A 139,340-nucleotide genomic window follows, 5' to 3' on the forward strand; every position below is an offset into this window, starting at 1 on the left:
AGGCCAGGGCTTAATTTGGGCCAGGGCTTGCTGAGTCCCAGCACCCTTGGACTGGGCCGTTCCTGCCCCGGCACCCCCAGGCTGGGCCGTTCCTGACTCTGGCACCTCTGGACTAGTTTCCTCAGTCATGAAAGTAAAAACCTGCTTGAGCCCTGGCGCTGGTTGAGTGAGGGGAACCCTGGGCTGCTGGAGCTGAGGCTGCACCAGGGCAGGGCCCAAGCGGAGCCCCGTTCTGCCGGGGGGGGACCCGCTTCCTTTCCCCGGCACAGACCCTGCCGGGCTCTGCCCCCCACTTCTCCCCGCGGGCGAGGAGCTGCAGCCTGTGTCCCGCCCCCGCGGGCTGGCCGGACCCGCCCCGCGTGTTCCCGAGGATGTGACGCCACCGGCCGCACCCCTGCTGCGGGCGGGGACCGGCTGCCGACAGCCGCTCCAGCGCGTTGCCAGCCCAGGCAGGCGTCCCGCTGGGGTGCCGAGCCCTGCTGCCCGCCCCCTGCCGGGGACCCGCCCCGAGCCCCGCACCCCGCAACCGCTTAAACGGGGCCCATCCGCCGGCCTCTCCCCGCCCGCCGCAGTCATGTCCGCCCGCCCCGCGTTCGCCAGCCCCTTCCCCAGCCCCCGCTGCCTGGCTGCCGCCGCCCCGGCCGGCAGGGCGAAGCTCACCCACCCCGGCAAGGCGATCCTGGCAGGTGAGTGCTCGGTGGGGGGCCCCGGGTTCCTCCCCCTTCCAGGCGCTCGCTGCACCCTGGGGTGGGGGCAGCGCCTCGCATGGGTGAGGAGCGGCCGCCTGGGTGCAACAAATCCCCCCCGCCCCGGAGCTTCCCCTCTGCTGCTGCCCGGGGGGGTGACAGGCGCCCAGCCCCGCGAGTTGTCTTGCCCGGCACCCTGAGGTCTCAGTCCCGCTGGCAGGTCTCCTGGGCTGCCCGGAAGAGTCGTGCCCATGCCCTGAACTTTGGCCCGCAGTGTGCGCGGCTCCGTGCCTGACAGCCGCGCTTGGCTCTGCCTAAGGAGCTGGGCATCCCTCCCTCCTGGGGAGTGTCGGGTTCCTACGGCAGCGCTGCTCCTCGCTCGTTAAGTTGGGGGGTGTTTGCGGGGCTGGTGACTGAGTTTTGGCAGCTGTGTCACTGTCTGATGCAACTGCAGATCGCAGATTGCACCCGTGCTTCGAGACATGCCTTTCCTGGCATGTCCCGCTCGGCCCTTTAAAGTTTCCTGGGACTCAGGGCAGTGAGTGGTGATCGCTTCAGGGCTGAGGGGAGATCTGTGTGCAGAGCTGAGGGCAGTGTCTAGGCAACACAACACACATAGCTGTGAGCGCACCCTGGGATTGACTGTGGCACCCTGGCTGCAGTGGGACCTTCCAGTGCAGAATTGCATCGGGATGCTGATTGCAAGACTCTGTCCTGGTTCTAGACTATGGCTTGGATCTGGGCTGAGCCAGACTTTAGTCTGGGATTTCCTCACCAGGCAAGAGAGCTCCCTGTTTACCCCTTTGGGGGATCTGTCACACTGTGGCCTATGTAGCTTGAGGTTTAGCACTGCCCCTGGGGCCAGAAAGGGTCACTGCAGTGCTCTTCACTCAACTCCTTGTGTCTGTGCAATCATGAGTCTGTATATTCGGTACACTGCAGGCCTTCCAAGTCATGGGTGCTGACTTTTGGTTTTGCTGGTGGGTGCTTTTGAAGAGGGGTGTGTGTGTGTAGGGAGGGGGCACTCTGCCAGTTTTGGAGGAAGGCTGTTGTCAACCTATTTATACACTTCTTTCATATTCTAGTTATTGAATGTGTCCGTCATTGGTATCTTTACTATTTAATAATTAAATTGTTGTGAACTACATAATTACATCATCATGAATTACAGTACATAAAATCATTGCAATCACCTACAAGCTGTCTTCACTAACGTCCCTGTTTAAACACATTATGCCTCACTATGGCTTTCTGGATGAAACTGTAAGCAATTTTTTTTACATCTAGTTCCCTGGTATTGTTCTGATGGACATTAAGGACAGTTAACTTATTCAGTTGTGTCTGTCCCATTGGTGACTGGAGATCTTCTGAAGCTTGAGAATGAGTTCAGGATGATACAGGTACCGTGAGAAGGAGTACTGCAAATGACTCCAAGATCTTTTTCTTGATGGGTAACAGCTAATTTAGGCATCCTCATTTTGTATATATAGTTGAGATTATATTTTGCCATGTGCATTACTTTGCATTTAACGTTGAATTTCATCTGCCATTTTGTTGCCAACTCACCCAGTTTTGTGAGAGCCCTTTGTAACATTAAGTCCAAAGCTGACTGCAAAATATTGAGTGATTTTGTATCTTCAGCAAAGGTTGCCACCTTACTGTTCACCCCTTTTTGCAGATCATTTATGAATAGGTTGAAAAGCACTGGTCCAGTACAAGCCCCTGGGGGACACCACTATTTACCTCTCTTCATTTTGAAAACGGAGCATTTATTCCTACCCTTTGTTTCCCATCTTTTAACTGGAGTGTCTGGCAATGCTTTCAGGATCATCTAACGATCCTTAATTTAGTTTAATGACAAGCCTTTTGTTATCTTAATCACCCTGCCTGTGTTTATAAACAGCAAAGAGTCCTGTGGCACCTTGTAGAGTAACAGATGTTTTGGAGCATGAGCTTTCATGAGCTTTTTCACCCACAAAAGCTCATGCTCCAAAACGTCTGTTAGTCTATAAGGTGCCACAGGGCTCTTTCCTGCCTTTACAGATCCAGACTAACGCTGCTCCCCTCTGATACTTGTTTATAAACAAACTCCCTCATCACATTCCATACTCAAGCTCTGGCTCCTGCGTGCTGAGCACCCACTATTTTTTTCCGTGGGTGCTTGAGCCCCGGAGCAGCCACGCAGTCAGTGCCTATGTTCTAAGTACAAGGTTTTCCCCACTGATTATCTAAATTCACAGTCTGCTGATAATCAGGTGAGAGAGATGCAAGGATGTGTAAACACACTGAAATGTTCCGAAACAGGAACAGGAGTGGGTCTCTCTCCACTGAAGTAATGACCACAGAAATGTGACTTCAGGGCCTGAAAGTGATATCTGGTTACAACCCCCAAGCTACTTCTTTCCATGCCCTCCTTGATCCATCTCTGACTTGCACAGCGCTGCTGCCTTTAGACGAAATGGGAGCGCTCATGTTTTTCATTCCTCTGTGACTCTGGGGGATCTCTTGGTGACAGAGAATACGGGAAGGGAGTTCTTCATGGAAGCCATGCAGCTCTCTTTGAGTGGGAATTATGCATCATTATACCAGAGCTGAGTTTGGCACTCTGTGTCTTGGAGAGGTGGATGTTCAGTTTCACAGCCCCAGGTGAATGAATGATCAGTACACTACTGTGCTCCTCTTCCCCCCCCACCGAAAGGTGTGTAGGTGGGGTGGCATGTTAACAATCTGTCTCCTCCTTCCCCAGTGTAATCTACTGATGCCATGTTCCCTTCAAACCTGTGTGGTGATAATGAGCCAAAGAGAGACATTCTGATTTCTCTTTCATTTTGAATTCCAGGATGCAACAAGTACATCCAGGAAGGGTGCTAGCTCTGTATGGCTGGATGTAACCAACAGCCAGACATTCCTTCCACGCGGGTGTTCCATTTAAACCTATTGCATAGAGATGGTGGTGGTCCAGCAGCAGCAGGGGTGACCCAATTTTGAGCAGGGATTCTTAATTTACTTTGCTCGTAACCGGGGCATTCTAAATGAATGCATCAGTTGGATGCCCACTCCCCATGGACCATTACAAGTCAACGATACTGACTATATTTCCAAGTAATTTAGCTGTAAGGTCTTGACTGAGAACTGTGACTTTGATATCACAATGTTAGTGATCTCTGTTCAGATAATATACAGGCAAACACATACAGGCTTTGGATAGGTTTGCTAGAATTATTTCATCTACAAGGACAAACTTAGCAAAGCCACAGCTTTTGGGTTCTCGTAAAAGCTCTGCAGCTGCCCCTCATCTCTTGTGGGATGAAATTACTTCCACAAATCAGCTTGTTTTTGGATCAAAGTCTCTCTCGTTTAACTCCACTGACTGCAGTGGAACTACTCCAGAGATAAACTTGGCCCATTACATCTGTATCTTGTTGAAAAGTGGGAGCCCAACCAAGTCTACCGTGGTGCCAAGGAAGGCTTGTAGAACTCACTTGTAGTGGCACATTAGCTCACGTTTCCTCTGCCCAACCACAGGGAAATTCCTAGAATGGAGATGGCTGTATCTAATTCAAGAGGAAAGATTTCCATTTTGATGTGATCTGCATCGTTAGAGCTTTTGTGTTTCCCAGCTAATTCCCTTCCTCCATGATCACGTCCACCCCTTTGTTCTTCCAGCCGACTGTCCACCTTCCCTTAGGGTCTGACAGTGAAACGCTGGCTTGCTTTAACAGAGACCTTAGAGGGAGCCTTACCTGTCTCTTGCTGCTGCCAGTCAAGTTCTGTTTGCCATCTGTGACCTCTGGCTTTGCTGTCAGTTGAGATGCATTAGTTAATGTCACACTCTCTGATGCTTGGATGGGCCTGTCAAAAAGAGAAACCACTGGAGAAGTTGCAAGGTTGACTCGCAGTCAGTACTCGAGCTGCGTGAAATGTATGCAGCTCTTGCAGTATAAAGGGAGCCTTCTTTGTGAGGTGTGACAAGGAGCTGGGGCCTCAGATTAACTGGATAGTCTGAAAGCTTGTGACAACCTGAGGTGAACAGTTTAATCTGCAGAATGACTTGATAGTGACATCCACAGTTACACGTTTTGTCTGGGACATAAACCCATATGCATCAGGGCATACGCCAGCAACTGTTTGCCAGGGGATTGGAAGACATTTCTGTCTCACTGGCAGGCTGTTCCATAACTGTCCATTGTTCGGTTTATTGAATCTTTCTTTGAAGCTTCTGGCCCTGGTCCCTACTGCTGGAGTAGGTCTCTGGTCTGATCTGCACTGGCAGTTCTTATGTGCGTATCATAGTTTGGTTTGTCTTGTCTTTTAAAAATGGAGCTTAATCCAACCTTTGGGGGAGAGGGAAGCTGATCCCACCAGCTTGTTCTTGTGAAAAGTAACTGTGCCATACACGGTGGGCCAACTTATCTCCTGCCTCTGGATAGCCACTCCCAGCTTCATCAGGAGTGGCTATGTACTCAGCTCTTCGGTTGAGCCCAAACTGCAAAGCTCCAGGCATGAAACGGTTGTAGGATTATGAGTTGGGCTTGGGAAGCCTGCAGGTCTTCCACAGTCAGTCCAAAGATTATGAAAGGTTGCGTGACACACTGAATGTGCCCCTGCCAAAGGCCTTTGCCATTCCCTGGCTCCTTGGAAGCTCACTGATCACTGGGGAGTCAGTGGCTTTCTGTTGTTTATCAAGGTGTAGTGGATCCTGGGTCTGGAGGAAAGCAGGAATTACATGGCACAGGTGTGGATAAAACTTTACAGGTATGGGGTGGGTGGGTCTGTCTTGACTGGCTTCCAGCTTAGGTCGGGGGTAGGTCTGTGTAACATAGCCGTAAGTTACATTTTGCTTGGTCTGGAGGAACAGCCAGTTTCGTGATTGTGAAGCAAATGAGATGAAAGAAGGGCCCTGTTGAAATGCTGGCCCCTTCTTCACATGCAGTAAATTAAAATGATCCGTAACGTGCAGGCAGTGCTGGCCAGCCTTATCCTGGACATAATTGCATTAAATAAGCTGATCCATCAGGATGGTGCCTGGTACTAACTGCTCTGTTCCTACCAGCACGGAGTCATCCGTTCCTTTAGACAGGGAAAACGAGGCCTATGTGTGCCTATTATATTAAAGGTGCTAGCTGATATTTACAGGGTTTGTCGATGGATCAGGTGCCAATAAACTATCTCATTGCCTTCCAGACCCTCCAACTCCTTTACCTTGTGGGTGGTAAAGATGAGAAGAGACCTACTTAGACCTTGTTATCGTTTGGAAGGTATCGTTCAAACCGTCCAACCCCCCTTTGACCAACATAGTTATACCAGCGCACAAGCTGTATAACCCAGGCCTCTCTGCCAATGCAGGACAGGTCCTTGTTCACTAGGGCTTTGTCCATGTCCCAAGGATTGGGGCTTCCAGCACTGCCTGAAGAAAGTGTAGCTCTCCCCAACAGCTCGCTCCTTATAGTCCTCGCAAAATGAAGAATTACAACACAGATCTGCCAACAGACCAGTACTGATGAGAACAGGATCCTGGACTGGCTTCTCTGGCTGGGAGTTCAGTGCCACTGTGCTGTATAACAGTCAATCTCCATAGTGTCTCCTCCTCACAGGGTACTTTGCTCCCAAGGAGGAGCTTCCCGAGGGGGCGTAGTATCCAAGGGCCCTATCACCACAGTATGTCAGCGCCTGCTGTGAATTGCAAAGAGATTCCTAACATGCTCTCAAGCAATATCTTTTTTTTTTTTTTTTTTTTTAAATGGTGTGATTTTTTAGCCAGCTCCCACTTCTCTCTCATCCTTTGTCCCAATTCCTTCTCCCTCTTGCTGTGGATTCTGGAGGTGTTTGTGCCTAAGCAGAGGGTTCACTCTTTAGAACTAACCTTTTCCTCCTGCTGGATTTACTCAGTAGCGTCCCTCTGTTGTTTTTTCACCCATCACAGGCTTGTGGCTTAACTGAAGAAATTGGGCTGGAGATGAAGGGGTGCTGATGCACAGATGGCTGGGGTCCCAGGGGAGATGTGGGGGGGAGTGAAATCCAGGCATCTGATATGACTGTCAGATAAAACGATACTCCTTTTTAAGGAAACAATGTGCTCATTCAGACTCCATGTCCCATATTGCTTCCCCGGTGCTTCTAGCTCACTTTGAAGCCAGCCCCAGTTGATCGGACTTCTGGCCGCATGGTGTTCTTCTTTTGGGTGAAATAGTTCTGTCCGCCTTCTGGTTCTAGAACAGACAGGTGCCTTTGTCAGTTGCACTCCAGGCAGCGGAGGCACCTCAGGGAGGCTTTCCTGCCCTATACGGGGTCTGGTGCAATGTGATATTTTACTTGCTGTTCACAAACAGCCTTTGACGGCACCTATGGGTCGGTTTTCCCGACCCGCTTGCAGATGTTACCAGCTGCCTTTGATCTTTGGGTACTAACTGGCTCCTTTGCTGGCCATCTCAGCAGAGAGGGCAGAGACTGGATGTGCCGGGGAGCACAAGCCCTAGAAGTGATCATCCCAGGTCTGGAGGGAGGTGCGTTGCTGAGGATGTTCTCCTGGATGCTGTCTTAGGTTCCCATTTATCCTCTTTGTTGTGTTTGGGACTCTCAGTCTGGCACTTCTCACCAGTGCTAAACTCCGCTGGGAGATTGAAATCTCCTCTAGTGATGTGTATGGACAGGCCCCCTCTGAACAACACTGGGGACATCTCTGCTGCGGGAGGAGGAAGGGACTCCAGCTCAGGGACTCTCAATGCGAAAGCATATTCCCTTTGCCTGGGATGAACAGTCATGCACGGGGAGTCACCGGCTGCTGAGCTCTCGCACCGCTTTGTTGTCTTTTAGTATAAAAAGGTAATTAAGTGTCCTGCCCGTCATTAAGATCCCCAAATTATTCCCTTCAGAAAGCCCTGTCTCTGCTGGGCACGGAGGCATGTCCCACCTTAGAGCAGTAAAACATACGACTAGCGGTGTTTCTAGAGTAGGTAGTGTGTGGGACTCCTCTCTGTGTGCTGGGGGATGGTGTGAGATCCATTGGCGCTCAGTGGAGGTTGAGGTAGTTCTCTGTAGGGCACTGCGAACATCCTGCCCATGATCTGCACAATGTGTCTGTGAGGAAAGGGAGCCTTATCCCCAGCTTACAGGTGGGGAAACAGAGTCCCAGCCATGCCAGTTGCCAGAGTCCAAGCCAGGCTTTGTACGACATTCGCCATCAGTCATTCCCAGGCTCATTCCTGCTGTTCAACGCTGTACAACAATAACTGGCAAAGTCCTGCTTAAAATGGCCCACCTCACGTGGGAGAGTCAATAGCACCAAATCACGGCTAAGGAGAGGCACGGGCTACTCCTCAGCTGTGCAGTTCTGGGGGCGGCTTTAAATTTCATTTCCCGAGACGCTCAGTGTTGAGTTGTGGGGAAGGGGGTGGGCGAGGCGCTGAGGGACTGCGGAGGGCTGGGGAAGGAACAGTATTTTACGAGCAAATATAATCAGGCCAGATTCTCCCCCACACTTGCAATTGACATCAGGCGGCTGTAAGACCAGAGTCTCTGTTTGGCTGGGGATTCCCTTAGCATGCAGGAGTCCCCAGCTGGTGTAGCAGCCTCCACTTTCAGACCCCTCTCCATTGTTTATGAATGTGGCCAGGAGAAAGGGACATGGCTGCTGAGTTTTGATGATCCCTGGATGGTGGGCTGGGCCTTAAGGGCCATAACTAGCCAGTGTAGCTTAGAGCAGCCCTGAGGCTGCTCCAAACTACGCTGCGGATTGGGGTGGTGGAAAATTCCCAGGGTGGGAAGCTGCAGCTGGCTGCTCAGCTGTGCCCAGCCTAACTTCCTGGTGCTTCAGTTCCATATTGATTCAGGGTGTGTGTGTGTGTGTGTGTGTGTGTGTTTTGTGAAGAAGGGGAGGCTGGGTGGGGTTTGGAACACAGCCTTTTAAAGGTAGTTATTGTGATGTAGTTTATACTCCCTATGGATGCTTGGATTTGTATTCTGCAGGGCGCTCCTCTCTGTGTTTATGTAAGCATCTGGAAAAAGACATCGCTCTTCCTTGAGTTAATCAGTACCTCTAGCTGTCAGTTGAGTGATGTTACAAGCTTCTCTCTCTCTCCCCCTCCATCCCCTCAGAAAGGCTTTGCACTGTGAATGTAAATGGTATAATTCTCACCTCTGCCTGGAGAGTAGTGACCCTGGATTTACAAGGCAGTATGGCTTGGGCTCATCCTGTCAGATGGAGTTCATTTTGGAGCCTCTTTTCTACCACTGTGCGCCAACTATTAGCAAAACCCAAAGCCCAGCCATTGGACTCCCTTGATCTTGAGCTTCCACAGTTGCTCTCTGTCCAGGACGTAAAAGCAAGGAGCTTGGCGAGAGTCTCTTGTTGGAAACAGCTGGAAAATCAGTTTAAAATGAGGGATGAATCAGAGCTGCTGGCTCTGCACAAGTGAATGAGCCGAGGCACTAGGTAATGTTGTATTCTCTTTCTGCGCTGACTCTCTGAGCTGTGCTTTGCAGGAAACACCAGCTAAAGCAGTCTTGCCTGGTAAAATGGAGCCCTGCGGATGATTGCGTTGTGGTGATGAGTGAAGGGATGCCTGGATAGTTAGTAGATCAGTTCATGGCCAAATGCCACTGTATAAATTGAAGGTATAGCATTAGCTGTTTGCTTACAAATGCCGGGATTCGGTACCTTTCATTGGCTGCTGGGTGAACAAAGAACATCTCCTGCAAAGTCCTACTCAACCCTTTCAGTGCCTTTTTTTTTTTTTTTAAATCCAGTTTCTGGGTCATTCTTACTAACAGTATTAACCTCTTCCTGTGCACTTGGTAAATTCATGGTGGCTCAGTCTGGCTCCCGGTGCGTGTGTGGGAGCATCACAAAACTGGCCACGTTAATGCAATGCCTTTCCTGGTGGTCGGCCCAGGACAGAGCGGGCCATGGAAACTGAACTCCACTCTGGCCTTTAAAGACGGTGCCCACCAGGTTGGTGTAGAGGCACGTTGGCAGGGTAGTTGGGAGGAAGCTTGCCCTTCTGAGGCCCATGCTCTTCCAGCTCTGTGAAGAGCGGCACAGCTGTCCATCTGGCAGCTTGCACCAGCACTGCAGCTCACTCACAGGTATAAAATAAATGGGGCCCTCGGCTCACTCGCTCCTGCTGCTCTGGCTTAAAGAACACACAGAGGGAAACGCTTAGACCCTCCAGGCTTGAACCTAAACTACTTTTCATGCTGCTTAGAAATTTTCTTGGCAGGTTAAAGTAAGGTAACCATTCGATTCCTTCATGCCCTGCCTCTCCACTTGTTGATCGGTGTTGATGTCATTGGAGCACTGGCAGCATCACAAACGCTTCCAAGGTGACGGAGTGATGTCTAGTCACTGGAGTACGACTTTACCGTGGAAACCAGCAGAGAGGGTCTGGGCTAGATGGGCTGTGAAGGAGAAATCTGCAGCGAAGGCAGATGGAATGAACAGACTGTAACTGCTGGCCCAGGAAGTGTCCTTTGAACAAGTCATTCCTGTCTTACTAAGTCTGTCCTGGTCTGAGACCCCGTTCTTAAGCCTGGAACATGACTGCCTAGAAAGCATCTTCGCTCGCTTTTGTTCCTTTAAAGCGCTCTTGAGCGGATGCCATTCAAACACAGACTCCGTTCTAGCAAAGTACATTCAGGAGCTGCTCTGGAACCCCCTCTACTGTTCTTCCTCTTACTGAGGCTATGTCTACACTGCACACCTTACAAATGGCGCAGCTGTGCCACTGCAGCTGCACTGTTGTAAGGTGCGCTGTGTGGCCGCTATTTGTCGTTGGGCGAGAGCACTCCTGGCAATATCATAAAACCACCTCCAACGAGGGGCAGTAGCTTTGTCGCCGGGAGCATGTGTTCTGCTGGCGAAGCGCTGTCCACCCCAGTGCTTTTCATAAAAACTTTTTTCTTTTGGAGAGGGTTGTGTGTTTTTTTTGTTTTTGTTTTTGTTTTTTACACTACTGAGCAACAAAAGTTTTAACGAGGAAAGTGCCAGTGTAGACGGAGTCTGAGGAGCTCCAGAGAATGAAAGTCCTCTCCTTTCTGTTGTTTTTATAAGCAACAAAAGCTTCAGCAAATCAGGCCTTTGAGCCTCCTGGGGCTTCAGATTTCATGTGACTGTCCAGTATAGTGTTTATCCCTTTTCTTGCCAGTGAATTCTATAAAATGATGTACATTCTCAGCCGATTATTTTTTCGTTACTTTGTATATGAGGAAGTTGGGAAATGGCGGAGAGCTGAGGCAACAGATGATTCCAGTGAAGTTGGGGACAAATTACTCCATCTCGTTCCGTAGTGTTATCGACAACTCTGTTTACACAGGGCTATTTACAAGTCTGACAACATAGTGTGCAGGATAGAGAAGTCAAATATTTGCAGTTCTGTCTATTCCCCACCTACCGAGTATGAGGATGTTGCTGTCCCAACTATATGGTTTTGTGTTTGTGACTGTGTTCTTAGTGTTGTTTACCACCAGTGAAAGTGATGAATTGTAACACGCAGCGCCATCCTTTCTTGCTATTAAATACAAAATGTTCCATCTAATCATGACGCAGCAAACGGGATGGACGCTTTGCTGAGGGAGGCTGTGGTACGGTAGTAAGTTATTCCCTCCCCCAAGCATTAGCTATGTCTTATTTGCTTGGTGATCTGTTGTTATGGGAATGGATCACATCACTACATGGATACAATCCTTCGGGTCTTTAAGGCCCCCCTTATTCATTTTCAGGGAATGGCCCAATGTTAGTTTCCTCGTCTGATCTCAAAGCTTTAAAAAACCCATTCCTCTGGCTTAAATGAATAGTGTGAAATTTCAGGCCAAAAGGAGTTGTGTGTGAGAAGCCAGAGAGATGGGCTGGGGGTCAAAATTAGATTTACACTCTAAGCCTTACAGCCTGAGGTCCAGAGTTGCTACCTTGGTTTTGCAGCTGATCTCTGACCTGTCCTGCAAATCACCTTGCCTGAATGGACTCGCTGAAGGAACTTGCTGATCCCCAAGGAGGAGAGAACGTGTGTGGAACTAGGTGACCCAGAGGATTGTGGTAACAGCATAGAGTCGTCCTATCTGCACTTTCCCAAGGGGCGTAGTTTGTCTGTTCCACACAGAGCCCTGTGATTAGCTGATGTGATTGCAAACCACGTCTAGAACTCAAAACGCTCATACTATTGTCACATTGCTAGCGGTGTATTTCATTCACAAGTGCTCAACCTCTCCATAGCTAGACATAAGGGAGAAGCATGACACCAACTGTATGGATGGTTTGGTTTATCTGTGAGCCCACAAGGCAATGTTGTGTTAAGTGCTAGGTTCAGTGTCTGCTGTGCGGGCCCCTGACTTGGGAATCTCATGAGTAGATGTCACTGCATGTCACATACTTCTCCTGTGCGTAGGACCCCAGCTTGTCTTGCTCTAGCCTGGGTCAAACAAATGTTTTCTCTGTGGAGCATCATTAGGGAGGTTCTCATGAACTGGGACAGGCCTGGGGGGGTGGGAGGGCCTGGTGGTGATGAAGTCTCAAGCAGGCTTTTTAACGAGTTGCTCATTCTTAATTTGATTCATGTGCCCAGAGGCCACAGTGTTGGGCACATTAAAATCACCAATTAAAACAAATAGGAAACCTCCTGTGTGAATGCACTGTCGTGTGTGTTATGTGAATCACAGCTGGATTAAAGCTCTAACCCTGGCAAAAACTCCACCGTCCTGCCAATGCGCTAGAAACATCAGAGCTTTGTCTGAAGACTTATCATAGAACAGTTGTCTTGATATTTTGGCCCATAGAGAAATTAAAACCACTTTTGGGTTTGTCAACAACAATTCTAAATTTTCCTGGGGAGAGAGAGGACCTTACTTTCCCAACAAGCTCTAGTTCCATGGTGGCCTTGGGGGCTTCTTCACTGACACTTTCAGTCAAGGAGTTCACATGCTAACTGGAGATGTGCTGCAAGTAATCTTTCTGCTGATGCCTGGTCCCCTCCTACCCATGGCCTTCAACTGGGAGATGTCATTGCTTGGCCAACTGGGAGAGCTGGAATCCCTTCGATTGCCAGAGACAAAGGGCGACAACTGTCCCTGCTTCTGACTGAAGCTTGCCAGAGTGGGTGAGCTGTGACCTTCGCTGAAGGGCAATCTTTCTCTCCTTTGGCTCTGGAGGGTGTCCAGCTAATGATTGAGAGCCTCGGTGCAGAGTCCAAGCTGCTCACCCTCCCTCTCGCTTGCTCTTTCAACTCCCAAGTAATTAGAGAAGAGTTGACTGCTGCTGATTCTGCAGTGTTGCAAGAACTGACTCTAGGGGTTAAAGTCCTGGTAAACAAGTTACAGAGCTCTCTGCAACCTCACTGGCCATTGGCACCCCAGGGGAGAGGGAGGTCTGGAAACAAGCCGGTGCTTAGCCTGCAGGCTATCGTAGGCATTGGAAGGGAATGAGGCCATGGTGGGGAGGACAGCGTAAAGAGCATTATAAATCATTACCTTATTTTTAGCCTTCCCAATTGATACATCGGACGCTAAGGCCAGGAGCGTGAGAGTAAATGGTGGTGTCTGTACCACAGCACGGTTACTGCCTCCCAGATCACAGTGCATGTCCCCTCTTCCCATCGCGCTCTGTCGTGCTGCTAGCGTTCTGGGGAGCGGTTCCCCCTGAATGACAAGAGCCACTTCTAAGGCTGCACATCTGCTCTCCCCACCTGCTAGGATCCAGGATTCAGTGCTAAATAAACCCAAACACTGCTAAGCAAACCTCCCTGACCAGACAGGCCTTGGGGAGGGAGCCTCAGCCCGTTCAGACAGATCAAAGAGGCTGTGCTAACAGACCTCAGAAATAGATCCAGTTGGTAAGAAGCAAAAGGCCTCCCTGGCATCATCCCCCACATACATTGCCCATGTGGGTGTATGTCTAGAAAAGGTTTCCATGTGTACCTGGTACATACAAGAGTCCATAATAAGAGTGTCAGATAAGCAGTAAGTTTTATATGTGAGACTCTCTCATTTCACCAAGCCGTTCCAGAGATGACTGAAACCACAAGGGAGGAGTTGCATCCCTGGAACAACCACACAGCTGAATTGTCTCCTCCTTCCGTATTCTAAAAGTGAGCATAATAATTGCTTACTGCTTTGCACTTTCATAGCAGTGTGGGGTTGATTGTGAAGCAGCATTCTGGCTCTGATGGCCAGCTAAGAGCAACGTGGCACTCGGACACCTGTTGCTCTGTAGGAGTTTCAGATCCCATGTGCTATAGCCAGAGGAGAATAAAACCATCTGCAACTAACGTTGGGTATCAGAATGCTTATCCCAGGGGTGACTGTTAATGGAATATGGAGCCTTTTGCATCTTGCACTCCAGTTTGAATCCAGCCAAGGGCAGTAGTGACTCATTCATTACCACATGGTGGCTGTATAGTGGACTCTGTGAAATAAGCTGGTGGCCTCGGTCCAGTTCCTAGTGGATGGGTGTTTTTAGCAGACCTCCACCTGCCATGTCCTGAGTTAGCCCTGATCCCCTCTTTGGCACACCACGTGCTGGCCAGCACTGGGTGTGTTGTTTGTGCTCCATAGATAAGGGGGAGGTTTGAGGATGGCGCTCTGGGGGAAGCTTGCATTGCAGCTGCCCGTGCTGTATCTGTAGCAACCCAGACTGCACGACTGCCAATCCAGTACTTGGCCACAGCAGTGAGCTGTTTACATAAGAGTCCCTTCTCTGCCTACCCCTGTAGCATATACAGGGTAGGGCACAGCATTCAGTGCTACTGGGCATGGGTATGTATAACCCCCTGCTGCTCCCCCATTCTCTATGCTCCCCTCCCTATTTCCACCTGCAGTAAAGGTCTGACACTTCTCCTCTACCCACCACCTTCCTGTGCATTCTCTAGATGTGGGTGTGGACGCCTCTTTCTCGGTAGTGTGGCTCACTTGTGCACCTAAGGGAAAATCCTCAGGCCAGTACCCAGCCTGAATACTTAGGCCGCTGCCTCCTCCTCCCTGTGTGGGGGAGTGGCTACAGAACTGCACCAAGGCACTTGGGATTTGCCATGTTTGATCGCGCCCCTGGTCCAATGGGGCTGATGTCCTTTCTCCTGCAGGCAGCCGTCAGTACCAGATATTCCAGAGGAAGGTGTTTAGAATCCCAGCAAAGGACAATTATGGAATAACCTGCTCATAGTAGTCATTTCTTCCTAACCTGCCCACCCCTCTCCTCCCACCCCCCTTCACCACCCTGCGAGTTAGGGGGCAGATTTTTACAGGGAGCTTTGTTCTTTATCCTGTCCAATGTAATTGTGGATGATCTCACCAGCCATAGAAATGGCTAGTGCAGGAGTCGGCAACCTTTCAGAAGTGGGGCGCCGAGTCTTCATTTATTCACTCTAATTTAAGGTTTTGTGTGACAATAATACATTTTAATGTTTTTAGAAGGTCTCTTTCTATGTCTATAATATATAACTAAACTATTGTTGTATGTAAAGTAAATAAGGTTTTTTAAATGATTAAGAAGCTTCATTTAAAATTAAAATAAAATGTAGAGCCCCCTGGACTGGTGGCCAGGACCCGGGCAGTGTGAGTGCCACTGAAAATCAGCTTGCGTGTTGCCTTTGGCACGCATGCCATAGGTTGCCTACCCTGGGCTAGTGCTTCTGGGAATCCCGTCAGACTCTCTCTGGTGGTCATGGATGAAGGAGCCCTGTGCACCCCAAATAAGGCTTCACCCTTTGGGTGCTAGGCCTGGAAGCCCTAACCTGACAGTGCCCCACTTCCAACCATCTCCTGGTGTCTAGCCCAACCCATGTGCAGCAGTTCCTCTCATCGGGGAGTGGGGAGAGAACCTTTGTGACCATGGAGGTGAGGATTGGCTTTGCTTGAGAGAGAAAAGCTCCCTGTTATTAACCTCTATGCTTTACCTTAAAGGGGCAGGGCTGCCTAAGTAGTGGTTCACCGGCTTCGTGTGGGCTGGCACGGGGGCACATGTACAGCTCACTGTACTGCCGCAGCCTACTCTTGTCACCCAGACTTGCCTGGTCAAGTGTCTGCAGCAGGACCAGGCACTGCTGCCATTGCATGGGAGTGGAGTGTATTCAGGCTCTGTGCTCGGTGGGGTGATCCGCAGTGTGGCTTGTCAGAAAAACAATCCCAGCCGCAGGGGGCAGAGCAGACATGCTTCACAGCCCTCCTGGATCCCAGTCGATGCCGGCATAGTTTGGTGGGTAGGGCTCAAAAGGGGCCCTAGGAAGCTCTGCGCCTGATTGGGTGCATGGGCGGTAGCAGTACAGTATCCATAGGGGCTCTGTCTCTGTGGGTTGGGTGCTGGTTTACTCCTGGGGCTCGGTTTGTTTTTCAGATCAGCTCTTGGAAGTGCCAAGTCAGCAGCTGCTGCTCAGCAGGAGGGAGCTGGAAGCCGGGCAGCTCAGCCCCTGGTGGTTCTCCTCAGGTCTCTGTAAACAGTGGAGGAGGGTTGGGGAATGAAGTGAAGGGCCAGTGTTCGATGGGATGATGCCAGCAGAGAGGGATGCAGGGCTCCAAAAGCCCCCTGGCCCTGGCTCTGACCCTGAGGGGGGTGGGCGGTAGCCAGGTCCCAGTATGCACAGCTGTGCCCTTCACCTGTCAGGCCTCCCAAGCTCAGCTGGGGCTGGCAGCCTTGGGAGGGGTTGTCGTTTGTATCACTGCAGTGCAGACAAGGCTGAGCTGCTGGCTAGGCCTGTTCCTGGAGGTCGGGGTGAGACTCCGCACGTGCTTAACTCTCTCTTTTTCCAGAGTGCCTGGGGGATAGTGACTCTGGGGAGGGAGATGTCGCCCTCATCTGCGGGTGGGCACACGGAGACACCCCGAGGGGACAGGACTTGCCCAAGCCCTTCTTCACTTCAGCCATTGCACAGGGATCCAGAGAGTGCTGCTGCACGGGGAAGAGCTGTGGCCATCCAGGGATGCAGGGCCGGGGGCGTAACAGTTCACAGGCCTTTGGCTCCCTGAGTCCCACAGAGTGGGCACCAGCATTCCCGGATTGCCAATCCAAGCAGCAACTGAGAACCGACCGTGTGTGTGGGGGGGGGGGGGGCCAGGGGGGCGGGTGGCAGGCGGCTCTCCTGGCACTGGATCGCCCGTTTGTGCAGGGACTGTGGGGGTGGGGGGAGGGAGCAGGGGGCTCTCTTGGCACTGGATCGCCAGCCTGTGCAGGGATTGTGGTGGGCAGAGGGCTCTCCAGGCATTGAATTGCCAGGCTGGGGTTGGAACTGGATGGCCGGCCTGTGTGTGCAGAGAGTGGCTTGTGTTTGGTGGTGGTTTCAGATGCAGTATTTTACAGGCAGTTCTCCCATATGGGTGGGGCTGAGGGAAGCAATGGGGCTGAATTGATGGGAGCGGATGAAGCTCTGCAACCTGCTGCCTGAGGGGAGAACCAGCTTTTCACCCACTGAGCGCTCTTGTCCCTCCTCCCCTCCCCTCCCCTCCTCCCCCCAGCCTGTTCGGCCCCTACAGAGCAGGCCTGCAATTAGCTGAGCCATTTGCTTCCTGCTGTTTCACATGGCCCTCTGGATTCCATCCATAGCTTCTAGTCTCAAATCCCTGTTAAATGGAGGTTTGCCTGCTGCCAGTAATACTTTCCTGTATTCTGCTTTATTGTGCTTTCGTTTGCTAGCTGCAGCAGGCTGAAATATAGTAAAACATTGGTGCAAGAATGTGCCCTGTGGCGAGGTGTATCGGTGTTCTCTTTAAAGGGGGTCACAGAAGGCTGAAAGGAACCAGATCAGTAATTGCCCCGTTTACTTATTCTCTTGCTGCTTTCATTGAAAGAAAGCAGTGTGTCAGATCTGCCCAAATGCTAACACCAACCCTTAGTTTGCCCGGTGCTGGGAGCAGGAAGAGCCACAGGCTGGGGTGAGTCCACCTTACTGTCGAGAGTCCCACCCTAATAGCATGGGATTGATACTGAGAAACATTCAGTGCATCCCCCAAATTCTAGAGAAGCTCTCAGCTCAGTAAGGGGGTTTCTGCCACTTGCTGTAGAATTGCCAGGCACAGGGCTAAGTTCTGCTCTGTTACACCAGTGTAAATCCAGAGTAACTGCATTGACTCCAGGTTGAGTCCCTCCTGATTTACACTGGTGTAACTGAAACCGAAACCAGAATCTAGCCCATGTGCTTTGTTCTCTTCAGAGTTACAACATCAATCTTTTCTCCATAGTAGAGTTTGATGTAAGAAGTTCTGTAGCAAGTGTCATTCCCTTCCTGATGGTGCCAGCGGCTGGCTGGAAATGCAGAAAATCCAGCAAGGAACTGGCAAAATGCACCTATCCTGCAGGCCTCAAAAAGCCTCCTCTTCTTGCCAGCTCGGTCAGCTCAGAAGGAATTGCGACAGCCAAGTGTCTGGGAACTGATGTACAAGACGAAATCATTGGCTCACGGGGAAGGGTTGGAGAGTGACTTTGGCTGGGAAGGTGACTTTGGCTGTGTAGAGCTGCACTACTGCCAGTGCAGGGTGGGAAGTGAAGCACAGTCAGTCTGGCCATGGAGCAGTGGGAACTCCATTAGCTATTCTCCTTGTTGGCCACTAAGCTAATCAGCGTCTGTAGGACTTTGCTGTTCTCTTCCTTGCAGTGGGAGCTACTTACCAGGGACCAGTTAGAGCTGGCCCTGACCCAGTCTATTGAAAACCCAGGCTGGACTTGACTAAAGCCATTGAAAACCAACACTCTTTGCATGACAGTGCAAGCCAGTGTGTTGGGTGCGGTGACCGTGCTGCTGGGTCTCGTGACCCAAGTGTTTGCATCCTCAGACCATGGACATCTGGGAATGGGAATCAATGCCTTCCCTGAGAGGCAGCAGAGCCTAGTGCATGAGGTGTGGCTCTGGGCAGCTGGAGAATTGGGGATCAATTCCTGCCTCTTCCACTAACTCGCTAGGTGACCATGGATGAGGGTATGGCTACATTAGAAATTTCAAAGCGCTGCCCCGGCAGCACTGCAAAGTGTGAGTGTAGTCAGAGCCGCAGCGCTGAGAGAGAGCTCTCCCAGCGCTGCTTGTAAACCACATCCCTTATGGGTGTAGCGTGCAGCACTGGGAGCCGCGCTCCTAGCGCTGCTGCCCTGATTACACTGACACTTTACAGCGCTGTATCTTGCAGCGCTCAGGGGGGTGTTTTTTCACACCCCTGAGCGTGAAAGTTGCAGCGCTGTAAAGTGCCAGTGTAGCCAAGCCCTAAGAGACATCACTTGGTGCCCCATGTATGAATGGGAATCCTGATGTGCTTTGAGTACATTGGCTGAAAGGCACTGGGTAACTGCGAGTATCTGTTTTCCCTCCTCAGTATGTGTTCCCGTGACTGTAAAGCCATAGTGGATGAAGCAGTCCTACAAGCCAGGTGGCCTTGTGCTCCTCAGCATGCTTTGTAGCTGCACCATGCTAGACGTGAACGGAGGCGGGACTGAAAGGAGAAGCAGCCTTTGTGTCTGCAGCCTCTTGCAGTTGGAGCAGAGTTCTCCAGCAATGTGATTTGCAGGGCTATGCAATGCTGTTGTAGCTGTGTTGGTCCCAGGATGGCGAAGGGACAAGGTGGGGGAGGCAATATCTTGTATTGCACCAGAAGACGGGCTCTGTGTAAGCTCAAAAGCTTGTCTCCCCCCAACAGAAGTTGGTCCAATAAAAGCTGTCACCTCACCCACTTGCCTCTTTATAAGGCTAGGAAGCCTCCTCGTTAGCACGGCTAGGTGGGGGGCTTGCTGCAGCAGCGTTGCCACAGCTCAAGGCAGGAGTTCCTAGGGCACTTGGATTCCCATGGACTTCCCAGAGGAGGATGAAAAGAAGCCTTTGTCTGGCCCTGTCAGGCAAACCAGTGTGTGTTTGTGAAGTCAGCGGCAGTGGCTGCAAACAGCAGCCCTGGGAGAAAGGAGCATGGTTTGCAAGGCTGTAGGGGGGTTACAGGCTTAAACCTGGCAGGTTGCAGTCTTATGCTGGGGTCTTTTTAATGCTATCTGTGCCCAACTCATCCTCAGAGTAACGCGAGCAGAGTTGCACTGGGGAGGAGTCTGTGGGCTGGCCCCATTGTGCTGTCCAAGGAATGTGTCCTCGTGACTGCCTAATAAAATCATAGATGCAATGGGCCAAATGCAGTAGAGACATCTGGGATGGGGTGGTCTGGAAACAGGGGCAAGTGGGAAGACTGTGTTGGTTGCACTGATCTGCCATCCAGCAGGGGCACAAAAGAGTGGGCAGAACGGGGAGGGTGCATGAATAGACGCTGGGATGATGATTGTGGGAACCCTGCTTAACAGCTGAAGGTCTGAGCAGCTCTGCACAGGTTCCAAATGCTACCAAGACTTTTCTGGATACCTGTCCTACTTCAACAAGGGAGGTTCTGGGCAGCTGTGGTCCATGTTAAACCATACTAGCCAGCTTCTCCCCTTGCAGATGAGATCCAGTGGAGGATCTGGCTGTTCGACTTCCGGGGCAGCTGCACTTCCTAGTGCAGGTTTTGCCTGGCCGAGGGAAGAGACTGCCTGTGACTAGCTGTGCTGCGTTCCTCCCACTGTTTGAAAGGCAGCTGCCTGCCATTTTCCTTTTGGCTGAGTGGAAAAGAAGCTTGTGCTTTGAGGATGTGAGCATGAAACCAGTTTCGCCAGTAATTAAGAAGGTGGTGAGTCTGAGCCTGCAGGGATGTGTGACTGTCAGTATCTCTGGGAGGGGGCCAGCCCCCTTGTTCTAATTACTCTAGTGTAGAAGAAATACAAGATAAGGTAATCTGCTTTAAACTCTGTTATCTTTGGCTGCATAACAGACTAATTGACAGCACAGCGTGTAGGAACTGAGATTTGGCATACACTTAGGGTTCTTGCTGGTGTTGCCAAGTCTTGCTTTTTTTTTTAATCGAGAACCCCATGACATTTGGTTTTCTGAGAGCTCCACCTCCTGGAGTCATGTGATGACTCCCAGAGAGTCTCCCCTTTCCATTCAAAATAAATGTGTTTCTAGCTCTCATAACTGCAGAAAGGGGCATGGACAGATGAGCACAAGAGGCCCAAAATCAGAAGGTTCCTCCCAAATTATTTTTTAAAAGCTCAGAATTTTGCAGGGGCTGACTTCCGGTTTTTAAATGTTTGAGATTGGTAGTGTTGCTCCGAGACTGGCAGAGCTCCACTGAGTTAAGGCTGTGATTATTTGAGGTGGGCTTAGGGGGAGAGTGGAGCTGAGGGATGACTGTTGTGGGGATGTGGGTGTGAAGGGACCCCTGAATGAAAGGGCAGTTGAAGGGTGCTCTGCAAGTCCAGGAGACCTTGGAAGGGTAGGCTGTGAAGGGAAGTATTAAATGTTGGGCTAAACATGCGCCCCCCCCACACACACACACACTCCGCCCTTCCTTGCTGAAGTTGTTCTACTGGACAAGTCACAGCTCATTAGGGGAAGTGTAGGGAGCAAGGTGGATAAAAATCAATTTTTTTTTTATTTAAATCAGTTTTTTTCATAAAATGCTTTTTCCCTCAAAAAGCTTCTAGCTAAAGATAGTATTAAGATACATTATAGCGCAAAGATCTCATCACAGAATAGGGATTATACATTCTAATTCTACAATAAGACACTATATTCATGTAATGTTTAAGAAAAGTTTTACACATGAGTTCCAGTAGTTCATGGATTAGGGACCCAATCTTATGGGGTTCCATGGGCTTCTGTAGAGATTATTTAGGTTAGTATTTCTATCTACCCAATGGGACTCAGTGCTCAGTCTAGAAGATACCATCAGAGATGCTTAGTTTTGCAGTTCTCAAACTGTGGATTTGTCTCTAGAGGTAACATGCTTGTTAGCAAAAATGTTTAAAAATAAATAAATATTGTGACAAAGTTCCTCCTCTACCTTGGTGGGTCCTGCACTTATTAGCAGATTTGCTCACCTCAGTGATCTTTCCCACAGTCTGAATCAGCTCCTCCTGTATCTGATCTGTGCAGAGTGTTGGGAGGTTTGGGGGGAACCTGGGCCCGCCTTCTACTCCAGATTCCAGCCCAGGGCCCTGTGGATTGCAGCTGTCTATAGTGCCTCCTGTAACAGCTGCATGACAGCTACACCTCCCTGGGCTACTTCCCCAATGGCCCTCTCCAAACACCTTCTTTATCCTCACCACAGGACCTTCCTCTGGTGTCTGATAACGCTTGTACTCCATAGTCCTCCACCAGCACAGCCTCTCACTTCTAGCTCCTTGTGCCTCTTGCTCCCCACTCCTCCTCTCTGACTGGAGTGAGCTCCTTTTAAACCCAGGTGCCCTGATTAGCCTGCGCTTGATTGGCTGCAGGTGTTCTAATCAGCCTGTCTGCCTTAATTGGTTCTAGCAGGTTCTTGATTCTTCTAGTGCAGCTCCTGCTCTGGTCACTCAGGGAACAGAAAACTACTCAGCCAGTGACCAGTATATTTGCCCTCTACCAGACTCCTGCACCCCACTGGCCTGGGTCTGTCACAATATATAGAGGTGAGAAATAACAGACCTCAACTCTATTGTCCCTCTGCACATTTGTGTACACAGAATCAATCCCTTACCTCTCTAAAAGTGCAAAGTTTCAAAAAGTTCAATGAATAGAAGATTGTTGACGGCTCATGGGGAATATCCTGAATAATACAAATACATTAGACAGAGCAACTTCCGTCTGAGGTTTCTGAAGTGCTTTGCCAGTATGAATGGGTGGCCCAAAGCACCCCAAACTCATGAGTCACTGCTTCAGACACCATGAAATTGACTTTTAAAAAAACAAACAAAAAGACCCCCAAGATTTTAAAGTAGACCCTCAGGGGTTTTATTTGCCTTCTGGACTTTGAACCTTTTGGGATTGTGAGGGCTAGAAATCTACATCTTTTAAAAAAAAAATAAAAAGCTGAGCTGCTTCTCCTGTAATCCCTTGACTCCAGGAGCTGGGGCATTAAGAAAAACACCAGACATCACCAGAGTCGGAAAAGCTGAATAGGTTAAGCCTGTCAGTGAGGGAGACAGTAACTGCAACACTGGTGAGGTTGGGGCTGAATTTTCAGAAGTTCTCTCTAATTTAGAACTACAGTTGAGAGGAAGGAGGCATATGAAATGTGCAGTGATGGGCAGATGGATGGAGAAATTGCACTGCACATGGAATACTGAACCCTTCAAGCACTGCGTTCTCTGTGCTGCTGGTTGGGAAACACAGTTCCGGTATTGGTGCTTCCCTTCCCTGACTTTTATGGGGAGTCTGTGTGCTGGGCCCGAGTGCAGCGCACATACCCCGGGCTCAGCAGTGCAGACTCGGTCCTAGGGAAGGCAGTGTGTAGCCTAATGGCTAGAACACTGGATAGAAGACTTGGTTCTGCTGCTGGCCTGTAGGGTGACCTTGGACAAATCACGGCACTGCTCCATGCCTCAGTGTCCCCATCTGTGAAATGGGGATAATGATCCTGACTTCCTTTGTAAAGTGCTGTGAGATCTAAAGATGACAAGCATTGTATCCGAGCTAGATAATGTTGTTTTTTTATAGAGCTTAGCCTGCTCTAAACTCCCATCTTGGAGCAAACCAAGGACGCGTATCCAAATGGGAGACTTGGGGCACTGTCTGCTACAATGGCCCCAAAAAGCTGAGAGTTGCTGCTCTGCTATAGGCAGTGACTTGAAGCAGCGGTGGATGCCTTCTCAACCCTGTAACACCCACCCCGCCTCCCCTCCCCCTGCAGTTTCTTTACACCTCCTGTTAGTACTGGGTGTCTGCCTTGTGTTTGCCTCTCCTCCAAGTCAGCAGAGTAAGCACACACAGAACCTCAAGTTCCTCATTCTTGTTGCAGAGTGAAATGTAATCTCCAAGTGGGCCGGCTCTCATGGTAAAAGTTTCTCTTTGTTCTCCCGCTGGGCCATTCATAGCTCTGTCCATCATGAGCTGTTTCACATCCCTGCTGACGCTGCAGCCACAGCAGATCCTGCCCCTTGCATGGGGTGTTGTCTCTGAGCCAATGACAGGCAGAGGACCTCTCTGCTAAGTCATGCTGAGTAGCTGTTCTCTGTGAATGAGAGCAGCAGGGAAAGGGAGCTGGCCGGGGCACCAAGGGGGGTTAGGTTCCTCTTTCTTCCCTGACAGTATGGAGGGAGAGGCTGTGAGAATGAGCTGTGTAGGTGCATCACAGCCTCCTCCACTCCCACAAACCTCACATCACCTCCTGTGTCTGGGGAAGAGAATGGGCACCTGGGACCATGCCCATCTCTGGGACGGCCCCATGAAAATCATTGGACTCTGCAAGCTTGAATTTGGGCTCTTCTTTGAGTCTTGTGACACTAGTCAAAGATCAGGTGAGGAGTCCAGCAGGAGGAGCAGGCCTTCTTTCCACCTGAAGGGTGCATGCATCACTGGCTGGGGTGGGGGTGTGAGCTAGGCAGTGTTAACACGCCCACATGATGGAGACAATCCCCATGGATCCCCAGGGCTGAAAGATCAGAGTGTTTAACTTTTCCTAGTACTAGTCCCAAGTGCTCTTGCTAGCATGAGCGTCACTTGGGGCCACAGCTGCAGGGCTCCATAATGCTCTTGAAGGTTTCTCCTCCTCCAGGGAAGGAATCTGAACTGGGGGGGACACAGAGCGGCAGGAGATGAAGCTCACATGGTCAGTATGTGCCTCCAGTGCTGGTAGAAACCAAGGGCTGACACTGATGAGACTGCAGTTTCAATAAGGTAGAATTCAGTGTCTCATCTCTCAAAGGCAATAATGTGCACAAGCCTTTGACAGAAATGGGGCTTTTAGGTTGGGCACTTGTTAGCATCCCTTTCTCTGCTTCTTTCTTTGGCCTGAGTTATACTTCCTACAGCCCATAAATATCACATACTGAGTGTCTGCGTATATCACATACCGAGTGTCTGCGTTCCAGGAGAGTTTTATAAACTGAACCACAGTCAGAAATGCACCTGATGCAAACACCCAAAATACTAGGAAAGTTCTCATGTGACTCCAGACTTCACTCCTAGGCCAAGTCAAAACCCTGGAGCCAAACCATGCTAGAGACCTCCTGAGCTCTGGGAAAGCTCAGATCCAAGCTTGGTAGGCTTCGCTCAAACAATTGGCTCCTTTGACCTCCAGGATTGGGTTGGGGATCTCATGGGAACAGGCTTTCTACTATGCTCTTGAGCACTGCTCATTTCCACCGGGGCCAGAAATCCAGTGAGATCAGCACTTCCAGATCCTGAGTAAATTCAGAAGCCACAACTTGGAGGCACACAAAACATTAGCTCAGACACCACAGATTTAACCTAAGTCTTGCCAGAACCGCATATAAGCTTAGGGCTACAGGAGAGGGCAACAAGGCTGGGTCAGGCTAACAGGGTTATGAGTAGGGCCAGTTCCTTTTATTCTATGAAGGCCAATTTGCCCAGTCTGGGTTGAAGTGCATCATGAGTGATTGGTGTGGCTGCATTCATTTCGCAGCTGGAATGTGAATAGGGATCTCTAATTCAGTGCTAAGGGAGTTGGGAGATGAATTATGCTCCTTGCTTGTCTATGCTGTGGGCACTACAGTGGCACAGCCATAGTGCTGCAGCTACGTGTGTAGCGGCCTTAGCATGGGCATTTCTGATGACAATGGAAAGAGTTTTTCTGTTCCTGTAGGTGATCCATCTCCCCAAGCAGCAGGAGCTAGGTCCGTGGAAGCATTCTTCCATTTATGTAGCTGTGTCCACACTGGGTTAGTTTGCCATAGCTAAGATGTGGATTATTTTCACCCGGAACGACATAGCTACGTCGATCTATATTTTAAGTCTAGACCAGGCCTTTTGAAAAGAATCAAATTAGAGAGAGGCAGGGAGTGCATGTGGGTGCAGGCTCTGTTCTGCGCAGGCTCCTTGGGCTGTCTTTTTTTATGTAGCCGAGGGGAAATGGCGCAGTCTGAATGCGAAACATGCAGTCGCTTAGCCAGCTACAGGAGTCCTCGTATCTCGAGGCAGTCTTGTTCATAAGGTTGTTTGTTGGAGAATCGCTATTATGGGGAAAGAACTGCGGATGCTTTTTATACTTCTGCTGCTGCCCATGGGCAGTTCTGAAAAGCTTTCTTCTCATCCTTTCCCCCTTGCTACTCTCGGGTGTTTCTTCAGCCATTTCATAGCTATTTTAATATCCCTCAGTACTGAAAGAGCTGTTCTGATTGTGACACAAAGCACCAGCATCCAGTATCAATTCAGGATCAAATCTGGCACTTTATCCTACTTTGCCCTACTGAAATCAGCCTGTGCAAATATGGGTATGGTGCCAAGGAGTTGGATCTGCTGACTCTCTTGAGCAAAGTTTGGGGATCTGTGGAAAACACATCTTGGCCCAAAATACTCCCATCGCAAGCTGCTTGTGTGATAAGCGTCTGTCTCAAATCTGGACCTTAGCGTCCAAAAATCTGGGTGCTTACGTAAAACTCTCCCCAAGCTTATACCCAGCTTGGCTCTGATCTCACTGCCACCAACCAGGATTTTAGGGCTCCTGGTCACCCCGAGTCACCCCAACCTGTCCCTGGGGGACCCCCAAGACCCAGAACCCCTGGGTCTCCCTATCTCAAATGGGAAAACAAGCTCCTCCCCCTTGTCTCCTCGTTATCTGCTCCCCAGCTTCCTTCCCTGGGTGAGCCTGGGCGATGCAGTACTTAACTCCTTGAAGGCAAAACAAAGACGGAAATCACCCTCCCAAAGAGAGGGAGAGATGCGTTGCATTATAAGAATAGGAATACACGCGTCTGATCAAAAATAGCCAATTTAAATCAGTCCAGCAATTACATCGCAATGTAAACTACAAACAAAGCACAGAACACGCACTATTGTTTGGTTTACTTTGTACTCACACTATGATAGTCAAGAATATTAGAAAGAAGATTGGAAGTTAGCAGAAAAGCTGTTTAAATCCATAGCCAGTTAGAAAACAAAAGAACCCCCAAGTCCTTTCCCCTCCCAGACTTTAAAAAAATGCCAGTTCTCTGATTGGTCCTACTGGTCAGGTGCTTGATTCTACCCTGTCCAGCCCTTACAGGTAAAAGAAAATTAACCTGTACCCTATCTACCTTATGAAGCTTGGATGCCAGAAACTCTTCACACCAAAGTCTGTGGAATTTCTTAAAAGGGAAACTCTTTTTCAAATGACTCTAATAAAAGCACAATAACTTCCCACTGCTCTCGCCACGAGCTCACCCCAGAATGTCTCTGCAGGCTTATTTACAATTACACTGGCACTGCGTAGCTGCCTGTCAGCTACAGCACTTGGCTGCCAAACCCGAGTACCAGGTAGGTTCTTGTTGCTGTTCTCTCTGACGCTAAAAACATAGCAGCAGGGAGCTGCACTTCTCCAAATCTTGCAGTAGGTCCAAATTCTGCCCTCTGACACATATTGACAACTGCCATTGACTTCAGTGAGAACTGCACAGGTGTTCCATAGGCAGCATTGGCCCTCTGGCCATTGGTGGGGGTTTGTGGTGTTCGATCATTTCTATAGCTATACAGGGTGTGCAGGGCACTCTGGGGTTGGCCAGCATGAGTTTGCAACACCTTGCAGTCTGGAAAGGGAAGCGGGGTTGTGACCCCTGTGTTGGGAGCCTGTGGTACAAGGACGCACAAGCTAAAAATTTGAGTGGGGATGTTATAAACAAAAAGAGCTGAGAGATCACTGTACACAGGACAGTCAGATGCCTGTGTGAAACTGTGGCTTTATTGTTTTGAAGTCGCTGCTAATACTCTATTGGCATCTGGGATCTTCAGCGCCATCCTTGGGGTGTTTTTATCTTTGTGGTGGTGTTTAAAAGGTGAAAAGGGCTTTTCCAAGTGGAAGTTTTGAGTAATCCTACTAGCTCATCCCTGATTAATGTGACATTTTGTCTGTACTCCTCTTCTTCTTTGCCTTTGCCTCTGCACAACCAGCTTCCCTGTATCCTTCCACCTCATTCACTCCATCTCCTTGCAGATCTGAGCTGCGAACACCCTTCCCCTTTGTCTAATTCCTCCCCCACTATTTATCAGTTAATACGGGAGTTCTGCATGTGACTCCCTCAGGCCAGCCTGAGCTGCAATTGGTGTGGAAATTGCTGCCTGGACTTAAGTTGTTTTGTGAAACTGTGACGCTCTCTTCACGTTTACGGAGGCTTGGCATAGTATCTGAGCGGAAACTGGCCTGTCCCAGTCCGGCTCGTGATTGCCATAAGGATTTCACGGTCATGTGGGCCCCATTGTGTTGAGTATGGTGAGAATTCTAGGTAGGGCACTGAGCGAGACAATCTGGCCTCTTTCCTGTTCTCTTAACCCCCCAGTTTGACCCCTGCAATGGGCTGGAGCAAGGGCTGGCCAGCACTCATGGCTTTACTGCAGTGATGACGCATTCAGAGTAGAGCTCTCTGCACCCGTCTTGTTTCATTTTTTCTGGTGTGGTGCTTCTCTTGTTCATGTCCGGGTTAGTCATTCTGCAGTTATTTGGCAGTTAGCAGGAGTGATTTGTTGCTTTCCAACTAAACAGGAGTGTTGCAGCACTAGTTACCTACCTCCCAGGACACTTGGATGAAGTTGTTATCCTCTTTGCACAGATAGGGAAACTGAGGCACAGAAAAGGATGTGACTGTGTAGAAGAGGCAGTGTGGCCTAGTGGATAGGGCACCAAACTGGGAGTCAAGAGACCCAGATTCTGTCTCTGGTTCAGTGGATGACCTGCTGTGCAACCCAGTGTGGGTCACTTCACTTCCCGTCTCTGTTTCTTCTTCTACCCTTTGTTTGTCTGTCTTGTCTATATAGATTGCAAGCTTTTTGGGGCAGGCGCTGGGTCTCCCTGTGATTGTACGGTGCCTGGCACAATGGGTGGAACTGCTGAGCATCACCCTCAGAGACACAGATAAGAACATTGGCCACCCAATGGGTCTGTACCAGAGCTGGAATTAGCACTTCAGACTTCCTGGCTTCAGTGTCTATATTACAACAGGTGTGGCAGGTTTTTCCCATGGAGCTTTTATTGTGCACCCGTGGAACCTCAGCATTCCCAGGCTGGCTACCTAGGGCAGGGGGATGCTCAGTAGCCCTTGGAGGGTGGGGTGGTCACTGCAGGCCGACAGAGATGGATGTTTGCTTAAGGCAAGAAAATCCGTAGTGTCAGCTGTGCAGGCAGCTCTGTGCCTGTGATCTCTGGGGACGAGGGTCTTGCTCGGGTAGCCCTCTTTGAGAGGAGGCAGCCCTGCTCTAGAACCAAGGGGGGGAGTTATCATTAACTTGCTGCCTTGAGGGGGGAGTGCTGGCTTAGGCGCTGTTAACCTATTAACTCCAGGTGCTAAAGGGGACAAAGGCAGAAGAAGACCCAGTGGCTGGAAGCTGCAGGCAGACAAATTCCCGTTAGAAATTAGGGCCCAGTTTTTAACAGTGAGGCATGGGATTAACCACTGGAAGGAAGAGCCAAAGGAAGTGGTGGATTCTTCATGACGGCAGATCAAGTCTGGATGCCTTTCTGGAAGCTCTGCCTCAGTCACTGGCTACAGCGCATGGGTAACTGGGTGAAGAGATGTGGCCCGTGTTACACGGGAGGTCAGACGAGATGATCTAATGGTCCCTTGTGGTCTTAATCTGTATCCTTGGCTCTGTCCCTTCAGGCTTGGGCACTGGGGTGCTGGAGACGCGGGGGTCTAACTTTAAACTACTGTAATAGGAACCAGGTGGGAAAAATCCAAGCAGTTCTGTGCTGCTGCTAACTTCGTGTGTAACCCCGAGGTGATGCTGGTGTCTGAGCCTTGTGAAATTGCTATGGAAATGTACCAGTCCAGACACTAAATCTACTTGCCCAGCCTCACCACGCTCATTAAAACACAAAACAGCTTTTACTTGCCCACCTCATATAGCTACTGGCCTGGGGCTGAAACAGTGACCAGAATTTCCTGGTGCTGGTTTGTGTCTCCACGTAGGGATAGAAACTCCTGACACGGGGAGTGCGGTAAGCACACCGTGCTGTATACCTGGTGAGTGGTGCTGCGCAAACAGATCCTTAGCCTGAGGATTTCAGTCTGAAGGCACAGGCTGGTACGAGCACAGAGCAGGATGTGTGCTTTCCAGCTGGATTGCTTCACATGCGTGTCAGCTGGAGGAGGAGAGGGTTCTTGGGGTGAAAGGAGAGGCTGCTCTAAGTGGTGAGGGGGTGAAAAGGAGCAGTTGGGACCGGGCTTTGGCAGGAACGTCGGGAGTGTTGGAGGAGAGGGGACAGGTGTCTGTCTCTGCTGCCACTACTGCATACACAGCCCTGTATCTTTAAAGTATTTTATTGACATTAGTGAATTTTCATGCTCCCTGTGTGAGACAGATAATTACCATTATTCCCCATAGACTCATAGGTCAGAAGGGACCAATATGATCATCTAGTCTGACCTCCTGCACAAGGCAGGCCACAGAACCCTACCCATCCACTTTTATAACAACCCCTAACCCATGACTGAGTTATTGAAATCCTCAAAATTGTGGTTTGAAGACCTCAAGCTGCAGAGAATCCACCAGCAGCGACCCATGCCCCACGCTGCGGAGGAAGCGAAAACCTCCAGGGCCCTGCCAATCCGCCCTGGAGAAAATCCTTCCCGTCCCCAAATATGGCGATCAGCTAAACCCTGAGCATGTGGCAAGATCACAGCCCAGCACCCAAAAAGAATTGTCTGCAGTGAGGCTAACCAAGGGGAAGGGTGTTGACATGGTAGCTTCTTGACTCTGCAACTATGGAGTGAATTCCAACAGAATTCACTCTGCTAGGCTACCAGCCACTCTGCAAACAGGACTCCTAAGCAGTGGTTGAGATGGGGAGGAAGAGAACTATTTATTTTGCTAGTTCATGGTAACAACCAAGGTAGAGGAACCTGCCTGGAGCGTTCAGAGGGCAGCATCTCTACCCTGTCCAAGGCAGTGCTCGGCATCCAGTAAGGGGCCTTACTCACGCTCCACCCTGCTACAGCTGCCTCCAAGAGCTCACAGCTTTGTATGTGCAGTGGAAATTCCGCCTGTCCCACGTTACAAGAGCTAAGATCCAAGAGTGAGACCTGGCAGATGTATCTTCAGAGACCTTCTCCCCCACCCCCAATCACAGGGCTGCGCAGGAGCAGTTCTCTTGCTCACACTGGAATGAACTGTACAGTCTGGCAGGAGCAGGCTCCTCCACTAAGTCCACAGGACTCCGCCATTTTACAACGCACCTGTCGTTTTTGGTGAGCCCTTGCACTGGTGACAAATACCAATGTGGCACACTCAGGCAAACACTTGCAAAGGAAAACCATGTGGGGAAGGAGAATTGGGCAGCACAAGTGCTAAATCCCTTCCCCTCTTCAGAGTCTAGCAAAGACGTGTCCCCATTACTCTGTGCACCATTTAATCATTGAAACATCTGAGATCCCAGTTCCGACTAATTGTTCTGCTTCCATTAAGAACAGTTACAACAAAAAAAGGAAAATTGCTTCCTCAGGGCCATTATAGCTGTTTTGGAAACCCTGTGGATGCAGACCTCCATGCATGACGCGCTAGATCAGTAATGTGACCATTCAATGGAATTAGAGATTTTATCCGGAGTGGACTCTTTATTTCAACGTTACCGTTTCTAAAGGAAGAGGAAAAGGGTTGCTGATGCTCACTTTCTGTGGCTGGGCCACATTCCGGTTTAGGTAAACGTCCTTGCTTATGTCATGAGAGCGCCTGGGCTCGAGGCTGGGCTCAGAGATGTGAACAACAAACAAAACAAAGAAAATCCCTCTCCCCAAACAAACTGACTGCAACCTGCCTGCCTCATTCACTGACTTCACTTCGGTTTCGATTCAGCCAATTCCTGACTGGGAGAATCCTGGTTACGGACTAGCACTATGTTTTGCTCAGGCAAAGGGGCCTGCCCCAGTGGTGTCTGTGCTTTTGCAGGCTGTGGGGGGCGGGGAGGAAGAGCAAGATTCCATGATGTGCCTTTGGCATTGACTGCCTCTGTGGCAAGAGCTGGGACCAGAATTTGGGAGTTCCTGGTTCCCAGATCGTAATTCAGGCCTTGAGTCTGTATCTGTGCACGTCTGTCCCCTGCCTGAACTGTCTGTGGTCTGCACTGAAAGCTCATCTGGTGCTATGAAATGATGGCATTAAATCAGGGCTTAAATTCTCCCTGAGTATTTCCTGGAGACCTGGGGTTTGGGGCTTCAGCCCTGCGGGGGGCACCGGGACTGCTGCAGGTTCGGAAATATTTACTGGAGCTCTGCTCAGGACGGGTCTGGCTGAATTTAAGTTCTGCACTAAATGCTCCTCTGATGGCTTAAAATTATTATTGTATGACAGTAGCAGCAAGGAGCCCCAGGTGAGACCAGGGTCCCATGGCGCTCGGTGTTTGTACAAACACACAGTAAAGGCCTGCCCCTGCCCTGTCTAACCAGACCACGCAGAAGACGAGGGCAGATTATGAGTAGCTTGCTCTGCTGAAATCACCGAGGGCCAGATTTTCAAAGGAGCAATTGTTCAAAAGTGCTCCGGTGTAGGCACCAAAATAAGTGACGAGATGCTCAAAAGAGCTCATGAGTTGCTGAGCACTTTTGCAAATCCATCCCTTACCCAAGTGCCTACCTAGGAGGTGACCCCACTCCCAGCTCTGGCTCCAAGCGCTGAAAGGCCGGGCTTGGGCAATTAGAAATGGGCATCCAAGAGGTGCTACTGAGATGCTGTGCAGTTCCCAGTTCAGTCTCCCCCTCCTTGTTCTCCCAGGTGGTATTGCCGGTGGCATCGAGATCTGCATTACGTTCCCTACGGAGTATGTGAAGACTCAGCTACAGCTGGATGAGAAAGCTAACCCGCCCCGGTACAAAGGCATTGGTAAGTCCAAAGCCTGGCAGCCGTGGGCACAGAGAGACTGGAGTAGGGATCATACCAGGGGACCAACGATTGTGTCAGGGAGTATTGGAGCCACTGCAGCCAGTAGTTCACTGCCAGCTCCAGATGGGCTGAGATGCTAGGCAGAGACTGGCACCGGTGGATGTGCATCGCTACGTGCGGGGGGAGTGAGCTGGGACTTCAGGTGCCCCTCACAAAAGGATCCTCCCTTGGGACTTGAGGGCCTGCCTCCTTCCTGTCCTACAAGGGGAGGGAGTAGGGAAAGGTGGGGAGAAGCCGTTCCAGGGTACAGTGGGTAGCTCAGAGCCCTGGGCCGTCGGGTCTGACATCCTGCCCCCACCAGTCCCCAGAAGCTGAGGCTTTGCAGTTAGATGAGCAATCCCCTCTCATGGACCTGGCCAGTTGCGCAATGCAGCACATCTGTTGTCATTGAAGGAGACGGCATGTGCATTAGAGCCCTGTTGGCAGTAGCCTGGTTGGGTGCCCAGGCTGGAGGAGTTCCAGGGATGACGGCCTCATTCCAGCCCAGGACGACTGGCAGGCATCCCTCACTGGCAGGATCATAACCTTCTACTTATGCACAGGCTGCATTGCGGCATGCTGTACTGTATCACCGCTGGACTCTGCTGCTTGCCCTCCAGCCTGGCCCCAGCTGACAGTGTAACAGTCACTCAGGGAGAGACTGCAGGGAGCGTGGTTACAGAGCTTCTGGCTTGGAACTGGGGCCTGAGCAACATGGCTTCTGACTTGCTGAGTCCAGGGCTGAACAAAGCCCTGTGCCATTTTCCATTCCTGGATCAGCTCTGCAACGGGCTCAGCATTGCCCTGTTCTAGCTAGGGAGGCTGAGTTGTGTAGCCAGGCACCTGCTGCATGTGACTCAAACTTCACCGGCCGGGTAGGACTCGAATCAGGACTTCACGTTCCACAGCTGCAGCACGCTGGAGGGGGAGGGGAAATCCATTCATATATATTATTATGGTTGGAAGGGACCTCAAGAGATCATCTAGTCCAGCCCCTTGTTCAGAGCAGGACCAATCCCCAAATCCTCTCAAGGATTGAACTCACAACTCTGGGTTTAGCAGGCCAATGCTCAAACCACTGAGCTATCCCATTAACTGCAGCAGCATTGTGGTCCTGGCCTCCTTGGCTTCAGCGACGAGACCAACATGTCCACTAGGACAGGGCCGGTGTTCTCTCCAATGGTGCATTTGCAGCCTGGCATTGGTTGCCACATTACCCGAGCTCTTCCGCCCTGGCACTCGCCCACCCTGGCCTGGGTGCTCTGGCTGTTACCCATGGACAGCAGGGAGTGTGCGGCGCAGGGAGAGCCCGAGTGGTGGAAGGGGATGCTGTGCTGGCTTGGAGGGCTGGCTAAACCCCTCTTTCCGTGCCTTCTCCCCAGCGGACTGCGTGAAGCAGACTGTCCAGGGCCATGGAGTGAAGGGGCTCTATCGAGGCCTCAGCTCACTGGTGTATGGCTCCATCCCAAAGGCTGCCGTGAGGTAAGGTGCTCCGGCGGTGACTTCCGGCCTTGCCCCTGAGGCGTCTGCTGAAACTGCAATTGACAATCTGAGCCCAGGTGATCCCACCCACCAGCCCCCCCAAACAAGCGGATGAGAAACCCCATAGGAGTCCCTTGGCATGGCCCCTTCTCCCCATCTCGCTGCTGAGGGAATCTCGAGCAGGGAGTCCGTCTCGCCCAGCCTCTCCACAGTGCAGCCCTGCCATAAAAGCCAGGCACGCAGGGATAGGCTGGTGAGGCTAGCAGGCCGGAGGGCCAGGGACATGCCTCCTGCAAAGGAGCACAGTGCAGGGTCTGTCCATGAAGTTCCCTGAGGGCTGCCTGCCATGGAGCGATTGGCATCGCTTGCCTGTGTCTGGAGGTGGCCTCATGTTTGGAGAAGTGCCGAGGCAGCTCAGTCCTGCAGCGGGGAGGGGCGGGAATGACTCGGGGTAGTTTGGGATGTACCCGTAGACGGTAGCCGTCAAGGTGGGTCTGGCCAATCGTTACTGGCCAGCATGGCCAGTTCCCTGGCAGGGGGTGGGATTGCCTCCCTGCATGGTTGTTCCCTTTGGGATGGATTGAGAAAACCATCCTGCTCTTAGCAGGACCAGCCTGAGAGGCTGCTTCCGGAGGGCTGGCTCCAGGGAGCGCCCTATCTGCCAGCAGGCCTTGCTGTGGGGCGCTCCCCCAAGGCACTGCTAGCACTGTGCTCCCTGGGAGCTCCCAGCTCCTCCAGGCTGAGCCTTTCCCAGCAGCACGCACTGTAGGGAGTGGGGGGACGTTGCTGGCCCTGGCTGCTGCAGCCTCCGCCTCCACTGCCAATGAAGAACCAATAGCTAATAGCTGTCAGCAGTACCAGCCTGCTCAGATGAGGGAGTCGGGTGCACTGCCACACCCCTTTCCCTGGCCTTTCTGGCTTACCATGTTTGCAGGTGCCTGCCTTCCCAGGGGAATAGTGTGTGGGCATCTGTGCTTCACCCCATGGGAGGGCATGAGATGGGTGTTTGGAGCCAAGGAGCTACAGAGAGGCTTGGCCAGGGAGTCACTTCCTGCGGCAGCCTCCTCTTCAGGTCCAGGCAAGGGGAAAGAAGAGTCAGTCCTATTCAGAGGGCTCCAAAGGCACCTTCCCCCTCCTGGGGGTCCCTGGCTCTCTCCCTCACAGCCAGAGTCACCTCAGCTTCTGCAGCCGTGGTGTGGCAGGAGGGAGTGCAACTAGTCTGCTCTGGATTGTGCTGCCCCCTAACCAGCCTCTGGGGGCACAGAAGTGCAGTTTGCCCCCCCCCTCCCCCAGCATCCCTGGTCTGTTCTCCCAGCTCCCCCCGGAGGTGATCCAAAGGCCAGACCCATGGCTCCATAGCGAGATGCCCATGGGGCATAGTGGGAGCTTCCAGCTGAGCTGGTTGGCCCAGCTGCACTAGAAGCTGGCTAGCCCTGGCCCCATCCCTGTGCCCAGCAGCTGTGTCTGCCCAGTCCGGTGGGGTTTGCATTGGCTGCCTTTCTCCCCGGCCAGGTTCGGCACGTTCGAGTTTCTCAGCAACCACATGAGAGATGAGAAGGGCAACCTGAACAGCAAGCGCGGGCTGCTGTGTGGCCTGGGAGCCGGGGTGGCCGAGGCCGTGGTGGTGGTATGTCCCATGGAGACCATAAAGGTACCTCTGATCCCTGGTCTGAGAATGAGTCACAGAATAGGGGGAGACCGGAGACGACTTTGGAGGGACGGGGGAAGCCAAGGAGGGAGCACCATTGCCCTGTGAGTGCCTCCTGCAGTCGGCCCCAGAGCTAGCCTGCTGGGTCTCTCTGTCTTGTTGGAGCAGGGTATTAACTCAGCACAGCCTCTGCTCTGCTCCCTGCCTGGCATCACACAGGGAGCTGTACTGTGCATTGGTGCTTCTGCCCAGATGAAATGTCCATGGGCTTCAGGTGCCCACTAGTGGTGAACGGACAGAGGTGCCGGGAAAGTCTGCATGTGGGTGTTTCCTCTCGTCTCTCCTGTTGGTGGGAAATGTTAGCAAGAGCTCAGACAGGATCTGGTTTTTCCTGGGGCCCATATCTCCTGCAGTGAATGGCGGCTCTTCTCTCCATGGCCAGCCTTTGTGGCCTGACCCCAGAATCTGTCCGGTATTAATGCAATGAAATAAACACTTAGCCACACCAATACACTTGCTGGCAGAAGTAAATGCAGCACGGTGCATGAAATACCTAGCCGAGGCTCCATGGTAGCAAAGGGCATTTTGCATCGTTGTTGCTTCCAATTCATTGCTAGGCTGCCCCATGCCATAAGGCCATTTCGCTATCTCTGCTCTTTCCCCTGTGTTATGCTCAGTTTTTTTCTCTCCTTGCTTTGTAACTCCCAGGCTCAGATTCAAAAATAATGAATGGCCTGGAAATCCTGTTCAGTTCTCAGTAAAATGTGTCCTTCTCAGTGATATCTGGACGCAAAAGCTTTCTACATAGTGTAACATGAGAGCCAGGGGCTGGGCAGGAAAACTGGCCTCTGCTTGCATGACTCTCTTCAGCGTAATCCTGAGAAGAGGCTGAGAGCTTTGAGCAGCAGCAGCAGGACTGGGACTCAGAAGTCTGTCCCCAGCTCTGCCACTGACTTTCTGTGTGACCCTGGGCACGTCCCTTCACTTCTCTGCTCCTCAAAGCTCCCATCTGCAAAGTGGGGATAAATAGATGGACCTTCCTTTTGCAAAGTGCTTAGAGATCCTTGGCTGAAAGCTGCTCGATAAGGTGAAGGGACTATTATTTACTGACATGATGTTGTTATGTGCTCTCATGGGTGACCAATAGGTCTTCCCATCCTGGGACTTCCAGATTCTCCCTTTCCAGGTGCCAACCCTTGTGTGTTCCAAGTATTCCAGACCTAGCTGCAGTCCTTTGTCCTAGATTGATCCATAGGCTGCATGGGTCCCTCCCCTTCCTGACTGCGTGTGGAGTGCATTAGCAAACACTTCCGCAGTTGCAGGTAAACTTCGGACAGGGGTTTTTGTTCCGCTCTGGAATGGTATTAGTAGGGTGCTGCCCCAGGTTAGCAAAGACCTTCGCTGCTGAATTCCTGAGCAGAGCACTGGGATGTTTGGGCTCCTATAGCTTGAGGGATGGGGGGTCTCTTCACACGCAGATTGGGCTTAACAACAAGCCCTAACCTTCTCTCTCCCCAGGTGAAGTTTATCCATGACCAGTGCTCCCCAAAACCGAAGTACCGCGGCTTCTTCCACGGCGTGCGGGAGATCATCCGCGAGCAGGGTGAGGGCCCTGGCGTGGCCTCCGCTCCGCGTTACCCTTGCATGCAGTGTGCAAGGTCCCGCAACGCTGGCACAGGGGGCTGGGTTGTGAACTGCCTCCTCCCACCAGAGCGGGAGACTGGTCTGTGAGTTGCCAAGGCAGCCAGCACTGTAGGGCCTCGAAAAACACTGGCTCCCAACTGTCCGCTTGTCCCTCAGGCGGTCTGGTTCTTGGGGGACTTTCCTTTCCCAGCCCAGACAGGGGAAAGCAGTGCGGCCCTGTCAGCATGTCCATGGGAGGCCAAACAACAGATGGTTCTAGCTTTCTGACGGGCCACCAAAGCCATGCAGAACCAGCCTCACCCCACTGCCAATGAGAGGAAATGCCTCTCTCCTCCCACCCCCGCTATTAAGAGGGCTTGTCGGGGTGGGATTCGAACCCATGCCTCTAGAGGAGACTGTGACCTGAAAGCAGCACCTTAGCCCACTCGGCCATCCTGACAGCAGGGCCAAGTGGGTGGGGCATGAGGAAGAGCTGGACTTTGTGCTGTGGGCCCCGCCGGGAGGCGGGTATGAATGGGGGAAAGGGGAGGTTGTGTTGTGGGCCACAAGAAGGCCTGGGGTCGGTGGTGTTCTTGGGGAGACCAGTGTCATGCTGCTTCCCTTCCTTGAACGCTGCCCCTTCTCCCTGCCGCAGGTCTGAAGGGAACCTACCAGGGTTTAACTGCTACTGTCCTCAAACAAGGATCAAACCAGGCCATTCGCTTCTTCGTCATGACGGCGCTCAGGAACTGGTACAAAGGTACCCACGCTGTGCCTCGCCCCCGCGTCTCCGAACTGGGCCCTGCCTCTTGCAGGTGGAGAGCCGCACAGCACAGTGACCTGCTGCCGCCAGGACAGGCTCTGGCTTCTCCAGCCTCAGCTGAGCTGCCTCCAAGTGAAACGCACCCACCACCAGTTTCTTGTGGGGTCACTTTGACAAGACTGAGGAAGGGCTCGGGGCAGGGCAGAGCTGGGGAGAAGGGAAGCCTGGGTTAAAAGCCCAGGGGGATGCAGACGGCGAGTAAGTGGGGACTCTAATGGGGTCTGTTCACAGCATCTCCTCCACTGTGCCCCTGCTTGCATCTGCCTGCTGCAGTATACACTTATCTCCTCCTGTGCACACTCAACACCCCTACCCCTGCCCACACACACTGGGCCCCTTTCAACAATCTTGTCAGAACTAAGCCAACAGGGGGCGCTTTCCCGCCCACTTGCCGCTCGGCCAGCCCTGGCCTAGGCTTGCACGTTCCCTGCATTACGACCTGTGGGGTCTGAGGGCTCTTGTTTGCTTTAAAATCTCCACAAATGACTCTTGGTGGCAAACAGGCGGCCTGGCCCCTCTGCTCACTGCGCACACCTGGAGACAGAGAGAGAGAGCATCTCTGACCCTCTTGGCCCCTCCCTCTTCTCCAGCTCCATTGGGGGCTCCCACTTGTGGGGCCTCCGTTCCTTTCACTGCCCCTCATTGTGCCCCCTGCCTGTTTGGGGCCTTTGCAGCTCTCACGTGCAGCGTCACTCAGTAACATCCCTGTGTGCTCCCACCTCTTGGTGCTCATGAGCTCTGTCCTTGTCTCTCTCTCCCCACTTTTTCCCTCTGCCTGCCCCCTTTGTGTCACTCTCCTTCTTCCCAGGGGATGATCCCAACAAGGTCATAAACCCCCTCATCACCGGGATATTTGGGGCCATTGCTGGAGCAGCTAGTGTCTTCGGCAACACCCCCCTGGATGTGGTGAAAACCAGAATGCAGGTACAGCATGTGGCCGTGTGGCTCCTGGGCTTCTGCTGAGACCCCTTAATTTGCCTCTGGGTGCTCCATGTCTACTGCTCTCATCTGGACCATAGCTGCTGGGCCAAGCGCCGAAATGGGGACATGGCTAAGTGCCCTACAGTGCCCTCCCGATGGAGGAGCAGGAGCTGGAACTGAGACTGCTCCCCACCAAGGCCCTGTCTGCCCTAGAGAATGACAGCTGGGTGCCTGGCCCGATGGGCGAGCGAGGCCCAGGGCAGCAGTGTGCCCACACTAGCCATGCTGTGGCTGTGGTCATGCTACCCATCTGGGAACCTGAGTAATGGCCAGCGATTCGCTCCTAGGCAGACCAGGTCCAGGGCTCCCCTGTGCTAGAGGAACTTGGCGTGTTCCTTTCCTGGCAGTCCCATAGCCCAGTGATGCTCAGACCTCAATGGTTCAGGAGCCAAATCAGCATTGCCCAAAAGAGCCACAGTCGTGTGAATTCATTGCGTCGTTTACCAGTTGTGTATTATTCTCACAGCAAAGTGACCGACCACGTATTATTGTTTTATCAGCTGCAATTGGTTAATCGCATAGTAAAAGCATCCTGATTGGTTAATAAATTGGCTAATAATTAAATCAGTGGTTTTAATAACATGGGCTGCAAAGAGCTGCAGAAGATGCATTAAAGAGCCACTTGTGGCTTGTGAGCCTCAGTCTGAGCATCACTGCCGTAGTATCCATCCAAAAACACCTGCAGTGGGGCATAGGCATGGCCACTGCTATTTGGGTTAGACCCTGTCTAAGCTCCATGCAGACCGCCTCGGGGCCAGGCTCCCGCACAATCAGGCTGGCGAGGATGGAGGTCAGTGCTGTGACTGCTCCAGCCCCAGAGCCCTTCCGGAGTCTCCCAGGACAGCGCCATGGCTTGTTGGAGCTGTGCTGGGAACTGTGGCATAGATCCTACCGTTACAGGTCTCTGACCTTTCTCTCTGTTTCCTCTAGGGGCTTGAAGCGCACAAGTACAAGAGCACCTGGGACTGCGCCTTCCAGATCATGAAATATGAAGGGCCCATCGCGTGAGTCTGGCATCTCATTTCATAGAATCATAGAATATCAGGGTTGGAAGGGACCTCAGGGGGTCATCTAGTCCAACCCCCTGCTCAGAGCAGGACCAATTCCCAACTAAATCATCCCAGCCAGGGCTTTGTCAAGCCTGACCTTAGAAACCTCTAAGGAAGGAGATTCCACCACCTCCCTAGGTAACCCATTCCAGTGCTTCACCACTCTCTGAGTGAAAAAGTTTTTCCTAATATCCACCCTACAACCTCCCCCACTGCAACTTGAGACCATTGCTCTTGTTCTGTCTTCAGGTACCACTGAGAACAGTCTAGATCCATTCTCTTTGGAACCCCTTTCAGGTAGTTGAAAGCAGCTATCGAATCCCCCGTCACTCTTCTCTTCTGCAGGCTAAACAATCCCAGTTCCCTCAGCCTCGCCTCATAAGTCATGTGCTCCAGCCTCTAATATTTTTGTTGCCGCCCCGCGGAACTCTTTCCAATTTTTCCACATCCTTCTTGTAGTGTGGGGCCCAAAACTGGACACACTACTCCAGATGAGGCCTCACCAATGCCAAGTAGAGGGGAATGATCATGTCCCTTGAACTGCTGGCAGTTGCTGGGTCCTGTCCAGCTCTAATTAGGACACAGAATGCCAGACCTAGCAATTTGAAGGTTTGGTTTCCATGCAAGGGGCTCAGGGCTGGGTGACTGTAGGGAAAGGGGGACAATCCCTCCCCTGCAGCTGAGTGCTGGCGAAGCAGTTCAGACACGTATGGTGAAATGGGGAACAGTGCCATAGGAGGCAAAGGGATCCATCACCGTCATGGTTGAAAGGCACCTTACAGTGGGATTTGCAGAAGGGGGAGCAGGTCACTGGCACATGAGAAGAGGGAGCCTGTCCCCTAGGCATAGGGGATGAGATTGGAAAGGCAAGGGTCTGGTGAATGGTAGGAGTAGCAGTGAGCCCTGGCTGTGAGAGGAGGAGGGGAGAGAGACTTGGATGGACTTTCTTAGCCTCTCTGCCCAGGCTCAGAGCCTCAGCTAGTGTAAAATCAGGGAAGCCAACGGTGACCTACCCCCCGAGGAGCTAGCCTGGAATCTGAAGAAGCGGGTGGTGTGGAGAGCGGATCCTGTGACAGGAGTGGGGCAGTTGGCCAGAAAGCCCTGACTGGCAATCTTAAAAGGTTGAGGTCTCTGAGTGGGGTTTGCCGGGTGAGAAGCAGCCTTTCCCCAAACCCCTTTCATTCCAGCAGAGACTGGGCTGGTCCCTGCTCGTGCAGAGTGTGAAGGTCGAGGGGGGTGGGAAGCTGAGCTGGAGAGCAGGATGATTCTCACAAAGTGTGGTTGCAGAGCATTGCCACCATATTATCCCAGGCTGTCTGCTCTGCCAGAGATCACTGGGAGCGGGTGGGCTAGGCCTGCTCCCTTGCCCAGGCTTGCATGGAGCTCTCTGCTTACCCATCACCTCTCCTCTCCTGGCAGGTTTTACAAGGGCACTGTGCCTCGTCTGGGCCGGGTCTGTCTGGATGTGGCCATCGTCTTTGTCATCTACGACGAAGTGGTCAAGGTCCTCAACAAGGTTTGGAAAACCGATTGAGCCTGCCCACAGCCCAGGGCAGCAGCACCGTCTCCTCCACCACCACGAGGCAACAGCTGGAGGAAGATGACCCACCCGGGAGGAATCATATGGACATTTCACCAGGAGCGGTGCCAAAGTTCAAGTCCCCCGCTTGTGTGAAAGCAGGGAGCTAGCCCTGTGCCCAGCCAGTCAGGCCCATATCAAACCCTGACCACCTTTATTTATAGGAACGAACTGTGGAGTAGTTTAAATTATTGATCATGTGCTAAAATGATGGTGGGGGGAGGGGAATCTATCTGCAAACTTTGCAAAGGCCGGCTCTGCCAGCCTGGGGGCGGAGGGGGTGGGGGAATAGGTCAGTGCCCAAAAGTGAGAAGAGAGGCCAGGATTCTCCAGCCAGATTAGAATTCAGTCCACATTTCCTTTTGCCTTTGAGAAAACGGAGCCAAGCTAGCCAAGGTTTCCACTGAGCTCACTGCCATCTCCCACCTCTCCCAGCAGGAGTCGCTGGCTGCAGGGGAGCGATTGCATGTCCCTGGCTATGGGGAGCTCGCTGCTACTCCAGTCCCATCCTATACCTGTAGGAGGTGCTCTAGGGAATGGCTGTGAGCTGCTCATGGCTAGTCCAGACCCAGTCTCGAGAAGCAGGGGTTGCTAGCAGGGATGGTGTGGGACCCCTGGCTGTGGGGGAGCTCCAGCAGCCTGTACCAGATCTGCCAAGTGCCTCAGTCACAGCATTTTCCAGTGGGAGTCACTAGGGCCAAAGAGGATTGTTCGTGAAGTGAGCTGTGTGACACACACTGGCCCTTTAGCCTCTAGTTTAAGCCAGAAAGCCGAGCGGAGGCCCCTTGGGGCAGGCAATGTTCCTGCCTCCTTGAGTCAGATAGCATGATCCAGACACACGCCTTCCTGTGGGAGCTTTGCCTGCCCAGCCAGCTCCACTGGAGGAGAGAGGAAATCCACCCTGTACCCCCTCCTGGGAGCACTAAGGGGCTTTGCTATGGAATCTGCAAGGAACCCAGTGCCCAGAACATGTCCTCTACCATCCCAGCCACTCACACAGGCTCCTGGCGATGCGGTAGAGACCCTGCACTGCACGGTGGTGCCTACATTTTCCTTTTCCTCGCTGAGGAAACTCATTCCCAGGGCATGAAATTCCAGCCTAGAGTGACCAGGTTCCTCACTCCTCTGACAGAGGCACCTTGTTTACATGTGAGAGGAGAGTGAGAAAGGTGAAGTGCTCGCCTGCCACTTGACCTCCTCTGATTAAACTGCCTCCTTCCACTCTGCCTCACCACCCCCACCCCCTCTGCTCGTACTCCAGTGCTGAGAGCCAGGCAAGTACCTAGCTAGACTAAATGAACTTCACATGTCGTTAACACTCGTACTGTATCCCCTAGGGGACAGTGACCCTGTCCTTGCCCAGTGCCAAGAGCTCATAATGGTTCCAGTGCAGATCTGTGCCAAAATCGTGTGTCTGTCTACAACAGTTATGCAGGGGTTTGTCTGTGTACTGTCAGTGACAAATGCAGCCTTAACACTATCGGATGCGCAGGCTAAGAAGGAAAGCACAGGAAAGAGTCACTTTCCGGCTCTCTGCTCACAAGCCATTGAGTTTTTTTTGTATTTGCAACTTGAATAAAATAAGGGCCTCGCTTTAGAACACACTTCGGAATGAAACCAGGATCTGTAAAGCCAGCAATCAACTCTTACGTGGGTGTGTGCGCCAACGCGCGTGTGCTCACACCCTGATGCGTATAATATTGCATTTACAATCGTTCTACAGTAACAGTCCCTGGCAGCCCACAGCGATCTCACTGTAGCATCTGCAGCCCCGATTGTACCAGGCTGACTAGGCAGTGGTTACCACGCTTGCAGCCGAGGCAGATGCTTAGTTTTCGTTCCTGCTAATATTTTAGAGTCCAAGGGTTTCTTTTCAAGCTGACTTGAGTAAAATGTGTTAGTGTTGCGCTTGCAGCTGCATGCTGGAGTGACTCTTGCCATTTTCAAGGCCAAATGGGGGCGGTCGGGCGAGCACCCCGACAATAAACCAAAGTTGCCTGTTAACAAAGTCTCCATTGCTCTGTGTGGGTCAAAGGCAGCCCTGGGTCTGTTGCAATTTAAGCCTTTTGCTCGCATCCCTTCAGCCACTGAGGGTCCCCCACCCTTGCGTTCTGGATGAGCAAAGAGATCCAGGAGGGGGCCCCAGGCCTCAAATCACTGGTGAATGCATTTTGCCAATGCAGCTAGCTACACTGCAGCGACACGGGAATGATGCTGTGTTCTGTTACACTGGCTGCAGATCATTTGACACATTAGCCCATGTATGCTGCAGTCTGCTTTACCAAGTATCTCCCCTCCTAATTCCAGGGTACTTACCCTGGGATTGCAGTGGTAGCCATTAGGGTCTGAAAAGGCTGGGAACTCTTTCTCCCCCCCACCCCCCTTTTGTGTTTACCATCCAATTCAGTCCATTGCCTCAGCACTGTGCTGATAAGGGAATGAGATTTGATGTCCTGTCTGGTCCCTGACTCTTCTCAATCTGCTGCGGAAGCATCCAAGAATGAGATTCTGAATGACTAAAAACTAAACTGGACTGTTTCTTGGGCTCACGAGAAACGTCCAAGGTGCTGATCCTGTAAAATCCTTGCTCAGGTGAGTAGATCCCGTGACTATGGTGCTGCTACTGAGGGGATCTGAAAGCCAAGTTGGGTTCTTCATGCCTCCTGACTTCACTGATAGGAGCAAAGATTGTGCCCTAAATCCAATACAATGAAAATCAGAGCGTGGGGGTGAGTGCTGACTGGAAGAGGAGGACATTTGGGAAAGGCCCTTCTTACTGGAGACTAGTTAGGGTCTTCTCCCGCAGGACCAATGAATTATTTCCTGTGTTGCTTCTTTGGCTTCTTCAGGCCTCAGAGGAACTGCTGCCTTTGGGCTAGAAAGAGACACTACCAAACAGCTGCCTAGTGCAGGGCTGAGAACTGCTGCCGCCGGGATCCCCTTGGGAGGGGGAGCCACTGTTTCTTTAGTCACATGCTGTAGGGCAGACTGTCTACCTGGAGTGACATTTTATGGGTGCGGGCCATTGCCTGACACCCATCCCTTGGGGTAGGTGCCAGAGCCAGGAGAAAGCTCAGCATAGGAGTGTGTGCACTGTGTTGTCTCTTTGCCTCTGCCTTGGCAGAGTCTGTGCTCTGCTCTCCGCAAGGCTGTCTCTTCTACACGTGTTGTCAGCCCCTGCTGCTTTCTCAGGTTTTACTGCATTCAGAGATTATGTAATAAACTGAAACCTGCTGCAAGCTGGATGTGTGTCTCTTCTTTCTTTTCTGGTGTCTGTGTATCGCTTTTTTGTCATGGATGCCTCTGAATCACATGGCATCAAAGCACTGGTTAATTTCAAGAATGGAGTATGTGTAGTATCAAAGTTCAGAATTCAAGGGAATTCTCTTAATGAGCACCCCCTGATGGAGCGGGAAACATGCTGATTAAGTAGTCTGGTGTTCTGATCAGAGTGCCATGCTGCAGCCAGCTGCTGTACTGTTGAACACTCACTTTTATCTGGGGAATCACTAGACACGGTACCAGTTAGCTAACCGAAGGGCTAATGCCTTCGGCAGCTGGAGCAGAGCAGGGATGCGGTATGAAGTGAACAAAGGCACCGTGGTGAATGTGATGCTTACTGCAGCTGGCTGTTCTTCCAAGAGATGCCAATTACCCCCAGAAGTTTGCGGGAGAGACACAGCCGTCTCTCTGCTGCTGTGTGCATCTTGAAGAGCCCAGATCTGAAATATTCCAGTGTACTAGGTCATAGTTTTGGCGTGGGTACAAACTCTTGTAAGGTAAAACAGAGTGGAATCCAGGGAAGTGCTGCTCTGCCAAGTGTATACAAATGGATGTGGCGGGGGGGGGGGGGGGGCAGGGAATCCATTTTGTTTATAAATGTTTCCCCCCGCCCAAACAGGCCAGCCCTACAAACCCCCCTGGGGATCTGAAAGTGGAGCTGGGTTCTATCTATCTTAGTGCATCACCTACAGTAAAGACTCTACGGGACAATTTTTATCACTATTGCAGCCCCACGTACTCCAAATATACAGGAGTTACGTTATCCAGGGGACTGCCTAAGTTCTTTGTGGCTTTGAAATCCTGCCTGATCTTGTAGTTTCAGACTCGGGTTCCCTCTTGGCCAAAGGGAAGAAAGCATCTTGGCTTGTCAGGTGCCTGAGCTGCCTTGTGTTGAGTGATGCAAGTTCGCAGGACAGTGTGCCCTTTCTTTAGTTGTACGGTGCTGGCCTGCTCCTGTTTTTAATTGTCGGCAAGTCAAGCTTTCCAGACATGGGGTTCAAAGCACCTAGCTTTTCTCAGTTCGGAACTTGGTTTCTGCCTTTGCTTTGGGAATAGCTGAGAGCTGGCCTAGGCTGCATTTGAAATCCTAGGCAGTGGTCTCTGACAGTGGAAAACAATATGACCAAGGAAACTGCTGAATGGGCCCCACACGACTTTCCAGCTGCTGAGCAGAGATGCACGTACCAGTACCAGACAGCACCTCACTAAGCTTCTCAGGTCTGGGGCTGGTCCCTAAACCTTGATGGTGCAGGAGCTATTCTTGTTCTGCTAGGGTTTAACAAGCAGCAGGAGGGACCTGACTCAACCCCCAGGCTTGCAGTTAGGAACCCATGTAAGGGTCTGAGTGCTGAAATCGTTGCCCTCTGAACAGCAGGGCAGCTTGGGAGGAACATACAGGCCCAGAGCCTGAACCCATTGCCATTGCAACATACAAGTAACTTCTCACTGCTTCTTAATGGCCCTGAGCCAGGCCTTTGGCTGTATTAAATCACATTTTGTCTGAATGGGGCTGGCTTACCAAGTGACTCAGATTGCTTTGTATAACTGCCTGTCATTTTTTACCATTCTGGTAACATTTATCATCCACAAACTTTATCAGCAGTGATTTTATATTTACTTCCAGGTCACTGATTAAAATGTTGAATAGTGGTGGGCCTAGTACCAGTCCCTGAGGAACCCCAATAGAAACACCCCCATTCAATGATGATTCCCCATTGACAACTATGTTTTGAGGTCAGTCAGTCAGTCAGTCTTAATCCATTGAATGAGTGCTTGATTAATAGTGCATAGCAGGCATTTTTAAATCCGAATAGCATGCAAACACCTTACAAAATTGTACATTACATCCCTGCAGTTACCTTTATCACCCACCTTTGTTATCTCATTGGCCTAGTTTTATGGAAAATATGTGAGCAAAGCCTCCTTACTGGCCAAAACAGTCAAGCTTGGGTGTCAAACAATGGGCTCCTAGCTCCATATTTAGGCACCTCAGTGAAAGCGGCTTGATTTTCTGAAGTGCTCAGCCCTCCAAATCCAATTGAAGCCAAGGAGGGGTGCAAATGCTCAACACCTGGGAAATCTGGGCCAGTTTATTCAGGGACTTATGGATTTAGGAACTGATTATTTTAGGTACCTAGTTTTGAAAGTGTGGGCCAAAGTTGTTTATTCTCATGTGACCTCTGCACTTGAAACGCTGCACCTGTAGTGATTCAGTGTCGATACTTCCTACAGTGATGGGAGAGGTTTCTCTGGGATGTAGGAAATCCACCTCCCCATGAGGCAGTGACTAGCTGGAGGCAGGATTGGCGCTTCCATTTAGGTGACCTAGGTAATCGTCTAGGGTGCCAGAATTTGGGGGGGTGGCAATTTGGCAGTGGGGGGTCCTTCTGCGCTCCGGGTCTTCAGCGGCAATTCTGCGGCAGGTCCTTCACTTGCTCCAGGACCCACCGCTGAAGTGCCCTGAAGACCAGGAGCGCGGAAGGACACCTGCCTAGGGCTCCAAAAACCCTGGCGCCGCTCCTGGCTGGAGGGAGGTATCAGAGGGGGAGCCGTGTTAGTCTGGATCTGTAAAAGCAGCAAAGCATCCTGTGGCACCTTGTAGAGCTGGGGTCGGCAACCTTTCAGAAGTGCTGTGCTGAGTCTTCATTTATTCACTCTGATTTAAGGTTTCGCGTGCCAGAAATACATTTTAATGTTTTTTAGAAGGTCTCTTTCTATAAGTCTATAATATAGAACTAAACTATTGTTGTATGTAAAGTAAATAAGGTTTTTAAAATGTTTAAGAAGCTTCATTTAAAATTTAAATTAAAGTGGAGAGCCCTCCCCGGAGCAGTGGCCAGGGCCCAGGCAGTGTGAGTGCCACTGAAAATCAACTCGTGTGCCGCCTTCGGCACAGGTGCTATAAGTTGCCTACTCCTGTTATAGACTAACAGAGGTATTGGAGCATGAGCTTTCCTGGGTGAATACCCACTTCAGCCAATGTATGAGGGAGGGAAGAATTCTTCTGTTTCCAACTGCTGTCTGCACCAGCCACTCAGTGGCCTTAAATGCCTCACTTAGGGCAGTCGATTTTTCACAGCCCTCAGCCATGGCACTGGCTTACCTGTTTTAGGGCAGACCAGGCCTTAGCCACTGACTGGCTTCTTCCCCTCCCCCCCTTTTTTAATTAATTCCTTTGCTCCCTGGCTCAGAGGCCGTGAGTCAGAGGCGAGCTCCTGCCCCGGCAGACCTGTGCAAGGTGGGGGCCGTGCTGGCTTAAAGACCCGGGAGCAACCTTCGCCCTGGGCTTGTGGCAGGTAGGGGAGAAAGTGTTTCCCTTGATGCCGGCAAGGGCGGGCAGCGCGGGGGCTGGCGCCGGGGGATCGCGTTGCTCCTATAAAGGCCAGTCCAGAGCGCGAGAGCGTTGTCACATAACGGGCTGAGCCGGCCGGGCTAGCGGCCCAGCATGCGGCGGCCGGCGGTGGTCGCCATTCCCTCTGGGACGGGCGGCCGCGGGCAGCGCTGAGCGCCCGCGGGGTGGGCATGGAGGGGCAGCGCTGGCGTGGCCCGGGCTGCTGGCTGCTCTGCTGGGGCTGGCTCCTGGCGGCCGGGCACCTGCGGGGGGCAGAGGCGGGCTGTGGCCGGCGGGGGAGCCCCCGCTGCTGCCCCGGGCGCAATAACGCGTGCGCCGACCTCAGCGGGCCCCGGGCCCCCTGCTACTGCGACACTCACTGCGAGAAGACGGGCGACTGCTGCGAGGATTACCCCGGCGTGTGCCAGCGAGCGGGTGAGTGCCGGGCTGGGAGGGGATCCGGAGTGACTCTGGAGTGACTCCGCCGGAGCTGGGGGGCGAACGGCTCCGCAGTGGGGAGCTGCGAGGCCGGTCCCTGGACGGGCTAGTTCGGGTTCAGCCGGGCTGGGCTGGCAGCCCTGTTAGCAGCACCGCGCTGTGCACATTGCGGAGGCGGGGGGTAAAGGGAGCCGGTTTTTCAGTGGGGCTTCCCAGCCCTTTTTTGCCAGCTGTTTCTGCCGGGCGTCGGCTTCCTGTGGGCCCGATCCTGCCGCCGGCTGAAGTCGGTAGCTCCGCTCCCACTGGAGCCGGCCGTGCCCCTCATTCCTCTCTTCTTCGTGCCTAGGGCCGTGGGGGAGTCACCGGGCAGCGGCTTGGTGTCTGCGCCCCCCCAAGGCGATGTCTCCTGGGCTCTGCTGAACAGATCCGACGGGGACACTAGCAGGTGTGAACGAGAGGGTCCAGCTTTCAGAGTTAGGGCCTGGGCTTGTGCCCCCGATGGTGACAGTCTGTCCCCGGGCGCTGGTGGGAGATGTGGTGTGGCCCAAGGCAGGAGGTGCGGGTAAAGGCCAGGTGAAGAATCTGCCTATTAGGAAAGGCCGGGGGAGATAGAAAGTTCTGGGGTCTCTTGCTGGGGTGACGGTTCGGATAGACACTCGTGGCACATACAGCAGTGCTCCCCCAAGCCCGAGGCTGCATTCCCCCAAGCCCGAGGCTGAGCTGAGGCTGACTCTAGCTGGAACTGGACTTGGTGCAATGAAATATATCGGGACTTGGAGACTGCCCTCTATCCCAGCTCACTCTGAGCAGGTCCCACTGTAGTGGGGCGTCTCTGGGGCTGGGGTGAGAGGAACTCCCTGGGGGTTCTGGCTGCATTTGATGGCACTGTTCTGTTGACCTGAGGACGGATGGACCCTGAGCACAGGTGACAATGTTGCACAGTGTCCAGGAGACTTGAGAGGGATTTGGGGCAGGGAGAGAGAATGTCTCAGGCTCGTTACACCAGTTTGAAGGCTGCCAAGATCATGGTTAAATAGCAACACCTTGGATAGCAGGGACCAGAGTCTTAACCCTAAACCTGTTAGATACGTGCTGGCATAGCCGGAGGTGTGACCTGCTGCCCTTTCTCATGTAAGTAGCGCCCCGTTGGTTTGCTCACAGGAGTAAGGGCAGCAGAACCCAGCCCCAGGAAGGTGACAGCCTGGGCGGCTGCTCTGTCCTTGTAGATGTGTTGGAGGAAGAGAGATGCTTTGATTCTTCACTCACTCCGGTGTAAACCAGGACTAATTCTGCATCGGAGTCAATGGCCTCACACTGGCATGAGAGCAGAGTGGAGATCAATGAGACTGTGTGAGGGAAAGAGAATGAATGAACGGGGGTGCGGGAACTTTTTGTGTTCATTGAATTAAGCACAGTGGGATTCTAAACTGAACTGCAGGATGAGGCTATTGTTGGGGGTTTGAAAAGATCTATCTGGGGCTGAAGTTCAAGCTATTTTCTCTTGTCAGAGACTCACCAACAATAGTCTTTCTCTGTGACCTTTTCAATGACTGAACTGGCCAATGGCTTTCTTGGTGTTGTAACCAAAGAGCAGGAGAGACTCTAGGTTTGTTTTTTTTTTGAAGTCCTGGATTGAGCAGAGTAGCCTGCACCTGCCAGCAGCTCTTTGGTGATAGGTGCTAACATTCCCGTTATAGCATAGATGCATCTGTGTGTGTAACACGTATGGTGAGCATGCACGTGCATTGTAGTGTTGGGGTACCTGAATCTGTGTAAAGTATTCGCTTAGCCACCACAATCTGCCTGTGTGCTTATCCTCCCCTTGCCCTGGTGATGTAGGAAGTGCTGTTCTCTCCAGATTAGAGGCACATAGGGTAAAACTTGAGAAGTGACTGAGTGACCTAGGAGCCTAAACCACTTTTGAAAATTGGACTTAGTAATTGAGGTGCTTTTGAAAATGTGACCCCAAGAGATGAAGTGACTTGCCCAGGGTCACACTGCAAGTCTGTGGTAGAATCCTCCATGTCTCCAGAGTCCATGGCTAGCTCCCCAACCACTGGACCCTCCTGCCTGTCATCCTAATGAAGGAGATGAGACCACATCATCTTGAAAACCCAGCAGTTCTGTAATGCAGCCAGAGCCTTCACGCAGCAGTGCCCTGGACTGGTGGGAGACAGCACCACGTTGCAGAAGAATCCCTTGTTTCATTTTCCACTCCCACTCTCAAACAGCCCCATCTGCAGTCAAGCGAATGGGGAAGGGCAATCCGTTCCCGTGAGGAGAACATGTATCACTCCACAGATTCCTGCAATAAGATGAACTGTGCCTTGCCTTCCTGTGTCTGTCCTGTACAGGAGTGCAGCTCTGGGTCTGATTTCACACACCTGTGTGTGCATACTGTAAGACCGCGTAGCTACAAGTACCAAGGGAGCTGTATGCTCAGAGTTGCATGTCTTGTGAGCAGCCTAGCTGGGAGAACAGTGGGATTAACGCATGGTGTGTGGTTTAGGGGAAGGAAAGGGAGCTAATGGTGTGCGTTAAAACTGGAATGTCAGCGCAGTCTTCCAGGCTTAACTCCAGAATCTGCTGGTTTTCCTTGGTCGGAATGAGACTCTCTTAGAGCCATATAGCCTCAAATGCACCTTGGGCATTGCTGCCTATTTAAAAAAATCTGGCTCTTGCCTCTTGTTGCCTCAGCACCATGTAGAGTTTGTGTCCTAGGGGCTGTGGTGATGTTGTCTCATGGAGGTAAGGGCTCTGCTTTTGTAACTCATTTGAGGCTTTGCTGTGGGTATCTGGGTGATCTGGGCTCTTTGGCACTCCGTTGTGGGCGTCGAGACCTTGCTAGCTGCCAGGTGTCACTCCCGGTGGTGTCTGCTGAAGGGCAGTTGGATGAGGAACTGGGGGTGACTGAGGCACAAGCTTCAGGAGAATCAATTGGTCTTGACAATTGACTGTTGAAGAGCAGAATTGGTCAGTGTCTGTGACAGACTGGGGGAGGGTGCACTGCACGGTGAGTGGATGTGGAGAATAGGAAAAGCGCCCCCCGCGCCATTTCTGTGGCTGCCTCTGGTCTTTCTGCTTTTGGCCAGAAAACCCATGACTCTGAGAATCTTGATCAGGACAATGATGTCCTGGAAATCTTACAAGAGAGCCTTTTGTCAGGACACTGTGTTACATTTTCCAAACTACAGAAATTGGGAGAAGCACCAGGCTTCCGGGTGTTTATCTGAAGTGAACAAGAACATGGGACTTGCTAGATTGGAGCAGACCAGCAACCCACCCAGCCTGGTATCTGATCACTGACTGTAGCCAGCACCAACTGCCTCAGAAGAAGGTGCCAGCAGCCCTGCAGAAGGCAGGGATGGGATAACCTCTCAATGCCGTTCACGCATTTTGGTCTTGTCTTTATCTGGTCTAATATGAAGCCAGGCTCTTGGAGGATATTGACCAGCACAAGTTTACTCCATCCAGCAAGTTGTCTTCATTTGTGAACTGCTGTAGCGTTTTGGGTGCTGTGTCCCAGATTGGCTGACATGCCCAGTGGTAGCCTGTAGCCATGGATAGCACCTGTTACAGGAGGATTGGGTTCCTGCTCTGACAGTATACATCCAGAACAGCTCCATCCAGTTCCTTTGGCCTGATCCTCCATTCTTTGTCCCTTATCTCTTTAGCAGTTCCAGACTTTGTTTGGGTAGGACGGTTCCCACATGAAACCATAACATCGTCTTTGCCAAACCGAGACAGCTGCTTGCTGGGGCCTTTCGGTGCTTGGAATGCTGCTTGTTTGGGCTCTTAAGGAAAGGTCACTCACAATGACGGCAACATGTTGTTGTTGGCACAGGTCTAGAGTCCAGACGTTGAGGGTTTGGCTGTACTCATACGCAGATGTTTCTTTTCATAGGTTTCCCAGAGCCCTGGAGTTTACAGAGAGGACACCACTCCTAATGCTGAGGGGATTCACAATGGATTACATTGACCTCCACTAAATTGGGACCTCGTCTTTACCTTTTTGCCTTTGACATGCTGGACGGGTTCTTGAATCACTTTCTATATGGAGTTGCTAGTCCACAGTTCTGCATTTGCATGTGTAATGACTAGGAGCAATTCTTCCATGCACGGTTTTTACGTTGCTCTTTGGAATATCCCTAAGCCCTTTCGTTTTTAGTTTAAACTGATTTTTACTGAAAAAATCCTGGGTTTTACAAAAAGTATTACTCGTTTTTTTTTCTGATTTCCACCTTACTTTTGTATCATTTAAATATAACAAATAACTTTGTTTTTATTAGGAAAATACAATCCATTGCATGAGATCCACGTATTATGACAATACATTAGTCTGTCTGTTGATGTAAGGCTATGTATTAATCTAGAAGATGCACACAATAAACAAACAGGCACGCAAGCTCCGAAGTGCGTGCACGTCTGAATGTCCTGCTGAATCTCAGTCCCACCGAGTACACGTTTCAAGCTGTTAGCAGATAATGGGTTAAAGATCTGATCCGTGAAAATGGGAAGAAAACAGTCTGTCTCAGAATAGGTTTCAGAGCATCAGGAAGCATTCAAAAGGTTTTTTAAAAAACAAATGAGGAAAGGATGCAGTTGGGTGTATGTGCCGCAAATAGTGTGGCCCAGTTATTAAATGTAAATATTTATAGGCAAATAGTTCTAAATCTAAACAGTTTACCAAATGAAAAGTTTTATCTGGGGATTAGAGATGTATTGTTCTCTTAAACTCAGAGGTGGTGGTGATGTGTTTTGAGTTCTGTTTTAATTCTGCAGCTAACCACATTGAATTCCATTCATCAAAGCATTGCTCTACTGAATACTCTTCCCTCCCCTCGTCCTTCCATCTGCCAAAATAAACTGGAGCCTGGGGTCTGAGAACTTCCCCCCTCACTGGCTTTGAAGCCCAAGCTCTAGCCTGAGCCTACCCTGTTCTTTTTAGTCCCATAGTGCAAGCCCAAGTCAGTTGACCGAGGCTCTGAGACGGGCCCCTACAGATGTTTCTTGGCGGTGCAGACCCACTGGCACGCTACTTCATGGTGCACAGATGTCAGGACACTTGTTGCAGTCTCCCTGGCTTAACTGAAGAATGAACTAGGAAGCGGAAAGCTCTAGCATCAATAAATAAGATAACATCCTAAATGACTGCAATGTGAACGTCCCCTACCTCTTCCTTTCTCCCAAGCCCACTTGCATAGCGAGAGCTGAGCGAGGATTTCTTGCTCTGGAGCAGTGCCTGAAGGCAAGAACAGATGTCTGCAATGTGCCAGCCGCTGGGAAGGGGGATCCTCATCTCCCCACTGTGGAAATGAGAACAAACACAGGGACGACCTGCTGCAAAGTGAAACTTGTGCTGCAGGTCTGAAGAGCTGCCGGCAATTAGAAGTTCTTTCTGTCTGTTCCTCCTTCTGTGACATCACTTGCTCTTGATGATGCTTATTCTCTCTCCATGTTTCACAGCTGTATAAAGAGCCTGAGCTCACTTTGCAGTTGGCTTGGGTGGGACCAAAGATGGTAGAAGGTCTGCTGGAGGCAGGCAGGCCCTGTGGTTGGGGAATGTCTAATGTCTAAGGAGCCACCAGTTAGATGCTCCAACGTGACAGATTGACCAGGTGGCTGACAGCCCCAGGATGAGGGCTCCAGCTGACTCAAATGTTTCATGTTCCAAACAAATTTAAAAAACCCAACCCTGGCCACATCCACGTTGCTGTCTTCTTGGGCCATGAGCATTTGAACCCTAATGTGTCCTTCATGCCGTGCTTTGTGGTGGTCAGTCATGCTCTTCCCACGAAGGACAGCCTGGTGCTGTTCAATTGGCATGGAAGGCAGCTGATCCAGAGTGAGATAAATACTGAGAATGTCAGGTCTGGGCACCACGAGAAGGCCCAGGATGCTCCAGAGTTCAAAAGGCAAGAATAGGTCCCAAGCCAGAAGCTCCTGGTTGCAATCTGCAGGTTTATGCTGAATGGTGTGTGTGCCCAAGGGCGGAGAAGCAGCATTCCACTCCCGTGGCCACATAAAGGGCTGCAGCAGGCAGATGCTGCAAATTCTCCAGGTGGCTGGGCTGAGAGTTGGAATCTCTGGAGGGTGGAGGTGAATGTGTCCTCACAATCAGATGTGGGGCTGCCTGGAGTGACAAAGGCACGGATGGTGGTAGGGCCCATAGCTAGAATAAGTCAAGGGCACTTCCACTAGCTGCTCCCCTCTGGGTGTGTGTGTGTGAGGCTATGGGGAGCAGTGAGGCATAGGCTTAGCGCCATATTGAAGAGCTACTCAAGGAAGTTCACCTTTCATATGGTGTGGAATGCCTCTGGGTATCCAGGGAGCCTGGCCAGGAGTTCAGAATCATCCCCCACCAATGCTACCTGCTACTTTTGGGTCCCGCTGCTGAAACCTGATATTCCAGCCTGCCCCACTCAACTGTGGAAATCCTCCTCCCCACAACCTGCCTTCTTTCCCAAGACCCACCCTCCCGACCGCTCCTCCCCTCCCTAGCCCATCCATGGTCTCTGCAGAGCTGGTGAATGGCATTCAGTGGGATAGCAGCTGGGTTCTCACACACGGTTCCTATGTTGACACGGACGTTGTCAAATGTGGAACAGGCAGTTTGGGCAAACGCTGTCTCTCCCCTTCCCCCAAATGAAGTGAATGTGGGGAACAGTGTGAGAGAAGGAAGAAATGCACTCGACGTGGAGGGGAATTGTTGTGAGGAGTTTGCTACAGTTGCTTCTGATTCCAAATGCATCAAATTAGGTGCAAACAGAGACTGACGTGTCCATTCCTGTGCCACCTGGATTCTGAGGGGCATATAGGTGTTAACAAGGGGGGTAAATATTAGAAAGATGGGGTGTGATTCTCTCCCTCTGGCCCCCATGAAGCCTACAGGAGCTGTGTGATCCTCAGCCTGCACAGTATTTTGACCAGTGTGTCCAAGTCTGGGTGAGGGTGGGAGGGATTTGTGTGCTGAGTTCCTATGAGGGAAGCTACATTTGTGGTTCGCTGGATAGAAGTGTCAGGGTGGAGAGGAGACTTTAGTTCGTCCCCCAACTGGAAGTAAAGAGCCGCTGCTGCTTTCTTCCCTTATACCCCACAATGAACTTACACTGTCAGCCAAGTCCTTTTCCGTTCCTTGGGCACACCAGAACGGGAGCAGAGGGAACAGCGCTGAAGCCCAGCTGGTCCTGGCGCTGTGGGTATTTCTGAGCAAACCTGTGTGATGACGGGTGCGCTGGGTGTGTGATCTGACCTGGCGTGGGTGATGTTAGCGGGGGCAGGTGTGATGGAATAAATATGGTTGTTGGTGGGGGTCTCACACCTCATTCATGCCTTGCAGTGGTCCCTCTTCTGTCGCAGTCCCAGTGGTCTGATGAGCAGAGACCAGAACTGTGCCAGGCCTTGGGCAGGGAATATGATCTGCCTGGAGGCTGGACCTGTCAGTCTTTGGGATTTAGGGTGACCAGATGTCCTGATTTTTATAGGGACAGTCCCGATATTTGGGGGCTTTTTCCTATATAGGCTCCTATTACCCCTCCACTCACTGTCCTGATTTTTCACACTTGCTGTCTGGTCAGCCTAGTGGGATTTAAACAGAAGCCTGCAGAGGTGAATGGTTAATGCAGCGTTTTGTGGTGATGCACAACTCCCCCTCCCCCCACTGCAAAGGGGAACCCCCCCCCCACACGCATGCAAAGCTGTCAGGGAGGTGGAGCAAGTGCCGATTCCGGGCATGTCAGTCACTGTGCTCATGGGAGACAACAGTGCCAATAAGCCCTCCCTATTCTTCAGAGAGATTAGCCCAGTCACAACTCAGCTCAATTACAGAGCAATGGCCTCTGCCCAAGAATAAAAGAGTCAGGAAACTGTGAACAATGTAACCACACCTTGTTGGTTTAGAAACAGATTTGCTGTCAGAAGGTTTGGAGAGTTCAGCTGTGAGCCGCTGAGCTTGGGGCTCCGCTGGTTTCAGGGAAACCCTCCCCTTGGCGGAGAGGGAGAGCTCCTGGAAATGCTCCTGAGGCTGAGGGCCTCCTATCTCAGGAGAGACCCCTCTGCTTGAGTGGACCCCCAGTGAAGTCATTGGGGCACTGTACAGGCTTAAGATGCTAGATAATCCCATTGCAAGACTGAGGTCTAAGTCCACAGCACCCCCCTTAAAAGGAAGTTTGTGGTGGGCTCCTCCTTTGGAGGAGGAGCTGGGAAGTCTCTGATCAATGTGCTGGGAGAAGTAGCGAGTTGTCCACTCATCATGACACCAGCCCCGCTCGATGCAAGTCAGCAATAAGCTCCTAGGGTGTTGGATTCGCTCTGACTCTGCAACTCTTCCTCTACATCTCAGTGTTTGAGAAGAATGGGGAATGGGTTCTGTTCCTGGGTGGGCGGGTAGGATTGACTGGCCTGACAGGGTCCTGGGGGGATGTGGGTGCAGCTGGAACACCATACAGTAATTCCATTGCAGGCCCCAGAGTGAGTGCATCCCCTTCCCTTTTGGAAAGGAAAGGTTCCCAAAGCGATTCGGGTGGAAATGAAGCCAGGAGAGGTGGTTTTCCAGCAGTCACAACAGCCAAGCGCTGTCAGGGCCTGTCTCCCTGCTCTGGGCATTGTGATGTGACACGCAGGGTCAGGTGGTGTGGCTGTATTGTAATGCCACTCTCTCAAGTTTGGCTCAGCCACCCCATCATCCTGATGGAGGGATGGCCTGGCCAAGCCTGAATGGTACTGCGACCCCATGCACCAGCTTGCAACACCCAGAGCAAGGAACCAGACTCAGCCCTGCAGGACAGGAGCTGCTGCTTCCAGGTGTGGGGCAAACTCATTCTCCAGCGTTCTCTCTTCTCCACCCTTCCCCTCCCTCCGGGGGCCTCCGCTCTGCGCCAGGCCAGGATTAGAGTTGTGGTGCCAGGGCAGGTGGTTGATGCCATCTCGGGGGGGGGGGGGGGGCGGGGGGGGTGTGCCCCCCCGGGGGGGGGGGGGGGCGCGAGGAGGAGGGCACTCATTGAATAGTTGCTCCACTACTGTGTTAGTTTACTGATGATATGCAGGTATGGTAACACGTAAAATTAGCAGGCCAGTGGGTATAATTGAAGGTGGCACCATTGTGTCCCCCAACCCTCTGTCTGGCTCCACCACTGCTTATCCATAGGACACTGTGCTCTCTCTAAGTAAGCAGTCATGGCAGCATAGGCCGTTCACCACAAGTCAGTTCCTAAGAGCCCTCCCTTGCTACTGGTAGAGACCATATGTTAAATTGTTTTCCTCAGACTTCTGTCCAGCTGTAAAGATTGTTAGGAACCCCTTTAACCTGCAGATGAGTCAGGTATCTAAGCACCTGGGCTTTTATTTGCCATTGGGGGTCACCTGTTTTGATAAGTAAAATGATACCAAATCAAGATGGTGGGGGAGAGGGAGGTTTGCTATGCTCATTGCACAGTTCACCTAATGGGTGTTTTTGCACCTGTCCATCTCAAGGCTCCAGATGAACCAGAGTAACATCTGTGTTTGCTCAGGATGGTCATTTTATACATTTGTACAGCACCTAGCACGATGCGACTCTGACCGCTTTGGCCTCCAGACACTCCCGTGGTATAAATGTTTTATGATGATCATTTAATGAAGTTGCATTGGTAGGGCCTGACTTGGACAAATGCTTGCATACAACTGCATGTGTGAAGATGCCCAATTAGAGTGCACAGTTCTCATGGAAAGTGGGTGCAAGCTGAGTGTTTATAATTGCAAAGGGACATTCATGTATCTAGCCATTCTCTTGCAGGTGCCTAATATGTGCGTGTATATTAGAAATACACCCTTGCTAACATGATATCACCAGCCTTGATACTCGTGATAACCTCTCATACAATCAGATGGTCTTAGAAAGCCATTTCTTGAATTGTTAACTTAACTTTTTGATTGGCAAAGTTCAAAGGTCAAACAATGGCTCTTTAATCTTAAAGGGTTTTTAAGGGTTTAAACTCACTCGTGTGTGATTTTTAAAAATGGGCAGTTAATTGCCGGTTAGTTGGAATTGAGATTCAAGACTTCGTGAGTAGGCACAAGTAATTCCCATGTTCAAGCGAGCAGAATAAAGACCAATTCTCAGACTGTGGAAGTGTTTTACAAGTGAGATGGCTAGTTGCTATTAATCGCTTAAAATGAGCATCAGCAAGTGGTAAACAGAGAGCTGACTCCAAAGTGAGAGCATGTTTCAAAATTACTGTTCCAGGCTTTGGCAAACAGGCCGAAAATGTCAGAGAAAGGACAGGGAGGAGGGGAGAGAGGGAGGATTCTTGCTCTGTAATACAGATATTTTCATAACGTCTGATTATGGGCTTTATGCAACTGCCTTTATCTTGGTTTGGCACGAATGGATGAATCTCTAGGATTAGAGTTAATATGAACTAGTACTTCTGGATTGGGGATATGTTCTGGTCTCCTTGCATCTTGTTACAATCAGAGGGAATTTGGGTGACTTGAGTTACCTGTTTGTTGTCACATCTGTACATCCATCCACATTACTTTTTGCAACATTCTGTGTGCCTGCCTGTTTTCTAACACACGAGATTGACTGAACCACAGAACTCTAGGAAGCCTACCCAGGGCTCCCCAGAGGATTCAGGGGGCCCTGGGGCAAAGCAATTTCGGGGGCTCCTTCCATTTAAAAAAAAAAAAAGTTGCAATGCTATAGAATACTATATTCTCATGGGGGTCCCTGCGCAGCCTGGGGCAAATGGCCCCACTTGCCCACCCACCCCCACCCCGGGTGGCCATGAGCCTATCCATAACCATTCCATCGCCTCTTCAATGTTTAATGTTGTAACTAGCATTTCATTCAGCTATCGTTTGATACATTATCCTCATTAACATTTGTGATGATACAGGTGTCATTGAATGTCTGCTTCAGCACTGTCATGAGTGTTTGACAGTTAGCAGGAGATACAGTTCGTCTATTGTTCATCTGCTGCATACCAGTTTCATGCTGCAGGTTGTCTGGAACCATCCAAACGCACCACGCTTGCTTAATTCAAAGTTTCTGCAGATTGGGAGACAAATTCTCTGCTAGGGTAAATGGGCACAACTGAACTGAAATCAGTGGAGCATGGCACTGTGCCCACTTATGCCTGCAGAGAATCAGATGCAGTTTTTAATGCAATAAACAACTACAAATACAGGGCTTGAGTCACCACCATAGTTTTACACACAGGTAGTTCAGCTGCATTCACAGGGAAAACTGAAGTAATGCGGCACTGAGTTAGGCCTATTCTCTCTCCCTAAAATCAGTGCCCCTAACCCCAAGCATTCAAAACCATGAGTCAGCCTCCCCCCCACCATGAGATTATTAGAAATAACAGCATTTGGGTTCTTTTTATTTGCCTTCTGGCATCGTATCCTGCCAGGGTCACATTTTCAAGCTTTCCTTTGCAGCCATGAGGATTAGATGATGATGTTGTCTCTTTTTTTTGTAACGAAAGTTGCTATTCTCATTTGATCACAGGACTCCAGGTGCTGGGGCTTTCAGAAAAGCCCCAGATATGAGACTTGAGGGTAAAATCATGAGAGCTGGTAACACTGTATTTTAAACCTTTCCCTCCTCCCAGTTGCATGATAGATCTGAATTTAGGAGGCTCCTGTGCTGTAGGGGCTGTGTAAATATAGTACATCTATTCTCATAGTAGACTGTGTTTATTGCTGACTGCCCCCTGGGCCTTGCTGCATTGTGTGAGACTATCTCAGGATTTCTGGTTCTCCTGCTACCCCTGGTGCTGCTGCCAGGTCACATGCCCACCCAGCTGAATAGCATGAACTGACAAGCCCTGGGATTGAGATGCCTTGCAAGACCCCGCTAGGAGGCGAACCTTTCCCGAGTTTCCATTTCACACAGCTGGGTGCTCTGCAAAGGGGAGGCTCTGCTGGCAAAGGTGACATGCCATGTGGGACCAGATGGGAAGTCTAGGCAGGAGGGGTGAGCACGGTGGGAACAGTCAGAGGGAGTGGGAGAGATGCAGAGAGATGGATGCAGTGAGTCAGAAGGAAGGAAAGTGCGAATGTTTTGCCAGTGGAGACAGAAGGCTTGTTGATCGACTGGGTTCCCCGGTCTGTTTGGCCTCCCCCAAATCTGCAGGGTTTTCGTTGCTGTCTCTCTCTATGCTAGGAAGGTCGGGCTCTTACTCTGTTAGACAGGGGATGGGAAATGTTTGGTGTCAGCTTTTATTGCCCTACTGATCTCTCCTCCTCCCTCTTTGTTCCTCTTTCACACACTCCTTCATTCCCCCGCCCGTGTTCTCTTCCTGTCACTCATTCTTTCTCTCTCACTTTGGTTCAATCTGTTCCTATTTCATACCTCCCTTTCTTTCCCTCCATCTCTCATTCTCCATCCCCTCCCTCTGCCTCCCCGACTCTTTATCTCATTATCTAGCAGCCATCCACTGCGTGGTGGGACTCTGGGGTCCTTGGAGCGAGTGTAGCTCCCTGTGTGGGGTCGGTAGCGAAGACCGGACTCGGCAAGTCACTATCCCACCCCGAAACGGAGGGACCCCCTGTCCAGACCTCAAGCAGCGGAGAGGGTGCTTTGGGGAGAACCCAGCCTGTGATACAGCTCAAGGTAAAGCGAAGCGTGTGGGGAAAGGTCTCTGCACCTGTCTGTGCATGTACAAATGTTCCCATGACCCCGTTGTGGTGATCAGCACAGCTCAGATGTGATGGGAGCCGCTTTACCCTGTGCGATCCCAGTGCTGTCCCTGCGATGGAGCTGGAAGATGAAGGGACAGCAGAGTTTTAGCTTGAAGAGGGTATTGTTTTTAACATGTGGCGAAAAATGGTCTGTTAGCACCCAGGTTAAACACAGCTTGCCTGGCCATTGCACATGGCAGACGTGGGTTAAAACAGAACTGGAAAACCATAGGCTGTGGCTCATCTACACTCTGAATTACAGGATACTCATGACACTTGACAACACAGCAGACTAGTTCCCCGACATGGTTACAATAGTTCCAATTTGCAGTGTGGATGGAACCTTAATTGTTCCTTCTAACTGAAAAAAAAAAAGACGTTAGCCCCAATATTAGTGGTAATTAATAATATCTAGCTCTTCTGTAGCACTTTGCATCAGTAGGTCTCAAAGTACTTTACAAAGGAGGTCAGTACATTATCCCCGTTTTATAGATGGGGAAACTGAGGCACAGAGCAGTGGCGTGACTTGCCTGTGGTCACCCAGAAGGTCAGTGGCATAATGGGGAATAGAGCCCAGTTTGCCTGAGTCCCAGTGCTCTATCCACTAGGCAACATTGCCTCCGCTATAGACCACGTCCCTCTACACTTCTAATTGAAACTGTGCGGTAACCAGGTTCCCTGATCTGGGCTGCGACTGTAGCATAGCCAGGTAACTCTGAGGTATAAAGCCCTGCTTGTGTCAACAGGTTCTGATGACATGTTGCTACCCACAGTGAGAAGCACCGTGTGGATAGTTTTCCTGTGTTGCACTTTAAAAAGCAGAAGATGTCTTACTGTATGTACTTTTATGGTCCACATCTGAGCATCTCACAAAGCTTTAATGTACCTATCCTCACGATCCCTCCAGGAAGCAGGGCTGTGCTGTTAGGGATGAGGAATGGAGGCAGAGACTAAGTGCCTTGCCCCGGGTCACATGGAGAGCCTGTGGCAGAGCAGGGACTCGACCCTGTGTCTCCTGAGTCCTATGCTAATGCTCTAGCCACTGGCCTATTGTTCCTCTCAAGATAACACCCGATTTCAGCAAGAAAATCCTGATTTTTATTAAAACCTTCTACAATCCCTCCCTTTGTCTCTTTCCAGATTTCACTTTCTCTAAAGAATTTATGGGTCAAATTTAAAGATTAAGATTCCAGGCTAAACTGCCCCAAATCGGGCCAAATGCTAGTGCATCTGCAAATTTTGCATTCATGTTTTCCACCTCAGTTCATCTGTGGGTACACAGCTGAGAGCCTGCACCTCCAGCTGCAGGTAGGCAGAGGCTCTGTTGTATCCACGGGGATCCTATGTTTGTATCGTATTGCAGTATATTGACATGGGAATAATCCTGATATCCCATGTGCAGGAATGTGGCAAAGGCGACTTCTGTTGGAGACCAGCCAGCCTTTGCTTCAGCACCATGCAAAATACACCAGGAGTAAATGTATACATGTTTGAAAAGCATCCATTTCCACCCCCTCTGTTTGGAATTCCCACCTTTTGAGACCAGTTCTTTTTGGCCGGTCTGTTGAGAATTTGCCTTTAAACTGGGGCTGGGGCATGTGAGTTAGTGGTTAGAGCAGGGGTGTTGGAGTCAGGAGAGATGGGTTCTGCCACTGATTAACTGTGTGACATTGGGCCAGACTTGAATTCTCCATGTGCCTCAGTTTCCCCATATGTGGAACGGAGTTAATGATACTTGGCCACTTCGTAATGTGCTTTGAGATTTGCCATACAGTGGAAGTTGCTAACAGTAACAAAAATGGGCCTGATCCAGATTCATTCGAGGAAGTCTGTGGAAAGACTCCCATTGACATGAGTGAGCTTTGAATCATGCCCTGTATTCGCATTAATATCACTAATTGCAATTAACGTTATTCCCTTCCCTGCTGGTCTGGGTCCCCCACTTTCCCAGAGCCTGGGAGCAGGCACCAAGCAGGCCATGCTCCTAATAATTTGCTTTCTGTGCCCTCTTAGCTCTGTCTCTGGGCTTGTTTTCTAACCTTCTGCATCCCTCCTGTCCCCACCCCCTTTGCTTTTTGACAGAGGTGGCTAAGATTTTGCCAGATTCTTTTAAAAGGGACTTTAAGGACCCTTGGAGAAGACCTCACATGCTGGTGAAGGAGAAGCAGCCAAGGTAGGTGAGGCATATCACGGAGCACACTGTCCCTTTCTCAGGGTGATTCTTTCTGAGACAAGCGCTGCTGACTTGGCTCAGCCTGACTCTTAAGTAGGAACTGCAGAATAAATGCTGTCCTCCTATACGGAGAGGAGAAGACGTGACAGATCCTGAAATCCTCCCCAAATACTCTGCAGGGAAATCAGTATTGAATCTGGGCTCTTCTCAGACACACTTAAAACAAAACTGGACAAGCGCTGGTAAATGTGTCATAAGCACCAGTCCTGCACTGGCCCCTGAGAGATGGACAGATGATCTAACAGGTGTCTAACTTCTGTGATTCCAGTGTGGTCATTAGCTGGGCTGAGTTTGGGGAGGGAACGAGAGCTGCATGGATTCTCCTGCCATTAAAAGGGATGGCGCCCTTTGCTGAGGGGTGCTTCAGAGGCATTGCACACAGCCCAGAGAAGAGGGGCAATTCTTTCTCCTTCTCTGAGCCTCAGGTGAGGCATCTAGATTCATATTTTGGCCTCAGCTCGATGGTGCACCTCAGCATGTGGCAAAGTCGTTCTTATTTTGGTGCCATGTACTTAAGCGCTTTGCTAAACTGGGGCCTTGCACAGCTCCATTAGTAGCCTGTTTGTCAAAGGCTCTGAACTCCCAACAGCCTCCAGGGAAGTCTGTGAGAGTCAAAAGTGCTTGGTATCTCTGAAAACCAGGCCATGTATTTAAGCAGCTAAAGATGATGGCTGTGGAAGCCTAATGTTAGATACTGTGTTAAAATGTTGGTGATTGCTCAAACCTCCATCCCTGTTTCTACTGAGAGTTCAGAGCAGAGCAACAAAAATAATCCTGATCTATGAGAGGAGGTTAAAAAGCCTGGGGAATGTTTAGTCTTGAAAAAGTGGAGTGAAGGGGGGGACCTGATAAGTCTTCAGATACGTAGAGGCTGTTTATAAAGGGGACGGGGATTGTTTTGCTCTTCATAACAACGTAAAGGAGGACAAGCAGAATGGGCTTAATCTGCAGTAAGGGAGATTTAGGTTAGATGTTAGGAAAAACGTCAGTACTGGAGCAGGTTACCTAAGGAGGTGGTGGAATCTCTGTTGCTGGAGGTTTTTCAGAACAGGTTAGACAAACACCTGGAAGGGATGATCTCCGGTTTTTTTTGGCCTGCCTCAGCAGAGGGCCGTGGACTAGCTAACCTCTCCAGGTCCCTTCCACCCTACATTTCTGTGATTCTATGCAGCAGGGCAAGGACCGCTCATCTAACCTATCTACATCCTGGATCTCTGAAGACAGGCATAGACCACAGGTGTGTGCTTCTAAAGCCTTCATTCTTCCCTTCAGAACCCTTGGGAGCACCGTCCAGCTCCTTCCATACCGGGGCGGCTGCCATATGCGTATGCCCTTAGCATCTTCCCCGTCTGAGTCTCTCCTGCATTTCTGCATGTTAATAGAGCAGAAGGGTCTGCCTTGCTAGACAGGCAGCTGATGTCAGCCGCAATTGTGTAATCCGATTAGTCAGGGTCAAGTCTAGTATTCCCCATTACCACTCTTTAATTAACAGCCCTGTGCTCTTGGCATGGTGTGTCACTTTCCCAGCAGAGAGGAGACTCGTAACACGTTGGGACTGGTCATCTTGGCTTCCTGGGGCTTTCCTCTCGGCCACTCGCACTAGCCCTGGCCCTAGCTAATGGAGCTTGGACTTCTAAGCGGGCTCATTAGTGAAAGATGATATTGAGAGGAGAATTACTTGCCGATCTCCCTGGCTGCAGGCTGGATCCGGGCCATGCCTGGTTGCTGTTGGGGAACACATACTCCATTGACTTGGCAATATGGAGTAGATTGTCTCTACCTCTGTCCCACCCTGGTTGCAAGGTGACGCATTTACTAAGTTCAGCATTGATTTGCAATTTGCATCGTGGTTTGGGCCATGCTTGGCATAGCGGGCAGGCTGTGCTCGCGCAGGAAGACCAATCTTCACTGCAATGCTCCAAAGGGTCCTTTCAGTCTGGCCTGCAGACAGGAGGTGCGGAGAAGGTCGTGTGTAATGTGTTTCCCTAGGTGATCCGCACCACCAGAGGCCTGAGGGGCAAGTGTGCCCAGGGGCTCTCACCAGTAGTTTCCCCAGGAATTGAAATTAGGGGAGGTGTTCGAATTTACAGGGGGGAGTGTCAGGGCCAATGAGATATATAAAAGAGATATGAATAAAGTAAATATTTCGTTAGGATAATGCAAATTTAACATAAGGATAACAGGTCTAGATTTCTAAAAATATATATATATTTTTTAAAATGTATTTAATTTAAATTGACTTTTGAAAAGTAAGCCATCGTGGGATAAGAGGGAAGTCCTCTCATGGATCAGTAACTGTTAAAATATGGGAAACAAAGAGTAGGAATAAATTATCAGTTTTCAGAATGGAGAGAGATAAATAGTGGTATCCCAGAGGGGCTGATACTGGGACCATTACTATTAAACATACTCATAAATGATCTGGAAAAATGGGTAAACAGTGAGGTGGCAAAATTTGCGGATGATACAAAACTATTCAAGATAGTTAAGTCCCAGGCAGACTGCGAAGCATTACAAAGGGATCTCACAAAAACTAGGTGACTGGGCAAGAAAATGGCAGATGAAATTCAATGATGATAAATGCAAAGTAATGCACATTGGAAAACAATCTCAATTATACATACCAAATGAAGGAGTCTGAATTAGCTGTTGACACTCAGAGATCTTGGAGTGATTGTGGATAGTTCTCTGAAAACATCCACTCAATGTGCAGCGGCAGTCAAAAAAGCTAACAGAATTTGGGAATCATTAAGAAAGGGATAGATAATAAGACAGAAAATATCATATCGCCTCTATATAAATCCATGGTACGTGCACACCTTGAATACTGTGTGCAGATCTGGTCACCCCATCCCAAAAGAGAGAGATTGGAAATGGAAAAGGTACAGAGATGGGCAATTAAAATGATACACACAAACAGCGAGGAGATATGGCTAGAGAAGTGAAGTTGTTCTCCTACTGGTTATGAATGTTATGATTCCTGATGTCAGATTGTGTCCATTTATTCTTTTGTGTAGATACTGTCCGGTTTGGCCAATGTACATGCAGAGGGGCATTGCTGGCATAATGATGGCATCTATATCACATCTCGGTAGATGTGAGGTGAACGAGCCCCTTATGGCATGGCTGATGTATTAGGTCCTATTATCGTGTCACTTTGAATAGATATGTGGACAGAGTTCGCACTGGGTCTTCTCTGCAAGGATAGGTTCCTGGGTTAGTGTTTTTGTTCTGTGGTGTATGACTGCTGGTGAGTATTTTGCTTCAGGTTGGGGCGTCGCTCACAGTAAAGCGAGGAACAGGTCTGTCTCCCAAGAATCGTGGTAAATGAGGGTCATCTTTCAGGATAGGTTGTAGATTCTTTCTAGAAGCAGTTTGCAGAAAAGGACCTAGGGTTACAGTGGATGAGAAGCTGGATATGAGTCAACAGTGTGCCCTGTCGCCAGAAGGCTAACGCATTTTTGGGCTGTAGAAGTAGGGGCAGTTGCCAGCAGATCGAGGGATGTGATCATTCCCTTCTATTCGACATTGTGAGGCCTCATCTGGAGTACTCGTGTCCAGTTGTGGGCCCACCTACAAGAAGGATGTGGAAAAATTGGAAAGAGTTCAGCAGAGGGCAACAAAAATGATTAGGGGCCTGGAGCACATGACTTTTGAGAAGAGGCTGAGGGAACTGGCGATTGTTTAGTCTGCAGAAGAGAAGAATGAGGGGGGATTTTGATAGCTGCTTTCAACTACCTGAAAGGGGGTTCCAAAGAGGATGGATCTAGACTAGATTCTCAGTAGTACCCCACATGACAGAACAAGGAGTAATGGTCTCAAGTTGCAGTGGGGGAGGTTAGGGTTTGGATTATTAGGAAAACTTTTTCACTCAGTGAGTGGTGAAGCACTGGAATGGGTTTACCTAGGGGGTGGTGGAATCTACTTGCCTTAGAGGTTTTTAAGGTAGGCTTGACAAGCCCTGGCTGGGATGTTTAGTTGGGAATGTGGCCTGCTTTGAGCAGGGGGTTGGACTAGATGACCTCCTGAGGTCCCTTCCAAACCGTGATTTTCTATGATTTCTATGATCGCTGAGATGTGATTAGGTCCTATGATGGTGTCACTTGAATAGATATGTGGACAGAGTTGGCATCGGGCTTTGTTGCAAGGATAGGTTCCTGGGTTAGTGTTTTTGTTTGTGTGGTGTGTGGTTGCTGGTGAGTATTTGCTTCAGGTTGGGGGGCTGTCTGTAAGCGAGGACAGGTCTGTCTCCCAAGATCTGTGAGAGTGAGGGATCATCTTTCAGGATAGGTTGTAGATCTTTGATGATGCGCTGGAGAGGTTTTAGTTGTGGGCTGAAGGTAATGGCTAGTGGGGTTCTGTTATTTTCTTTGTTGGGCCTGTCTTGTAGTAGGTGACTTCTGGGAACTCTTCTGGCTCTGTCAATCTGTTTTTTCACTTCAGCAGGTGGGTATTGTAGTTTTAAGAATGCTTGATAGAGATCTTGTAGGTGTTTGTCTGAGGGATTGGAGCAAATGCGGTTGTATCTTAGAGCTTGGCTGAAGACAGTGAATTGTGTGGTGGTCCTGGATAGAAGCTGGAGGCATGTAGCTAAGTATAGCAGACAGTAGGTTTCTGGTGTAGGGTGGTGTTTATGTAACCATCGCTTATCAGCACAGTAATGTCAAGGAAATGGACCGCTTGTGTGGATTGTTCTAGGCTGAGGTCAATGGTGGGATGGAAATTGTTGAAATCATGGTGGAATTCCTCAAGGGCTTCTTTTCCATGGGTCCAGATGATGAAGATGTCATCAGTGTAGAGTAGGGGCATTAGGGGAATGAGAGCTGAGGAAGTGTTGTTCTAAGTCAGCCATAAAAAAGTTGGCATACTATGGGCCATGCGGGTATCCACAGCAGTGCCGCTGACTTGAAGATATATATTATCCCCAAATGTGAAATAGTTGTGGGTGAGGACAAAGTCGCAAAGTTCAGACACCAGGTTTGGCATGTAACTAGTTCACAAAACTGGGGGGGAGGGGTGTTGGGGAAATTCAAGGGGGGTGTTGGGAAATCACTGGCTCTCAGCCTGGATGTGTGGAACTGCTGAAGCTGCCATGAGGGAGGAGAAAACCTGTGGAGAATTCCATGTTCTCCTAGAGGATGGTGAGGAGAAACCCTGGAAGCCATTTCCTGTGTCAGTCGCTCCTTTGGTGTATTCTTCAGTTTCTGTCTGTGACATGGTGAGTTAAGGCCATATCTACACAGAGAAGCAATGCTATCTAGGCGTTAGAGCAGAGGACTAGGAACTGAAATTCCTGGGCTCTCTTCCGGACTCTGCCACTGATTCACTGTGACACTTGGGGCAAGTCCCTTTCCTCACCTGTGCCTCTGTTTCCCCACCTGTGTAATGGGGATAGTGTTATTTCCCAGCCTCTCAGCAGCGCGATGAGACAAAATTAATTCAGTGTTTGTAAGGGGCTTTGTGATTCTTGGATGAAAGGCTCTATAGAAAGGGAATTTATCACTGACTGTGGCTCCATTGCACTGCTGCAGAAACTGTCAGCTTGAGGCTCTTGGAGAAATCCTGGCAGCTCCTCTTCTCCTTTCCAGAGACACTGCTCAAGGCATAACTTGCTCTATTTCATGTTCTCCATTAATAATAGGGAGGTGCTGTGGCCTAGTGGCAAGATCTCCAGATTAGGACTCAGGAGACCTGTGTCCTACCCCCAGCTCTGCCACTAGTCTGCTGTGTGACCCTCAAGTCACTTCTGCTCTCTGCCTGAGTTCCCCACCTGTAAAACCAGGCTAATGATGCTCCTGTGTAGAGTGCTAGATAGGAGTTGTTATCAACAGAGAGACATTTTTGCTGGCATTGAGGGTTCAGCCAGGGGGGTTAATAATATTACGTTGGGCTTATAATTCTGTGATGAGAGGGTCTGTGCTGTCGTCTCAGGAATCCCGTTCCAGCACTGAAGAAAGCCTGTCCCTTCGGCCTCACTGGGGCTCTGCTGTACCACAGGCTGCTAGGGACTTTCTGCACAGTCCCTGCCAAGCTTGCTTGCCCCTCACCTCTAGTCTTGCTGCCACAGCTACCTTGCAGTTCTCCTGGGGGGTGTTACACATTTGATAAATCCATAGAATTGCCAGCATATCCAGAGCCGCCCGTGTTTGGAAGCAGGCAAGCCTGTGACTCCCCCACGTGTCCTTGTGGGCATTTCTGATCCCGCAATCCCATCAGCCGTGGCATTGAGTGCATGGTGCTGCTACTAGGCTTTGATGCGAGTCTGTCCGGAAATCGCGCTTTAAATATGCAAGCGCTAGAATGTGCACTGGTAGTTGCCCCTTCAGTCCGTGCATTGAAACTGTGCCATGTGATCTGGCTGGTCTATCGAAACTAAAGAGCAAATAGTGACCAGTCACAGAGGAGTGCTCACGATCGATCCAGAGAGCTATAACAAGACGTGCAAACATTTGTCAAGTCATTCTGGATCTCGAATAGACCATGACCGGCTTCTAAATGTTCCAGGAGGAGAAGAGATTAAATTTTGTCTGGTTAATTCATTTGCTCTGTATGATTTACTCATCTGCAAACTGCAACTGACTGGCAGGGAGAGGAGAGAACTATAGTGGTGGGTGTCTCATCTGGGTGGAGGTGCCTGGGCAGAGTTGTGTGGGAGAAGCCAGCTCGTACCTGCTTCTATGATATAGCTCCGTTCCGCCCGCATGGAACAGATTGCAGGATCGGGGCTGATGCTTGGTTCTGATTAGCACGATCCTCCTTTACTTCCAGAAGTACAGAGATCACACACAACAGGAGAAAAAACCATTTAACAAGAGAGACTTATCTGTGTATCTCAACATTCTCAGTGGTGTTGGCCAATGGATGCAGGCAGCTGTCTAGTACTGACGCAGCACGTGAGCTGCAAATGCCCTTCTGAAGGCCTCTTAAGGCACGGGTGAGAAGTACAGTCACAAACCCATCACGTGATGGAAAATCATTGTTACCAATGTTGTTCCCAAAAGCACATCTGCTGTTAATTAGGAAACGTTGAACCGCTGCCTTGGGGACCGTGTTACACAAGGTGAGTCTGAAATGCATCGTTTGCCTGCTAGGCTTCTGAGCGTGTCCATGCTGAGCATGCCATGACCTATGGAAAACTGTCTTGGGGCTAGAGCAGGGTGTCACAAAAACAGCATGGATCTGACTTCTGGAGAGCAGGGGCGAGGCGGGCCCTGGGACCCCTGCGTTCAAACCAGCTCCAGTGCAGACTGGATCAAGGGGCTGACTTCCTGCTCCATCTCCACAGAGAATGCAAGGGGACACACCAGACCAGATTGCCAGCTGGTTTCAATTGGTCTCGCTTCAGTCAAGCTATGCTGACTTATGCCAGTGGAACATCTGGCCCAGAGAGTGGTTTCAAACTGCTCAGCTATTGACAGATGCACCCTGACGGATTTGCAGGGGAATCCCTTTAAACAAAAGGATTGAGTTCCTCTTTAGAGCAGGTGGAGTCAGTTTATTGTCTGATGTGCTCTCTCTTGGGGGAATGTATCTTGCATTGGAAGTGAGATGGGCCAGATTATCTTAGGGCTTGTCTACACTTACAGTTTTGCAGCGCTGGCCGTTACAGCTGTGGTCGTACAGCTGTGTACGGCCAGCGCTGCAGTGTGTCCACACTGACAGCGACCAGCGCTGCAGTGTGTCCACACTTGCACCAGTTGCAGCGCTGTTGTGAGTGGTGCATTGTGGGCAGCTATCCCTATCCCACAGAGCACCTCGTCCAATTTGCTGCTGGGGGTTGTGGGAAGGGGACGGAAGGGTGCGGGTCATTCCGCTTCCTGTTCCAACGACCCGTGGTGCATCGCTTCCCTTTTCAGCCGTTTGGTGCCATTGTGATTCTGCTGCGTGTGATTTCAGAAGAATGGAGCCCGAGCTGCTTAAGATGTTGCTGATGGAATGTTGCCAGCACATCCGTCTGGCAGGAGATCTATTCCTTATGCTCCAAAGTGACAGTGAGAGCTCAGATGATGAAATAGATGCTGCTGACACTGCTGACACTAAATTGCTTGTGCAGTAACGGACGTGCTCTGCAGCGTGGAACGCCGCCTTGGGCTCGGAAACAAGTACTGAGTGGTGGGATCACATCGTCCTGCAAGTCTGGGATGACGAGCAGTGGCTGCAGAACTTTAGGATGCGAAAAGCCACTTTCCTGGGACTGTGTGCTGAGCTCGCCCCAACCCTGCGGCGCACGGACACGAGACTGAGAGCTGCCCTGTCAGTGGAGAAGCGGGTGGCTATTGCAGTCTGGAAGCTGGCAACTCCAGACAGCTACCAATCGGTCGCAAACCAGTTTGGAGTGGGAAAGTCGACCGTTGGAATAGTGGTGATGCAAGTTTGCAGGCCATTAATCGCATCCTGTTCAGACGAACCGTGACTCTGGGGAATGTGCAGGACATTGTGGATGGCTTTGCCCAAATGGGTTTCCCTAACTGTGGAGGGCAATAGATGGGACGCATATTCCTATCTGGCACCACCTCACCTGGCATCCGAGTACATTAATCGGCAGGGTATTTCAATGGTTCTCCAGGCGCTTGTGGATCACCGTGGGCGTTTCACTGACATTTACACAGGATGGCCTGAAAGGTGCATGATGCACGCATCTTTCGGAACAGTGGCCTGTTCAGGAAGCTGCAGGCAGGGACTTTTTTCCCAGACTGTAAGATCACAGTTGGGGACGTCGAAATGCCCATTGTGATCCTTGGAGACCCCGCTTATCCGTTAATGCCTTGGCTTATGAAACCGTATACAGGGAAGCTTGACAGGAGCAAGGACCGGTTCAACTACAGGCTGAGCCGGTGCAGAATGACTGTGGAGTGTGTTTTGGCCGTTTGAAGGGGAGATGGAGAAGTCTCTACGGGAAGCTACACGTGTTGGAAAGCAGCATCCCAGCGATTATAACCGCGTGCTGTATCCTCCATAATATTTGTGAAGGGAAGGGTGAAACCTTCAGTGACGAATGGGCCTCGAGGTTCAACGCCTAGAGGCTGAATTTGCCCAGCCAGAGAGCAGGCTAATAGAGAGGCCCAGCACAGTGCTTCAAGGATAAGGGATGCCTTAAAGGAGCACTTTGAGGCTGAAAGCCAACAGTAATGTTGGGTGCCTTCCACTGCAGTTAAGAGCATTGCTCACAGCAGTTACTTGCAGTGGTTTCATTGATTTGCAGTTCCTATTTTTTACTTGTAGTAGATGTTACAGTTTCTGTAATAATAAACAGTGAATAAAAAGACAAGAAATCCTTTATTAAAAATACAATACTACATAAAACAGGAAGGGGGGGATACGGTGATTAGCATTACACTCACAGGTTTGAATATGTTCTTCCTTGAGGGCTCTGCACTGCCTGCTGCTGCACTTTGGGCACTGCCTGCTCTGCACTTGGGGCACTGCCTGCTGCTGCACTTGGGGATTAAAATGCTGCATGTGATGGGTGTTGAGTGCATTGGGTAGACGGTCCGTAGTTATCAGGGCTGTGAGGTGAACGTATGGTGTTGGGGCAGTTGGTGGTGGTAAGCACCAGGATGCTGGAGAAGGGTGTTTTGAGGAAACATTGGGGCACAATGTGCTGAGTTTTGGGATGGACTGAGGCATCCACCGTAGTGGTCTGCCTGCATGTCTACCATTGTCTGAACACATCTTGAAACACGGGGCCTCGTGGTGGGGGGTCAAGGCTGGGTCCCTGTCTGGCTTTTTTCAGTACCTGCTGGCCAGGGGGGTTAAGGCAGACCAGGTGCTGGGGAAAAAATCACAGAGAAAATTCACCCAGTCCCCCAGGAGCAGAGCAGCCAGTGGCCACTGATCACAGAAAAGCGTAGGACAGGGCTGGTTAGCACCCACCAGGGACACTCAGCAAAGTGCATTGGGGTGGGGGGGCAGAGCCCAGGGGCCTTCCCCCGCGTCCCAGGAGACTGACCCCTTCCAGCTGCCCCCGGCTTTGTCTCTTTCCCGGCCAGCAGGGCACCTGGTCTGTTCTCCAGCACGTCTGGCTGATCCTTGCAGTGCAGGGGGCCCGTCAGTTACCACCCTTGCCGGCTACAGGGTGTCGGCCGTTCTCTGCAGACCGCGAACGGCCATCACCCCTGCCCTCTAGGGTCGCTGCACCTTATCCTGCATTACCTAGCTATTGAGTCGCACAGAGGGAAACTGAGGCAACGCACACATCTTCAGAGACAACGTTGAGAACATTCCCACTTCGTCCTGGAGTGCATGCCCCCCCAGGGGTGGGAATGCAAGACACTGGGTGTTTGCTGGGCACTGGGAGCACTGAGGACTCTGCCCACCGGAGCCTCAACCCCCAGCCCTGCTGCAGCCCCCCTGGCAGCTCCGGCTGTGGGTTGCCCAGCTGAGAAAGAGGGACTGACAGCCGCCCAAGCACCGGCAAGCCTTAGCGTGGGGAGACACCCCCGAACCCAACTGGGATGGAGACACAGGCCTGGTGTGTGCTCCCAGCTCTGGGGGTGGGGGGCTGCAGCGCGTCAGCCCCTTAGGGTCACACTGGCTTGTTGGGGGGAGCCCCCTGCCTCCTCGGCTGCTGGGAGTGAACCTCAGAGCCGCCGGCCCCCTGCAACGAGTCCAGCGGACGGGCACCTGGGGAGACTTGAGTGACCCAGCCAGCGCTCTGAGGACACCCTGGGGTGTCACGGAGCAGAAAGTTACAGCCTGGCCCCTGGGGGTCACTTCAGAGCCCAGAGCTCGCTCGGACCCCCACTTGAGCCCCAGTCCGGAGCTGCGGCAAGCCCCGCTCGGCTCTCCCAGCCGGAGCTCCGGCAAGCCCGCTCTCCCGGCCGGAGCTCCGGCAAGCCCCGCTCTCCCGCCGGGGAGCGCGGCAAGCCCCGCTCTCCCGGCGGAGCGCGGCAAACCCCGCTCTCCCGGCCGGAGCTCCGGCAAGCCCCGCTCTCCCTCCTCTCCAGGCTCTGAGCCCAGGGCAGTGGAGTGCTAAGCCTGACCAGAGAGGCTGAAAAGGAATGCTGGGATATAGTCCTAATACCCTGCGAGGCCAAGAAAAACGCTGGTGAGTGGTCCACACCTGATGACCAGCGCTGCATCACCAGCGCTGGTCTCGCTACACTGGAAGCAGACCCAGGTGTACAGCCAGCGCTGCAAACAGGGAGTTGCAGCGCTGGCTGAGCTTTTAAGTGTAGACACCTGCTAAGTTGCAGCGCTGTAACCCCCTCACCAGTGCTGCAACTTGCAAGTGTAGACAAGGCCTTAATGGGCTTTTTCATCTCTTTTCTTTTCTGTCTAGGATTTTCCTAGTTAGCTGTAAGCCTCCCCCCTTGTAACTGATAAGCCGCAGGGTAGCTGATTAACTAGCCCCAGGCTGTAAATCCCCTTGTCACAAGCAGTGCTATTCTCAGGCTAGTTGGGTTTGTGAAGCATCTGCAGGGCAAGGGGCAGAGGGCTGGGATCATTACATGGGGTGGGGCTCTGCACAGTTTGCAGGGATCCAACTGGGGAGGTGCTCGGAAGGGTTTCAGCACTGCCTGGAGGAGGAGATGGCTGTGTGGACGAGGGAATGAGAACAGAAGTGTGTTCTGCCGCCTCTGCATCCTGCTGGGTGTGGGCAGTGGGGTGGATCTGCATCTACGGAGGAGGCTGCCAGCCTGAAACGAGAAACAAAGACCTTTGTGTATCAGGCTGTTTGGAGTTGTTTGCCCCTCAATCCTGGGTACTCAAATCCCCATCTCTGCTTTTTTTCCATTCTGTCCAGCCTCTTTCCCGTGCTAAGCAGCCCTGGTCCACCCACTTTCTACTCTCACGGCCAGATCTTCTTCCAGCCTCCTCCTGAAGGTTAGAACAAGCCCCCTGCTCTACAGCCACAAACTCTGGCGCATCTTGGTCAGAAGTATGGAAATGGGGAAAGCGTGAGACCAATACAAGGAAGAATAGGTGGACAGAGCTGTGTCTTCACTGAGGTTATTGCCATGAGGGCTGAACCAATCCAGGCGTGTTTACCCTGTGGTCCAGCTAGTGAGCAGTGTAGCCAGGGGAAGCGTGGCCAGTGGCTTGGTCTAACTGTCCAAATACAACCTCTCCCCCACCCCGCACCCCTTTGGCATGTAACCAGGCAGCTAATCTGAGTCACTGCTTGCCCATGCTCCCCTCAGCTATAGCTCGAGCTGCGCTAGTGTGTCTCTCCCCGGTCTGGGAAGCACGCTCCCAGCGGCATTCAGACGTATCCTGAGTGGCAATCAGCACACATGTTTGTGTGCCGTCCTAGGAAGCCAGCCCATAAGGAGCAGGCATAGAGGCCTTATGGGCGGCTTCTGGCTCCAGCCGCAGGGAAGGGACCAGGCCTGGCCATTTTCCAAGGTGGGCCTAGGAGCTGGTAAGGGGGAAGTGTGGTAGTGGCTGGTGCATGGCTTGGAAGGGAGTTGGGGCATTTCTTGGTGTGGCATAGCAGCCCCAGGGCCCAGTGTGGTAATGCCAGGGCCTCCTGCTGCTGTTCCACTGACTGTCTGTCTGGCTCCTGAGTTCTCACAGCTCCGTGCCAACTCACGACTTTGGGCTAATTAAGGGATGCAATCAAAGCTGTAGCTTGGAGCAGTGGGGCTGGAATACAGCAGAACCCTCTGCACCTCCACCCTTGGCCTCAGCTCCTGTCACGCAACGGCTGCAGCGGTTGTCGCACCCAATCTGTGCTACCTTATCGCTCACTGGAGCAGTTGCCGTTCCAATACTTCTTAAAGGCGTTCTGTTTCTCTTTGGTTTCACCCCAGCAGGAGCTCCCAGAACGGAATTGTTTGCACCCTACAGGTCACTCTGTGAGCCACACGTCCAAACCCAAGAGAACAGAGGCGTTTGCATTTTGATTGATGTCAGAAGTGGTTTAAATGTGCAAAAACACCCTCACGACAAAGCTCCTGTGAAATCTGGGGGAAGATGGTTGCATTTAAAATGGTCATTTTTGGGAGCAGTTTCCCAATTCTCATGCAGTGAAAATCGCCTTGCTGTCCTCCATGGCTCCATCCCCACCGTGGGAGCTGTGTTGCTGCACTGTCTCCTTCCTGAAATTCCCTTGGATGAGTGTTTGAAACCTTCAGTTGGAGCAGAAAGTGGGAATACAGCTGCTGCTTTCCTGTTCCAGCTAGGCCTAGGCAACAGCAGCTGTCACTTGCGCCTCCTCCCAGGTGTGCATGTCCCTGATGTTTTTACCTGCAGAATCTCATGGCACTTTCTTTTGCAGCCGTGGCAGCTGGTGTGCTTTGAAGGGAGGGTGTGCAGGGAGAAAACTCTGGGTGCTGACATACAGGAATCCAGCAGCTCTGTGTACTTGGGTGCCTGGGCTGCCACTCTGAGCGGAGAGACCACAGCAACAGGAGGGGTTCTTCCATCCCTGTAGTAAATCCACCTCCCCAAGAGGGAGTAGCTCAGTTGACGGAATAATTCTTCCATTGGCCTAGTGGTTGGCTTAATTACATCACACAGGGCACAAACTTTTTCACAGCCTCGAGTGATGTAATTAAGCCGATTGAATTGTCTAGTGTTGAACAGCCCAGGATAAGTGGTGAGAGATGGATGGGAGAACTGGCCAAGCCCATAAACAGTAGAGGGGTTTCTAGACGAGTCTGGACACCAAAGCCTGAGGAGGAGTACGGAGATCAGGCCTGAGGAGCGCAGATGAGCTGATGCTGAACAGGAGACTCAGGGCACCATTGCAGTTAAGACTACATGGGTAGATGCTGCCAAGACAAACCATAGAACATGGGCAGGATGGGCTGAAAATCAGATGGCTTCTTTTCACAACAGTCCCAGAGACGGAGCCACTGAGGGAAGAAGGCAGCATGCAGCCAGGCGGTCCCTCTGCCCAAGAAACTGGGTATGCATGCTGGTGACAGCAGGGAGCCAATGGGTTATGAATCCCAAATGTACCTCAGATATTTTAAATGTGGCAGATGGAAAATGCTCCCAACTGGCCCCCTCCCCTCCCCACCTACCTGGCCCAGCAGCCATTTGCAGAGAGAACATGCTGCCTGCTGCAGGGCCACAGGGAAGAGGCAGACTAGCATGCAGGAGAGTTAGGAGCACTGGCTGTGAGGTCGGCCAGCCCCACTGACTTTTTTCTACTTCCCCTGCAAGCAGGAAATCATCCCAGTTGCCCCCGAGGAGCAAGGGACACATTTCTGATCAATAGGGCCTCCCTCAACCAGTCAGGTGACCCCACCGCCACGCTGCACAGCAAAAGGAATCTCCATAACATGCTCTTGTCCAGATGGGCCCCTGCTGCGGATTTCTCCTTCCCTGGAAGTACGATGACCCCAGGTGGAGACACAAGCTAGAAACTGCTCCTGGTGCCCCTTGCAGGCAGGCTCCCTGGCACTGCCAGTGGTGAGGAGGAGGGGAAGAAGGGATGAGGACAGACAGGCTACACACTTCAGAGCAAAGTTGACTGCACCGCTGGGGATATCGGGGTCTGTGCTTTCCCAAAGGCAGGGGGAGGGGAAGTTCTGATCTGAAGCAATCCCCTTAAGTCAGCCAGTGCATTGCGGTTGCTTTACAGCTGTCTGCTTGCCAAGCCGCCGCCTCCTCCTCCAAGGGGCCTTCAGGGTTTTGTTTTTTCCCCCTTCTGTTTGAAGAGGTGATTGAGGCTCAGATAAGCTCAGCTGATGGGGATGACCAGGAAAGGAACATCGGCCAGACAAGTAACCGCAGCCAGTCGAGGGGCAGAACGATGGTAAACATTTATGAATGCCACGGCGAGGGATGAATCTCTAATAGTTATCCTGCCCCTAAGCAGCTCTCTGCTGAAGCAGTTACTTACAGAGACAGTAGCTAAACCAGGGCATCTCTCTAGACCCATTTTACACAAGGAAACTCGGCATTGTAGGGGCTCTAGGCAACATTTGTTTTCCCCAATTCAGGGCTTGCTTTGGCCTGGGGCACAAATTTAGAGCAACTGGTCAGCTATTCTGGGGCTGGCTGTGCCTGGTCACTCCTCCTCCCGCACGGCACTGAAAGCGGCAATGAGTTGGCTGTGGCCCATTGGAGCCACCTCAGCGCCAGCAGAGGGGAGCTGGCAATTTCTGCATCTCCTTATGGTAATTCAGCATCCTAGGCATGACTGTGGGACAACTGATGGGGGGAAGCTCATGCCAGATACAATCCCAGGGCAGAACTTTTCCTTTTGCAGGGACATGTGGTGAGGTTCAGAGGCGGCAGCAGGATTTGGGTGACCATCCTGCCTTGGGATTTCTCGTTCAGTGGCAAGGCTGCTACCAGGTTGCTTTTAGCATCAAGATGTTGCTAGTGGAGGATTTGTGTGAGAGCCTCTTGGAGTCTGTGCCCATAGAGTACTGATCCTGGTTGGATTATTCAAGCAGCTGGTTTAAAGTCTGGGGATTTCAGGGAGGTCAGATAGTGATAGGAGAGTGTGCACTGGGCCTGTTGCTGACATGTTCGGTCTCTAGGCAAATGGAGCATTTCCCCAGCAAATGCAAACCTCTCTTCTCAGCACAGGCCACCCCCGCCCCTGTGGGAGCAGAAACCCATTGCAGAGGGGTGTTGGCATCCTGGCTAATTCTCTCCCTCTCCCTTTCCAGTTACTGCGTCTATTTCCGCCTGAAGCAGGTGAGAGCCGCCTGCCGCCTGCACTTGTGGAGCAGCCAGCTGATGAGAGAGAGGCGAGTCTGTGTGGAGTGCCGACCGGACGCTGTGGGCAGCGGGGCCCGATGCAAGGGGGACGGGCTGGAGGGAGCCAGGTAAGTGGCTGAGGAGTGATGATGTTACTCAGCCAGCTTAGCCCAAAGGACTGTCAGTGTTACTGAGGAAGGATTTTGTCCTTTATTTGGTTTATTTCCTGCCCCACTTTGTGTCTGACTGGGAAGCCCCGAAGCCTGGTGCCAGAATCACCTTTGGGGAGAGTGAGCAGAGAGTGAGCAGACACATCCCCTGTGTCCTGTGCCTGCCCTAGTCCTGCCCACTGGGTTTGGGCAGCGTTAGGCTCCTTGCAGAGTGGCCAGCTGCACTGTCCTGCCAAAGGGCTGGCGTGTGCTCCCTGCAAACCCCAGCTCCTCCTGCCAGGGGGCTACATTTGCAGCAGCATGTGCCCGAGCCACCTACAAAGGACAGGCTGCTGGCGGGATGCGGGATGCATAAAGCAGAGGGAAGGCTTGTGAAGTGAGGCGGGATCCCCTGGAGGCAGGGGCAGGGCAATGCTATACAGGACCTGGGAGACTAAGACAAGATGTTAAGCTGGACCTGGAGAGCAGAAGGGAACCGGGCGGCATTTGAAGAGGGGGGGCAATGACCTAGACTGAGCAGCATGCAAGGACAGTGCTGCTCTCAACAGCCCAGGGCATGGGGTGGGAGGGTCTTCATAGACCTTCCCTTCCCTACAGAGAACTGAGGCAGCGCTCCCCAGGCCAAGTAGAGCTGAATGCAGTTTATGTCCCCTGGATCCTGTCCATGCCGCTTGGCACCCCAGGGCTGCAATAGCTGGAATCCCAGCGGCTGTTCTGGCCCGTGTTGTGCTGTGTGGGAATCAGTGTTGCCAACTCTAGTGTTTTAATCGTGAGTTTTATACTATCTGGTAGTTTCCTCAAAACCTGGAGTCATGTGATCCCACAAGATTCTTAGCTTTCACCCAGAAAAATACACTTCGGACCTTCATTTTTGCAGAGAAAAGCTGAAAATGTGACGTGCTTGAAAACCAGAAGGCAAATAAAAAGAACCATAAACTTATTAATTTTTACAAGCTTCTTATTTTTGAGCCAGTGATTTGGGGCGGGGGTGGGAGGTGGCTCATGATTTTTGAACATCTGGGGTTGGCAATGCTGGGAGCTCCACTCACAGGCCACCCTTGCTCATGGAGCTGTGGTGGATTCTATGAGATGGAAGATTAACCCAGTCCTGCTCCTGGGCTGTGCTTCCAATTTCAGGACGTTCTGGACTGCTACCTCCATTGCTGGGTGCCAGGGTTCGTGGATCCAGGAGTCTCTGCATGAGAACTGTGTGTGTCCTCCGCTGTCACTCATCTTTGTGTAACCTTCTGTCAACCTGGGTCATGAACTTTCAAGGAGAAGGGGAGAGTGACCGATTGAAGCTGATGACCCAGCCTTTTCTGGTTATCACTAGAAAGCAGGCAGAAGAAGTGAAGGGCAGACCTCCTCTGAATGAAGTTCTTGCTACACTTTTTACCTCGTATCACTTTCATTAGAAACTCTCACTTCCTATGAAATTTATATTTTTGGCCACATACCTATGTATTGCTTGAAAACACAAGCCTATCTTTGTTCTTTTGAACTTTATATTGCTGAAACCTTGCTACCTACCTCCAGCACTGCAGCTAGAATGGAAGACCACTCTTCTTCTGCGTGTCCCATTATTTTGCAGATTTTAACAACAAAAGAAAAGAAGAAAATTGCAATAACCCTATTTAAAAAAACATTTCTTTAAAAAGAGAAGAAATTTATTAGAACCCCAGCACCAAAGTTAATGATGGACGAATATTGGAATGAGGCCAAATCTGAGAGAGGAAGTGATGTCATGGCTATTTGGAATGACATGGGACATGTCAGTTAGCTGTGGAACTGTTTCCAAAAAAAAAACCAAGTCTTTCGACTGCTTTTTGAAAGGAATGTGTGAATGGCCAAAGTCTTAAAAGATGCAACTTTTCTTCTCTGTGCTTCCGAGCTTTTACAGTTGATTGTGTTGCTTTTCTGTTGATACTTGAGTGATTCAAACAGGATGGTGTATTACATGTCATTCAATCTCCTCAAGATCAGAGTAAAGGCAGTGACAAATCTGCACTTCTGTCTTGGGGAAAAGTCCAGAAAATAGCGTAAGAGTTTTTTTTCTCCACTTGTTGTTTGTAATGCTTTAACATGAGTGATATAATATATCTAAAAATATGAGCTCGCTCTTGCGCTCTCTCTCTCTCTCTGCCACAGTAAAATATCTCAGCCACACTTGCACCCCATTTTTCAGATGACAGTAACACACAGTTCAGGACCTTCAAGCTTTCTATTTATTGAATAGGGTTAGACTTCAGTGCACTTTGGTCTTGAGTTTTCTGAAGCCCTTGGAATAGCCACCCCCTAATCTGAGGACTTTAAAAAGCAAGAGGAAAATGGTTAATGCTTTTTTGATGGTGGATCATGTCCCAGAGACCTGGGGACTTTGGAATAACTGCAACTGACAACTACTTTGCTTAATGTCTGGAAAAACAGTCTAGGATAGTTTTGGTTCCTAGGTTGTATGTGATCACGTGATGACATACAGAATCCTGAGGCTACTCTCCCAGGTCAGACTGCAGGTGATTTTCCCGCTTCTACACTGTGTTTCCTTGGGCCTCTTCCTGATGTGGTTCCCTCCACTCTGTGGGCTTCTCCCATGGCATCGTTATTCCCCACGGCATGCTGTGCTTGCTCCTTCCAAAGGAACTTCAGTCCAAAAGTTGGTTTTTTGCAAATTACATTTAACATAGGTTATTAATTGAACAATAAAACATCTCCCAGTTGGGGAAGAGGCCATACAATCTGAAAAGCCGGAAGACTGACCATTATTCAGAGAGAATTCATTTATTAAACAAATTTGTTAGCTGCACCTTAGTTTATCCGTAGAAACACAGTTGGCCTTTTACAACCTCTGGTTTGGCTAAGGAGCACAATAAAGGCCTGATTCTGTGTGATGCTGAGCACCTGTAACTCTATAAATATCACAGGATTTGACTCTACAGGGCCTACCGTGTGCTTACTGAAGTCATTATAAAGGCTTCAGGGGGCTTTGGAACAGGCCCTGTGTCCATTCTTTGCTGTCCCTTCACTGCATCCGTTCTACATCCGATAAAATGATTAGATCTCCACTGGCTTTTTAGTGTAACAGAAACACTTTTGCAGTGGAATATTATGCAAGGATCAGTGGTTCCTGCGTTAACAATCTGGGCCTCAGCTTTGCCTTGCTATTTATGTGGCAGTGAGACTGTTATCTGATGGCAATATTCCCTTTGTCTGTCCACTGATGTTATCTCTTCAGCATCTTCTGTTCCATTTGAGTTGATGGCTCCTGTATCCTCCTCTGTCATATTGTCTGTGTCCAATTCAGGGGCCATGTTCTCCTTTTTCTAATGGAGTTGTGTATGCTGGTCAAATCTGTTCTCGGGAAGTCAGGTTCAAATCTCAGGTAAAACAAAACAAACCCACCTAGACAGCACATATGTACGTGCTCCAACCTGCCAGTTGGCTCCTTCATGGGTCCTTCATAGGAGCTCAGTCATATGGTCCAACTATCAAGCCCCTTCCCCCCCCTCCTCACCCACCTCTGTGTCCTGACATGACAGAAACTGAGCCTTCATGGATGTTATTCATAGGCAGAAATTGTTTTCAGTGAGGCCTAAGGGCATTAGACACCAGTCTCCTGTTGACTTTCAGTGGGAGTTGAGCTCCTAACTCACTTGGCTCCATTGAAATCCCCAGCTATAGATGTTCAGGCCAAAGGAAAGATTATGATCCAACCTTCTGCCTTATATCCAACCTCCTGCCTTATAAACGATCTCTACCAAATATCTTTTTTTTTTTTTTTAAGCACTGACCAATAGGCTCCTTGTTCTTTTACTGGCTTTTTCTGTTGCTCTAAACTCCACTGAGCTCCATATAGCACAAGAGCTTGTCACCATCTCTGTATGTACCAGAGCGCTGGCATTTGGAATTCATAGTGTTGCTCCCATGTCTTTTTCAATGAACACAATTCTGGAGTGAAACAATTTCCAGCTTTTAATATTGTAGTAATTGTTCTGAACCTTATCACTTCATGTATCCACAGCCATATTCTGTGCTAGGTCTGCTGTTGTACAAAAACGTGTACTTGAGTTACTTTGAATAAAGACAGTAAAAACCTAAGGTTCGTGGTTGGATACATTTCACAAGATTAATATTCTTGACCATTATAATCCCTTTTCTTTCTAGGATAAAGATGGTACAGATCCTAGAGGACTCTGAGTTAGGAAAATAGTGTGTGTGAATTCAGGTTAACGTTGGATGTAAGGAAAATGCCAGTTTACTCCCATGACCCAACTATTCCATTATGTGGTTTTCTTAGAGACCATCTAACTAGTCACTTAGTTGGTTCCTCACAAGTTCTTGACTTGTTTCTAAAACATAAGTATCCCACTCAGTCTGTAACATCATTTATTTCATAGCGTTCTACCACTCGAGCAGAGCAGAGACCTGCCTAGTCCAATAAAGTGCCTCTAGTAATGGTTTTTGCCTGAATTAAACTGAACACCCCTAAGGTTTTGATTAATCTCATTTAATTTACACTTAAGCCCTAGATCACCAAGCGGAAGTAATGCCTTTGGATAATCCCTTGTATTTCTCCGATGTTGCTTTGAGATGATGATTTCAAAGGGAGTGGAGATAGATACAAGGTGTGTTTGTTACACTGTAATTGAATTACAGTGGAACTGAAGTGTGGAATATAATCCCCCAAACCACCTTAAATTGGTCATATATCGCCCCCACCCCTACCAATTTAATTTCTCATTAAAAGGAAAGGATGGGGGGTGAGAGGTGCGCATTTTATAGACGGACAACACAAATGCTTTGCCACAAATATAGCTGTATTACACCTTTTCTAGGTAATATTACCATGATGGCAGTGTTGTGTATATAGAGAGGATGGACATAACTCCTCTAGCTTATCACAAATGTTTTTCTGAATTGGCCTATTTGCTTTGCCTTGGCACCCGTCTGTGACAATCAAGCTCCATTATGTAGCATTATCCTTTTTGCAACAGCTGTTGCTCTTAAAAGGGCATTTATACTGTCCATTCAGATTGTCAAGGTCTTGAAAATCTCCTAGTATCAGAAAATGAGGCATTAGGGGATACCCGTTTCCAAAGCACATTTAAGCTGTGTATTACTTCATCCCAAAATGGATTTACCCTCCAGTACGATCAAAGTGTGGGGAACCAATTACTGCCCAGACCCATTACAGCTCTTTCTGAGCAACGTTCTCATTCTTTTTCATCCATTCTGGGGTCCAGACAGTCCTCATGTGACTCTTCTGCTGGATGACTTTGATCCGGGGATCATGCATAGGGTAGCACGCTGTACCTGTCTAGTGCTCCCTGGGGGCGAGGAGAGACGCTGCTCCTGTCTGAGCCCAGAGCACAGCTATGCTGTTTAGGGACTCTGCTCCTCACAGGGGGGTTAAAGTTTAAGCTAAAATGTTTGTATGCTTCTGCAGCTCCCGAGAAGCCTGTGTCAGGAGAGGGGTGGGGAAGAAATATACCAGCCCTTCTTTCTGAGCGGACCTGGTGGGGAAAGCTCTCAAGCTGTTTCCCCTGTCAGAAACCCCTTTTTCCAGGGGGCCAGGGAGCTCTGAGTTGTAGTCCTGCTCCTTCCAAGTGCATATGTAGTAAGAAAACCACCTGCTCCAAGGGGTCTCTGTGCTATGATTGCCCATAGCACCGTGTCCTCCGGACTCTGTGTGTCACTCAAGCAGTACATGGAGCCCACCTGCTTTGGCCAGCTCAGCACAATGCTTTGTTGCCCTGAAATGGCCCATGGGAGAAAGGGATGCCAGCAACGCTCCTTGAATCCAGCTTAACCTTCACCATTGCTTTGTCTCGGGCTCCCCCTACCCCTCCCTGCTTCCTGCCCTCGGGGCTGGCCCAACCCCCCCTCCCCTGTGTGTGAGGCTGGCATGAGCCCACACCCCCATTGCCTGCCCCTGCGGGGTCAGCCTGAGGCCTCCTGCTGCCGCCTGGGCTGGGCTGGCCCGGCCTGGCCCAAGCTACTCTCCCAAGCCCTCCCTCCTGCACAGGGCTGGTGTTGCCGCTTGTCCCCTCTTTCCCTCTCCCCCGCATATGTTCCTCCAGGCCCTGCTAGGGTTCACACACCACTTTTTAGGCAAAACGGTGCATTTGTCCCATTTGCTCTTGCCAACTGATCCTTAGAAAAGTGACTGTCCTGGCCAAAAGGGGACATATGATCAATCACTCTAGGCTTTGGCTCAGTGCCTGATCGGCCCTGACAGCAGCGATTGCTGGGATTAGCAGCACTGAACAGGGGGAGGCTGGCCCCTATACTTAGAGGGAGGAGAGTGCTGGGTTAGGCCCAGCCAGCTCAGACACAGGGGGTGCGGGGTGTCAGACGGAGGGAGATGGGTGGCGGAGGATGCTGCCCAAGGGAAAAAGAGCGAGATGAGTTCTAACAGAGGGAACAGTGAGGGAGGGGGATGTCAGCAATAGGCCCAACATGAAGGGAGACCTTGGCAAAAGGGAGCTGCATTGGAGAAGCGTGTTTGACTTCTAGGCCGCGTAGGCCCCTCCTAGGGACGGACCAGGAATGTGATGCTTGTTGGGGATGGGTGATCAGGTGAGGTCTAAATGTAGACCCAGTCCCAGCTGCCGTCTCTCTTAGAGTTCCCCTATCAGTGGTTCTCTCACCCAGGACGGTAGCTTTTCACAGGGGCGCAGAGCTGCTTGCGCAAAGTTGCCCTGTCGGGCGAGATGTCACAGAGAGATGCAGATTGATGCTGCCATGGAGCAGGGCAGGTTTTTGCTTCTGGCTCCAGCAGGAAATATTTGCTCCTCAACCAAAAGCAGTTCCCTCAAAAGTGGGCCATGCGGCGGAGACACGGGCTCACAAAGCCTGGTGGGAGATGAGGCGATGAAATACTCCCACCATTCCTCTGACGGCACAGTCACACGGGCTGGAGCTTGGCTTCTAGCCCTGCGGCCCCCTCTCACCTCCCCGGCCAAGCCAGCATTCCAGAGCGTTCAAACACTGCCATGTTCCCAGACAAAAATGAAAATGTCAACACAGCCAGGCCTGTGAACACAGCTCAGTTCATTAAGAATAACATTATTCAAACACGGCGGTTCCAGAAAGCCAGAGCGCTACGGCCAACGTTTTCAGACATGGGTGCGCAGCTGTAGGCACTTATATCCACATGCAAAAATCAGACCCTTGCTCTACGTGAATTTTTGTGCCTAGGGGTGCATATTCAAGTTTGAAAATGTTGGCTTCCATCTTTCTGCACCTCTGTTTCCCCAGAATCACAGAACTGGGAGATAGAAGCACCCACCTGTCTGGTCATTGGGTCCAGCTCCGTAACTGTCACTGGTACTGCAATAGCATGTAAAGCCCCCAACCAGCTCAGCACCCCCATTGTGCCTGGCTTTGCAAAGCCATATTGTACATGATGGTCCCTCAGAGCATGGCAAACTGGCACAAGACAGCCAAGCACAAGCAGGCTGGAAAGATAGAGTTAGGGGGTGGGAGTGTGCTGTAAGGGTTAGGGCTCACCCTGGGGCTGTAAGGGCTCACCCTGGGGCTTTAGGGGCTCGCCCTGGGGCTGTAGGAGGTCACCCTGGGGCTGTTAGGGCTCACCGTGGGGCTGTAGGGCTCTCCCTAGGGCTGCAAGGACTTGCTGTGGAGCTGCTAGGGCTCACCCTGGGGCTGTAGGGCTCGCCCTGCGGCTGTTAGAGCTCCAAGTTGGACTCTCCACTCTGCGCTTGGAGCAGGGCTTGAGCCTGACTCTCCCATGCTCCAGGCAGGGGAATCCCCTTGCCTCTGGCTCCATAAATATCTAACTAGTTATACAGCGGCCAGCTCCCACAGGAGAGCTTGAGAGAGTAGCCAATTGCCTGCTGCTTAGGGACATGGCTTCAAGTCCCTGCTCCAAATCAGGCAGAGCAGTGGTTTGAATCCCAGTTGCATGTGCTGGGCTATTGGCTGTGATGGGGGAGGTGCGTGGCTCCTGTTTTCCCTGAAACAGGGTGCCCCTGGCTTAGGCGCCTCGCTCCAGGAGAGGGTACGCAGCAGAGAAACACAAGCAGCGATAGATGCCTCCTTCTAGCCCATCCGTCAGGCCCGGAGGAGCTGGATTTAAGCCCTGCCCCTCGGTGCAGCATGTCCTACTGTCTAACCTATGTGGCTCCCCCTCAGGGTATGTTGACGCTGTGACGGGTGTGTGAGTGCAGCCCCTGTAGACATATCTGAGCTAGCTTTGATCCAGCTTGATCCCAGCTAGCTTAAGTGACCTTAGCAGTGTAGCTGTGGCAGCGTGGGCTCGCAGCGCCTTCTGTGACCAACCCCACCCAGGACCCTGAGCAGACGTGAGCGGCGAGCCTGTGCTGTGCTGCTGGGCTTACTCAAGCTAGGTTGGTGCAGGCTGGCTTGGGGATGGCTATGCCTGCTGCAATCACACCCTCACTTCACTGGCTTCTGAGAATCTCTCCTTTCAGCACTTAACTCACCCCGGGCAATGCATGGGGAGCCTGGGCCCACCAGGGAGCAGAGCAGTCCGGAGCTGTGACAGTGACTCTACCCCAAAGGACCATCTCATCCCCAGGGCTTTCTGCAGACAGCAGAGGGGCAGCACCCTAGAGAGTAACGGTGCTCAGCAACCAGCACACACATTGTGTGGCTTCGAAATGATCACGCTCCAATGCTTTGGCTGTGCTATGGACCTGGGGGGAGGGCATTAGCTACAGCACAGACCCCTCCCAGGTGGCAGACTGAGAAGGGATACAGGGCCTTTAAGAGGGGGTTTAGAGACACAAAGCCAGACTTAGCCCAGCACCTCGCTAGCATTTATAGATGGCAGCTTGCTTCCTGCCCAGGGCTGCCCCTGTCTCAGTGAATGACCCTGTCTGATGAGCAGAGCCATGAATGCCACAGGCTGCTAAAGCAACGAGCCCTCCAGCAGGCTGGAGCAAGGCTTCTTCGTGACCAGGAGTCTGACATGTATGAGGAGCCTGAGACTCACTGGCTGGGGCTAGCAGGATTGGGCCCAGCCCGTTCACCAAGGGCACTCAGCTCCCATTGGCTTAACTGGAGGGGCTTAGGCCTGCACAGAATCAGGCCTTAAAGAGACGCCTATGTAAGGTGCCTAGCTCACATGCTTGCACTTGCTGCAGCCTGTGTCCTGCAACTGTTGGGGTCCCTGTAGATGGCTACACCAAGTCAGAAAATCCTTCTTCTCCCACTCAGGGCTTAAACCATTGATGTTTGGCTGGGAAGTGCTTGTGACTTAACACCATCACTGCTAAGACATAAGCTCTGCCATAGCAATCTCAAGCCCCTCCCTTTGTGGCAACCTGTCCTCTACTTCCTCTCCCCACTCTAGGGATGCCCCCTTTTCCCAGCAGGCCTTTCAATGCCTGACCCTTTAAATAGGGCAGAGCCAAGCAGCTGCAACCCTACTGGAGCCATTTTGTGCTGGTTGCTGCCTTGCTGAGCTGGTGAGTCTCCATAGCGCCTGCTGTGTGTTTGCTAAGAATGTGGGGCTTTCTCCCGGCTGCCTTGTGCTACTGACAAAGCTGCTCCCTGAAGCTGCCAACATTCCTTCTAAGATCCTTTCATTTTTCCTAAATGCTTTTCCTTGCCCAAGCCCCACTGGGCTAAATGCAGCCTGGCTGCAGTGCCATTGACACCCCCGCCCTCCGAATTACATGCAGGATGACTTTAGCACATCTGCTTTACACATTCACACCTTGCAGCATAAATTGATTGCTCCCCTCCACTTTCATGGGCTGGCTAAAAGAGAGGGTAGAAAGCAGGCTATGCCGGTCATCTTGTCTTGTAACTACCTAAACCCAAGAGAGTAATTTCTGCTTTGAAAAGCTGACCTACAACTCCAGCAGGATGGTTTTTACCAATCGCGTGTCAAAGGTGATAGACATGAGAGAGAACTTGTGCATGAGAATTTCTTTACCTCCTGTCTGATTCACTCATTCTCCTTGTCCTCAAAGGATGTCTAAAGCATTTCTTTAGTATGACTAACCTGTGCCAGAATTAGGCTGTGAATTAACTAGGCCAGAGGCTTTGAATGCTCGTTCACCTCCCACAGTTCTGGGTTGGCTTAGTACATTTGACTGGTACCAGCTGCTTGGTGAGTGGACAATATGTCTCAGCTCGGAGGGCTGTTCACACAAATGCTGATCACTGCCTGCAAAGAGCTGGAGTGTTTTTCATGATGCCCTGGTGGCATACACAAGGAGTGCTTTGCACAGCTGGGAAGAGGTGTGATACAGGGCCATTGCTCCTCACTCAGCACAGACATGATTAAATGCAGATCTGAGCCAAAAGCCCTGAATGGTGGAAAATTCATAAGAAAGCAAATCTGGATCCAAAGGTTCTGGCTGAGACCTCTGTGTATTATGGGCAGATTTGAACTCCAGGGATGGTCAGATCCAGATTCTGAACCAGTAGTGCCAATTCAGGTGTTTCGTGGGAGGGGGAAACAAACTCCAGTCCCTTTACTCCCAGACAGCAGGCACCCTATTCCTGTCCTCACTCATTCCCTGTTCTCCCCAGGGCTCCTGGGTCTTCCTTGGCTGGGGAGCCTCCCTCTCTCCTACCCCCGCAACATGTGCGCTGGTGTTGTCAGGAGTCAAGTTCTTGCCAGGCTCCCCTGCACGCTGCCGTACAGAAAGAGAATCCCTGGGTGCTAGGTCACAGCACCATTTGGCTCAGCCACTTCTCAGCATAGGGGAGTGGCCAGGCCAAGTTGGCTTGGTGGTGTGACCTCATGCACCAGAGCACATCACCTGTATGCGCCAGACTGCTTGGGCAGCACCACACACGTTGGTATGGGATCACTGCTTAAAAATGGTCAGGTCGTGACCCGCCCCCCCGCCAGCTCCTTGGCCTATGGAGCTTTGAGCAAGTGCTGAGAACTTGGAGGGGCGTTAATCCTCACTCCCCCTCCCCCCCCCAACAACAGCAGCCAACCTAACCCTCTCCCCAGATAGGCCTCTCTTCCCAAACAGGCAGCACACATTACACACCCACAGGGCCCATCAAAGAGAGGAAATTATGAGTCAGCAGGGTTTGATCAGGCAGGACACACAGCTGTTTTGTTGGCACTTGCAGGCTCCCCACAGACCTTAATTATGCCCAGCTGGTTCTTGTCAGACTCTACAGAACAGCCATGGCAGTCTGCAGTGCCTAAGTCATGCCCGGGGGGTGCAGGTAATTCACGGGAGTGCAGCGTATGCAGATATTCCTACTGAGAACTCAGAGGAAGGCCTCTGAAGGAGCAGGTAGCTAAGCACGTTAGCCTGACAGGAACTGTGTGCTTCAGTGCATTGATCCTCACGTCCCCTTCTCTACCCATCGTCCCTTGGTACCTTACCCACTGCAAGAGGAGCAGAGTGCTTGAGAATCCCTCCCGCTCGGTGCAGAGGACTGCAGCTAGTGCTGAACCCTGGGCTCTCATGTGCTGCTGCTGACACAGCTCTGCCTTCCCAGAAGCAAACATGCAATGCTGGCAGCTGAGCGGGCCACAGACATGGTGACAAGAACAAAGGTGTGAAGTGACATGGGATCCATTTCACTGACCTGCATTAAAAAGGCTTCCACAGCCGCTGCTTTAAGCATGTACCGCGGAAATAAAAGTGGAACGCCAGGCATGTAATGGACAGGGGCAGAGAGGGTCTGATGTTTGTGTGAACTGAGGCAGGCATGAAAGGTCTGCGGTGCCTAGGAAATCCCTAATTCACTGACCAGCTGGGCCTCTGACTTCCAAGGGGACATGGAGGAAGGTCTGGTGTTTTAATGAATCTAGTTCTATCATTTGTAGTAGTTTTGTTAGCGGAGCCATTTTCTCCCAGATATTTAAGGCACTGCCTCGGGGGAATGGGTGTTGTCCATCTGGGCACGGAGATTACAGAGAACAGCTGGAGACTGACCGTGGTGCCAAAAGGATGGATTCATAAACTATGCATCAATATTGCCACCTGCAGATCTGTGGAGAACTGCTGTTCTGCTGCTTCTTCGCCTGCTCTCTTCCACTGGTGCTGTATTGCCATCAAATGATGCCTTCAGAAGCAGCCAGGCAGTGACATCTAGTGCCCACTGCAGGACAAAGCAGATACGTGCTCTGTCACCCCCCACTTTACGCAACTATGCTACATGAAACTAAAAAATGTTTAGAGCAGGGGCGGGCAAACTTTTTGGCCTGAGGGCTGCATTGGGTTTCACAAATCGTATGGAAGGCTGGTTAGGGGCAGCTGTGCCTCCCCAGCCAGGTGTGGCCTGGCCCCACTCCCTTTCTGACCCCCCCTTTCTCGCCCCCTGACAGCCCCCCTGCCCCATCCACTCCCCTGCTGTCTGTCCCCTGACTGCCTCTGGACCCTCTGACCCTAACTGCCCCCTTGCCGCCCCATCCAACCCTCCCTCCTTCCTGACTGCCCCCCCAGGGCTCCTGCCCCATCCAACCATCCCTTCTCCCTGACCGCCCCTGGAACTCCTGCTCCCATTCAACCCCCGTTTTCCGCCCCCACCCCTATCCCTATCCACACCTCCAGCCCCTGCCCACCCCCTGCTCTCTATCCAACCCCCTTCCACTGTTCCCTGTCCCCTTACCACTCTGCCTGGAGCACTGGTGGCTGGTGGTGTGGCTACACCAGGACAGGCAGCCATGCCACCCGGCTGGAGCCAGCCACGCACTGTGCAGCACAGAGCACCGGGTCAGGCCGGACTCTGCAGCTGTGCTGCCCCAGGAGCTCGCAGCCTCGCTGCCCAGAGCATTGCACCCACAGCACAGTGAGCTGAGGCTGCAGGGGAGGGGGAACAGTGGGGGAGGGGCTGGGGGCTAGCCACCCAGGCCAGGAGCGCAGGGTGCAGGCAGAACGGTCCCGCAGCCTGCCCACCTCTGGTTTAGAGTATTGCAAAAAATGAATTTGCTTTGTGCAGTTGGTCTTTCGCTTGGGGATGCGAAGACTGGAGGAGATCCTCAGTGCAAGTCTGACTTGTGAAAATACTTCTGTGAATCTCAACCGTGAAGTATGATTTCAAATCCTTTCTGTAGTGAGGACCTATTCTCCCCAGTTTCCAGGTGAGGACATGGAGTTGCTGAGGTTAGCTGGCTTGCTCAAGGTGCCAGTGTTAGAGCTGAGAGAGCACCCAGTGGGGTCCTAACTTCCAGCTCCCTGTTCTAAGCACCAGAAAATGCCTAGTCCTCACTTGTGCCATGTGCTAAGTTGCTAATTTTCAAACTTATTTAGTTCAACCACTTCAGTACGTCAAGCTGCCGAATGTAACCCGAAGCCATGCAGCCTCCATTGTATGCCGGGGACAGGGTCACTAGTGATGATGGCTCCGAAGGAAAGAGCCCAGCTTGGCTGCAGGATCAAGGTTCATTTGGCAGGGCTGGCAGTTAAGAGTTGGAGTCACGGGCAGGGGAATAAGCATGGAACCCCAGGATACTGCTTTTGCTTGTCATGGCAATCATTTCACTGAGGTTCACAGGTAAGACAAAGGGAAGTGAAATCAAGCGGCAGCTACCCATTCAAACCGGGTTATTTCCTGTGAGCAGAAGATGCCAAGCCAAACGCCAACTGAGGCATTCAGTTATTTTTCAAGTGTATTACATTCCCTGTGGACACCCACGTTCCCCCAGGACAGACAGGCAATCTGTACACTTCTCATACTTGTCCCCACAAGACAAGCTCGCGTGCTGCAATGTGACAGGTGTCACCACCTTCTGGCTCCTAGATCCCACATCAGCTTTTGAATGTCCTGCTTTGTTTCACACAGTGATTGGCAATAACCTGACCTAACCCACACCAGACATCTCACAGGTTTGTTCTTTCTGAAGAGCTCAAGTTTATTTGGCTTGGCATCTGCACCAGTTACTGGTACAGCTGCTTGTCGGAGCACTAGCTGAGCTTGCTAAAAACCTCAAAGGCGACAGGAGTCGTCGGGCTTCCGAATGTCCAGGGAGCGCAATGCAACCAAACTCAATGGAACCTTATCCATCCCCAGCATTTAAAATCCTCTCCCCACCACTCCCTTACGCAAGAGCTGCATCAGAGCAACCCCAATGAACGCTGCTCTGGGTTCATCCAACCAACACAAGGCTCAGTCCCAATTCCTCTCCCAGGGTGGAGCGTGCTGGCTGCACTGCTCCTCCAGCCAAATCCTGAGGTCTCAACTCAGGCAGCCCTCGGAATATGTCAGCAAGTGGGCCTCTGGGAATGGTTCTGTATCATGGGAGAGAGGAGTTCCCCAGGAGACTCATTTCCTCCCCACGCAAGGATCCGCACCAAAGAAAGGGCTGGAGATAAGATGGTAATGCAGGAAGATGATGCTTGCAGTAGACTAATGCAATGACCCTTCACTTCTGGATGCCTCAGTTCCCAGCTGATCAGAGATGACCTCTTTTCAATCTAATCACTCTTAGTTCTCTGTGAGCTTTTTCTTGCATCCCAAAACCACCACATGCTTTGGGACTAGCAGAAGTGACTGACCAGGACTGTCATGGCAAGGCTGATCCAGGTCACACTGGAGATTCTTTGGCAGAGTTGTGTGGGAATCTTGTAGTATCTGCTGGGGTCTTGTCTGGCTCTAGCAAGGGTCAATAGCAAGGCACTTTCCCAAGCACTAAAGTGAACACTAAGCAAGTCATTTACAAACAAGGCTGTTCCTGAACGGTGGCCCAGCTGGCCAGGATGAGGAAGTGGCTAGGAGTAGGTGTGCCTCCTAAGGTATCTGGGAGAAACTTAGACTATCCAGCTTAGGCATGAGATAGACAATCCTCAGAAGGGGAGGTCAAAGCAACCAGACCCCTGTGTGCGCTCTGGTTCTTGTTGCCTCTGGCAATGAGAGGAGAGCAGAAAACCAGGCAGTGCCAGCAGAGAACGAGTCTGGCGGTGCTCACTTGTTTATTTTAACTTAATACGTAAACATTAAAGGCCAAACCCTAAGTTCTTACTCAGGTAAAACTCCTCCTCTTGTCACCAGGAGTCTGCCACGAGAAGGACCCTTTGGCTTTGCCCTGTAGCTCCTTACACCGAAGTAAAGGGCTGGATCCTGGCTTGGATAGGGAGTGGGCTGCTATGCTGCTTTTCTATTTAGTGAGTTTATATCAACGTGGAAAAAAGAAGATACTGGTTTAAATTCCCTGCTCGTGGCTTAGCGGCTAAAGGGGGAAGGACCCGCAGGGACAGGAAGCAATGGTGCGGCTACATGTTCAGTCTTCTCTGCAACGCGTGATGCAGCAGGTGAAGCCCGGGGTGATGCGCTGTGCTGCTGTACCACACACAGATACGACCGTCTTCCCCGGCCCATGGACTGCTCTGGCACTCTGCTGAGGAAGGGACCCCGCATAGGCCCATGCAGAGTTATTTCCTTGGTGTTCTGGCTCTCCCAAACATATGCGAGTTTTATGCTATGCCACCAAAGCCACAAGGGCTGCCCCCCAATGTCCTGGGTGTGGCTCTCACTGTAGGTTAAGAGCATCAGTAGAGTGATTTCTCTGGTCTTTTCTGCACAGGAACCAGAGTCCCTGCCATTCATGTCTGTGAAGTTCAGCACCAGCTCAGTCCTCTCCTGCTCATTTGGAGGAGCAAGCAATTTTTGTTTCACTCAAGCACATGAAGCTCCAGGGAACAGAGTACTTGGAGCCGAGTGGGTCTGAACAGGGCTCTGAGCTCCACAGACTGGGGAGGGGCAGATCATTGCCTGGCAGCTGGTCACGTGTCCAGCTCTCGCCGCAGTTTGACAATTTCTAGTAAGAGTTTCTCTTTCTCCAGCACGATCTTTTCCTTCTGCAGCTGCAAGGTCTCTTTCTGCAGCTCCAGGATCTCGGTGTGCAGCCGGCTGTGCTTCTCCCAAAGCTCCTTGGCTGGCTCGACACAACCCCTCTGGCTGGGCAGCGAATCTTCGGTCACAGATGCGCTTGCTGAACAAACCAAACAACAACCCCCCAAATGGTTAAAGCAAACGGAGTCAAGAGAATACAGACATGCACGGCTCATCCCCGAAACCAGCCCCCGTGGGGCAACATCCCACCCACCACAAACAGGAGGATCCAACCTCCTCAAAATAAGGGTCATGCTCCAGTTCTGCCAGGACCAATGACCTAACGCTGCTCTGTCCTGCATCCAGGAAAGCTCATCCAGGCTACAGGAAGCAGCTCTACAGAGATGCCTTTTCTGATATAACACCCTTGTCGCGCTCTCTCTCCTATCTTCCCTCTTGTCTTTCTCTGGCCTCTTTTTCTCCCCCATTCCCTTGCTACTCCCCTCCTGTTACCCACATAACTTACCTAGACATGAGATGTGTGGTAGCTCTGATGTCCTAGAACCACTAGTAATGCCAAACATCAAACAGTGGTGAGGCCTGTAGTGCCTGATGCTACAAAGTCATTTAAAGCTGAACTGGCACCTTAAAACTAATTTCACTTAACGCTACCAGTGAGCCAGGCCATGGGACAGCCTCCCATGCAATCCCAGGGGGAGGAACAGCAAGCAAAGTCAGCATGGGCTTGTGTACTCAGAGTGGGACCCTGCCTCGAGAGCAGATGAAGGTTCTTTTAAGCTGCCAGAGCATACTTAAGGTTGAGGGTGGGGCTGTCTTAATAGCAATGGGAGATCTGCAGCTGCCCTCCTCAGGGGGGTAAGCCCTGCCCCTTCTGTCAGGTTTAATCATAGTGCCATGGGGAAGTTTTAACACTGGCTGGGGCAGGCCACTGTCAACTTGTGCTGAAGTTCTAAGCAGCCTGTTTGGCAAGCTGGACAGAAGCAGAGCTGGAGATGCCCTCACTGCAGTGGGCTGAAGTGAGCGAGTGATACCTTAACGCCAATGTCCAATGCATTCTGGCTTCAGGAGGGAGCATGATCACACAGACAGCAGAGTGGGGTGAAATGTGATTCATTGGAGAATGAGTGGGAATATGGGGCATATCTGTGACACGACTCTACGCGTGATCCGGAGCTTCAGGACAGTTTAGCAACACTAAAAACGGTTACAGAACTTCTCCCCAGCCTCAAATTGTACGTCCACGCTCTTAAAAGCAGCGATTCTCAAAGTGGAAGTCATGACCCCTCAGGGGGTTGTGAGGTTATTATGTGGGGGGTCATGAGCTGTTAGCCTCCACCCCTAAACCCCGGCTTCACCTCCAGCATTTATAATAGCATTACATATTAAAAAATGTGTTTTTAATTTATAAGGGGGGTTGTACTCAGAGACTTGCTGTGTGAAAGGGGTCACCAATATAAAAGTTTGAGACCCACTGCTTAAAAGCAAGGTATCTCTTCTCGCTGGATTTGACCTGTTCCAGCTGACCCGCATTTCCTCTCTAGCTGCAATAGTGAGGAACCAAGATGGTTCTAAGCCAGCGGTTCTCAAACTGTGGGTCAGGACTCCAATGTGGGCCGGGGTCCCCAGGACTGGCTCAGACGTGCTGGAGTCTGGGGTCGAAGCCTGAGCCCCACTGCCCAGGGCCAAAGCCCAAGAGCTTCAGCCCCGGGCAGTGTGGCTCAGGCCTTTGGCTTGGGCTTTGCCTCCCCCTCCCTGCCGCCTGGGGCGATGGGGCTTGAGCTTTGGCCCTCCCATCCAGGGCGGTGTGGCTCCTGCGGGCTCAGCCTTCAGTCCCGCCTCCTTGGGTTGTGTAGTAATTTTTGTTGGCAGAAGGGGGTCGCAGTGGAATGACGTTTGAGAACCCCTGTTCTAAGCTGTTTACATCTCTGGGCACTGGGATGGAAATAGTATTTGTCACTTGACTGTTATCACAGCTGGAGCAGGAGAGAACAGGGCTGTATTTCTGCAGAGGCATTTTAATAGCAATAGTAGGAAAAATGCTCCCTGATGGACTGGAGACACACTCCTGGGGGCACTGCTCACTGACCCACAGAGCCATTTTCAGGGGAGATGTGTTTGGCCCAAGCACTTGGCAATGGGCTGGGAGGAAAGGTCCATTTTTGGGAATTCTGGGCGTCTTAATTCTGGTCACTTGATAACAATGTGCTCCTCTCATGGCAAGCAGGGCCTGCTTAGGAAGGGGTGGTGCCTATTAATGACACTCCGTAACAGAGGGCAAAGCGGCAGAGGCAGCTCTATCACCGGGGTAAGACCAAGTACAAATCCTGGCTCAGGTCACACGTGAAATAAGATTAATGCCTCTTCCCACCCACCAGGTAACCTGGCACTGATGGAAACTTGTACTCCAGACAGGAGCAGGGCAGTGACTGGTCAGGGCTGAGAGATACTGGCAGAACTCACATGGCTCCTGCTCAGAATAGGCTGAGTTTTGCTCCTGGTGACCCTGGAAAGTATCCAGAGTAGCTCTGCTGAACTGCATGGAGCATCTACAGCTATATGCTGGTGTAACGGGAGGCTGGATTGGGCCCGTTTGCCAGGCTGCTGCCTGTAATGACAGCCTCTTCCTTTTACGCACCAATTCAAACACTGAATTCTGCTGGGAAGGAAGAGGAGTTGTCGGGCACTGCATGGCCTGGCTAGCGGGCATGGCTGTCTCACCATTATCATCCATTGCTGTGTGGATGCCTTCAGAGCTGGGGCTGTCAGTCCTGCTGCTGTGTGTGACTGGGCTTGAGATGACCCCTAGGCAAGGCCATTCGAATACAGGACTCAAAGGGCACTTGATCTTGTAGGCCAGTGCAAAGTCTGGGGAGCAGTTCAGAGGCACTGGAGTCCTGCCAGGAGCAAGCACCTCCGGTCCATGGCTAAGTGGTGAGGTAGTTCTGGGAACTGGCACAGGGTGTGTCTCAGCTACGGGCGTACAAGTCAGAGGAGGATCCTTACTGGGGCCCAACAGTTTCTTTTCCACACTCTCTTGAGATCCACCCAAGCACAAATCGCTGGGCTGCGGGTCCCCTGGCACATGGACGAAGCTCTTTCCTGGACAGCCAGTCCCTGGTGCCATTTCTTTGTCTGCGTCCAAAAGGACTTGTGTTTTGCAGAGCAGTTTGTTCCCCTGGCTCAGCTGAAGTCCATCATTCTGGCTGCGGAGAAATAAGTCTGACGAAGACTCCCGCATCCCCCCCGCTGCGCAGAGAGGCACTGCAGTTCCAGCCGGGCTGCTGGACGGCTTTGTTCTGAACCCAGGGCCCAGAAGCAATGGTTCTGCCAGCCCTGGCCTTGTCTTATTGAAGAGAGCAAAGATGTTGTGGAAGAGCCTCTCCTGGGGCCGCTGCCTCAACAAGGGGTGTTTCACCGTGGTCAGCTCCTTGCGGGCGTCAATGACCATGTTATGCCACTTCTTGCGGATCTCGTCAGGTGTGCGCTGCACGAGCGGGCTGAGGGAGTTGACAGCAGCAGTGATCTCTTCCCACGCTCGCTGACGGTCCATCGTATTCCTGTAGCGCCCGCTCTTGGGGATCAGGATGTCCTTGCGCAGGCTGAATTCTTCAAGGATGAGGAACTTCTCTTCTTCGGAAAACTTGAGTCTTTTTGGCTTGGCTGTGGTCATGTTGCCCCTGCGATTCAATCACAAGTCACTATTATGGCACTATTTACCATGAGATCCCGCTTAACTGTAGTGAATGGATGGGACTCCGACTGAGCCCAGGTGGGTAGAAGAGGCTATTGTACAAGGTGGATCGTGACTCCGTCCAAGTTTGGGTTTTTTGGGAGCAATCAATTGGCTGATAATTATGTTTCAACCATCAATACCTATAGGACCCTCTGCAGCTTTAAGTTCAGGTGATTTAAGCACATAAATAAGATTACCTTACGATTAGATAACCTGGTCTTAGCCACAAATCCAGCTGGGCGCCTCACAATCAGCGGTGGGCCTCACTGACAAACTGCCACAGCCTTAGACACACAGGATCCGCGTACAACTGAGCTGCCTGCGGCCATGCTGGCCTTTAATGCCAAAGTGAGGCCTGGTGGAGCACAGGTCCCAGCCTGCAACACAGCAGCTTCATCCAGCAAGGCCCATCATGGAGTCTGCATCTTAAAAGCACAAAATCTTTCCTATTAAGCAGTTACCCTCTATAGTCATATCGAATCTCACAGGGCTTTATGAAGGAAGGTAAATATCATTAATTACCCCATTAAATGCAGGGACACTGAGGCAAAGGAAGGTGAAACAACTGGTCTGTCACGGAGCCCTAGACTAGAGCCCTGGACTGCTGACTCCCAATCCCGTTCTCCATGGAAGTATAGCCCACAAGGATTACAGCTTGCTAGGATCAACAAGCAGTAGCTCACATGGGCATCAGCTGTCCTTGAAGGCCAGATCTTTGTACTGAAAGTCCCACCTGTTACTTTGAGCTGGAGAATTACAAGCTGCATCCAGCGAGCTCTGTAGGGCCTGCAGCTCTCTATTGTTTTGTCAGATTTGTAGCATATGCTCCTTGGGGCAGGGATCAGCCTTCAAAGGCACCCATGCCAGAGAGAGAGGCAGGAGGGACATCTCCTCAGTGCTGGGAACTTTGACCTGCTATGACACTTCCTGACACATGGTCCATCTAGCCCAGCATCCCATCTCTGTGCCAGGGGCCAGCACCGATGCTGCAGAAGAAGGGGTAAAAGGACCCCTCAAATGCACAATTATGCAATAACCCCCTGACAGGGGAAATTTCTTCCTAATCCTTAATTCCTAGTGCCTGGCTGATGCCCCAAAGCACCAGCGTTTAGCTCTCTTATTTTTTACTCCAGATGCTTTTATTTCTGGTCTAAACCCCTAAGTGTGCTGGGCCCCTGCTGCGCCCTCTCCCGCACCAGTATCCAGTGGGGGTGAGTTCCAGCGGCTAACGACCTGCGGGGCGGCGCAAGCTGGGGGCGCACCCCTCGCTGGGGTGGCCCCGCACCTCTGAAAATGGGGCGCAGCGCAGGGCCACTGCACGCAGGGAGCGGCCTCCTGCGCAGGGGATGCGCCTCGGGGCCGCTCGGGCGGCTGAGCTGGGACGAGCCCGCGGGGCGGGCACCTACCTGCCGGCGGCGGCGGAAGCGGGAGCCTGGGAGGCTGCGCCCGCCCCGGCCCAGCTGCCGATAGCGGCGGGTCTGCACGTATCCCGTGACACGCGCGCGCGCCAGTGGCCACGCCCGGCCTGGCTCCGGTCCCGCCGGCCCTGCCCTTCGCTGGGGCTCGTCTGGTCCTGCCGCCCAGGCCCGATCGCAGGCCCGGCCCCGCTTCCCGTCCGGGCCTCCTCCCGGGCCGATCCCCTGAGCAGGGACCGTGCTGCCCTGGGCTGAGGCGGGCCGGGCCGGGCGGGGCCGAGGCCGGCCTGGCGGCAGCAGGGCCTCAGTGCGGCCGGCGCTCGGGGAGCCTGGTTGGGAGCGCGACCCGGCCCCCCCATGCCAGTCACGTGCTCATGCTTGGGCAGGGGGCTGTACCTTGTGCCGGGCGGGGGTGTGATTCTGGGCGGTCCTACCAGTGTTCGCCTTTCAGCGGTTGGCCGGACAGATTTGATTTTTCCTAGTCTATGACTTGGCGCAAAAATAGGTGGGTTGCTATGACCTTTGCGGCGCAGGGTAGCGGGCCGCGGGCCGCTGCAGGAGGAGCGTCGGTGTTAGACGGTAGAGCGCGGTGACTAGGGGATGGAAGTGATTAGAGGCTGGTGAATGTAGCGGTACAGGAGTGTGAGGTTAGGCCCTGCGTGGGCCGGGTAGGATTTCTGCCTACAGGTGAGGGGGCTCATCATCGGACAACAAGGAAAGCTGGGTGTGCTGTTGATACAGGTTGACGTATTGAGCCAGATCAATGTCTGTGGGCCTGAGTGGCTCGCATCCAGGCCCGATCCAGCTCCGGCTCTGCTCTGCCCACTCACACGGCAGCAGGCTTGGGGCTGGGGGCTTGTCCCACTCTGCCTATGTGCAAGCCGTGCGCCCAGCCTGCTTCCCCGCTGGGTGGAGCAGGTGGGGGGCGCCCTTTTTCCAGGGCCCTCAATGGCATGAGGCCCTGGGCATGGGCTCTGTTTGGCCCATGTGGCTATTTGCAATGCGAGAAGGCGTGGAGATGGCTGGTTGCAAGGTGGTAGAGAAGGATCTCAATAAAGCCTTGCTGCCTCTGGGAGCCAGGCCTTGGTGTGGGGTAGTGGGGTGGGGATAGGTGCCTTGTGTGCTGTCGAGCAGGTTGGCGTCTCTCCCAGACCTGAGTGCGGTGGGGGCCTCAGTGTCCCTTGGTCGAGCAATCATGTTCCCAAGGCTGGCTGGGGGGTGGGTGGGCTCACCGATCCCTCCTGCCTTCAGCCCGCCGGTCATTGCCCACCCACCTGAAGTTGGGGCCCACCCAAATGTCCCATCCTGGCTATGCCACTGATTTGGCATAAAAAAGGCATGGTGGTCTACATGTGTAGCAGGTGAGGTATTTCCAGAAGAGTAGATGTCATTAATGCCCATTGTGCCCAGGCACTGAAGACCCTCACCCGGAACACTGAGCATTATTTCTTGATCACATGTTCAGGGAAAGCTGATTCAACATTGCAAGCTAGGTGCAGAAGGGCACTAGAAGATCATTAGACTGGGAGGCCTGAACATCGTGTGCAAACTAAAAGAGCTTGTTTTGTTTCGCTAGCAAAGTGAAGGCTGATAGGGGATATGATTGTTCCCTTAGAACTCACACTGGGTCAGACGAGGTCTATCTACCAGTATCCTGTCTTCTGAAATGGCAATACTCCGGTTGCTATTGAGGGATGACGGGAAGGTTACATCAAGTGATCATCCCCAGCTGTCTGGCTAAACAGACTAGAGATGCATTCCTGCCACCTGGCTAATAGCCATTGATGCATCTATCCTCCGTGAATTTAGCTAGTTCTATAGTCTTGGCCTTATAACATTCCTCTGGCAAGGAGTTCCACCGGTTTGACTGTGCGTTATGTTGTAAAAATACTTCATTTGTTTACCTGCTGCCTATTAATTCATTTGGTGACCCCTAGTTCTTGTATTATGAGGTGTGATAGATCCAGGTCAGTTCGGGACAGCGGAGTAAGAGGGAGATTATTACTGACCTGGACAGCAGTTTTCTGTTCCCTGGTGACTAGAGAGGGGCTGCTCCGGCTAATGAGAACCTGACTCAGTTAACCTGCTAAGGTCAGTGTAGGCTGTTAAGCACCTTACTCTAATTAAGGCCCTCTGATGCTATAAAAGGTGCTCACTCAGTAACGCCAGAGGGAGCCAGGGTGGAAGTGTGTGAGAGGAACTGGGAGCAAGAGGCGTGCAAGAAGCTGAGAGTGAGTAGGCAACTGTAGAGGACTGAGAAGTTACAAGCGTTATCTGACATCAGGGGGAGTTCCGGTGATGAGGACAAGAGATGATGTTTGGAGGAGCCATGGGGAAGTAGCCCAGGGATTGTAGCTGTCGTGCAGCTGTTCCAGGAGGTACTCTAGACAGCTGCCAAGTCCACAGGGACCCTGGGCTGGAACTCGGAGTAGAGGGCGGGCCCGGGTTCCCCCCAAACCTCCCAACTCCTGATAAGACACAGGAGGAATTGACCTGGACTGTGGCTTCTACCAGAGGGGAAGGTCTCTGGGCTGTTTCCTGACCCACAGGGTGAATCTGTGAGGTGAGCAAATACGCCAATAAGTGCAGGCCCCACCAAGGTAGAGGAGGAACTTTGTCACAGAGGAGTAAATAACACTTCCTTATTTACTTTCTCCTCACCAGTCATGATTTTATAGACCTCAATTATATCCCCCCCTTAGTCATCTCCTTTCCAAGCTGAAAAGTCCCAGTCTTATTAATCTTTTTTCATATGGCAGCTGTTCCATACCCTTAAATCATTTTTGTTGCCCTTTTCTGAACCTTTTCCAGTTCCAATATATATTTTTCGAGATGGGGCGACCACATCTGCATGTAATATTCAAGATGTGGCTGTACCATGGATTTATATGGAGGTGATGTGATATTTTCTGTCTTCTTATCTATCCATTTCTTAATGATTCCCAACATTCTGTTCCCTTTTTTGACTGCCGCTGCACATTGAGTGGATGGTTTCAGAGAACTATCCACAATGACTCCAAGATCTTTCTTGAGTGGTAACAGCTAATTTAGACCCCATCATTTTGTGTGTATAGTTGGGATTATGTTTTCCATTGTGCATTACTTTGTATTTATCAACATTGAATTTCATGTATAAATACATGAGGAGGGTAAACACCAGGGACGGTGAAGAGCTATTTAAGGTAGAGGGCAATGTTGGCCCAAGAACAAATGGGTATAAGCTGGCCATGAATCAACTTAGGCTAGCAACGAGACAGGTTTCTAACCATCAGAGGTGTGAAGTTCTGGAGCGGCCTCCCAATAGGCATGGTGGGGACAAACAACCTAACTAGTTTTAAGATGGCGCTTGATCAGTTGATGACTGGGCTTGTGGGCACATTGGACCCTTTATAAACAGGTAAAGGAATTGGGAAGTGAAGTGATGGGGTTACCTGTGACAGCAGGGGACTGGACTTGACCCAGGAGGTTCCTTCAAGTTCTGGATCTTAATTCTCGTTTGAAATGGCCTAAAATGTTAGGTTCTTAATCTAAATGTCAGGCTTTAAAAATGTTGTTTTCAAAATGTTTTGGAAATAACACTTGTCTGCCATGGCTGTTGCTTTGTGTATTTTAAGTCCTGTAGGAGGGATTAGCACAGCTGAATTCACTTCCCTAACGAGGCTTTAGATGTTTCACTGAAGTATCGGTGATAGAGAGTCAATCAGCCTGGGACTTCATTTCCTACAAAGAGGGGAGCGAAGGAAAGTTATGGCATCCTTGACTTTGTGTGTGTGATCTGCTCTCAGACGGGATCAGCTACTGTGTGTATTCCCCACCCTCTCACTACATCATACTGGAGAGTGACATGTGAAGGGTCCCTTCTGTACTCTGAGCACAGGAACTCTGGGACAGAGGCTGTATCAGTGAAGCACATGCTCAACAGAGACAAGATGAAGGCTTTGTTGGTATGGGATTGTTGTTGCACCAGCAGTTTGGACTAGAGTTAGACCATAAGTGAAGCAGCAGCTAAGCTCTGAGAGTCAGAGACTAACATTTGAGGAATCAGAGGGCATATGCTAACTGACTGAAAGGCTTTTCAAATGGAAAATACAGACACCCAGATTGCTTTATAACACTGAGTAACAGCAACACCCAATTAGGACTCTTATTAGTGATAAAGTCCAAGCGACACTTTATTCAGCCAAACGCATGTTTACTGACTCCTTATAACAGGAGCCACAAACCTGGATAAAAAACAGTGAAATAAGAGTGGGGGAGCTGAGTTTGAGATGTGACCTCTGTCCTTCGAGATGTGTTCTCTCTGGTCCTTCAGGGAGTAGTGCATCCAACTCTCCTCATTACAGGGAAGCAATGTCTTGACCTGAGAATATCGGACATACCAAGGAGCCTATACTTTTCAGGTAGAGAGGAGCAGAAACATGGGCTAAGACCATCACTGGTATTTTATGTTGGTAGTGATGTAGTTTGCAAAGCTGCCCTCTAAATGAAGAACTGGAAACTATCACCTCCTGGCCTGATCGAGAGAACGTGTGGTTGATAAAATAAGTCTGAGGAACCAAGATAACCTGAGGAGGAGAGGGACCTGGATCCCCGGTAGCAGGACAGTGTACCACTGCCCTTTCCTGGCTGGTGAAGGGGGGGCACCTGAGTTATATCAATAACCTACCGGTTCTGGATGGCTCCCAGCAGAGAAATCAGGAAGGTGAGCACAGAAATCCAGCAGTGTCTCAGAACAGACATCTAAAGCACAGTGTGAAGACAGCACACTCTGCCCCTTGGCTAATGGCTCATGGTAACTCAGTACAACACAGTTCTGCCACCCAGGATGATCAGACAGCTCTTACTGAGGACCTTGTATCTGTGATCCCGTAGTCTAAACTGAAGGTGGGGGCCATTCCATGCTGGGCCAGCAGTTTCTGTACCAGCACAAGCTCACTTCTCAGCTCCTGGGAAGTGCAGTGGATCTCTGAAGCACTGATGTGGGTCCTTTCCAGACCATCCAGCACGTGGGCCAGAAGTGTAGCCTTCACCAGTAGCGCTGTGACAGCAGCATGCACCTTTGCACACCCCAGAGCTTTCATATGCAAAGGTGCAATGGCCTCTAAAAGGGAGCAGAACAAGGCATTAATAGGGTTAGGGTGTGTACAGGATATCGGTGGCCGTCAAAAGTAATTTATAGAGACAGACGAGCGGGCAAATATTCCTGTTCTCACTGTCCCATCCTCTCCACGAGCCAAATTCCCATGTACGCCAGAGTGCAGATAAAGCACCACGCTGCTGTAGCAGGAGTTGAGCTGTCACTGAAAAACCAGTGCCACTCAGCAGCAGCATGACGGTGCAGAGCCATGAATACCCACCAGGGACTTCTGGCTTTTTTCTGTTCCTGGCACAGGTGACTTGGCCTGTCCGCACATGGCCCAGACATGGGCTTGTGCTTAAGCCTGTGCTAAGCTTCTCTGTTTGTTATTTAGCTTTTTTCATTTACACAAATGCCAGGCAGCTCCACTGGGCGTTTGCCTCAGCTTACCTTGGCTGCGCAGAGCACAGCCAGCCCCTCCCCAGCATGACAGCTCTAGTACAGAGACTCTACTGCAGTTTCCCTTGCCAAGGGCAAATAATTTATTATGCAGGTAACATCACGGGGATTTCTGGATGCAATTTCCAGTTATCCAAAACCTCAAAGCTGCTTCTCATTCTCCAGTTTCACCTCTAATCACTATTCGTGATACGCTCCTAGGAGCTGGTTGAACTGTGTGGTGAATTTGGCCAAGATACAGAAAACAAGTGAGGGTTGTCAGTCAATGGCACAGATCATGCAAAGGGACAATTATGGAGTATAGTGGCTGTTTCCTGGCTTTTCCTTTGCACTCTTCGTTTTGTTCGTCCCAGTCTCGGTGCTGTTTGAAGGGAGGCTGGTTTGTGGGGGGAAACATTGGAACAACAAACCTAAACGTAGCAGGTTTTTCTGCATGTGGATCGTGGGCTAGAGCCCAGGTGAATTGTATTAACCCGACTGAGAACAACATTGGAAAAAATGTAAAGAATACTATGAAGTCACTTCAATCCCAAGTTTAACATAGCTTGGAGGTTGCAATATGGCAGGAAGTAATGTGCTGCTTCTTCCATTTCACTTTATTTAAAGCAATTATTCTAGCACCACAGTTAGAGATTGGCAATTAGTGCAGGTCCTACATATAAACAAATTTGTGCTTTATGAACAAGTGTCATATATGCAACCAGCTTTGGTTTGGTTTTAAGGCCAACACTGGGAAGGGATTAGATGTAATGCCAGTGCAGCTACATACCTCGGCTCCACCAGTGCTTGCAGTGCTGCAGGTTGTGTAAGATGCTGGGTCCGGTGGCTTTCAGCCAGCGTTGAGTGAACTCACGAAGCCACGTAGAGGCGGGCACCCTGTCTAGCAGCTGGAGGAGGAAGGGGAGCAGTAGTCGGGATAAAACAGCTGGCTCTGCAAAAACATTGGGTTCATCCTCTTTATACAGACTGGCCGCTCTGAAAGGGAAGCCAAGTCAAATGAGAAACCCCACGTTTTGTCTCATTCATTGATCTGCTCCTCCAAACACCTCTGCACGATTTCATGCTGTGATGGCACCGTGATGGGTGTTGCATGAGCAGACAGGGCTTTCTGTATTGGTGACTAGAAAGGATGGGATTTCATATATTTTGTGTCTACAGATTGAAAGGCCCAAGGCCTCCCTCTGTGGGGGACAGTTCCCTTGGGATGCTGGCAACAATGTTTCCCATCTTTGGAGCACAGTTTTACAGCACTGTACATCCATTAACTCCAGTCTCTCCCAGGAGAGTTGTGTGGATTAAGAAGTGTCATCTCCACTGCACAGAGGGAAAAGCAGAGAGATTAAAGGCCTTATTTTCAAATTTGAGTGCCTAAAGCAAGGCACCTATGTAATTGGCCTGATTTTGAGAGGTGCTGAGCATACACAACCACCAGTGAAGTCAATGGGAGCTATAGGTGCTCAAAACCTAAAAAAAACCCAAACAAAAACAGGCCACTTATTTAGGTGCTTGAATAGAGATTTGAATTCTTAAATTTAGGCCAGGATTTTCAAACATAGGTGGACTAAGTTACCTCCCCAGGTGGCGCAGTGAGACACTGGCAGAGATGGAGACAGAACTCAGTAGCCCCTGTCCTCTAATTTCAGCCTCACTTACATCCAGTCTAGACATTTTTATTTAAAAAACAAAAACAAAGAAACCCCCAAACAGACCATTTCTTTGCAGGGCCTAGTTTTTAATCTGCCCTTATAAAACCAAGTTGTCCCTATGGCTTTTATTCTGGAATACCACCTGGAGCGGCTTCCTCCAAAAGCAGAGACAAAACCAGGATGCATTTGCTCTTTTCACTTCCACCAGCAGACGGCGCATCCCCTCCTTGCCCTTTGCTGGCACGCAGGGATCACTGCTTGCATGTCTGAGCTGGCCCTTTACCAGCTGGTCACTTGGGCTGCCTCCTAAGAGGCAACCGAATTCTCATGATTTGCCTTCATTCCTAAAGACAGGTTTCCCAATCCTAATCTGCACTGTGGCTACTTTGCGACACACTGTTGGCATAACCAGCCATGGCAGGATCTCACCAGGGTATTCGTATACTCCTGTGGTATGAAACTACCACAGACACTCTTAAGCCATTTCTAGTGTCTGCAGCTAGTGTCGGGAGGACATGGCTGGGAGAAAACTAGGAGTGGCCAGATCTTCTTACGCCACAGCAATCCCTAGTTCTCCTCCCGGCCCCTTGGGACTACTGCCAGGCAGCTGCTCTAATACACACTGGGATATTGGACCGGTGCAAGTGGGATGTGGGAGCACAAAGGTGCCTCAAAGCAAGCTTTGTATCCCTGTTGGAGCTGCAGTGTGCCCTCCCCTTGGCCACAGCGGAAGATGGGTACTGAAATATTTCTGGTATGTGTCTCCTTAACACCGCTTTAGAATCTTAGCTGCTCACTTGTTGGCCTCCAGTTCTGTCAAGATGTTGCTGAGATCCAGCGTGGGGAGGTGCCGAAGCAAAAACTCAAAGGTTTCTTGGCAGCCCCAGAACTTTTCCAGCAGGACATGCAGCAGGCACACCAGCCCTCTGTTACCCTGGATGAAAACACAACGGTCTTGAGGCTGCGCTCCCGACACGTGCTGAACAAGGCTGGCGAAGACAGAGGCTTCACGCCGTACTTCCTGATCCTCATCTTGTAGCAGGTAAATGCCCATGTCCATCACACTGAGTGGAAAAAGAAGGCAGACTTCATTGTAGTAGCATATCTGAAGCATTTCTAAGCTGTCCAACCACAATGCCAGGGGATAATCTTACACAGGCTGTAACTAACAGGAAACTTGGATGGTCAATATCATCATTACTTGTTTCTGGTAGTGCTTGTAATATGCCAGGTGTTACATACACGAAAGGCCCTGCTGCCATGAGCTTACAGTTGAAAGAGACAAAGCTAATAGATGGAGGTTAGGGGAGAGGGGGAAACATACCAGCAGAATGGTCAGATGGAAACTAGCTACATCCTGGTAATGTTTGTTTAACAGAGTCTCTCTTTTCTCTTTTGTAAAGTGACATACAATATCCTCAAGTACTCCGCAGCCTTGTCACAGTCAGCCTGTCTCTGTTCATCAGGGCAAAGTGCCCCATCCAATATTGTATTGAGGATTTTCATGAGGATACTGTTGGGGAGAGTTGGACCCAACGTTTACATTTTGTTTAAAAAAAATATTGTTTTACAAACCCTTAGGTCAACAGAAACGTTTCCAGTATTTTTATTTAAACTCCAACTTACAAGTCTTTTGTTTAAATATTCCTGTGTTGTGTTTGCAACTGGAATATTGCAGAGTTGAGTTACCCTGCATGAGGGCCACAAAATGAAACTGACAAGTTCATTTTTCATTATCCAGGCTGAGTGAAATGCAGAGAGTAAATCAACAGTACTTTGTAGCAAAAAGGAGCTGAGGCTTTCAGGTGTTAGCAGCAGCACAGGTAACAGCATCTTGTTTTTAAAAATGTGATTGTAACTTAGCAATGGCCCCTTTAATATTCTTCAATGCAGTTTTCCTAGGGCGAGTCTTCTATTAAATAGGCAAGTTATTAACCTTTAGGGCCGGAAACTGGGATTTTGGATGCTGGAGCAGTACTGGAAATGTATATTGTCAATGACCATCAAGAAAACCTGACTTTCATGCCACAAGTATTGGTCAAAGTCAAGCTGAATTAGCTCTTGCCAGGAAATTAAATATAAATAATGAGTTTTTTTAGTTATAAAGAGAATAAGGATGGATGATATTTACCCCCACATACATGAGGGGGTAAATAGCTATTTAAGCTAAAGGATAGTGTTAGCACAAGAACAAATGGATATAAACTGGCCATGAACAAATTCAGGCTGGAAATTAGAAGAATGTTTCTAACCATAAGAGGGATGAGGTTCTGGAACAGCCTCCCCACAGGAGTTGTGGGAGCAAACAATTAGTTTCAAGGGAGAGCTGGATACATTTTTTTAGTGTGACTGTATGACGGGGTTGCTTGTCCTGGTAGGGGTTAAGGCTCAGCAGCCCTGAGGCCCATTTCTGGTGTACGTCGTATGGACCTAAAAGCTTATGCTTCAGGGTTTCAGCTGGCCACCTGCAGTGGTCAAGTAGAGATTTTCCCCTCCAGTGTATTCTAGGTTGGTTTTTTTAAGTGTCCTTCCTCTGAAGTATCAGGGATGGCCACAGCTGGCAATGGGACATTGAATGGAGAGGGCCAGAACTCTGAGATGGCATCAAGGATTCTCTCTCTCATATATGCTTGACTGGCTGGTTCTTGCTCACATGCTTAGAGTCTAACTGATGGCCATGTGTGGGGTCAGGAAGGAATCCCCTCTCCACCCCCCGCTCCAGCCCCCAAGTCAGATTGGCAGAGTTTTCGCTGCCTTCTGCAGCAGATGGGTGCAGGTCAGTTAGCAGGATTACGTGGGTGTATCTCATTGAATCATTTCCTGCTGTTGGGGGGGCCTCAGGCACTGGTGCACTGCAGCCTCTCCTACGTCTGCCTGTGGCACATAATACTCTAATCTCCTGAGGGCGGGAATACTGTGGTCTCATTTCAGTGGTTGGGATCAGTGTGTGGGAGGTGGTGGCCTGTGATACGAGGTGTGAGAGGTCTGATGAGATGATCTGGTGGGTCCCTGGCCTCAACTCTCTGACTCTAAGTGTCAGCTACATACCGCACAGCCACTGACAGCAGGGATGGGCAGGAGGCTTCCAGGGCACTTTGAACCACGTCAGCTCCTGCCAGCTTGAGAGACCTTGCTGCTGCCAGTCTCAGCACCTCTGAAGAAATGGATCTGCTGCATCTTTCTAGCATCACACACCATCGCTCAAGCAGAGGATAATCCCGAAGCTTGGAACTGTCACAGGACGAGTGAGAGAGAAGGAATGTCAAAGTCAAGTCATTCCTTCTGGCTCCATCAGACACCAGCACTCAGCTGACTGCCCCAGCGTAGTATTCTCCCTTTTCAGGAGAATAAGGAGTACCAATAAGCCAGACCCATGACACTGCACCAGACTAATGAAGCTGCCATAAATCCTTTGACATTGGTGCATTTGTTGATGTTCACTGCAAAAACTAAATCAAAATGCAGGTCCTGCAGCGAAGGGTCATGGGTCTCTGCAATACACTGTGGAGAAGCAATAGCACCTCTGGTTCTGTCCCTCTCACAGCAGTTACAACCTATTGTTCTCCACCCATTCAAGCACAGGGTCTGGGAGTCCTGAGAAGCAGGGCCACTTGAGTTCAAATGCAACACCAGCCACAAAAGGATTACTGTAGCTGCCAGTATTTTAGGGTGACACCTTCCCCAGGGCTCCTTGGACACACACACCACTGTTTATGCTGTACTTTGCATACTGGACAATTCTCTACTGCACCGACACCTCTGTAACTGGCAGCCCTACGTTTCTGATCCAGCACCATTCTACGTGTCGCTGCAGGCATGTAACTACAGCTCCTGTTCAGTTGCAAGCGATCTGCTTCTCTTCAATGTTTGTCTCCTCGCTTTCTCGGGGAGTGGAGTAAATTGGTATTAGACCACCTACCACGCAAGGCAGCGCCGGTAAAATCGGTATCGTGGAAGGGCACATGCCTCCAATAAAATTCAATGCCAAGCAAGTAAGAGCAAGAGGAAAAAAGCCAGGACAGACGCACAGAGCTGAATATATTATATAGGCAATGCCAAAAAGGTGTCTGCTGTTGTAGGGATCAGTGCTGCTCCTACTGAACCCAGGGCAAAACTCTTATTGACGTCTATGGCCCATCAGAAAATTAGAGGGAGGGTACAGGAGAATAAGATTCTACTTACCCCAGGACAAAGAGCAAGCTGATCACGGAGAGTGCCTGGAAGAGGAGATCTGGGCCAGGAGACTCTGTTTCCACCATAGATAGCAGGACATCCACACATGCTGCTGCAGGACCCAAGAGTTTATGGAAAACATCTTGGGCCTGGGATGGAGGATTGCGGCACAGATGCACCAAAGCCTCCAGGTATAACTTCAAGAACTCTTTGTCCTGCCGACCTTGTAGCACTGACTTTAGGTTCTCCTGATGAAGAAATGGAAAGTTCCCAGAGAAATAAGGAATCACCATCCCTCTTGGTAAAAGTCCTTTTGATTCGGGATGAGCAATGATGCTTCTAAAGCTAAAATGCAGCTGTGGAAGTGCGGTGGATTAACGCACTAGCCATTCGCCTCTAGAGACTTGCGTTCAAACTCCCAGTAAGACATGCAGGGAAAGGCATATGGTGTCAGTACTGTGAATGGCCTTAGCACAGTGGTTTCTAGGAACACCTAACTAGCCACGCTCATCAGAATGAGAGCTCAGAAAGGCACGATCTGTTTCACAGTGTGGGGGTGTTAGGACTGCACAGGTCCTGAACGTTCGCTCTGATTTAAAATCTCTATGGAGCCTTGCCTTACCAGTAAGGTCAGCTGGAGACTCTCCTCTAAGTCCTTGCTTTTTCCTTCCTCCCCTTCAATCACCCACGTCAGGATGGCTGATTGTATATCAACATCTGCCCCTTGGAGGAGCAAGCAAACAGCACCAACTCTCTCAGTCCCAGCCAGGCTTGCTGCCTCCTTGCAGAGGAAGTGGGTGATGACTTGATGGAACACAGCGGAGCCCACCTGCAAGAAAACCAGAACAGCTGCTTATATGCTACTCCATGAAAGGCTTTGCTTTCTAGACGGAGACAAGATCCCTTTGATATGGGCCAGGTTTGGATGAGTGCCCTACACTACATGCCCACTGCTAGCACATTGAATAAAAGTGAAATAGCCGGGAACTAAATTTAACCTACGTTTTCCCCTTAAGCAGAGATGCTCAAGGTTAAAGGCCATTCACCATTTTTGTAAGAGCACCAGAGACTTTTTAAATCAGAGAGCATTCCTCTCCTTCTCCAGGCACTTTGCAAACACCAACTGGTGAAGCCTCAAAGGATGCCACTGAGAGAACGACTGCTCCTCAGCCCTATCCTCTACTCCAGACCCAGCAGAGTATTTACAATGGTCCATTGTGACTTTGCAGCTTGACTGGTAGCATATTCCTTATCCTTGAGCTGTTTCTGAGGCCCCAGTGAGCCACAATGACCACATCCTCAGGAAAGGCAAATACCTGGAGCTCGGAAGATCTTGCCTTCTGCCCTGGCCCGAGGCTGTGCAGTTCACTGCTCACAACCTCTCGAAAACGCTTTGCAAAACCCTGGGTGCAGCTCCCCGCCAAGAGGGAGATGACTTTGAGGTAGGCTGAGCGAATCAGAGGGCACTGCTGTGCAGGGGTGACCAACCAGAACTGGCCTTCCATCTGGTGAGCCACAGACCGCATGGCATCTGGTGACGAACTGAAAGGAAACAGCAGAGTTTACTTAGCGAGGTACCTGTTGTAGTAAGATGAGGCCCTGAAACATAAACTCTTGTATCAAAGGCCCAGTCTGAAGCCTGAACCAAAGTACTTCCAAGCACTGCTAAGCAAAAGCTGGGCTGTGAGCCAGAGACAGGCCCCACTCACAGAAATTGGTAAGAAGAGGGCTGCTAGAAGCAGGTGCATCTACATATAAGTGCTAATAAGAGGAATTTGTGCCAAGATGGCATCAGAACACTCCACAGAGATAACAAGAAACAGGCAGGTGCATTTTAAAGGCAGGGTCAAAAGGACAGCATGATGGATAGATCTGTTTGAAACAACATGATCAAAGGAGGAGACAGCACCCTAATGAGTCAAGAGGCTGTAGCTCAATATGTTAATAGGGATGAGTAATCTGTCCTGTAACTGTATAAAAGTAGGTCCCGGAGAGCACATCTTTGTCTGGCCAAGGGGGCAGTGGAAAGTCCTGCCACTGACTGAGCCGGTCCATTGCTGGGGGCACAAATTCGTAGTATGTCTTGTAAGTCTACGGGAAACTAATACTGTGCTTCGTTTGACAATAAACCTGGCTCAAGTTCCTTCGTATCTTACTAGAGTCTGTGATCATTGGAGGTTCTCTCATGGTTTGCTGTGCCAGTGATCTGCGCCGAGCCAGGGCAGCAGACAGAGGGAACACGCATGCAGCCAACTGTTATCATCATTGAGCAAGAGCAGAGCACCACACCTGTAGCTACTGACAACATCCGTAACAATAGTTATGGGTTAGCTGTTACTAGCCACCTTGGATGCAGGAACGTTAGCTTGTCTCTTTGAAAGGTGCTGATCCAGTTCTCTCTGCAGACTAATGCATTACAATTCTGTTTCTTGGAAGGGGACAGGGTACTGCATTGATAAGGGTTGGGAAGGTCTGTCGCTACTAGACCACCTTGTATCCTGTCTTATGGTGGCATCATTGGGCTCTTTCCTCCTGTTTCTAGGGTGTGTGATAGAACCTTTTCCCCACCCCTGCAGCCAAACAGAACATGAGGTCAGCGTATGTCCTTCTGCATTGTTCCTGGCACTCCATGAAGCAGCCAGCAGGGCTCCATGCAGTCTGGTCTGTCCTTATTTCTTGCCCCTTCGATAGCAAATGGAGCCGTTTCACAAAAGGCAGGATTGCCACAAGCACAGGAAGTGAGTCAGCTGGTGAGTCTGTGATGGAGCCACCGCTCTGCCACTCAGCTGGGAAGCAACATTCCTAGGTTAATTTCAGTGTTTGCCTCGGCATTCCTTGCCAGGCTGCTCACGCTATGCCCCTGGCTTTGGCGTTTGGATCTGAGGTCATGCCTTGCTGCCGTGAAAACAGAAAGGGAGTAAGGGAACGGCACTAGAAACCCACTCACCAGTTGGTGTCTTCAGCGTAAGCCAGCAGAGCCTGTATCTGCAGCAGACGCCCATGCAGCGTGTTGTGGGATAGGACACCGCCTCGCTTAGCTAAGTCCCCAGCTAGTCGCAGCAGGATCTTCCCGTATTCAGCTGTAGGGACAACAGGGACCAGGGCCTTGGCTGCCATGACCCGCACAGCGTAGATGGGGTTTCCTGCAAGCTGAAGCAAGGGCTCCAGGAAGCAAGTGGAGACGCTGCAGAGCGAGCAGTGCAGAGCGGGAAACAAAGCAAAGATTATCCTCCAGCTGGTCTACGTCCCTGCTAAACGGAGCTGAACGGACAGGGCTAGAAAAGGACGACAGCTTCAGAGCATGTCTCGGCTCTGCATGTCAGCTCCATGGGGTCTCTGAGCTCTCAGGACCAGCAGTGCCACTGCAGCACCCTGCCGTCGCGCAGCCCATCCTCTGCCAGGATGCAAGTGACCCAGATGAGGGCAGGGACCCTTCCCCTCTGCAGAAGGCGGCTGGATTCCATTGGCTCTGGGAGGCTGTCAGCCTCACGCAGGCCATAGGTAGCAGTGCCCCTGCGGGGACCCCCAGCCTGCACCCTGCCACCTGCCCATGGGGTGGCGGCCTCCACATTTTCTCTACCTGCTCAGTCCATCTGCCCCAGGTTGGAGTTTTGCCAAGAGCGTGAGGATGGCGTGGAGCGAGGGGCAGAGGTGCAACTTCCCTCCCTCCGGCTCTCCTGCCGTCTCCAGAGCTGAGTGCAGCTCTCCCAGCAGGATCTCCCTCAGCTGCGGGTAGCGGCTGAAGAACGCCTGAGGGCTCACCCCATCCTGAGCACAGCTATCGTCCCGGCTCCGCTTCGGACCCAGCACCCGAGCTGTGAGGGCGCCTGAAAGAAAACAAGCGGGGGAAGGGCATCAGGAACCATGGCCATTGGCACATGGCAGCAATGAACTAGCAACCCACGTCCTCTGCCCTGCGCTTCAGCATGAACAGCAAAGTCCTCCAGAGCCGCGTTCAGGCAGAGGCAACACATTAGTGGCTTGAGCACAGAGATGCTCTGATGTCTCTCCTTGGAGCCTGCTTCAGATCCCAGCAGGGCTGGCTCAGTCATTCGTCCTTCCCAGGCAGGGAGATGGAGTCCCAGGCAATTTACTCGATGGGGGGTGCTCTCAAGAGACTCCGGAAAGCAGGTCCCCCCTGCTCTGCAGGGCATTAAAGATGCTTTGGCCTGTTTGCTGGGGTTTGCCTTGGGCCCTTATCCAGCATCTCCCACTCCACTCACTCTCACGCAGAGTCACCCTCCACCCCAGAGATGGCTGCATTTCATTGAGGCCGTGTGTAGTGGGAGAGATGGAGACAAGTCAAAATTTAGATCCTGACTGGGACTGCCCCAAAGGTCAGACCAGGGATTTTTGCTTGGGACCATCTGTTGAGAGCAGTTTGGAAAATGCTTTGTGGGGGTGGGATTCCGTATAAAACATTATTCTTAGACCCCTTAGGGAGCAGCTACCGTGACCCTCCCTAAATAGCAAAGGAAGCGGCTACCAGACCTGGTAAGCTGATCATTCCTGAAGTAGCCCAGCGCTTGACTGATCTGGGACTCTTTCTAACAGATACAGGAATTAGCCTGTTCAGACTCACCATAGACTGGAGGACACATTTTGCAAACCGTACGACACTGTCTCCTCCCTCCTCCCCACCACTATTATTCACAGCAGAGCTTCTGACATGCTCTTCTTGCTTTCTGCTCCATTAGCCCCGCAGAGGGCACTAAGGGCCGGGCACTGAGCAGAGCAATGGCCTTGCTCCTGTGGAGATTGACTGATGGAAGGACACCCATGTGTGCACCCCATGGCATTGCTAGGAATAAGCAGCTATTACTCACTGAAGAGCTGGATGGCTGCGTTTCTCATGGCCCAGCTAGACGAGCCTAGTGCCTTCAGAAGCAGAGCCATCATAGGTGTGACATACTGTAGCAGCGCCGTTCCTAGGCCAGAGCCACGCACCAGTGTCTGCAGCACGTGCAAGGCAGAGACCTGCAAAGAACACACAACAGAGATCACCATGGTGGCCCAGGGACATCTTGGTGCCCACTGGCAGAAGGCAGTGCCCTGGATCTGGTCTCTACAGAATCGATCAAAGGGTTTCTGGTAAGGTCTCTAGCGAAACCCTGTATCGTGCTGATCGTCGTCATCACGGTGACATGTTTGTACAGATACTATGTAAGGAGGGTGTATGTGTGTTTCTTTCAGGTGGGAGCTGCTTATCCACCTATGTGGCTATATGTAAACTGAGTACTGTGTACTTCACAACAGCTGTCTGTTTACTGACTGACCGCAGTGCTAATTAAGAGATTGTGAAATCTCCATAGGAGATTCTCTGCAGGAAAAAACAAGCTGCAGGAGGTACCCTGTTTACAAGTGATGACAGTGAATGGCTGGAACTATGTCTGAAGATACAATGGTATATCCAGGTATCCTTCACTGAGGGGTCAAGCTGCCAGCTGGCTTGTTGTATGAACAAAGGATCATAGCTGGTCTGGTTCTGATGAGAAGAGAGAGACTTTGGGTGAGTAACCTTTATGAGACAGGGGAATGTCTTGTTAAGTTTAGGCTCTAGAAAGCATGTTGTGATTTTATTTTATACGTAACCATTTGTTCCCATTAATTTTGTCTGCTGCTTCTCAAATCTCAGGTCTTTGTTAAATAAACTTTTACTTGGTTTCACTAATCCGAGTGCTGTCAGTTGAGTGGAGTGGTGGTTCTGAGGTGTAGCTGGTGTGTACTGTGCCTTTGGGAGCAGTGGATCTGTGAATGTGGGGAGCGTGTAGTAGAATATGGGCTGGACTCTTCCAGGGGAAGCCTGGAGAGCTCAGGGGCTGCATGTGCCTATTCTTTACGTGCAGAGGGACCGTGAAGCCTGCGTGGGCTGAAGGGAGGAGTGCTTGTGTTGCCTGTAGCTGGTGGAGTTTGTGAACTGACCCCTTACAGATATGGCTTCCTTACGCTGAGGGCAGGTGGTAGCGAGGTGCCTTGCAGCCATGGATACCACCCCCAGAGGTGTCGCAGTCATTTCCCACTCACAGAGCAGCTTTCATTGCAAAGAAGCTTGACATACTACACAGAAAGCACATGAGTCACTTCGGGGTTGGGGTGGGGACACAGCAAACACTAGGCAATAGTTTAGGGCAGCGAAAAGAAAGCTGTTTTCCTCAGCTGGATTGGCCAGGGAAGGTAAGTGGGTGTGACGCTGCGGCAAACAGCTCTACTCTAGTGAAAACCAGCAGGACGCCAGGAGTAGGCACGAGTGGTTTGCTTGTAAGTTTGGTCTCCTCCGAGAGATGGCACTGCAGGCAGCACAGGGACCCCAGCTGTGTTCGGAGGGCAGTGTGCTCGCTCAGCAGCATCACTGGCTAGGAAGCAGCCTGCCTGGCTAACTAAGAGGCAGGTCTCTTCTGCTGACTATCATCCAGTAATGTGGGAGCTGAACTGTTCAGCGCACAGGCCTCTCACCTGAGGGAGGTCCAGCGTCTGGTCCCAGTTCTGTGGGAGAGGCGTGTTGGCCAAGGCCAGTAAAGTCTGGATGCAATGTGCTAGCAGAGGGCGTGCCTTGGAGGGATCCTCCCCACCGAGGATACACAGGAAGAGCATGGGGAAGCCGGCTGCCCTGCGGGTAATGGAGCTGCTCCTGGGGCCGCTTAACAATTCTAAACCCTGAGAAACAAAAGCAGCACAGGAAGCTGTATGTGACTGAGAGATTAAACCTTGCAGTGTTCAGACTGGGATTGCAGTTTAGGAGCTCTTAGCTCCCAAGCCTGTGCTCACACCGCTGGTAAACATCCAAGACCCATGTTTGTTCTGTAACAAGTGCTGGGCGTGATACAGTAACTCCTCAATTAAAGTCATCCTGGTTAACCTTGTTTTGTTGCTGATCAATTAGGGAACGTGCTCGTTTAAAGTTGTGAAATGCTCCTATTTGGCAGCCACCTGCTTTGTCTACTGCTTGCAGGAAGAGCAGCCTGTTGCAGCCAGCTGGTGGGGGCTTGGAACCAGCGTGGACTGGCAGCCCCGCCATCAGCTCCCCACTCCCGTAACTTCCCTGGACAGCAGCTATCCAGCAGGCTAGCAATTGCAGCTGTCCCTCCCGCCCACTGCCATGTGCTACTCCTGTCCTTTGCCTTGGAGCTGCTCCCCAAGACTCCTGCTTGCTGTTGGGGGAGGGGAGGGAAGGAAGAGGAAGGCTAATGTCAGGGTGTCTCTCCCCCCCCCCGTACCCTGCTTACCCCATCTTCCACAGAGCAGGGGGGACACAGGACGGAGGGAGCTTGCAGCAGCTGCGGTCTCAGCAAGCTGATCTAATTAACAAGGCAGTGTACTTAAGGGGAATGCACATATCTCCCTCCATTCCTGCTGCCTTGCAGAGTGAGAGTGTTAACCCCTGAGGGCTCAGCCAATTGCTAGTTCATCATTTAGCAGTAAAGGGAAATATCCCACCCTCTGACTCCTCCACCTCAACCAAGCTTCACAATCATCATCACTGTGTACTAGAATTAAATTGTTTAAAACTTTAGAGACAGAGAGAGTGTGTGTGTGTTTGTAATAATATAGTCTTTTGTCAAGAGAAAATTTCCCTGGAACCTAACCCCCCCCCATTTACATTAATTCTTATGGGGAAATTGGATTTGCTTAACATCGTTTGCTTAAAGTTGCATTTTTCAAGAACATAACTACAACTTTAAGTGAGGAGTTACTGTACAGGGTTGGTACATGTGGACTTAACAGCTAAGAGGGGAGAGCAGGATCCAAAGGGTGTTCTGCTTAGTCCTCATTGGCTGTAGGCTGGTTTGGGAAGAGGGGTTCAGTGGAGTGGAAGGGATGCTCAGACTTTTGGGGCGTACAAGGCCCCAGCCAGGGATTTGGGGGAATACAGCAATGATCTTTGGTCCTTAAATTTACAACTGTTCTAAACCTCTCTAAAAACTACACACAGGGGTGTGTGCTCAGAACAATACATGAGTGAGGGGTCAGAGGTCAATGATTTGCCCATCAGAACTCTGAACTGATTAAAGTTAATTAGTCTCTATCCCCTTCCAGAAGGGGGCTGAGTTTTCCTGTGTTTGAACACTTACTGGTGCCCTGATCCTGACTGAGGTCTTTGGGTAACAGTTACCTTTAACTGAATGACCTTCTCCCCCCGGTGCCTAGAGCGAGAAATGGTTGCAGTACCTGTGCCAGCATCGTTCTTGGCACTGCCTGCAGTTCTGCATGAGGATGGTTCAGCAAAGCAGTGCAGAATTTGGTGAATCCCATGCTGCAACCTTCAACTGCTCCCTAGGACAGAAGAATACGCCAGGCTTTGCAGGTTCAAAGGGCTTTCCATCTGCTCCCTAATCAACCTTCACCACAGCCCCATGAGGGGGACACTCGCCTCTTTTCACAGATGAGGAAGCAGAAGCAGATAAATGTAATGACTTGGTCAAAGCTGCAGCAGTTAAGTGTCAGCGCTGGGATTAGAAATTGGGAGCTCCTGACTCATAGTCCCATGCTTAAACCAAAGCCCCTGGCCTACGTGATAAAACATTAAAACGGAAGATTTTTGTGAAGCAGAGAAGTGGATTTTGTAGGTGAGGCTAATTATGAATCTCTGCTGTGGATTCAAAGGAGACAGTCAAGCCACTCGCTTGTCTCATGTGATACATCAGACCCTCACTGGGGTTACCACACATTGTCTAGCCCCTGCAGTAGCCCAGAGGCTGAGTGATAGAGCCCATAGCGCTATCTAAGAAACAGTGACATGACCAGCTGCATCCACCCAAAGGGATCCAGGTTCACTGCTGGGACACACAGAAGGTAGGTCAGGAAGAAGAAGAAGAGAGAGGATGTCGGACGCTGTTCTGTGGTCATTGCCACTGTCCAAAGCTGTAATGACTGGCTCCAAATAGAGCCCTGCCGTCTCCCTGGCCAGGAGTTGGCCCTTGTAAGGGTTAAATGGAGACTTACTGGTGGGAAAACATCTGCTGGATGCTTTCCTGGGTGCTATAAGTCCCCAGTAGCCCCATTAAAGTCAGTGGAGTTGTTCCAGCCTCATGAGGTGTAACAGCAGAATCGCACCCAGGGATCTGACAAATGGCCCTTAAACGACAGACCTTACTGCTCTCAAGGGACAGTGACATGAGCCCTAGGCCACTCAGAAGGGAGGGAGACCCCCCCCGTCAGGCCTGAGATGGGACGGAGGGTGTGGCACAGCCTATCTATCCAGGCCAGAGGCTGTTCTTACCCAGTGCCGGCACTTCAGCAGCACTTCCTGAAACACTCTAGCTGCCATCTTGACCACCGTGAGTGGCAGGAGCGGCTCAGCCCCTGCCGGTGGTGCCAGAGGGAGAATCTTCTCCACGAGGCCTCCCAAGAGCAGCCCTATTTCCTGCAGGGTCCAAAGAAACAAACCAAATTAGGCGTGAGAGCAAGACTTGGCTCAATTGACGTAGCCTCTCTCGTCCTTAGGGCTAGTGAGGGATTTGGTGCATTGCTAGCTTATGCTCCAGGGTGCTTTAAAACGCTGAGAGCACATGGCGCCCGGCAGATATGCCTCAGCCCTGTTTCCGCTGGCACAAACGGAAGAGCCCCCTCCAGCTGGTCTTTCGCTTTGCCCTCCCCTCACCCTTGCCCCAGTCAATGCTTCAGTAAGGTGGGGAATTTATACCTATGCAGTCTCTGACAAGGATCAGTCTGAGCCAGGTTTGATCCTGCTGCCATTGAAATGGTAAAAACTCCCACTGATTTCAGTGGGAGCAAGATCAGATCCCTGATTATCCCATCACCTTGATCACTGATGTTTGTGAGTACCCAAGAATCAACAAGCTTCCCAAACCAGACAGGCAGAGAGCAGCAAGTCTCTGTCGTGCAAGGACCCTGCAAGTTCTGGGAGGCATTTTAATGCCAAGGCAAATCAATCAGGGTGTCGTTTATTATTGCTAAAGGGCAATAGCTAAGACTAGTGCTTTGCAGACTAGCGTGAGAAGCCCAGGTCCCTGCCCTGAGACGCTGAGTTAAGCAACCTACAGATAAAGGAGGTGGGGGGATGGCTGGAACAAAACTATCTGATTTTGTAACGCTGAGGCATGGCACAAGGAAGTAGGAGAGGACAGGTAGCAGAAGGTGGTCACAGAAGTGAATGTTCAGGAGGACCTTGAAGGAGAAGAGCACGGTGGCTAGGAAACATGGCTCTAATGAATGCTCCCTCAAGCCGTTTACAATTCTTTACTGCTCTGGCAGCCAAGTGCAATGCAGAATGGTGCAAAACTCTCTTCTGCCTTTCCAAACATGCAGGTCAGTGCCAGAAATAATTTCCTAGCTGAGCCTGGCCCTCAAAACCCTCAGTGAGCAGTGTAGGAACTGGCTGATCCACCGAGACAAATCATCACTCAGAGCAAAATTGTCCTGGAACAGGGCCAGTTCTGCTGCAGCCGAGAGCCTCTGTTCTGCTCTGTGTTTCCTGTGATGATATGACTCAGCAGCAGAGTTATTATCTAGGGCTAGATTGTCACAGGTATTTAGGCTCCCACCTTTCAGTGAAGTCAATGGGAGTTAGGTGCCTGAACAGCACTGTGGATCTGGGCCAGAGATTCTAGAGAATTACACAGACGCCTCTAGTGATAGAGACACCAGACAGACACCTGGCACATTGTTATAAAGGCTCCATGGTGCTCGATCTTACTAGCCAAGAGCAGGAAATGCTTGGAAGAACGGTCCTCATTTAAAAAGCCATCCTATTGCAAGACTATATAGGAAGGGATCCATTCCCCAGCTGGTACCTGGGACTAGCAGAACAGGAGCTGAATCAGAAAGACTCAGAGTTTGGTGCAGAGAGGCAAGGGGAATGGGGCGGGACCTGAAGCAGCTGGAGCCCATTAGGGTCTCAGGAAACCAGTCAACTATTTAAAAGGAGGAGGCAGAAACTACTAGTGAGCTACAGCGAGAAAGCAAGGTGAGTTGGCTCTGTCCACACCAACTGGGAGTTTGTCTTGGCTTGTGTTTAACCCTGGGGTAAAGGAGTTTGGGCCTGTAATTTATCTGACTGAGGAAATCAGATTGAAGCCTGGGAAAAGGATCCTTTCTGTTTGCCCTGAGTATGAAAAGGGGGAATTCCAGCACTGGGGTTAGGGCAAGCTGTAAAGGGAATTCTTTAAAAAAACCAAACACCTTAGTTGCCTGGGTTTTCTTTGGCAGAGGACCCAGTTCACACAGTGCATTCTCAGCTGAGTGACAGAGAGGATGCAGGAGAGGACTATGTATCTGGCATGCTTCCCAAACCAAATGTGTCACCTGTCCTGGCTGCATCCCCTGTCCCAAGCCTCTTGATGACAGAACTCTACTGGCAGGGTCTTAGCTCCCTTCAGGCTGCTTATGAAAGCTCCTTACCTTCACTGAGACCCAGCAGCAGGTCAGGATAAGGTTGTGCTCCTCGGACAGCAGGATGGAGTCCTCCCCCTCCTGCTGCTCCAGGCCTTTCCCCAGCATGATAAGGGAGCCAATAGCATTTACCATGTCTGCAAATGAAGGAGCAGCAGCTGCAAAAAACACAAGCAGAAGGCAGATTTATTTTAGCCCCAGCATAGGTAATGATGGGCAGGGAGGTAGAGCAGAGCCTGCTATGGGTATGAAATCCAGAGGAAAGGAGAATGGAAATGGCCTTACAAAGGCAGATGATCACTTGAGTTTTGCATAAGTCTGAGAGAAGGATCAAATCCATGATCTTCTGATTTGTGGGGAGGAGGAGGGGAGAGAGAGAGTCTCAAACTTCCATAGTGTGGCCAGTAGCTAAAGAGAGGTTGTGGTATGGAGACCCACCCTTCCAAACCATGATCCTGTGGACTCTCCCTGCTTTCCCATTGTGACTGTGTGACATCCCTGTCGTAACTGCAGTTGTGTGTTCAGGTTTTTGTTGTCTTTGAAGTGCCATGTTCCTTTTTAAAGTCAATTGCTGTCTCCTTCTGCCCTTTCCTTCACTTTTCCCCAACCCCCTGGTATGCTTTTCTGTCCTCCTGCTCATTCTTCTCTGCCACCTGGGCCCCTTCTCCATTGTCACTTGGTTACCTTAACCCTTGCTGTCCTAGCCATTCTGTCTGGCTACCTAAGCCCCTTCTCCTGTGGGGCACCCTACCTTGTGTTCATCCTGCCCTGGGCACTCCTCTTCTCCTTGGCCACTTGTCCCCTTTCCTCCTCTTACGGAGCAGGAGCCTCTTTTAGAGGCAGTTAGGTGGAAGCAAGAGGAAGCAGGTGGTTTTCACAAACCTGCAGTTGGCTCTTTCGAAAGTAGAGCCTGGAGGGCTGCAGAGGCAGCTGGAAATGAGACTACCTGTGACCAGCCAGCTTTCTGCAATCCACAGTTTAAGAGCTCTTGGCACATGAGGGAGGCAGGTGTAGTTGAAAGGGCATGACACCCTGGGGTGGGTTGGCTGGGAACCCTTCCTCACCTGGCTGGTTGGCGTTGGGCCCCTGCCTGCTCTGGAGCACCCCCAGGAGGAAGGTGCTGATGTCTCCCAGCAAGGTCACCAAATGGCTGAGGAGCTCCTGCCAGTCCTGCACGTGCTCTCCCTTCAGCATGGAGACTGCCCCCTCCGGTACCTCAAGCAGACACCTCCGCAGCGCCACCATCACTCCTACGCAGATAACACTCCAGTTATCGCAGGGCTGGATGCTTGCATGTTCCCTTCCCATGTAATCCCCCAAATGAGCTGGGTCACTGAAGTTTAGTGCGAGATAGAGGCAGCCTGTCAAAGAACCACTTCCCTAGATGATATCCGCACAGCACCGACAGAGGGCCAGGTATAAAGTCAAGCTCCCTTCCCAGAGACGTGGCGTGTCAGGTAGACAAGATACATAACTCCAACAGGAGCTGTTCAATAGTGTGTGGAAATGGGGCTGACGTTTGGGACAAGAAGGGAAAAAATACTGTGCTGAGAGGGATCTGAGGCCAGGGAAAAGTCAATAACCACTTGGAAATTTAGCCAGAGCAGCTGGAGAAAGTGCCATGGACAAGTGGCCAACACCTCAGCTCTCCATTCCACAACAAGCTTGACCCCTTTGTCCCAGCCCATAAATACACAGCATGTTTCATCTCCAACGTACTTCTCAAAACGCTCACCAATCATCACACGGCCTATGTGACACAGCTAGGGCTACCCCAAGCCCAGATGGGGACATGGGCGGAGAGGTGAAGCAACTTGCCCAAGGCCACAGGAAATCTCTTCATATCTGAGAGTGGAGTTAGTTGTGCTGTGCTCAGGCCAGTTACTGGCTACATGATTTGCTGAATCATAGACCAGATCCATCACATGACACACAGCTGTAGTGTGACAGGACTGCAGGGGAGAGAAAGGGCATGGGAGCTCTGATGTCTCCCTCCCCATGATGCCCCAGGACGCACCATGCATTGGGTTAGTGCTTGCTGCCTGCAGCAGGTCTTGACAAGCCATGGTGTAGTGAGCTTGCAACATGCGGAGAAGATACTGAGCAAAGCACAGGCCTCGGTGCTGCAGAGTTGGCGCTGCTTTTCCCTCTGGGAATAGTCTCTTCAAGGTGCTGCCGTCTGACCTGGAGGAGGAGGCAGATAAACCTCAGAGGGAGCCCTCGCCTAATCGTCACAGTGACAGTCCTCACTGCCGAGGGCTGGAGGCCTTGCGTCCTAACACTGTAACAAACCATCGCCTTCAACCTTTGTAAGGTTACTTCAGACCACGGGCCGCCGCTGTCTGGCCTCCAGTCCTGCTGAGGTGAATTATAAGTCACCCCTCTGAATAGTAAGAAATATTAATATTCTCACTTCATAGCTATTTTTTTTTAATGCTACATCCTTAACGCTAAGGCAGATGTCAGTATTGTTCCCTAGGAAGCAGGAGAAATCTATTTGGTCAGGGGCAGGGCGGGTGTGCTGAGAAAGAAAAATCAAGTAGTTCTATTTCACGTGGGAAAAGACACTTCAGACAATATCTGGCATGAGGATCTGTCCTCTGGGATCACAGAGGCAGAGGATTAAACTAGCGGGTGGATGTTGATGCCCTGTCCGAGTCTGAGATCAGAGTAACTGGAAAGACATTTGAGTGCTATGTAAGTGATATCAAACTGGTTGGAATCGGGAGTCAGCTAAGCAAATCATGGTGAGCCGTGTGTGTCGACAGACAGGATTATGTACACGCTACCAGGTCTCCTTCCCACATGGCCCCTGTCTAAGTCCTTTCTAGAGTAAACAAGAGCGACAAGCCAGTCAGTACTTCTGGAGGATGGTTTTCATCAACACCGCTCCTGCTTCTGCCTCCTGCACTCTGGGGCTGCTCACAGCCTCCTGGGCACGCTCAAACAGAGCCACAGCAATGGGTTCTGGGAAAGCTGGTGGGAAGTAGCGGATGAGCAGCTCTGATGCCAGCTCTCGGACCTGCCAAGAGAGGAGGGGGGTGGAGAGAGGGGAAGGTTATGTCAGGCCACAGGTGAGGAAGCAGAGAGGCTATGGGGAGCAGGAATCCAGAGCCAATAGAATCCATTCAGGCCTCTAATTCTGGAAGCAAAAGGGGCACCCGTCATTACTTTGGTCTTCTGTACTGCCGTGGTGGCGGGAGGCTACTGGGGTTCTGACAGAGCACAAGAACACAGGCTACCAGCAGCAGCACATGCAAGGAAAGCTGGCAGCCAGATCTGCCTCTTTACTGAGGGGGACAGCGTCCCCAGCGCTGTCCTTGCCCAATCTTGATAGGGTCCCCTGCTTCCGTTCAGTGAAATAGGCCACTCCTGCTGCTCAAGCCAAGCAGCTTCTGTTACCAATTCCAGCTGTCTACCACACAGAGTTGTGGCAGTGTTGGGGGCAGAAGGCTGCTCACCTCATTTGTGCTGTCCTGCAAGCAGCTCAGAAGTGCCAACAAGTTGCTTCTCGAGAAAAAGTCCCAGCAGCCCTTCTGCCTGGCCCAGCTCAACAATGCTTCCATGTTTTCTGTGGTGACAGAAAGGCAGGACGGTGAGATGTAGGCAGTAAATGTCGTCAGGGCTGAACTCAGTCGAAAGGCTGGTGGCAAGCAGCAGGGAAAATGGGTCCTGCTCGTTCATAACAACTCTGGTTTATTCTCTGCTGCCAGTGCTGGGAAAGAAGGGATTTTTATCCTGTATGGAGTCATGCAGCTGCAGCAGAACCTTTGTCTCCGACCCCAAGGGCTCCCCTGTGTAAGGGAATGAGGGAGAGTAGAGTCCCCAGTGCAGCTTCTGCTACACAGCGTATTGCTGCAACAATGCACCGTCAGTGCTGAAAGTACAAGTTAACGTTAACTGGGCTGGGGGCTGCAAACTAGTTTCTATCCAATGAGCACTTGGGTGGGTAAAGATTTGACTCCACTGAGCCTTGTCCCATCTCACACACATGGGAACTTATCATAGGTAGGGCCCTACCAAATTCACAGCCATGAAAAATGCGTCACAGATCACGAAATCTGGTCTTTTGTGTGCTTTTATTCTGTACTCTACAGGTTTCATGGGGGAAACCAGCGTTTCTCAAACTGGGGGTCCTGACCCTAAGGGAGTTGCAGGAGTGTTGCAGATTATTTTAGGGAGGTTGTGGTATTGCCACTCTTACTGCTGCCTTCAGAGCTGGGCAGCCGGAGAGCAGCAGCTGTTGGCCAGGCACCCAGCACTGAAGGCAGAGCGCTAACAGCAGCAGCAGAGAGTATGGATGGTATGGCATGGTATTGCCACCCCTACTTCTGCACTGCTGCCTTAAGAATTGGGTGGCCAGAGAGTGGGCAGCGGCTGCTGACTAAGGGCCCAGCTCTGCAGGCAGCAGCCTAGAAGTAAGGGTGGCAATCCCATCCCAGACCATCTTCCTTCTGCGCTGCTGCTGGCAGCGGCTCTGCCTTCAGAGCTGGACTCCCGGCCAGCAGCCGCCGCTCTCCAACTGCCCAGCTCTGAGGGCAACGCCTCTGCCATCTGCAGTGCAGAAGTAAGGGTAATACCACAACCACCCCTACAATAACCTTGTGACCCACCCCCCACCTCCTTTTTGGGTCAGGACCCCAACAATTACCGCACTGTGAAATTTCAGATTTAAATAGCTGAAATCATGGAACTCTTGATGTAAAAAATCCTATGACCGTGAAACTGACCAAAATAGACTGTGAATTTGGTAGGGCCCTAATCATAGACAGGTCAATGCAGAGTCCCCAACATTCCTCATATAATGTCAGAGGCTCTTGATTATTTTTTTTTTCTTCCCATCCCAACCCCTCCAGGGACGTAGACTCCCAGCTGCTCAGCAGCAGCCCCCCGAGTTAAGGACCAAAGCATGTAGATGGAGGTTGTTCGTAAAAGACTACAGGATATTTTTCTGGATTTGCACACTCGCCCCCAAAATCGCAAGGAGAGGCCATTCCGTGAGGGCATTTAAATGTGGACACCCTGCTGATGGCTACTGATGGGGGTCAGAAGCAGACAGGTTGAGGAATCTACTCAGAGCTCATTCTGTTCAGGGGTGGCCTGCTGTTACCCACGTGGAGGCTGCCCCTTCTTCCTGGCGGGGCTCCAGGTGTCGGTGCAGGTCTCCAGCACCGCTGCCAGGAGCAGCAGGGCAGTCTTCTTCCTCTGGTAATTTGACCCTGGGGTCAGAAAGGAAATGCTTAACTGCAGCAGCCACTCCACAAAATCTGTATGGGGGGGAAAAAGGACCTCTGGGTTACTTGTGAGCAGTGCACAGAGGGAGGGCGGGGTGAGCCCTCTGGAGCATGAGGGTGCACCGGCTCGTCACACTAGAATGACTATACGGTGGGAAAGTGCATGGCTACCGAGGGGCTTCCCAGCGTCTAATGGTCAATTGGCACTTCAGGACAACAGAGGGACTAGGAGTTGGCTCCATCTCCTCCAAAAGCCCAGGCCCCAGCTGTCAGCTGTGCCAGCCCTGTGACACACAGCTGGTGGCTTTGATTTCTGTCCCACAGAACGCACTGACATACATGTTAGCCAGTTCATCTGCTTCTGATTAACTCCATGGATTTTTTTTACTTGAAAATCTACTTTTCGCTATTAATGGTGACTCTTTGCTCAGCCTGGGTAACAGAAAATCCACTCACAAGTTTCACGTTTGTTCACACACTGTTTTGCTATGTTCAGAGAAAGTATCCCCCCAGCCTAGACCACCTGTTGAAAGGAACTTTATTTCTGGACATGCTCAGACACAGTTTGGTTTTGGGCCAGGAATGCCAAAACGTCCTATCACTCCAGGCTGTTGCAATACGATCAACACCTCACTCTTGTACGATACTTCTCGAAGTGCTTTACACTGGAAGGTCAGTATTGTTCTCCCCATTTTTACAGATGGGGAAACTGAGGCACAGAGCAATGAAGTGACTTGCTCATCAGGCCTATGGCAGAACCAGGAATAAAACCCAGGTTTCTCAAGTCATTGCTTCTCCTCTGTAAGCTTTCCAGTTCTCCAGACTCTTGAAATGTGGAGAAGCACCCAAATTTCAGAGTGTTTATCCCAGCTGAACCCAAATGCTTGACCCACTGATGTTGGCCCAGCCTCATTACCTGTACTGCCAACCTCAAATGTTCTAACATCAGGCATCAAGCTCCCCAAACTTATGAGACTAACAAAATGATTATAATCCCCCCCTCCCAATCAATTTATTTGCCATCTGCTTTCTGAGCCTTTAGGGGGTCACATTTCCTAGCTTTTCTTCACAACCAGGCAGGCTAGAAAAAATAAATAAAAGCTGAGAGTCTCACAGTCACATGACTCCAGGAGCTGAGGCTTTAAGAAAAAACACCAAAGATTGTGAAATTCATGATCAAGTCACAAGAGTTGGTATCGCTGAGTTACACGCCCGCTGGCTGGCTTGGCGGTAGCAGGACTGGAGCTTGGAAGAGGGCAGTGCTGGCAGATAGCTGTGGAATCACAAGGCCTGGTGCCAGAAGACAGAATAAAACTTCCATTTATGGTCCAAGTTGCCCCACCCCCACTGTCCAGGCCCAGTTGCACAACCCACCAGAGCTCCCTATGCGCATCCCAGCTCAAGTGGGCCACAAAAGGGTAGTGCTAGGTGATGGCTTTGTGTGTGAAACACCTAATCCTGGAGGCCGCTGAGGTGAGAAGAGATGAAAAGTTAAGCAGCGATGGGAGCCTATGGGGACCAAAAGCTTGGAGTGAGATGTCAGGAGCGGCTCACTCACCTACTGCTTGTGCAAGTGCTCCTTCTGGATCCGCGCCGGCTGAGCGCTCGGTAGCTTTGCTCTGCATCTTGCTGCGCAGCTGAGAGAGAGCGCTGTCCCTCAGCCTGACCAGAGCCTTCCTCACTGCAGCCTGAAGCAGCTGCCGGAAAGAGGACGAGTCACAATTCAGGTTCAGTGGCAGGAACTCCTTCAGTAGACAGACCTCCACCTCTGACAAGGCCTGGTTGGTCCTGGGGCTGCAACACAGGAGACCCAGTGCTGCGAGGCGAATATTGTCCTCCCTGGAGTGCAAGCAGCAGCATAGCCTTTCCAAAGTCTCCCCATCCAGGGGCAAGGCCCCGGTGATGATCTTGCGGCCATTCAGCAAGGCGACCCATGCCCAAAGGTGGGCAGAGTCTCCACCACTGCATCTCTCAGCAAGCAAAGCGTAAGAGGCGGGGAAGAGCCGCAAAGTCCAGACAAGAAGGTAGTTGGAAGCGTTGCTCTGAAGGAAGGAGATGGGAGAGGTCAAAGCACTGGCCAGGGTGGGCAGCCAGTGCACTGCCCACTTCTGAGCCAGCTCCTCCTCTGTGGCAGGTTCCTCTCCCTCAATCCACTGCTTGCGCTGCTGTTGCAAAATGGTTTTATACACGTCTGATGCAGCTGGGCACAGGTGGTTAGTGGAAAGGCAGTTCAGAAGGTGCTGGGGAAGATCTTTGTAGGTATCCAGAACCTAGAAAACCCCAAATAACTTTACGGTCCTTGTTTGCTTCAGGCAGCCCCTGAACTCTCCTACCACACCAAGGAAACAAGCCTTGCTCATCTTATTAGTAGCTAAAACAAAGGCTATATTATGACAGTGGAGGAAGAGCAGCCTTCCCCCACCAAGGAGGGGTGGATCCCAACACAGGTGGTACTTTCTGGTCACTGGTGGCACTAAGCAATGCTGAGATACCACAATGATCAGTGCTTTTGACTAAGGCTGCATTCCAATCAGTGACCCGGTGGTAAAAAGCTACATGTTCCAGCCCCAATTTTCCCAAGCTACCTATTGCTTTTGATGTATTGTTTCTGTCCTCTTTCATGAGCTGGCTATTCTCTGTGCAACAGCTAAAGAGTTAACTTGGGGCTCTCAGTTACCAGGTCAGAGAGACTGGGAACACCCTAACAGCAGTACTGGGGTCAAAACAGAAGATCCCCACTAACCCAAAGACAATCTTAGCAAAATATTCTGTCTCCATCTCTAGTGAGACCACAAAGGGGCAGGAAAATGCTGCTGTGAACTCTGCATTGACATGTCTTGGCATCCAGAAAGGCGTGGTGGTTGGTAGGAGGGGCAGTGTCTCATGCCATTGAGCACCTCCTTGTGGTGGATCTTGGGGACTATGGGGGCCACAGTTAGGCAGAGATCCAACCACTTCTTTTCTGTCAATGCATAAGAGAGCTGGATATACAAAGGTCCCACAGGGGAAGTAACTAAAACACAGGCTGCTACCACTTGAACCAGAAGAGATTCTCTATTAGCAGGATAGGACCTATGACCCATGGCAGAGCAATCTGCATTCCATCCCCTCGGGCACAAGGTGCATGCATTATCAATCTCCCAAATTATCCAAGAACAAGTTCTCTATGCAGATCCTCAACCCATAGCGTGTACCAATGTGCCCCTCCTTTCTTAAAGCAGTGACTGAGGACTTGCAGGCCAGTACAAGTTCTGGTGTGTCTGGTTTTCATCTAGCCCTTTGTGGGATGTTTTGGCATCTGCATCACATCCTCTGTTCCTTCCTTAGCTGTGCCTGGCACACGCAATAGCTGTCTCACTGTGGGCAGCACTCGCTCATCCCACCCACGCATTACGTGTCTTGGATACTGTGTGTCCCCACCAGGCTTCCTTACTTTCTCTGTGCCCACGTAGGGGAGAATGGCACACAGGGGGAAATATCTGGCTTTGACCTGCCAGGGCATTGTGATAATTCTCTGCAGGAACTGTTCATAGAGGGGCCTCTCCAGGTCCTCGAAGTGAAGGCACTCCAGGTGGTAGATCTCTAGGAGATGTTGAAAGGAGCTATGTATGAACTCTGATGCCCCTTCCACCTGAACAACCAGAAAAGAAACGCAAACTAAGAAGAGATTCTCCATTATGTCTCATTGCCGGATATTGCTGGAGGGGCTTTGACATCCTCCACCCTCCTTTATCTGTTGCTAGGGATTGCCTGTCCTGTGGCAAATGATAACCAACATTAAGTTGTCCCATTTTTGCCACCAGCAATGGGGGCAGGGGACACAACACAGCAGCCTGATGGGGCTTGGTAAAAGGCCCCACGATGTCCCCGCTAGGGCTCCTTAACGGCATTTGCCAATGGAAAGCTGTCTTCATGAAACTGATGAGCTGGCTTGCTGAGTACGGGACTGCTCAGTGGGAGCGCGGCTGTTGGAGTCTGGCTCTGCCAAACTGCGAGAAAACGGGGCTTTCCTCTCAAAGCGGCAGCACTGACCGAACGTCTTGTCAGCCAGGAGGAAACAGCAATGCCAATGCGCCCAGCCCTATAAAGCAAGGTCAGTCGTATCTTAGCAACCCTGCCTACGTTACTATGCAGTGTATTCTGCTCCCAGTGCACGTGAAATGAGCTAGGGACAGACTAAAACCTGGCCAGGCTGCACTGTGCACTTTTCTTCACATGAAAGACAGAGAAGAAGGGAAGATTTCTGGATATTTTCTGGCTGCCTTGGAAGAGGGTGTGGCCTGTAGGAGCTGCACCCCCCCCAAGGCTGGGTGCGTTACCGGGCTTTCTGCATTGTTCCAGATGAACTGGCTCAGCCTGTGGAGCAGTTCAGAGTTCTCAGCCAGCATGCGGCTCTCCTTGACTTTCCGGATCTCAGGCAGACACTGCAGGACACGTTGCAGCCAGAGGGAGAAAACTGAAAGCACAGAACAGACTAATACAGAGCTCTTCCAGCCAGCAAAACAGCAAAACCTCCCACAGCTTGAGTGGCAACCAGCTAGTGGGCAAATGCCTGCCTCTCTGAACACCATTTCCCCTGAGATTTCTCTGTGAATGTACCTTCTGCAGCAGGGGCTCGAGGCAAGATTAAGGCAAGCGTGTGCATTACAGTAAGATGGTACTGAGGGGCCCAGGGTGGATTTGATTGGGCTTTAATTTCAAGCAGCTGAGTCACTCTTCGAAATTCTCCTTCCGATACGGTATGTCTATGGGGGTTTGGAGGTTCCTGCTGCAGTGGGTGGCAAACCTTTAAAACCCTCTTGATGTATAATCGGGGTAGGGGGGCAGATCTTTATTACCTTGGAAACGGTAGTAGTGATAATCCTTCTGCTCTTCGCTCAAAGCCCAGACAGCTGGAAACAGCACGTCCAGCAAGAGACAAGCCTGCAGGGCATACACCAGTTGTTAAGCAACAGCCGTCAGCTGAGCTACCACTGTATTTGTGGTGTTGGGCTTTTCTTGCGAATTGATAGAAGAGATTCCCAGACACCAACAGAACTTCAAAGAGGCCCTACTAGGTCATAATTAAGGCTAAGATTTTGTCACGGATATTTTTAATAAAAGTCACGGACAGGTCATGAGTAATAAAGAAAAATTCATGGAAGCCCGTGACCTGTCCCTTTTACTAAAAATATCAATGCTAAAATGGGAAGAGGCCGGGCAGCCGGGGGGTGGTGGAGTGCTGCGCGGGTCCCCCTGCTCCTCCACGGCAGTTGGGGAGCTGTGGGGGTCTCAAGCGAGGAAGCTTCCATCACCGGGGCTAGGCCAAGCTGCTAAAGCAATGGGCACTATGTAAATATGCTGAGTCAGACAGCCTTTAGCCAGGGCGGTCTCTGCTGAAATCCACGGAGGTTTCCCCACATGCCCCCTAGCTAGGCAGGTTCAGTTCTCTCTTGGACTCCTCCTGCAAAGCTCTTTGCTATGACACCAAGAAACACCGATCTGTTCACATGCAATTTTACTCTTTGGCTCTTGAGCCACTGAACTTTTGCCTTCTTATAGCTGATATAGCAGCAGCAGATTGACTAATTACATAGAACGTTCCCCCTCCATCCAGCTAAGGCCCTGGCCATAGCAGGTGAACCAGCAATAGCAACAGTCATGGTGCTAACAGACTTCTAGCATTCTTCTTCTCTTAATTACCCCTATGATGTGTTCGTGCCTATATCCACTACTGAAGGGGTTACTCACAGCACAGCTTGACTTCCAAGATTCTCCCTGGGAAACAAATCTATTCATACTGATCAGGGAAACAGACCCCCTGGCAACAACTACATCTCAACACAATGCCTGGTGGGAGTGTAAGGCCTTTGCCAACTCTCAGGGCTATACTTGCTGCTGATGCAGGTTGGTGTACCTCGATCCAAGTGAATGGACCTGGCTTGCTCAGCAATGAACTAGCGTGCACCTCGTCCTCTCCCCAGTATCTAAAGCCACCCTAAGTACTTGCTGAGCCAACACCCAGCAACAGGTGAAAGGCTTTTCTAAACCCTTCGCCCAAACCCCAGTTTGCTTGTCCTCTGCATTCCCCGAACAGAACACTCGTTCTAACTTAGAGCTCTCCTACCTGGGGTGCAAAGCTGTCCAGCTGGCAGCTCAGGATCTCCTTCTTGCAGCAAGTTAATAAACCCCTAGTAAGCACCAGTCTCGTTAAGCCGTCTGAACTCAGGACAGACGTCTCCATCTTCAGTTCCCCAAATCTCAGCTCTTCTGGTCCTAGGGGAAAATCACCAAGTTAGGACAGAGCAAAGACTTATCCAAACGCTGACTTTCAAACTGCAAATCAGCCTTTTGTTTCTCAGGTTAACTTTAGTCCTTTGTACCCATTAGTATTAATTGTAGCACAGGTCAGAGCCAGGCACAGTGTGAGCAGACAGCGCAGAAATATGACCCACTCAACACAGGGCCTTCCCTGAGCAGACTCTCCCAATCATGCTGAACCGTGTGGCTGAGCCTGCCAAACACAGTGTACGCTGCCTGCTCCAGAGTGGGAGGGACTCAATCTGCAGAAATAAAAGGTCAGTGCATGTAACCTACTGTGCCACCTTGCCCCATGGTCCGAGAGCCCCATATCTAGGCTTCGCTGGACACTTCCTCCCCTTCCTTCACCTGAGAAGGCAGAGTGGCCCCTAGGGAATTGTGATCTGTTCCTATTCAGCCATGACTCTGTCACCTTAGGCAGGTCACCTCCCCACCTTTGGAAATCACGTTGAGATCTAGTGCTAACAAGGATCGTTACTGAAGATCAAGCACGCACCTTGGTCGACTAGCTGGAAAAGAGTCAGCACAGCTCTGGCCCCTCTCTCTGGCTCAGCAGCAGTGTTCACCAACATGCTCACAGCAGTGCTGGCCAGCAGGCGGGCATCCTTGTTAGCTGTCTGAAGTCACCAGGGAAAAGGAAATTCACCTTTAAAAAGCTTGTCTTTACAAAGCCATTTAAACATCACTTACTGCCCTCCCCTCTCCCTGCAAACAAAAGGCACTTACAAAGCCACTGGGGGTGTGCTGCACTTTTGCAACACATAGGGTGGACTGGATCCCTCTCATCACAACTCTCCCCACTCCACTGCATTCACACTTACATGGCAGTGTACATGGACACACTGAAACACGTGTATTTCACATATACAGATATACGTGTGGGTACGTCTCCAGCTGGAAAGGGTGGAGACACCCATTACCAGCAGCTGTCACCTAGCATGGCACTATCACTGTATTCTAACGTGGCTTCACTTTAGTACAGTTATTGTTCCCCCTCCACTAACCTCCATGGAAGCTGTGGATACTCAGCACCTCTCCGTAGCAGGCAACTTTTGTGTAGGTGCCTGTATCTGAAAATGTTGGCCTCGTGTGTTCTGCCTCAGTTTCCCCAAGGAACCCGTAAAGTGGGGCTAAGTGGCAGGAGTGCTGAGAGGTGAAATTAGATAATGTTTGGAAAGTGCTTTGAACAGGTACAGCATTATCCTTATTTCTCTATCCAGGGACAACTTCTCCTCTCGGATCCAGGCTGGCCTGGCTTCACATGGGCTCAAACTCTCTGCAGCAGCTTGGCTGCTGTCTCATCCGGGCCACAACTGGGTAGCTGCCTGGACTATAATCACCTGCCCCATGATGACGTGCAGCAGAGATCCCAAAATGCTCTGCAGGATTTCACTGTTCTCAGCTTCACTCCACACCAGAGGTGACACTTCCTTTGGCATCGCCTGGAAAAGCTGCAGGCAAGTCTGAAGAAGTAAAAGGATAAAGCGCAACCCTCTGTCACCTGCTAGATCTTTTTTTTAACAGTTTGACAATGCGCTTCCCCCCAACATAGGGGGGGATGTTTTCTTCCAACCCCTAAGTCCTGCTGTCTTATGGGGCGAGGACACCAAATTCCAATGAATGTTTGGGTTTTTTAACCCCTTCTCTTCCTCTAGTGCTAGTGGGAGTTACAGTATGTTACAGGCATCCAGAGGAGACCATAACCCCAAAGCGATGTGGATCTTACCTTGACCGTGATGTAACTCCACTCCCCGCTCCTTGCCGTTGGGTCCTGCAGCACCCAATTCAACGTGGCAGCTACACGCAGCAGCAGCGGGGCTAGGCTGAGTCTCCAGTGGTGTCGGCCTAGGCTGCTTTCCTCTATGAACATGCAAACTGCGGATAGGTGGGAGAGAGGCACACGGTGCATCAGATGCCAGGCACTGCAGTCCGAGATGCTGGGTCAAACCCCTCAAGAAGTGGGCAGCAGCATCTATGTGCAAACTGCAGTGAGTTATGATGAAACAAACTGATCCAGATACCCACGCTCCAAAAGGGGGCCCTGCTCTTATGCGGGGCTGGGGAATCTCCTGCCAGTTGGTTTGGGTCCCAGGCTTTGAGGCCGTTCCCTCCCTGCAGGGGTGAATATCCCTGCTAACTGTCCCGAGTAGAGATTCAGAGATGACTCTTCCCCTGCCAGTGTTCTTAACTCATGGAAAGAGACAGGGAAAGGACAAAGGGTCGAATCTCTCCATTCTTGGATGGTTATCTGGAGCTGGTGATTCCTAGTGCTTATACCACTTTTCATCATCAACTGCGTATTCGCTAATTCATTCACCCCACCCTGGGGAGAGAGGCGAGTATAATGCTCCCTATTGTATTTGTGGGGAAACTGAGGCACCGAAGCGACGTGACTTGCAGAAGGCTGCACAGAGTGCGTCTCTTCACACTCAGATCCTGCTCCTGACCACACTGAGGATTTGCCCAGAAAAGCTCAGTCCACAGACAGCACCTGCCTTTCAGGCCCACATCTGTTGCCACTGATCTCCGTGGGAGAAGGGCCAGGACATCGGTGACACTTCTGCTCGTCTCGTTCCCCAGTCAGACTGAGTAGCAGACAAAGAGATTCAGGGACTCGTCTGAGGCAGGCCCCGTGAGTCGGCAGCTCAGCTCATGATGAGCGTCAGGATGGTCTCAGCTCAGTCTCTTTTTAACCACCGAGGCCTCCATCGTGGATATTTGGGTTCATGTGGTTCTGGGGGTTAGTGTCACGGCTCATGGCTCTCAAAGGGGGCAGGGGGAGTCTTTGAGACTGACCTGTCTGGAGCTCTCCCGGAGACAGCACCTGAAGGGAGAAGGAAGTGTGGGCACGTTTACCACTCATGGAGGGCACAGCTGCTGCAGAATTGCAGCTAGAGGGACGCAGTGCGCTAGGAGCGGTCTGAGGGGTCATTAGAACCTGAGCAAAGCGCCTGCCAGCTGAGCTTAGAATCAAGCCTTCCCCCCAAACCACAGCACACAGTTTCCCCCACCAAGGGCAGCACAGCCAGTGGGCCAGCGGGGCAGGGCTGAGACCCTCCGTTTGACTCTGGGGTCCCAGGCCAGTGTGGCTGGATGTTCTGCGAGAGCAGAGCTGACATACTCACCCCTAAGGGAACAAACAAATACACTTCAGTCAACTCCCTGAACTGTCACAGACTCTCTGCTTTCTCCCCTGCAGTGATGACAAACAGCTTCCTCCTTTAGAATCTGCCTTTCTTCTTGCCAAGTTCTCTTTGGCGTGGTACAGATCACAAAGACCTGCTGTGTTACAATTCACTACCTGGGGGGCCACCAACCCGGCATTAAGCTGAAACACCACCACCCAGAAGAGCAGGAGGCTGACTGTACAGAAGGCTGTTTTTATTTACACACAAAGATCTGGTGAACCCACAACTCCAGGACAGGGAACAAAAAGAACCTCCAGGCCAGGTACTATGGAATGTGCTAACATTGTCTCATTGTACAGGAGCTTTAAAGTACAATGGGAGTAAATACAAGGGTCCTAGGCAGCCTGAACTGGGCTTTTCCTGCCATATCACCATCCCCAGATCCAATGCTGCCCTTTGACTAAGGCCCCAATCCTGCAATGCTATCTGCAAGCTCAGACCCGCTGACATCAACAGGACTCTGCACAGGTCTAGGGGTCCAAGCTGATGGATCCTGATGTGGGATCAGGGCCTTCCTTTGTCTTCCGTGCTGCTGTAAAGAGAACTGAGTTCCTCTCACCTGTTTGTAGTCGGTCAGGCTGCTCATTAACTTATTCACTTCCTCAGCAACCAGGGATTCTTTACGTTCCAACAACTTTGTAACAATCTGGGGGGAAAGGAAAACTCGAATGGTCCAGGTGTTTCAGGATCGTGCACAAATACCCAAACCAATATGAGTCTGTCTACACTGCAGCTGGCAGAGAGCCTCCCACCCTAGGTGGATGGACTTGCGCTACTTCAGCTGGAGCGAGCTCGCTAAAAATAGCAGGGGGGACGTTGTGGCTCTGGTGGCGGGCTCAGCCACTTAACGCCCTGGACCTGAGACCAGGTGGCTATCGCGAGTCTCCAGCAGAGCCATAACATCCACCTGATATTTTCAGGGAGCTAGCTAGTGCAAGTCTGTCTGCCTGGCTGGCTCCCAGCTGCAGTGTAGACATGCTCTGTGTGCTCTCAAGTAGGTAGATAATATGCTACTGAACCCAGAATTAGGATTTAGACACAACAGACGTTTCCCAAAGAGACAAGTACAGCCTCCTGAGTAAATGATGTGTGATTAAAACTAGCTGTGAAACAATGCACAACAAAAAAAAGGTAGGAATTTCAAAAAAAGAATCCATTTAATAAACGTGTTACTGTTGTCAAGCACCTTACCAGATATGGAAAGTTAACGCTAACAGTCTGTCTAATGTCAGAGGGGCAGCCGTGTTAGCCTGGAGCTGTAAAAAAGCGACAGAGTCCTGTGGTACCTTATAGACTAACAGAAGTACTGGAGCATGAGCTTTCATGGGTGAATACCCACTTCGTCAGACCCACTTCGGTTAGTTTGTCTAATGTCACCAGGTTTTTCTATTAAATAGTTAAAATCAGCTTTAGTGTTTATTTTCAGTCAAGGGCACAAGTTAGAACAAGGAGCACTGGGATCTGGGATTTTAGTTCAGGCCCCTCTCTGGGCTTGTCTACACGGCCCTGCAGTTTGGACTACGGATAGGCACATTGCAGCACGCACACCAAAGTCCTTCAAAGAGGACTATGTTAATGTGAACCAGGCACCTTTTTAGTCTGTGTCCGCAGCAGCCACAGGGG

At 51.0% G+C, this 139,340-nt stretch overlaps 4 protein-coding genes across 9 annotated transcripts in view; 2 read left to right on the forward strand and 2 right to left on the reverse strand.

Moving 5' to 3' along the window:
• Positions 1 to 396: 396 nt before the first annotated feature.
• SLC25A1 (solute carrier family 25 member 1) lies at positions 397 to 44,904 on the forward strand. Its single transcript, XM_032764682.2, has 9 exons — positions 397 to 686; positions 32,330 to 32,437; positions 33,859 to 33,958; positions 35,471 to 35,609; positions 37,125 to 37,209; positions 37,885 to 37,989; positions 38,861 to 38,976; positions 39,964 to 40,037; positions 41,502 to 44,904. The coding sequence occupies exons 1-9, from the start codon at positions 575 to 577 to the stop codon at positions 41,614 to 41,616; spliced, it is 954 nt and encodes a 317-aa protein (XP_032620573.1). The 5' UTR covers positions 397 to 574; the 3' UTR covers positions 41,617 to 44,904.
• A 3,561-nt stretch (positions 44,905 to 48,465) lies between these two features.
• On the forward strand, positions 48,466 to 83,480 carry LOC116815933 (somatomedin-B and thrombospondin type-1 domain-containing protein-like). The gene is made up of 5 exons (XM_032764734.1): positions 48,466 to 48,709; positions 61,125 to 61,310; positions 63,461 to 63,551; positions 79,187 to 79,345; positions 80,525 to 83,480. Exons 1-5 carry the CDS (start codon positions 48,466 to 48,468, stop codon positions 80,628 to 80,630), a joined length of 786 nt encoding a protein of 261 aa, XP_032620625.1. The 3' UTR covers positions 80,631 to 83,480.
• Positions 83,481 to 91,118: 7,638 nt separating this feature from the next.
• LOC116815913 (uncharacterized) lies at positions 91,119 to 100,344 on the reverse strand. Of its 3 annotated transcripts, none has more exons than XM_075060053.1 (4): positions 100,162 to 100,344; positions 97,862 to 98,820; positions 92,251 to 95,282; positions 91,119 to 91,443 (listed from the first exon to the last, which is right to left on the reverse strand). In XM_075060053.1, the coding sequence occupies exons 2-3, from the start codon at positions 98,811 to 98,813 to the stop codon at positions 95,074 to 95,076; spliced, it is 1,161 nt and encodes a 386-aa protein (XP_074916154.1). In that variant the 5' UTR covers positions 98,814 to 98,820; positions 100,162 to 100,344; the 3' UTR covers positions 91,119 to 91,443; positions 92,251 to 95,073. The 3 variants fall into 3 exon arrangements, with proteins under 3 accessions (XP_074916154.1, XP_074916152.1, XP_074916153.1); XM_075060051.1 differs by having other exon boundaries at positions 99,399 to 100,290; XM_075060052.1 differs by lacking the exon at positions 100,162 to 100,344 and adding an exon at positions 99,074 to 99,337.
• A 4,101-nt stretch (positions 100,345 to 104,445) lies between these two features.
• The window catches only part of LOC116815924 (tRNA (32-2'-O)-methyltransferase regulator THADA-like), a 38,972-nt gene continuing 4,077 nt past the window's right edge, over positions 104,446 to 139,340 (reverse strand). The window contains exons 3-31 of one of the 4 annotated variants that reach the window (XR_012654731.1): positions 138,277 to 138,363; positions 137,326 to 137,353; positions 136,256 to 136,404; positions 135,870 to 135,992; positions 135,026 to 135,146; positions 134,336 to 134,484; positions 133,068 to 133,152; positions 132,549 to 132,685; positions 131,663 to 131,860; positions 129,788 to 130,499; positions 128,110 to 128,262; positions 126,457 to 126,566; positions 125,857 to 126,017; positions 125,013 to 125,179; positions 124,060 to 124,245; positions 123,005 to 123,153; positions 120,864 to 121,007; positions 119,813 to 119,917; positions 118,100 to 118,300; positions 116,473 to 116,623; positions 115,227 to 115,473; positions 114,594 to 114,830; positions 112,963 to 113,188; positions 112,269 to 112,475; positions 111,656 to 111,894; positions 110,522 to 110,704; positions 108,271 to 108,537; positions 106,597 to 106,758; positions 104,446 to 105,392 (exon numbers count right to left, since the gene is read on the reverse strand). Coding sequence is in view for 3 of the 4 variants with exons in the window: in XM_032764723.2 (XP_032620614.1) it covers positions 105,121 to 105,392; positions 106,597 to 106,802; positions 108,271 to 108,537; positions 110,522 to 110,704; positions 111,656 to 111,894; positions 112,269 to 112,475; positions 112,963 to 113,188; positions 114,594 to 114,830; positions 115,227 to 115,473; positions 116,473 to 116,623; positions 118,100 to 118,300; positions 119,813 to 119,917; positions 120,864 to 121,007; positions 123,005 to 123,153; positions 124,060 to 124,245; positions 125,013 to 125,179; positions 125,857 to 126,017; positions 126,457 to 126,566; positions 128,110 to 128,262; positions 129,788 to 130,499; positions 131,663 to 131,860; positions 132,549 to 132,685; positions 133,068 to 133,152; positions 134,336 to 134,484; positions 135,026 to 135,146; positions 135,870 to 135,992; positions 136,256 to 136,404; positions 137,326 to 137,353; positions 138,277 to 138,363 (5,400 nt within the window). In the remaining variant the exon portion in view is untranslated. Of the gene's footprint in view, positions 105,393 to 106,596; positions 106,803 to 108,270; positions 108,538 to 110,521; positions 110,705 to 111,655; positions 111,895 to 112,268; positions 112,476 to 112,962; positions 113,189 to 114,593; positions 114,831 to 115,226; positions 115,474 to 116,472; positions 116,624 to 118,099; positions 118,301 to 119,812; positions 119,918 to 120,863; positions 121,008 to 123,004; positions 123,154 to 124,059; positions 124,246 to 125,012; positions 125,180 to 125,856; positions 126,018 to 126,456; positions 126,567 to 128,109; positions 128,263 to 129,787; positions 130,500 to 131,662; positions 131,861 to 132,548; positions 132,704 to 133,067; positions 133,153 to 134,335; positions 134,485 to 135,025; positions 135,147 to 135,869; positions 135,993 to 136,255; positions 136,405 to 137,020; positions 137,354 to 138,276; positions 138,364 to 139,340 lie in introns of all 4 variants that reach the window. The other 3 variants (XM_032764723.2, XM_032764725.2, XM_032764724.2) reach the window with 3 other exon arrangements.

The sequence above is a fragment of the Chelonoidis abingdonii genome, chromosome 22 (assembly GCF_003597395.2).
Source record: "Chelonoidis abingdonii isolate Lonesome George chromosome 22, CheloAbing_2.0, whole genome shotgun sequence".
Classification (NCBI taxonomy): Eukaryota; Metazoa; Chordata; order Testudines; family Testudinidae; genus Chelonoidis; species Chelonoidis abingdonii.

Bases quoted from the DNA above. Each gene is read 5' to 3' on its own strand.
- LOC116815933 (XM_032764734.1), top strand. From the start codon at position 48,466: ATGGAGGGGCAGCGCTGGCGTGGCCCGGGCTGCTGGCTGCTCTGCTGG. The intron at 48,710-61,124 runs GTGAGTGCCGGG...CTCATTATCTAG, and splicing joins CGGCGTGTGCCAGCGAGCGG to CAGCCATCCACTGCGTGGTG. The intron at 61,311-63,460 runs GTAAAGCGAAGC...GCTTTTTGACAG, and splicing joins AGCCTGTGATACAGCTCAAG to AGGTGGCTAAGATTTTGCCA.
- SLC25A1 (XM_032764682.2), top strand. From the start codon at position 575: ATGTCCGCCCGCCCCGCGTTCGCCAGCCCCTTCCCCAGCCCCCGCTGC. The intron at 687-32,329 runs GTGAGTGCTCGG...TTGTTCTCCCAG, and splicing joins CGGCAAGGCGATCCTGGCAG to GTGGTATTGCCGGTGGCATC. The intron at 32,438-33,858 runs GTAAGTCCAAAG...CCTTCTCCCCAG, and splicing joins GCCCCGGTACAAAGGCATTG to CGGACTGCGTGAAGCAGACT.
- LOC116815913 (XM_075060051.1), bottom strand. From the start codon at position 99,643: ATGCAGCTTGTAATTCTCCAGCTCAAAGTAACAGGTGGGACTTTCAGT. The intron at 98,821-99,398 runs GTAATTAATGAT...ATTGAATCGCAG, and splicing joins GTGTCCCTGCATTTAATGGG to GGGCAACATGACCACAGCCA. The intron at 95,283-97,861 runs GTGAGACAGCCA...TGGTTTGTTCAG, and splicing joins CACAGCAATGGATGATAATG to CAAGCGCATCTGTGACCGAA.